This window comes from Saccostrea echinata, unplaced genomic scaffold (genome assembly GCF_033153115.1).
Source record: "Saccostrea echinata isolate AGI-Se365-2 ecotype Australia unplaced genomic scaffold, CSIRO_AGI_Sech_v1 ptg000009l, whole genome shotgun sequence".
NCBI lineage: Eukaryota > Metazoa > Mollusca > Bivalvia > Ostreida > Ostreidae > Saccostrea > Saccostrea echinata.
In genome coordinates, this window is record NW_026889758.1 from 28,239,222 (window position 1) to 28,383,400 (window position 144,179).

At 33.1% G+C, this 144,179-nt stretch overlaps 9 protein-coding genes and 1 long non-coding RNA gene across 12 annotated transcripts in view; 6 read left to right on the forward strand and 4 right to left on the reverse strand.

The window, feature by feature from the left end:
• Positions 1-181: 181 nt before the first annotated feature.
• LOC133182616 (keratin-associated protein 6-2-like) lies at positions 182-1,892 on the forward strand. The gene is made up of 4 exons (XM_061317463.1): positions 182-278; positions 751-844; positions 1,217-1,798; positions 1,888-1,892. Exons 1-4 carry the CDS (start codon positions 222-224, stop codon positions 1,890-1,892), a joined length of 738 nt encoding a protein of 245 aa, XP_061173447.1. The 5' UTR covers positions 182-221.
• Positions 1,893-6,226: 4,334 nt separating this feature from the next.
• LOC133183552 (N-alpha-acetyltransferase 30-like) lies at positions 6,227-12,523 on the reverse strand. Its single transcript, XM_061318494.1, has 4 exons — positions 11,904-12,523; positions 10,649-10,772; positions 9,643-9,698; positions 6,227-6,581 (listed from the first exon to the last, which is right to left on the reverse strand). Exons 1-4 carry the CDS (start codon positions 12,375-12,377, stop codon positions 6,444-6,446), a joined length of 792 nt encoding a protein of 263 aa, XP_061174478.1. The 5' UTR covers positions 12,378-12,523; the 3' UTR covers positions 6,227-6,443.
• A 12,507-nt stretch (positions 12,524-25,030) lies between these two features.
• LOC133183553 (breast cancer metastasis-suppressor 1-like protein) lies at positions 25,031-32,475 on the reverse strand. The gene is made up of 9 exons (XM_061318495.1): positions 32,263-32,475; positions 30,925-31,015; positions 30,180-30,307; positions 29,704-29,783; positions 29,351-29,447; positions 29,036-29,128; positions 28,739-28,803; positions 28,525-28,596; positions 25,031-26,727 (listed from the first exon to the last, which is right to left on the reverse strand). The coding sequence occupies exons 1-8, from the start codon at positions 32,393-32,395 to the stop codon at positions 28,555-28,557; spliced, it is 729 nt and encodes a 242-aa protein (XP_061174479.1). The 5' UTR covers positions 32,396-32,475; the 3' UTR covers positions 25,031-26,727; positions 28,525-28,554.
• A 3,472-nt stretch (positions 32,476-35,947) lies between these two features.
• On the forward strand, positions 35,948-40,948 carry LOC133182618 (uncharacterized). The gene is made up of 4 exons (XM_061317465.1): positions 35,948-35,960; positions 36,435-39,338; positions 39,443-39,631; positions 40,095-40,948. The coding sequence occupies exons 1-4, from the start codon at positions 35,948-35,950 to the stop codon at positions 40,547-40,549; spliced, it is 3,561 nt and encodes a 1,186-aa protein (XP_061173449.1). The 3' UTR covers positions 40,550-40,948.
• A 5,246-nt stretch (positions 40,949-46,194) lies between these two features.
• Positions 46,195-51,718, forward strand: LOC133182155 (uncharacterized). The gene is made up of 3 exons (XM_061316885.1): positions 46,195-46,369; positions 49,764-49,991; positions 51,246-51,718. Exons 1-3 carry the CDS (start codon positions 46,315-46,317, stop codon positions 51,533-51,535), a joined length of 573 nt encoding a protein of 190 aa, XP_061172869.1. The 5' UTR covers positions 46,195-46,314; the 3' UTR covers positions 51,536-51,718.
• A 3,935-nt stretch (positions 51,719-55,653) lies between these two features.
• LOC133182619 (sushi, nidogen and EGF-like domain-containing protein 1) lies at positions 55,654-103,292 on the reverse strand. The gene is made up of 12 exons (XM_061317466.1): positions 103,198-103,292; positions 102,489-102,624; positions 101,631-101,780; positions 97,559-97,701; positions 97,277-97,438; positions 58,109-58,149; positions 57,838-57,957; positions 57,375-57,488; positions 57,096-57,209; positions 56,140-56,329; positions 55,991-56,041; positions 55,654-55,904 (listed from the first exon to the last, which is right to left on the reverse strand). The coding sequence occupies exons 1-12, from the start codon at positions 103,290-103,292 to the stop codon at positions 55,817-55,819; spliced, it is 1,404 nt and encodes a 467-aa protein (XP_061173450.1). The 3' UTR covers positions 55,654-55,816.
• Positions 60,614-95,385, reverse strand: LOC133182156 (uncharacterized). Of its 3 annotated transcripts, XR_009720519.1 has the most exons (4): positions 95,186-95,385; positions 95,009-95,059; positions 61,406-61,470; positions 60,614-60,855 (listed from the first exon to the last, which is right to left on the reverse strand). It is a non-coding gene; the product is annotated as an uncharacterized LOC133182156 (long non-coding RNA). The 3 variants fall into 3 exon arrangements; XR_009720518.1 differs by lacking the exon at positions 61,406-61,470; XR_009720517.1 differs by lacking the exons at positions 60,614-60,855; positions 61,406-61,470 and adding an exon at positions 94,839-94,915.
• A 7,278-nt stretch (positions 103,293-110,570) lies between the features above and the next one.
• Positions 110,571-114,568, forward strand: LOC133182154 (uncharacterized). Its single transcript, XM_061316884.1, has 4 exons — positions 110,571-110,812; positions 111,270-111,464; positions 112,322-112,561; positions 114,011-114,568. Exons 1-4 carry the CDS (start codon positions 110,719-110,721, stop codon positions 114,136-114,138), a joined length of 657 nt encoding a protein of 218 aa, XP_061172868.1. The 5' UTR covers positions 110,571-110,718; the 3' UTR covers positions 114,139-114,568.
• A 4,726-nt stretch (positions 114,569-119,294) lies between these two features.
• LOC133182620 (uncharacterized) lies at positions 119,295-121,070 on the forward strand. The gene is made up of 4 exons (XM_061317467.1): positions 119,295-119,319; positions 119,654-120,150; positions 120,312-120,612; positions 120,808-121,070. The coding sequence occupies exons 1-4, from the start codon at positions 119,295-119,297 to the stop codon at positions 121,014-121,016; spliced, it is 1,032 nt and encodes a 343-aa protein (XP_061173451.1). The 3' UTR covers positions 121,017-121,070.
• A 13,261-nt stretch (positions 121,071-134,331) lies between these two features.
• LOC133182153 (glutathionyl-hydroquinone reductase YqjG-like) overlaps positions 134,332-144,179 on the forward strand; it is a 24,742-nt gene continuing 14,894 nt past the window's right edge. Inside the window, exon 1 of the mRNA XM_061316882.1 lies at positions 134,332-134,478. The gene's annotated coding sequence lies outside the window, so the exon portion shown is untranslated. The remainder of the gene's footprint in view (positions 134,479-144,179) is intronic.

Genomic DNA, 144,179 nt, shown 5'->3' on the forward strand with positions numbered 1-144,179 from the left:
TATTTCCCGGTATACTTACTCACTTCGGGTCACCATTCTAACCAGTACCCTGACCAATACACGTTCTTGACAAAACATCACGTAACATAGTAACAAACCATCGATCAAATCACCGCAATTATACAGAACTTTCTTATCGAACACATTTATTACGACATGGCCAATCAAAATCGTGGGTATCTCCACGTGGTATTACGTGTAGTATAAGAAGCAAATGTTTAATGTCCGCGTGTACAGGAGTTGACTCAATCTTTTTAGGACCACAAGTCTGCACGGGGGTAGGACACTGGCTTAATTAACAATTGTTTCATGATATATATTGTTGCTTAAAATTAAATTCATTTTGGTGTGCATTTCATTATCTTCAATTTGTAATTAATGTCAGATTTAAAATATAAAGTATGTCAATGCAAAGTATTTTTTTTTTCATTAATGAAATGTTTTTCTCGGTCTGTCTCATGATTATCCTTTAGTTTATAGTTAAGATATTAGAGCTCAGAAATGAAAAGTCTTTAACCAGTCGATAATCGATGTACTGAATATGTAAATTGTTATTTTTTTTTTAATATTTTTTTTTATTGATGACACATTTATCTTTCAAAACTTGTTTTATAACTCAAATGATGTTATAAATTTTAATCCGATTCTCGAAAAAAAAAGTTATTAGAAAGAAATCCTTCCGTACGTTTTATAGTATATATAAAAGTTATAGAAACAAAAAGATTACAGTTCCATTTTCTAAACTTTCAGGTGAAAATGAAGTTCCTGTTCGTGCTGTTGGTGTTGGCAATCATAGCTTCTGTGGAGGCTGGTGGATATAAAAGACGCCCTCAACCAAGGCGTAGTAAGTCTCTGATTTAAAAAAATGCATTACTAGACATACGTATGAAAATACAAACAATATCGGGGGAGGGGGGGGGGGGGGCTGGACCTTTGACTAACTTTTCGTTACAATTACTTGTATTTTTTTTTAATGCTGGTATTAACCAGTGTTCGATCGTACAGCAACAAAAAGTGGAAAGGGGGGATGCAGCATCCAAGTGAAAATTTACAAATCAAAACTACAGTCCCCCAACCCCGCCCCGGGTACTTCGGGCCCGTGTTCCGTTATTTTTGTGAAATTTGAGTGGGTAAAATTTTATTATGTAATATTTATTACAATCTAACTTACTTGTAAGAATTGATAATTATCAGCATTTCGGCGACATAATTTCAGTGTTCAAAGGATACGGTAAACGTGGCGGCGGATCCTGGGGCGGAAACTGGTATGGTGGCATGGGCAATATGGGATACGGAGGATGGGGGTATGGGGGCGGCATGGGTGCCATGGGATATGGAGGATTGGGATACGGAGGCGGTCTAGGTGGATATTACGGAGGATATGCAACATCATATCCCAGTATGTCGTATGGAGGATATGCATCGTCCTATCCCAGTATGTCGTATGGAGGATATGCATCGTCCTATCCCAGTATGTCGTATGGAGGATATTACAGTGGATATCCTTCCTACTCTGGAGGATACTACAGCAGCGGATATCCTGCATACAGTGGGGGATATTACTCTGGAGGTTACCCTATGTACAGCGGTAGTTATTATACTGGTGCTAGTTACCCTGCCTACGCTACAAGCGGGTTGTCTACCGGGGGTGTCGTATCGACTGGGGCAGCAGTCCCAGCAGCAAGCAATGTCGCCGCCTTGGGAGGAACCTCTTTAGCTTCTGCCATCGGTTCCATTGGTTCATTCGGAACAGGATCTAACACTGGCTACTATCCTCTGGGAGCTGCAACTTATGCAGGTAAAAGACAATTTTTAAAACAGTCAGTGCAGCAATGATTACAACTGATTTGATGTTCCTTACTTATTGAAATACAATTTCTTTGTCAGGTTGATGAAGCCACCACTCATGCTATTGTTGTTCTGGAAAGAGTTGCTGGTCATTTGTTCTTGTATTTTTACAATAAATTATTTCAATAATTAAAGTTTTATCCCAAATTTTTGTTGAAATAATACAAAACCCTGAAGTCATTGCAGATGGCGATCTTTATGCCCCGCCATGAATATGGCCGGGGCATGTAGTGTTTGTCATGTCCGTCTTCCGTCCTTCTGTCCTTCCGTCACACTTTGCGTTTAGCTCTGTTCAAAGCTCAGTTTCAAAGAAACTATCCAAGATATTTTCATCAAACTTCATATGCTGATAGATATTGATGAGAGCTATGCAACTGCATCAACATTTTTTGACCTTGACCATTCACTTGACCTTGACCTCACTTTTCTTAAATTAGTGTTTAGCTCAGTTTTAAAGATACCATTCAAGATAGTGTAATCAAACTTCATATGCCGATAGATATTGATGAGAGCTATGCAACTGCATCAACATTTTTGACCTTGACCTTTCACTTGACCTTGACCTCACTTTTCTTAAATTAGTGTTTAGCTCAGTTTTAAAGATACCATTCAAGATAGTATAATCAAACTTCACATGTTGATACATACCGGTGTAAGCTATTCCACTGCATCAACATTTTTTGACCTTGACCTTTCTTTTAACCTTGACCTCACTTTTCTTAAATTAGTGTTTAGCTCAGTTTTAATGAAACCATTCAAGATATTTTTAACAAACTTCATATGCTGATACATACTGATGAGAGCTATTCAACTGCATCAATATTTTTTACCTTGACCTTTCCTTTGACCTTGACCTCACTTTTCTTAAATTAATAAGTTTTTAGCTCAGTTTTAAAGATACCATTCAAGATAGTGTTATCAAACTTCATATGCTGATACATACTGATGAGAAGTATTCAACTGCATTAACATTTTTTGACATTGACCTTTCCTTTGACCTTGACCTCACTTTTCTTAAATTAGTGTCAAACTTCATATGCTGATACATACTGATAAGAGCTATTCAACTGCATCAATATTTTTTGACCTTGACCTTTCTTTTGACCTTGACCTCACTTTTCTTAAATTAGTGTTTATCTCAGTTTTAAAGAAACTATTCATAATATTTTTATCAAACTTCATATGCTAATACATACTGATGTAACCTTTTCAACTGCGTCAACAATTTTTTGACCTTGACCTTTTCTTTGACCTTGACCTCACTTTTCTTAAATTAGTGCCAAACTTCATATGCTGATACATACTGATGTAAGCTATTCAACTGAATCAATATTTTTTGACATTGACCTTTCCTTTGACCTTGACCTCACTTTTCTCAATTTGTGTTAAAATGTTGCATTACTAATATACCCTCGGCGGGGCATTCATGGCCTATGGACATATTTCTAGTTACAGAATAAATCGATGACAAAGAAAACTTCCTTTCTAATTCGCACTAATACTAGAACTTCAAGTGATAAAATCCGTCACTGTGCATACTTTTAACGATGTGATGTAAGAAAAAAAAACTATGAATCATTTTAACAATTCTAAAGACATTTATTAATTACTATTACATCTTACAAAAATTTTCATTAACTTCAACGCGTTTGTCTATGTACCTGCATTACACCAGAATATTTTAAAACAATGATATATTATTTAGTATGGAAAACCCTTCAACGTGTGATACCGTTTCAACCAATAGGTGAAAACTGGCTCAATGACCACTTTGTGTGTGTTTTTTAAATCTGGCCCCTGGGGGCAGGGTGGGGCCACAATAGAGATCAAAGTTGTACATTGGAATATCTAGGAATTAAAAAAAAAACTTCTCAAAAACAGAAGGGTTGTGATAAGTGATATCAAAATGCAATCATCCTCTCGTAGTGCAGATTCAAGTTTGTACAAATCATAGCACTGGGGTAGGATTGCAGCATGCTAGGAGATTTAAGTTCTGATGGGGAATATATGGAAAAAAATCGGATTCCATAAAAAGAAAAGAAGAAAGGTTTTATTCATTAGTATAAAGGACATAAGCAACGTAGTTTGAACTTTATTGTCTTTTCCCCTGGAGTTGAAGAGTTCCAATACTTAAAGGAACTGTGTGCTACATTTTAATGTCTATATATGCTGTTGTACACTTCTAAAACAAGTTTGGGTAAACAAAACATCCAGAATATATGTTTAGTAATTATGTATATTTTTCTTTGAATTATACAAGAATTTTCACCTATTGATATCTTTTCAAAACCCCTGGTAATGCATGCTGAGTTTTTGTCTACGAACATCTGTTGGCACTATAATCTTAAATTCAGAATATCTTGAAAAAATATCAGTAAGTAAGGTACGTTGCGTATGTCATTAAACCTAAACCCTTTATTGTTTTACATACCGTAGTCGGACGATTTATTAATCGGATACCATTGACAACGTTCGTTTTGTGCGAATGTCCTTAAAAATTATGGAATTCGGATAGGGCCAGTAGTTCACTATCGCATCATCGCACCATCGAGGTTTGGGTCGATAGTGCAATTACGAATCAATGGTGCGACAGCGCGAAGACGATGATGCAATGGCACAACAATGCGATGACACGATAGCCCGATGACGATGAAGCGATGTTCACTTTCGCTCCATCGTACCAACCTAGCTGCAGAACTGTAGCTCTATGGTTGAAAAAAATCAGACAAACCAGAGAGCTACAGGTCCAGGCATTGTAAACTCCTTCCTTTTACGGCGTTTTTTTTTTGTTGTTGCTCGCTTCAGATACATGTATTAGTTTTTGTATTATATGCGTTCCCCCACTTAAAGCCTGGCGTCTGTTAATTAACCATATATTTTACTCATAATATTGATACTTAATTTACTTTCAACAATACCAACAATACTATAAGGCCTCAGAATGTCAATTTTAAAATTCGCATCCCAACGTCCAAGTCAAAATTGAAATCAACTTTTTAAATTTTTCTCTTTTTTTTGGGGGGGGGGGGGTGTGTGTCAGAAATCATCTATATCTTTAGAAAAGGCATATGTATATAAACAAGAGGCCCATGGGCCACATCGCTCAACTGAGCACATTGGCTAGGAAAATAAGAAAAGATCAGTTCAGTATGAAAGTTTACATGGGGAGGGGGGGGGGGGGGCTTGAATTGTAAGCTACCTGATGACACTTCCATATCAATATAACAAATGGCTTTGCTGTTCTTGATCAGAGGATTTTTTCCCTATATATTCATTTGTAAAAATTGATCCCCCACTGTGGCCCCACCCTACCCCCCAGCCCTCATTTGAACAAATTTGAGTCTACACTTCCTGAGGATGCCTCCATATCAATATGACTAATCATAGCTTTTCTGTTCTTGAGAAAAAGATTTTTTCCTATATATTCCTATGTAAAACTTTGCTCCCCCATCGTGGCCCCACCCTATACACGGGAGTCATGATTTGAACAAATTTGAATCTACACTACCTGAGGATGCTTCCACATAAATATGAACAATCATGGCTTTGCTGTTCTTGAGAAAAGGTTTTTAAAGTTTTTTCCTATATGTTTCTCTTTAAAACTTTGATTCCCCCTTTTGGCCCAACCCTACCCCTGGGGGTTAAGATTTGAACAAACTTGAATCTACAACACCTGAGGATGCTTCCATATAAATAGGATACCATTATTTTTTCACTAATTCCTAATTATCTCCCCTTGAAAGAGGGTGTGGCCCTTCATTTGAACAAACTTGAATCTCATTCACCCAAGGATACTTTGTGGCAAGTTTGATTGAAATTGGCCCAGTGCTTCTTGAGAAGTTGAAAATGTGAAAAGTTTACAGACAGACGGATGCTGGACAAAATGTGATCAGAAAAGCTCACTTGAGCTCACTCAACTCAGGTGAGCTAAAAAGAAATCAGATAAAAACCCGCCCATGATATTTTTACCATAACCCTGACATGGACATTATAATTCCTACAATGCACATTATCTTTTCAGCAGATGACCAAAACATTGTTTTTAAAATCTCTCCAACTTAATAATTTTGTGAGATCATACTTAAATAAAATAATTTCTTATTCACATTAAAGTCACAATTAAATTTATGTAATGAAATATGGAAATAATGAACAGTATTCAAGCTCATAGCCAATTTAAACAATACAAATTGAGAGCAGAGCAAACACAGAAAAAAATAAAATAACTGAAGAAAATTTTTGTCTTATTCAGTGTTCTTTCAAAAAATTTGGTCCAGCAATATACAACAGCCATTGGATATTTTTATCTTTCTTTGTCTTGAATATGAACATCCTGATACTGCATGTAGCAGCATTAAGTCAAATATAATAATAATGATAACCATTCCAAAGTTTATTTTACTTCAAGAAAATCACTGACATTTTATTTCTCACACAGTATCATTAAAATGAGTACACACCTTTGCAACAAAATGGCTCACATAATGCAATCCTTTTATTAAAACAGTCATATAACAGTGAAGTAATACATCATTGTTTTTTGGAGTTTAATTTGATGGTTTTATATTTACATCCCTAACATTTTAAAATCAACTTCACCTTAACCACAGTTTTAACCGTAAAGCATCAACTCCATTGAGATAGTATCTAAACAATCGTTTATCTCTCACAAAGCCCAGGTTTTCGTACAATCTCAACGCTGCCTTGTTTGTAATTTCTGTCTCAAGAACTACCTGAAATAAATGGCAATACCATCTTAATGACTTATGTTTGTTATATTTTTATATTCAAACACACAAGAGGCCCAAGAGCCTAAATGGTCACCTAAGGATAATACAATCTTGTAAAAGATCCATGGAATGTCAATTTAATAATTACATAATAGGGATGGCAATTTGTAACCAATTACTCAATTGGAATGTGGTTATTGGTTAGAAAAAGCTATAATCAGTTAGTTGGAGAAATTTAAAATATGTGTAAATTTGAAAATGTCTTCATTTTTATTTATTTTCACTATCTATTTTAGCTGAATGGGAGATAATTAAGGCTCTCTGCATTGACTTTGAAGTAATTGGTCAGTTTTCAAGATGTTAATTTGTGTTTAAACACCATTTCATTACCTAGTCTATCCAGTGTTTCTTTAATGAATTTTAATTAAATGATTATTGAGTATTGTGAACTGATAATGTGTACCTTACCTATCTTATCCTTTGCAGTTACCAATGAAATTATATTATTAAACATTTGAACAAACTTGAATGTACACTCTGAGATAATTTGACTAATCATTGTTTTACTGTCCTTGAAAGGATTTTAAAATATTTTTTCATCATATATATTCCTATACAAGACTTTGATTCCCTACTGTGTCCCCATCCTACCCTCAGAGGACATGATTTGAAAATAATTTGAACAGTTAACAATCTACACTACCCCAGGAAGCTTTCATACAATATATATTTTCTATATACATGTATTACAATGTTAAACTTTGATTCCCTATTGTGACCACACTCAACCCTGGAGACCATGATAAGAACAATTTACAATCTACATTACCTCAGGAAGCTTTCACATAAGTTTCATCTCTCTGGTCCAGTGACTCTTGAGAAGTTTTTTTTAAAGATCCAACCTTATCTTTTTCCTTGATTATCTCCCCTTAGACGGGGGCTTAGCCTTTATTTTAAACAATTTAAAATCCCCTTTATGCAAGGATGCTTTGTGCAAACTTCAGTTTAATTGGTCCAGTGGTCCTCCAGAAGTTGAAAATGTAAAAAGTTTACACACAGATGGACAACAGGTGATCAGAAAAACTCATTTGAGCTTTCAAAACCACATAATTAGTTTATCTGCTATATACCCAGGAGCACACTGTATAACATACAGTGGATACACATATAGAAAACTGAATGTTTTAAATAATTGCAATGTTCCTTACTGATGCAGCATTAAAAACATATGCGGAGGATAGTGTTAAATCTAAAGCAAACTAGCAGGTAATAATTATAACTCATACAAAAGGAGTTGCTGTGGTGAGAGATCTTCATATTTCTCTCACAATCATGCAATTAATGTACATTGTTACAAGGAATAAAGTCTCAGGCTTTTACTTTGACTTTTCGTGGAAAAGGATAGATCTGTCAAATCTGACCATTTTATCCATCTTGAAGGGACTATCTTTGATCATTATTTTTTTTTGTTTTTTGTTAAGTTGTTGTAAAAAAGGGAATGTTAGTTCATATATTGAAAAGTTACCAACGTTGGCAATTTTTGATTATGAAAATAACAATTGTTTATTCACATTGTTTCATTTATGACAACCGCTAATCAAAAGTCAGCAACAATTGTGACATCACTATCTTTTAGTCACTCTAAACTTCTTATGTTTTTCGTTACAACATTACAAAGCTAGGATTGGGAACTACGGTATTGCTTGGAGGTGCAGGCAGATGGACATGAAAGTTAATTACTATATATACGAGGGGTTATCAAAAAGTTCGTGGACTAGCGCCATAAAATTAAAACCGCTTTAAGTACATCAATGTATTTTAATATATTTAGTAAGCATCATCTTTTCTATCTACAGAATAAACCACAATTCATAAGTTTTATTTTTATAATAAATTAGTAATGTTTTTATAAGCAATGGCATGTCCAGGCGGCGCAACTGCAAACATGATGTTTTTTCAACCTCAGTGTAACCAAGAAAAACTCTTTTAATATGAGCACTTGACATCTAAAAATTTCGTTAATTCAGGCATGTGATAGGACACAATTGTTCCGCAAAATGTGCAATTTTTACCCCATTCTGTATGTTCTATGAAATTTTATCGTATATTTCATAAGGAGTGTCTATACAATTAAGGGCTTGAAAATGACGTCAAAAAGGGGGGGGGGGGTTTCCATAATTCTATAAAGTTTTGCCTCTGAAAAAAACTGGTATAGACTTAGGGAAAGTTTAAACTGGCTACAGAGAAATAAAATGCATCCAGAGTACTTGTTATTAAATGCCAAAAGAGATTCAAAGAGATGAGAGATGAACAGTTAATGTCGATTTGTAGTCAAGGTGTGAAAAGTCAACCTCGTCAAAAAATGATGTTGATTATGTGTTTTATATTGAACTCCAACAAGCAAAATATGCTGGCATAATCAAGCCAGGATCTTTTCCTAAGTAAATATTCATTTACAATTTTATGTGCATTGAAATCAGCTGTTCATGACATTGTTATGTCATATAAACAAGACAGGTTTTAGGTTTTACTAAACTCCAGGGAATCTCATCAAGATAAGTATATTGAGACAGAAGGAGCAAGCATTGAGAAATAATGACGTTGTCGGACGTCATGAAACTAAACATCGACAGCACCAATTGATCATATAATGCCTTTTTTATTTTATAATAATTTGGCCAATTCTCAACGTATCAAGCTAAAATTTTCAACACTTCTTAAACTTTTGTTGTTTAACGTTCCTTAAAAATTTTGTAATTATAAACCACATAGTATTAATTTTATCGCATCAGTCCACGAACTTTTTGATAACCCCTCATATATACATCCAAACATTGTTGGCAAGGGAAGGGATGAGGGATGGATATAAAAGTCTACCAACATGACCAAAGAAGAAAAGATGGATTTACTAAGAATACCAAAGAAAAATCAGAAGGTAAATTTATTACAATTATGATCATATTTTGTCCATTAAAATTGAACTGAATATTGCTAATACAATCTTGTTTCAGAAATTCCAATATCACCAACAGACCTCAAGATAAGACAAGAATTAATAGCATACCTCATCACAGTCATCAGCTATCATTCCTCTAATGGCTTTTAATACCAGACGGGACCCTTCAAAAAAAGAGTAAACATTCATAAGAAAGAAAGGGAACACTTCAATACTGAATAAAATCTTTAATATGTCTTCATATCCATTTGTTTCATGATCATGACAAGTCCAGTACATTATTTTTTTGAAAGCACAAGATCTAAAGCAAGTGAATATAATACATGTACTGTCTAGGAAATAAATTTTTTTTTTCCATGTCAAAGACAGATCCAGGGCCGGCGCGCCGGGCACATCCCCCCCCCCCCCCCCCCCCCCTTTGAATTTTTTGTATGTAGAACTTTTATGTCTATTATCCACAATCAAGGGAAAAAATCTCTTATTTGTAAGAATTTGTCAGCTTCTGGGGGCTTTGCCCCTGGACCCTAGTGATGGGACATCGGTTAGTTTTCATAATCGATCATCGGTTGGAATCGGTTACTGCTTCCGATGCGATTTTATCGATTATAATCGGATGTCATAGTTTTGTATATAAAAAGCAGACTATTTAATTATTTCATATTATTTCTGTAACATGAATATATAAAATATATAATATATTATTTTCTTTGTTGTTTTGCTTCTTTTACACTTTCTATATATGCACCTTTCCTCTCTTAATACCTCTGCTTCGTGCTAGTTGGTTAGTATCAGATGCAGACGCCATTTTCTTTCATTAAGAAGAAATAAATTTTAACCTGAAATGGATAATTCCGGAATGTATTGTATTAGAAGTATGTTTCCGATGATCGATTATGAAAAATTATAATCAATCATCGGAATCGGTAGCATTTTTTTGTTGACAATCGATGTTTTCTGATTATCGGTACAACACTACTGGACCCCCACCTGGGCTTTGCCCTAGACCTACTGGGGGCTTCAATACAGACCCCAGACCTCCCTGCCTTCTACTGTGCCCCCCGTTATGAAATTCCTGGATCCGCCACTGCATGTCTCTGCATACAGTAAACCTCACCTATCTTTTTCCTTCTGTACTCTGCATCAACAGCCAGCATTGCTATATACCCTCTTCGTACCATTTTCTTGTGCATATCTAATTTACAAACTATGGCACCCACACATTTCTCTTTGTCCATAGCCTACAAATATATAAATTTCAGTGAAGTCCTAGTAGATCTAACCACTGATGTCAATACTTAATTATTCAATACAGCCCTGTAGTATCATTCTACTATCATAGTCATTATGTTAATTTTTAAAAGTGAATTTTGTGAATTAAATTTCATGAACAGATGTCACAGGATCATTATTTACTATGTGTTACTATGTATAATAATTTGTGCATGCTCATCTCATTTATTTATTTATTCATTCATTCATGGCTTTTATGTTCATAAATCTTGAAGTATGATGTCACACGGTGAGTATGGGTTATACATGGGTGTGTTTGACTGTTTTTTTTTTTTCAGTTATTGTGCGTGCCTGGCACAAATTTTATTAACTGGTGCATGCAATAATATTATCTCAAATGACTTAATTGATGAAAACCCTCTGAATATGACAGACATTATGAGATATTTTCATGTACCTTATCCTGAATAAATAGGGAGTTTAAACTGTCTACATGGTAAGATGTTTAATGAAACTATTTTATATTTTCTGAATCAGTAAATTCATTATAAATTAAATAGTTAATATAAATTCCATTTAAATATATAATGTGTGAATGGACAGTACATATATTTTTCATATTTATTGTTGATCTCCATGATATGATAGTCCATATACATATATTTGATAGATCATCAAGTTTCATCATGTTCATTTGTTTGAACCATCAGTACCATCATGTCGATGGATCTTTAAATTATATTGAAACATTGTGAAGTTTTCTGATCCAAGGTCTTGTATAAAAAGTTTACACCCTTGACATAGATATGATAAAAACACAAAAAAAGAGCTAAAAAATCTGTAACCCAATCAAAAATTAATACTGAACACAAAAACACTAACACAAAAATTTATAGAACTGTTACAGCCCTATTTATCACATACAAATATTCAATCTAAGTTTGTTTTTTTTGTTTTTTGGTATTTGATTGCATTATTAATCTTTCCCCTCTTTTTTCCATTACCGTTTCAAATAAGAAATATTTCCCTAAAAAAATGGAAAAACAGGCACAAGCAATTATTGTCATAATCAGCTACGAAATAAGCAGAAAAATGTCCATTTAAGTACTTGAATTTTCATTTTGTACTTCACTGCTTACCAAAAAGCACAGCTTTGGCCAGTTGTGGATAAAATATCTGTATGTGTAAATGGAATAGGGTTCAGAAAGATCTTTGGTAATGAGCCTCATAATGTCTGGCATTTGTTTTTCTGATTCATATACAGTGTAACTGATTCCGTCAACTTCCTTAATTTCTCCTTGTAATTGTGGTTCGATGTGGATTCTTCGCACTGATTCACAGAGCATGTGCTCTGAACTTTCATCAACTTCAAGTTCCTTTGAATGATGTACATCACATGTGCACTGAGCTAGTAACTCTCTCTTATAATTGTCTTGATCTCTAGGATGATTATGGACAATGCGGCCATTTTCGTCCTTGGTGTGATTTATTTTGCCATTCGGTATTTTCCCTTCCACTTTTGGTTTGCTTTCCTCAGCAGAGGCAGAGAGTGGGAGGGTTGGATTTTTGTTCACTTCTGAGCTCATTAGTGAAAGCTCTGCTTCAGAAATCATTGTTTTAAAGTGTTAATCAGTAAACTTATTTAAGTCTTAGTCTGATTTTCGAAGAGTAAGTCATCTTTAACATAAAATCAGATATTTGTCCTTGCTACGGAAAAAGTGAAGGATCATGTATCGTCCATGTTGCTGTGGAATAGTCAACTTCCGGTAAACTAAAATTAATGCGTATGATGATATACCATTGTATCTTAAATCTTTGGAAAACATAATGAATATTTTCTTTTTGAAAATCAAATTTAATTTCAATTTTAATTAATTACCTTCATCGTATTGTAATTAAAGAGCAAAAAGTTATGAACTATTTTACTCGTACTTATATCCGTCGCTGTTGCTGGGCACTTCCGCTTGAACGGTGTGTCTTTAGATTGATGCACATGACACTCTTGAAAACAATGAATATATGGAGAGAAGAGTCTTGATAAAGACATATTACATTTTTTCATCAATTGCAGATATTTAGTGCATTCTTCCAGGTTCGTTATAGTGGCATTTTTTAAAAATATCTTGATTATGCAACCACCTGTCATTGCAATGTCAAATTTTAATTTGGAACTGGAACTGAGATGTGTTTAGTTTTGTCGAAAGGGTCATGGCGGACAGGCAGGTTCATTAACTGGTGGCAAGATAGCTTAGAGGGTATGGAACTGTTTAGAGTTTGAGGGCCTGGGTTCGAATCCTTTTATTATTAATTTTTTTTTGCATTACATGTTTTTTAAATCATATTGAACAGGTTGGGAGCAATCTCCAAAATGGGAGAATATCCCAAACAGTTTAATATGTTTTACTATGTGACCGTTGGGGCAAGCGCAGTTGTACCATCAAAAACCTACACACAGCTTACACTTGTAATGTTGATCTGCCTCTTCAAACTGAGTTTGAAGACTGTCTAGACTGTGAGGTCATATGACGTCGGAATTTATGGAGACAGCCGAGTGTCTGGTTGAATGAGAACTACAGGTCATGTGCAATGTTTAATGAAATACGTTGTAAAGTAGATGCAATTATTTTTTTGTTTCTTTCGAGGTCTCTGTAGTCCGAAATATCTGACGTTTTCCTGGCCTTTTTAATGATTTGATATTTTACGTGCCAGGAAAACGTCAGAACCGGCGCCATTACAAATACTGGAAATTTCGCCGTCTCCAGCCAGAGTTGATTTTCGATACTTGCAAACCGAATTATATGCCAAACTCACAATTTATCAATAGCACAATGCTTCTAGTACTCACCGATGTCGTTGAAAAGAAAACATCACTCAACATTTGATACAGGACTTGCAAGATTTTTAAAATGCACGAAATGAAAACAAATCTCGACAGTCCGATAAATTGTTTTCATCGGATTATATATTATATAAACGAACCATAAAACCGATGTTGGTGAGTACTAAAAGTATTGTACTATTGATATGTTGCGAGTTTGTCATTTAATTCAGTTCACAAGTATCGAAAATTAACCCGAGAATGTCGCCTCTGGTTGGAGGCGGCAAATTCTTAGTTTTCGTTATGGCGCTGGTTCTGACGTTTTCCTGGCACGTAAAGTATCAAATTGTTAAAAAAAAGCCAGGAAAACATCAGATATTTCGGACTAAGGTCTCTGCAAAGAAAGAAAAGTAAACGTATCTCTTGGTAAGAATAATTATCCTTGGTCTTTTGCACGTTTTGCAATACTTTTGCATGGAGTCTTGGTAGAGAAGGAATTATGGGAATGTTGCACTAGAAAATTTGCCTGATGAATGTACAGATTTCATTTCGAATTTCCTCTGTTCTTGCACGTTAATCTATTGAGCCTGCTTTGTGAGCAGCGCTTTGCGCTGCAGGCTTCGCTCGCTGTTATGACCCAAATGAACTATAAGTAAATATCCCATATGGGCTATGGGACATGGTATTGACCATGTTTCTTTTTATCTGACAACAGAAAGACTTGTTTCCTTAAGATGTTTATTGCAGTGGTAAAGAAAAATATACCTAAAGCATGTAAAGTGTACTCTAAAAAGCTATACTTGGCATAGTTTTGATAAGGTCAGATATCCAACTGATAATTAAAAAGATCTTTCTATTTGTTTCATTACTCTATAAAAAGATAGGACTTTTCTGTTCGTTACATAATTTGAATCAATAGCGTTTCAAAGATATCAAATTTTAAAACTATTACCAATGTGTTTACAGACTCCACAAAAATAATAGAAATTTGAATAACTCCACTTTGATTTGATTGTGTGAAACTATATTTAGAAATAAACAACAATGGCAAACAATGAGAATGAGGGATAGACCAATAAACACAAGGAGTTTAACATGTTTAACAGATTCAGAGAGAATTTATAAAAGCAAGGAAGAGATGGGCAGATATTGAGAGAAGTAAAGAGAAAATTATTGTGTTTTATTAACTATATATATCATGTACATTTATACCTCTTCCTCCATCATGGATTTAGTGCTTCATTTACCTGCAGTCTTGCACATGGAGGATCTTATTAATATTCAACACATTTATAGCAAAGTTTAAGTCAATTTTACTATAGAAACGTGAGTTTATCTGAGTTCAAAATCGATGAAAATTTTTAATTTGAACATACATAACATATGTATATTTACACTCAATTTCGTATTATTATTTTTTAGCTCAGATATGCCATATATAGCTTTAAAGAAAATTTACACAATTTTTATCCCACTTTACTAAAATTTATAAAAGACAACATATGTGTTGTGCATAATGGCCTATACAGGTTTATATTTTATGAAAAACAGCCTTAGTGTCCATAAATTAAACAGAAGTGGCTGTGATTTTTTTCAAGGAACAACATTGATAGACATCTTGAAACAATGAGCTATCACAATATCAATTATCCAATCAGAAAATGGTTATGATCATTGATGCACTTTAAATTTAGATTGAATGTAAGGAGCATCATTATTCTAGAGCTTACAATGTAAATGATTTAAAGAAGAAAAGAAAATGTACTTTAGTAGAAAATGTATTTTAGTATTTTGCTATAGTAAACTTTCATTCAGATGCTGGTTGCCCCCCCCCCCCCCCCCTTCCCCCCTTTTGTTGCTGTAAGGTTGAAGGACTGACAAAGTCCAGATTTAGAAAAAAAAAAAGGAACCAAAATGTGAGAAAAAGGTCCAAGCCCCCCCCCCCCCCCCCAATATGTGTGATAGACATTTTTATGCCCCCCTGTCGGTTGGTCGGTCTGTTGGTCCATCAACAATTTCCATTCATTTTCTTCGCAGAGGTTGCACATACTGAAATGAAATTTGGTATACAGATTTATCATTAGAATATCTAGGTAAAGTTCTGTTTTGGGTACGATCGAGCAATTTTTGACAGAGTTATGCCCCTTGGACTTGGGAAAATTCCAATTATTTTAAGTTTCCGTACATTTTCTCCGCAGAGGTTGCACATACTGAAATGAAATTTGGTATACAGATTTATCATGAAAATATCTAGATCAAGTTCTGTTTTGGGTACGATTGAGCAATTTTTGACAGAGTAATGCCCCTTTGACTTACATATAAAAAAAATTCCAATTATTTTCAGTTTCCATTTATTTTCTTCGCAGAGGTTGCACATACTGAAATGAAATTTGGTATACAGATTTATCATAAGAATATCTAGTGGAGTTCTGTTTTGGGTGCCATTGAGCAATTTTTGACAAGAGTTATGCCCCTTGGACGTAGAAAAATTCCAATTATTTGGGGGGGGGGGGGGCATAAGTGTTTCACAAACATCTCGTTTCAAACAAAAAAGCACTTTACAAATTTGAATTGTGTATATATGTGCACCATACAATCTAGATTGGAAATCTAACCAATTTCTATAAAACAATACCCCTTTGGATAGAATTTGATCACACAATCATGCAAGCACTTCACTATGGTGGAGCAAGAGAGCAATGAGAACACAGAAGATGTATTTTAAGTTTAGAAAGCATTTAAGGTCTGAAGGATGACACATTCCTCAAATATCTATTTTGTTTCTCTTTGAAATATATCAAAAATTATTCATAATTGTCATTCTCTTGTGATCTCTAATCCGTTTTCATAATGTCTTGAAAAATAAGTACACCAAAAATTGTGTAATTGGCAATACTAGCAATTTCTAATAGGATTATATAGGAAATACCATCCTCTGATTTGCACAAATGCCTGGTAAGGTACCTTTATATTTTGTGAGGAAACTTGTTATTAAAGTAGCAATACTTCAATGACAAAATCTTAGGAAAAATTGTATATTATTAAGGAACATGTCGTCTGACCTTTAACAGAAATTCCAAGGTAAATAAACGAGAAACTCACTGTCCACTACTGTACTCCCACTTCTGCAATATTTTAGGGTGTGACAACATTTTAGGGGGTGTATGTACAGCATACATTTCAATTGACTGTAATTTGGGTCCCAAGATCTCTCCTGTTTTCTGGCAAAGAATTAGTCTAGTTTAGAATTTCTCATTCAAAATATGAATTAATCTAAAATTTACATAGCTTGTTTAGGATATTTTTTATAGCTCATTCAGGTCATAATAACCTGTTTGGGATATTCAATACCATTTGGGAGATGGGTCCAAACCTGTTGAAAGGTAAAGCAACAGTTTAAGTGGATAGCAAATGAAGCTTCTGTAAATCTTACAGGGATCAGCATTAATGGTTGTCTAAATGACTGGGCAAGTAAATTATCAGTTTGGGCATTAGAAACCTTCAGTGTATAGTTGTCAGATCGGCAAGTGAATATTTCTGACAAACGATGCATTTATCGGTACATGCAGTTTGTAAAATAAAAATTGAACACGTGATTTCAGCCAGAACAGGACATTGCTTCCCTTGATTGGTAGCTATTCCAGATGTTAAGTTTTCCATGTCAACATTCATTATCATTCTATATTAAATCTACTAGTTGAAAAATTACATTCTCAGTTTTTTTACATTCTTATATTGAAGTTAGATATTATAATCAAGTTAATTGTTCATTTAATACAGAATAAATAAGACAAGTTATACTTGGCATACACAGTATCTCAATCCTGATAAGCAAACTGTTGTATTTCAGGTGGAAGAAAATCAAAATAAAAGGACCCTACAAAATCTTTTATAAAAATCCATTTAAAAGGAGACAGGGTTAATTGTTCCATGGCAGGCAGAGTTTTATGTTTAACTACTAACAAAGACAGTGGTTTGGTAATATGCATCATGTGCCAGAAATGACGCAACATAGTAACTGACAACTCAACTTACTGAAAAGAAAGTATTTTGGAACATTTCTCTTACATTTTGGAAACATTCATAATAATGAATAAAGTTATTTTCTTCCTTCTAAATTTTGGGCAACCAAGTTTTATTTTCAAACAAGTAAAAGTTTGAGTTCACTTTCCTGAAGGGCAAGTGAATATGAAAGTTAATGTCAATCCCTGTCTTAATTCATGTATTGTCTCTGTACAATACTTCGATCATTGACTCTTTTGATAGAAGTTGCTATAAAAATGTCCAGCTACCAGAAGTCTCTTTGTGTTTCTATTTCTCATTCAGATAAATTGTTAAGTATACATTTTGATGGTAAAAACCACAGAGCTTTATGTACAGGCTGGTGATTTATGTTCTTGGATGCTGAGTGTAATATTTACTTTTTTAGCTTTAACAACAAAAATTTAAGAAGGAATTCATTCAGCATTTATAATTTATCACATATTTTGTTTTGCAGGTGAACCATAATTTTCCAGGACATTGCTGCCATGAGTACAGCACCAAATAAGAAGGCAAGAGAAATCTGTTGGTCATTCCGAGACAAATTATTTGAATGTCTTGACAAACATAATGAGGATTTGTCCAAATGCTCAGAAGAAATTAAAGGAGTAGAAAACAACTGTTCCAAGTTATGGGTTGGTTCCTATATATTGGGTTGTTTTTACTATTTGAGTACCGTATATACTCTCCTATAAGTCGGTTTTTTGGGAGTTAAACTTTGGTCCAAAACTCTTTATCTGACATATACCCGAGATATAAAAAGAATGGTATTTTAATGGGTCAATTCCTCTAATTTAAGCTTAAAAAATACAACCGACTTATAGGTGAGTATGTACGGTATTCAATTGTTTTCACATTTGAGTACCTTTGATTTAAGATCTGAATAATTTAAGACAATGACAGTAATTTTAAAGGCAAAATTTTTTTATCGAAAAAAACCCCCCCACTACAGCAAATATTTAACCTGTAACGCTGTTATCCAGTTTGTATTTATTATGAAATATTTGCATCTTGGACAAATGTTCACAGGTAATATGTAGTCAAAAACTATTATTCAAACTTTCAATTTTCAGTCCAAGTACTTCCTAAAGAGAAGAAATTACCTGCAATTTCGAGAAAAGGTGGAAAAAGAGGGTTTTCAATATGCAGATACAGAGAATGAAGGAAAATAAGTTTTTCAGTTCTTTTGAAGTGACTTTGATGGCAAACTTCAAACAAACTTGTACAACATATTGTTGCAAATATTTTATTTAGTTGTAATAATTTTTGATATATTGAATAAAAACGTACACCTCCACCAATTCTGAATATTTTCTTGGAGAGTTGATGGTGAATATGCAGAAGACTGTCCACTTCAGTAGAAGTATAAATTGTATTATAATAAAACAAACAAACATAAATAAAAGTGATAAATCTCCTTAAGGTCTTATACAAAAAAAAAATGAGGGAATATATAGGAATAGAAATTACAGAAATGAAATCCTGGACAAAAGCATTATAACAGAAACCAGAAGTCTCTGGTGAGACTGTAGCTCTACTGGTGTGTATTTATAATAAAGAAAAATGTATCTAAATATAGTTTTCTTGTGTACAAAGTCTAATGTAAAATCTGACCAAAATTGTTGGATGAGTAATGCTTTGAAAGAATTTCACAGAAATTTCTATTTATTGTAACATGGCAAAATGGATTGTCGAAATAAAATACTGATGTGTAGAAATATTTGTCTTAGTATAGTTTACTTGTGTACAACTCTTATTGGAATCAAATTTAAATTGTAGGAGGAGAAGCATTAGGAAAAAATTACACAGATATTTCTATCTTTAGTAGCCATGGCAATACTTGTTTATGGAAATAAAAAAAAATGATACAGAGATTAATGTATCTTAATATAGTCTACTTGTTTACCAAATCTTTTGAATATGGATCAAAACTGTATGAGGAGTAATGTTTTGAAAGAATTACAAGAAAATTTCTGTTATAGTAACCACCTTTGTCAAAACCAAAAAATGATAAAAGAATTATGTATCTTAGTATGGTCCTCTTGTGTACCAAGTCTTACTGAAATTGGACCAAAACTGTAGGAGGAGTAGTGTTTTGAAAAAAAATGTTAACATTACAGACAGACAGATGGACACATTACTATTGCATAAGCTCTTCTGCTCTCTGACTAGGAGAGCTAAAAACATTACCTAATACATTATACAGTTTGCTTTTAAATACATTAATAAATTACATTAAATGAAATTAGACAGTGTCTAATAAGAGACCAAGGGCCTAGAATAGCTCTTCAATAAATTGAACAACACTTATTGATATTATATTATTAACAATGTTTGGATTCACGAATCAAGGCTAATGTTAACTCAGTTGTGGCATTACAAGCAAATTTTCTTGATTTACTACACAGTGTGAAGTTAGATGTTATTTACCAATTACATAGTACAGTAAAACACACTAATAAAATAACAAAGTGTCAGGGACAGGCAATTTTGCTTCTTTGTAAACATGATTTGTTACATCTGTTTCTTCACCATAAGCATCAATTCAATATAAATATATTCCCTATAAGGATGTTTTACTGTATACCAAGTCAAAATAGAACTGTTCAGAATTTAATGGACCAATGACCCCCAATGGAGTTTTTTTTTTTTTTTTTTTTTTTTTTTTTTAAAAAAGGTACCAAGTCACTAAAATTATTTTATGGATCTAGAGTGTGTTCACAATGTTAAAATTGACAGTCAAAATTCAATTGCTACTTACTGTATTTTTTTATCGAACTCTAGCTCTCACAGCTGAATAAAACACCAAAATACTAATCATTGTTTTTTATTAGATTGTAAAACTTTGCAATCATCTGTCATCTTTGTGAGACATAACACTTTGCAAAATGTTTGTTGAGGTTTAAAAAAATGAAATATCAATATCATACGATATAAAATTATTTTGACAACTTTGTACCAAATTAATTTTGAAAACAAAAGGTTGGCATCAAGAACTACATGTTTGTATTTTAATTTGGTATATGCTATCAACTGCAATTAAGAGACCAGATCTTTTTATAGGGTGAATTAAAAAAAAAATATGACCAAACGCATATTCATCAACCCATACTAAAAATACAGGCAATGAAAATAGATTTCTATGTCTCAGCATATGTCTTTAGATAGTGTCTAAACACCTGCCAAATATCTCATTAATATCTCAATTAACAAAAAAGTTATGCCCAAAAATGATACTAAAAATGTCAGGAGTGCAACACCTTTTTGTGACATTTTGAAATTTCAATATTTTTTGGAGATCTGTGAAATAAATAATAATGTTTTATGTTGAAAATATAGACTTTCCTGATAATATTTAAAGTATTGAGCTTTAAATGTGTACTGTAGTAACTTTTGTTTAATCAAGTTGTGGTCATGGCTGATGTTTAAAAAAATGCTATACCATGTCAGGAGTGCAACAGAAAAAATGTAGTGATGCCAAAAAAAAAAAACAAAAAAAACATCAATAGTAAAATTCTGAAAGAGAATCAAGATAAAAAAGAATTTTTGAAGTGTAAAAAAATAACTGATATACATTTTAAAACTTAAAAATATTATATAAATCACAAGCAGCAATAATAAGAGTCAAGTATATGTGCATACCCAATAATGTCAGGAGTGCAACATTTGATGTTTTGCTCCCAAGCATGAAAAAACTATTATCATTATATGATTTTCTGATTTTTATTTTGGAAAATAAAGACACAAAGAACATTTTTACCAAATAGATTTATCAATTACAGGATCTGTCTGTGCTTCAGATCTATGTTTCTATGGTCAGGAGTGCAACACATTTTTTTTAAAGATAAAATAACGTAAAATAACAATCAAAAAGCCAATTTTTTGTCACATATACAAGAGAAGATACTCTATCTAGGTCTAGATTTAATCATTTATACCACTTTTACCAATTTGAAGCATAAAAAACTACAATTTGTTGTGATTATGTATTTTAGAAAGTCTTTTAAGGTGTAATGATATTTTCTTTTTTCAAAAGAAATTTTACTAATAAAAATTATGAAACTTTTTAATCCAATTGTCTATTCTATTGCCACTTTAGGATTTTAAACTAGAATGCATATGCAATATTATGATATAAGTGAAAAATATGTTATAAGTAGTTGACTTCTTCCAAAAAATTTCAGTTTGGTGGTCATTTTTTTTTAAATTCACCCTTAATTCTTCTGCCCTATTCCCAGGAGATAATTACTGCCATGGAAATGTGGGTTTTCACTATCTGCTGTGTGATGCACTTTTAAGTCTGCATTTTTGTAGTACAATATAATTGCAAATTTATGTCATTATAATTTAAAAAAACAAAGTATGGTTTCAATACAAATCTTGCCTAGTATTTTTCAAAAATATGAAGGTGATGCGAGATTCAGAAATTAAAACTCATGCTTTCCGAGTCGTTGAAATTTTACACAGTAAGAACATACGTATCGTTTTTCTCACATGACTTCCAAAATGCTAACTGTGACATCATGAACTTTTGCATTTTCCTGTATTTTCTTAAAAAGTTGCAGAAGACATCAATTTTCAGTGAAATTTTCTCTCAGATAATATAAAGCACATGCATTGCCCATGAAGATTTTCAGAAATATAATTTTTCAAAGGATTTTACACATATCCAAAAATTGCAGTGGGCGATGACTGTGGACACCCTTTAAGGAAAATAACCACAGAAATGAGTCATTTTGGGGCTTTTTCTGTTAAAAACTTATAAATGTACCAAATCAGTGATGCCATATTTCCTGAATGGTCCTCCTTCATGCTGTATTCTTTCATGATTTATCACATTCATATACTCAACTCATATTTAAGCCAATTCCATAACTTTTGAAACAAAAAAGCCCAAAGTGTACCTTCTTTGTTATAAAGATGTGCATCATGAAAAAAATAAAGATGTATATCACAGACCTGTTTACCCAAGTTGTTGTCTCTCAGTATTTTTTATTAGATTTGTCAGTGAGATTTGGCATTTGCCCGTAAGATTTCACTTTTCATCAACTGTACATATCTTACTAGAAAACAACTACATTTCTGATTAACAAATCATGGTTTAATAACAAAGCAAAACATCATACCCTGCTTTCTTTTGAGTGATTTCTGTCATTTTTTAAACCACCGCGTTTTGGAACTTAAATGTTTGAAATTTTTCTCTTTTTTAGCGATTTAAAAACGTCAAACTGAGACAGATAACGAGAACTTATTGCTAAAATCCATATGAACGGATTTCCGTATTTTCATTATAGCAAAACGTGAGACGTATTTTGGACTGAAAATCCCTACAAAATACAGCGAAATCGTAAGAGTAAACAGGTCTGATATCATGAAAAAAAAAAGTGTATTCCCGTCTTGGTGCATTTTGTAATAAGGTTACTCTTCATTTGTAAGAATTACCTCCCTTAAAACTAAAGGTTTTGTTTTAATCCACTGTCATTTTTAAAAAAGTTTTTATGACCTGTTTTAAGCTGCAATTCACATGTCTTTACAGATGAACCAACTATCAAAGTTTCTTGATTCTAGGTCTCAAACCTACATAAGCCCAAAAAAGGCTTTTGACATATTTGGCAATATCATTTTAATGAGCTATAATTTAAGGTAACAGTGACCTTAAAGTTGGGTGCAACCAAGTTTAAAGATTCTAAGCAACATAATTTTCCAGTTATGTGCTTGACAGGGGTTTGCCAAATTTGGCTATATCATTTTAAAGATTACAGTGACCTAACTTTAATGTGCCACACAACTAACCAAGATGCATCAGCTGACAAAATTTATTGATTCTAGACCTTTCAGTATGTCACTGGTGGTGAAAATTCAAGTCTCAACAGGGACTTGAATCCAAGGATATCCAAGCATACTGTACCAGTGCTCTAACCACTGAGCTATTGAGATTGATATGTTGACTGACTTCACACATCTTTGAACCCTGAGACAGTAAAAATCTAAAACAAATGACTAAGTCCATAAAAAAAAAAACACCTGTAAAATGAAGACAATTGTCCAATCATGATGAAAATACCAGGTGCACATCTTTATATGCTGAATAAGGTGTGTACAAAGAACTATAAACAGTAAAGGCATATCCCTGCCCCCCATAAAAGTGAATTTTGAAAATATCTTGAAATGTGCACAATTGTCAAATGAATATAAATTGTATAAAATAAATCTGAATTAACAAATATTATTGATTGGGGAAAAATATTAGAATTTTTATCACTCTGTCACGAACTATTGAAATTTCAAATGCACAAATTTTATTCAATTTTAACCTAATTTTTTATAGAGCACAAACATGCTCTGGAACCATTTTGACATATTTCTTTGATATTATCATTTTACACATAATTTCAAAGAACAAGTCTGAAAATTTCCAGTATATGAACATAGTGCACTTAAAAAAAAAAAATCCTGTAATCAATATATATGTACTTAATGGAAAGATTAAAATACTACAGTAGCCCAAGTGGATAGTTGTGTGTAATCATTTGTTGATTTGTATATACACATAGTAACAGTGATCTAGAAATTTAAAGGTCAACATTCTTTGTTAATGGGTTCACTCAAAATTTTTCCATTAGTACAAATATTGATTTTGCCATTGGCTGTCTTTGGCATCAATGTTAAACAATGGTACAATTGGTTGCCTTAAAACTATGAACGGAATATTGGTAAACCAAAGACAAAACAGCCAAAGGCTATACCAACGTTGCCTAAGGTGACCAATGGTACCACTTTGTTACCTATGATCACCAATGGTAATCAATGGTTACTGGCGGCAAATGTTTAGTTTTTCACCATTTTTTCAGAAGTAACAAATTCAATAAGAAGTCTGTTTGTTGCACTGCTTAAACAGAGTGAAATTATTCCTATGGACATAACCTTATATGAACATGTCTCCATGAGATATTCTTTTGCCAAAAGAACGTTCATTTGTACCAAATGTGCAACACTATGTAAAGTTAAGAATATTCTCCCTTAAATAGCTGTTAAATTCATCTAAGTGGTATTATTTATGAGGAAACTTCACCTGCACTACCAGGAACGGTCCCGGTAGCCATCTTGTTGGTAACTCTAATAAACGAAAAATTTGCTTGTTGGTAATTCTGCCGTGAATGTGGTTGGCCTGCAGAATTGGTAACCAGTAAAAGTTACTAATGGTAAACATTGGTACCAATGTTTTGCCAATGGTAAATTGCACCACCGATATCAACTAATGGAAGAATTGTGAATGCACCCAATATCTACATGTACTTTTAAAGCATCTTTTCAATAGAGAAATAACTATTCTTTTTTTTTCCCTTACCAACCCCCCCCCCCCCTAAAAAAATTGTTTGTTCTCCAACAAATCAATAATTACATGTAGATGCTTATAAAACTGTTTCTTTATTTACATACTTACAACCTCTCATCTACAATATGTACAAAATGCATGATGCCAATACTATAATGCAGATATAAGTAGACTAATTTTGTTCACTGAATCTGTTCATAAACAATATACAGACAAACAACTGAAGAATATCATCAATGACCTATACATTTATACACCAAAAATAAATAATACATGTGTATGTAACTGTACAGATATAGGTTTCTTGGACAGATATAAACATTTCAATCATTAGAGAAAAAAAACAGCACTACATTTACTCAGGCATAACAACTGAATGCAGCATCATTATTAACTCATTCATAACAACTCTGTTTTTACAGTGCATGTAATTAAGAATTAAATAATGTGGATACATTGAAACATTTTTAGATCAACTATGTAATAAAAATTTCCATAATGCTAAACATTTTCAAATAACATAAGGAATTGCTGTAAAAATATCCAAGATACTATAAACAGGTTGTCATAAACAATGGATAATTACATGTAGCTTGTCAATCTCTATCTTAACATAGATGTACTTCAAAGTGAAAATATATGTATTATGTAACATGGTATTTTTTCCCTTTGAAACTTTTTATGAGAAAAACATATACTGAATATAAACAACTTCTTCTTCTTAAAAAAAAAAATAATAGAGGTACTGTGAGCACTGAACTCACAAAATGATTCACCCCATTCCCACATGAATGTAATGGCAAAGTCAGTGTTTTGCTATAGGAAACCCCAAATAGATGTCCAATGGAAATGAAAAATAAGAGGAGTACAATAGCACTATGTAAAAGAGATTATGTGAAAGTCTCATTCAATTTTATTCAGTGGTTACTGTGGTATAGGAGAAGTTGCAGATAAGAGATGGGTACCCCCCAATGTTATAAAGAGATTGTCAGTGTCCATGTTCTGCTATGGGAAACCTCAGATATCTGTCTGACCCAAAAATAAAATAGGATCTGCACAATGGCACTATTTATTAAAGATTCTGTGAAAGTCTGATTAAATTTTGTTCTGTGGTATTGCAGAAATTGCAGATAAGAGTTGGGTATCCCCAATATTATAGGAAGAGTAGAAGTGTCCATGTTTTGCTATAGGAAACCCCAAATATCTATGAGCAAAAAATAAAATAGGAGCTGCAAAATGGCTCTATGTAATCAAGATTCTGTGAAAGTCTCATTAAATTTTATTCAGTGATATAGCATGAGTTGAGGATAAGAGATTGGTACCTCCAAATGTTACAGACGTACGGACAGACACCCCATCACTATAAACCCCCTCCTGCTTGAAAAGTGGGGGTATTCAAACAGATTATAAAACATTTTATTTTAATGAAAATCTAAACAGAATCTATATTTTTCAAGTGTACAAATTTGTGTTTCCTACTGTATTGCATTAATAGTTTATTTTGGCATGCACAATCTACATTAGTTTAACAGAAAACGGAACCTTTCACATTCATGAAAACAACATAGTGTAGCTTGCCAAAAACATGGATAGAATCCACAAGATTCTTCACCCACACAATAATTGCACAGGTTTTGCATGGCTAGCTGCTTAACAATTGAACTGGCTAGCACAAGTCTTGTGTTGTCTGGGAGATGTCCTTGACACTTGAGCACTGAGGCTATGGATTTGGACAGCTGGCAGTGACTGTCTGCTTTAAAAGCACCACCTGAAATTACCATGCTTTAGTTAGATTTGTACCTATACCTATACATAAGATTTAACAGGGCTCTCATGCTACTTTTTGGGACTGAGGCCAGAGCCATGAAAACTGGGAAAATTAGTGACCTTTTTTGGGAATTTTGTGAAAATGAATCATTACATATTGGGTTTCAGGTGTTTGTTATAAATGTAACTTCTGTTTTGCAATATAGAGGTATATGAATAACAAATTAAGTAAATACATATCTTTCAAATACTCTTTAATTTTCTGGGGGAAATGACTATAATTGGGAAAATTACATGTAACACATTCAATTGTGAAAAAGAGTACCTTTTTTTGAAATGCGAATGAGGCCTTTGAACAGCCCCAACTAGATATCATTGATATGGTGGCCACCTCAAAGGGCCCCGCTTTCAGCAACGAACATGAAAATGTAAGGTAGCCTATTTTTGACCTTGACCCTTGACATAAAAATCAAGGTCACTGCACATCCATTGACCAGTGGCACTCTATGAGTGAAGTATAAGCCACATAGGACCAAGGGCAGAGAAGATATGCTCCGGAGAGAATTTTTCATATAATTCTGCTATGACCTTAACCATAGACCTAGAAACATGGTTCAAGGTCACTGCACATCCTTTACCCAAAGGCACTCTGTGGGTGAAGTATGAGCCAGATTGGGCCAAGGAGATAGAAAATATGCTCCGGACAAGAATTTAAACAGAGAGGCTATTTTTGACCTTGAACCTTGACCTACAAACTTTGTTCAAGGTCACTGCACATCCATTGACCAGTGGCACTCTGTGAGTGAAGTATGAACCACACTGGACCAAGGAGAGAGAAGATATGCTCCAGACAAGGATTTTTCATATACATGTAATTCTGTTATGACCTTAACCTTAGACCTAGAAACATGGTTCAAGGTCACTGCACACCCTTTACCCAAAGACACTCTGTGGGTGAAGTATGAACCAGATTGGGCCAAGGAGAGAGAAGATATGCTCTGGACAAGAGATATCGGATGGACAGATGGACGGATGGACAGACTGATCACTATAGGGTGCCCGCAGAGCAGGGCCCTAATTATAGAGATTTGAGAGCCCTGTTTAATTTTGAGTGTCAGATTATAAATCAGACAAAGGTGTTTAAATCAATAGAACAAATCCATCAATAGTCTTAAGTCTTCCTTGTTGGTGACATGCTGGAGACGTTTTTCTATATGCTGTACTGTGGAATTTTTTTAACGGGGGCTAAATTTGGCTTTATATTTTAGCAATTTGGTAGTAGCCTGCTAAAATTTCAATCACTAAATCTGCACCCTTGCATATGTCCCAAATAAAGGAACAATATAAAACTTTGATCAGTGTGTTATCAAACATTATACATGAATTTTTCTGAACTATTGTGTAAATCAGTATTTAAATGTACAAAGGTAACAGAGACTCATCTGGAAAATATATCCACATAAGATATCTGAAGTACACTTCTATTAAGCAGAACCGAATTGTGTATTTCAGTTTGTAACTTCATAAAACACTGTGACAGTGTCCTCCAAAGAAGTTCTGCTAAAATTATTGGCACACCTTGGAGCAAGCAATATGCCAAATTTTTACACCTGCTTAACACACTACATATATACAGTATTTTATAGACCATGTGATAACAAGGGAAAGTCAAATAATATCTAAAGAATAAGTCAATGCAGGTTTCTTTTACAATAAAAAGCTAAAGCTTGTTTTTCAGTAGCCTTCCAAAATTCAAGCTATCGTGGGAATTGTATTTATCATATATTTTCATACTCACATAAACATTGCACATTTGGAAGTTCCAGCTTCAGCAGAAGTCATACTCAGACTTTCTTTTCTGTTTGAGTGCCTTGTAAGAAAATTAATAAAATGAAAATGAAATATATGTTACCCTTAAAATCTATTTACAGTTTTCTGATTTATACATGAATTTTCTTCACTTAACATATTTTGAAAGAAATGTGTGATATATATGTATCATATTGTCATACCTTTTTAATTGCTGTCCAGTCCTCTATAATTTCTACATCCTTTAACATGTATACTATATATGGTCCTAAATAAAACAAAAAAAAATCATAGGAATATAATCTTCAGACATTATTTAATCTCAACAGTAGTACATTAATGCTCACAAGTACATTGTAAACATAATCTACAATAGATAGAAGACTAGATAAGATTATTAACCAGTAGTGCTAAAATTAAGAATTAAATACTGCTTAGAAAGTCTAACATTGAAATGTTACTTATATAGTATGATTAATATTAGAATCTGTATCTTATACCTGACACAGATACAGGTTTTTTCCTTCGTTCTGAAGATGAACCATCTATTTTCTTTTTACTCTTACTCATTGTCTGTGTTTCATCCCAGAGATCTATGGAATGAAAAAAAGTTATATAAATGTCAAAGCAATTTGAAGCTTATGTACATTGTACTTTGATTTTTGACTATTATAAAGTGGATGAATTTGATGTGTATAATTTTTTTTTATTTTGAAAAATGTTGTTTTTAGTCTTGATCATAACAAATTTGCACTGACCAACAAGGATATAAATACTAAATACCACTCTTTAAAATTTGTCTTATATTCTCATACCAGATGATATATCTATATTATGTCTGTCTTCCTCTAGACGACGAATTCGATCCTCAAGTTCACCTTTGACACTATCATATAAAAGTTCCTTTTCACTCTAAAATGTGAAAGAAACAAAATCTAATACTTTCCGAATTAAATGTTTGATTCAAAGGAAGTACAATGAATGATACAAGCAGATTTACCATATTTTTAAAGTTTAGAATGTATTAAAAAATTATCAATTACTATAAAGTTAATATTAAGTCCATTTTATACAACTAGCTGCATCAAATAATTAATGTCTAACAGTAAGTAAATAATGCAATAAATAAGTTTTGAAAGAGAATATCATTCATTTACAAACCCATTACCTCTAAATTTTGCTGTGCAGCTAAAACTTCACTTTCAAATTTATTCTGAATGCTGTCTATCCTGAATTCTCTTAAGATTCCTGTAAAAAATATATAAAATTCACTTTATTTTACTACCTGAAAAATGAATAGAAAACATACAATAACAAAAATGACAGAAACACACACAAACTTATTTGTATTGTTCTTCGGTCATTCACCATTTTTTTATGTAATGTTTGACAGGAAATACTTCATGAATCATGTGTACTATATATACATGTAAATATTAATGTACCACTAAAATCAGGCTATCTATTTATATTCAGCCACTTGCTAAGTTTCAATGCCTTTGTCTATTTGTCTAAATATTCAGAACACAATGCCTTTGTCTATTTGTCTAAATATTCAGAACACAAACTTCAGAACATGTTGTTTATTATAAGTTATTCTTCATCTAAAATCAGTGCAAAAAAATATTAAATCTGAACTTTCACCTGCTACTTCTGTTCTAATTCTCATGTTTTCCTGTAACTGTGCTAGAGGACTGAGGTATTCCAGAGCCCTGCCTGCTCGGACTTCCTCTAGTTTATGTTCAATCTGACCCATTCTCTCCTTGTATAGCCTGCAATAAGTACATACCTTAAAAAAGCTCAGGCCCAATGAAAAGGGTCATTATTAAAAGATCTCTTGTACATGTCAAGTGACAACTTACCCCTTATCACATTTAAGGAAATGCTCTAAATTTTTCAAACAGCATTTTATATAATTGCATTTGTATTAGAAGAAAAGAGAATATATATTTTTGTCTTTTCATATACCAGATTAAGTCTTCCATGCTTATCTATGATATAGCTGATTTAAGCAATGATTGCTGAATTTGACTGCAGAAAATTAGTTTTATTTCTTATAATCTACATTACTGTGTTTAAACCAGAGATTATGGAAAACTCTTTGACTGAAGAATAAATTTTCTTCAACCTAAAAAAAAAATTGTGCCAAATTGAGAAATCTAAATGAATTACATTTAAAGAAGAATGTAATGTTTACCATCAACTGCATATGGTTCAAAATTGTGCTGAAATTAGTATCTCCAGATTTCAGTCCACAGTTGTGAGAAGTTGCAATCATTACCAATATTTCAGCAATGCTCAACTTATGAAAGACAGTTTGTCACAAAAAAAAAACAAAAAACAAACAAACAAACAAACACAAAAAACTAAGAAAACTAAGAAAACTTACACTTCTTTTAAATCTGAGAACTGTTTTTCTAAATCTGCCATATCATCTAGGCACTCTGTTTTTCTTCTTTCACATTCTTCTTCATCAAGTTCTGTAATATTTATTTATTTATTTTGAAAAATGCAATGAATATATTTAAGTTTATACTGTAGGAATGCTTGTTCACATATTTTTTTTAACAGTAAACAGGTCTAGTACTAGCCAAATAACTTGAATTACCTACCATAGCTTTCTTTAGCTACTTGAAGTAGCTTTACTTAGCTATTTCAATGCAACTTTTCACAATTTTGGTTTTTATTTAAAACAGACAAAAAAAATCGCAAGTATATGACTACTAATATTCATAGTAGGGAGTTTTAAAAAAGGAATCCTAGGCAAATATTGTTTAAACATTGCTAGTTTTGAAAAAAAAAAATCTTTAAAAAAACCTTTGTTTATTCATATCTAAAATAAACGACACTGTCTGTCCTCCACAATTTATATGTCATCATCCCATTCTTTTCTTTTCTCATTGTATGTTTATTGCTATATTTTGTACATATGTATATGCCTCTCATTTATCCTATTGTGCTGAACTATTATAGTCCAATCAATTATCATGTTAACCAGAACTGGTCTTCTTTGATATTTCATTCAACAAGTAACTGTTAGGTCACAAATTAACTGTTGTATATAGCCCCAAATCTTTTTGAACTTTGATTGCAATTGTGCTGAAAGAGACACATCTTCAAGCGGGATTTTTACATGAATTGTTTTCAGATCAGTTCAAAGTTGAAAATTATCACTGCAACAAAGTGTGATTTTTTGCACATCCTGAAAATATTCTTATTTAAGAAATAAGTAGGACGTAGTAGCTAAATAAAGCTACTTCAGGTTGGTAAATAAAGTTATGTACAGTAGGCATTTCAAGCTATGTAGCTAAATCTACTGACTGTACCAGACCTAGAATAAAAGATAAGTATAAATCAAATACATGTTTGTTTGACTAATTCAGCAACATTTAATATTATATTTTTATTGAATGTTACAAAGTAACAAAACCGACATCAAATGAATAGTAACCCTATCAGTACTGATAACATTTCATCAATATTTGTGTTATTGTGATGTGTGTATTGCTGATTGCTGCATAGTGGAATCGGGTTCGACATCACAATTTGCTGAGAAAATTCGAAATAAGAAGCCCTCATTTCTAATAATCGTTATCTCAAATATAAACAAATGCGTGAATTTCTTCACCTGAATGACCAAAATTATATACAGACATGCTATATTAATCTATACAACGATTTATGGAATGTCTAGAAGGGATTCCCCGTCTTCCTCTACAAATTTTACCTGAACCATCTTCCTCCTCTGAACCCATTTCTGAGTCATCATCAGAACTATTATTGCTTCCCGGGGTTTCTTGTTCCATTTCTTCTTCCTCTGTTTCTGTTTTCCCGTTCTCCAAGACAGGCATTTTCATCATATCGTATCAAAATATTCACCTCATTTCCCAAACATTCAAAGTGCGCGTAGCGGAAGTTTGTGTCGGAAAAAATGGCAATGCGCATGTGTATTGGAAAACCACACTGCTTCTATTTTTACAATTATAGACACACCATAGGCGGATCAAAACACTTTGTTATTTTCAAAGAAATAAAATAAAACAAAAAGGTAGATTGATAAACAAACAAACAAACAAGTAAATAAATAAATAAATATAAATAAATAAATAAATAAATAAATAAATAAATAAATAAATAAATAAATAAATAAATAAATAAATAAATAAATAAATAAATAAATAAATAAATAAATATGGCGAATCTGAGCTTAAAAATAAAAATACGATTATTCTGTATGAAACAAAATTAATTTCCTTTCTTTATCTTCAAATGGTAAGGCTGTGTGTAATAAGTAGTTTCAATCCTTTTTAAACGGCAGATAATGGTAAGGCATATATTTAAATTAATTTGTGTGTGTGTAATATGTCAGTGAAAGTTTTCGCCACGCAACTCAATATAGTGTGCCTGGCATCTCTCCTATAAAAATACATTAGCCTTTTGAACAGTTGAAGGAATCCAATGAGATACACCCGTGAGCTACGAAAGGGGGGAAGAGCTCTCTTTCCTCGAGTGTGTAACAGAAAGAAAATGTGACAGACCAGACCAGGACTAGAAGCCGGCAGGATCTTTTGAACTCTAGATACGTGATCTAGTAACTGAGGTTTTCAGTCGTCAGCCATCTGCGTTCGAACCTGCTCGGCCGCTACAAGATTTTTTTTTTTTAACATTTCCGGTCCCGAACACATCAATTACATATTCTAAATTTATATGCCATAGATAAGCCTGTGTAAAAGACCAGAAAAAAGTGAATTGAAAAAAACTCATATGTCATTTAACTGAAGTATGAAAGTGTATTTAAAAATCACAATTTGAATCTCATACTGCATGCTGTGTTTTGTTAATCTCCATCGAAATGAGTGCAGTTAGAAAGCTGAATTTACACTAAGAAATTTATGTGATTGTGATAGACTATAGTTTATTTACCTTATAACATAATTAAGATATTACACATCGAATTCATTTACTATAACAATTAGAAAATAGCATAAACACATTTGTAAAAGGAAAGAAGAATCTATGATTTGACCAATATAATAAAAACAAAAACTTTTTATTTGAAAGAAATTATTTTCCTTTTACTCGAACAAGATTTTCGAATCTGATAATACTCAAAATAAAAACAATATCCCCAAAATGTTTCATTATTTGATTCTATATTCATATTATGGAATTTTATGAATTTTCTTTTCTTTATTATTGTACAAAGGACTACATTGAAAAAAGCTATGATTTAACCAATAGTAAACATTTAATTTATGGAGGCCACTCTTCCCCCTTTCCACCATCTAATTAATCAGTTGCTTTAACTGCTTATGAGAGCTTTATTGAAAAGCTCAACCAAAATCCCAGACCATATCTACTTCGTCAATAATTACAATTACATGACACATTTTTTTGTAAAGCAATGCACATATAAATATTTAATAATAAAATTTAATAATAAAACCCCACAAATTCCTTCTTCTCCGACGAATATTTCTAAGCTGTCTGAATCTTGTCTCTCCATATTTTTGCTTTTGATTGTGTCATTAGATCACTGCCTATAAATGTTAATCATACTCCAATTTAATTGCTGTATTAATAATCCAGGTGCGAGAATTAAGAAAAAAGCTTCTTGTATAGGGGTTGACTTACTTACGTTATCATAATACTAGTGTCTTTTATTAATTTTCAATCTAAAGTTGTAATTATTTTCAACTTTAGATTGAAAATTAATAAAAGACACTAGTACCTCAATTACCAATACATTTAAAATGTACATCATTGTTATTTTACCCATGCATTCTTTCTTTAAAAAAATCGATTTCATTAACAAACACTTAACGGTTCAAATTAAATTGTTAAAATACTTTGCATACAAACGCAAAGTATGGGAATACAAGCATGCATACTTAGAACTCCTAAATAAACCCATCCCATCCTACGTGACTAGGAATCATTAATGATACAGAAAACATAGAAACTACTACCAAAAAAAAAATTCACAGAAAAAAGTTTAATTCTATCATTCACCAATGCATACCAGAAAAAAAAAACTGCAACTATAAAGCCAACTGATAAACAATGGATTCTCTTTTTTAAAAAAAAAAAAAAAAAACTCCATGTATCCGTAAAAGTTAATAAATCAAAGTACTGACAGTACTGAAAAGCGCTAAGCTAACTTAGTTAAAGTATTCTGATGAATACAATCTTGATAAATATGCCCTTTTTCAGAAATTGTCACAAGGGAGGCAAACTATTTTTTCATGAAGAAAATCAGATTTCTGAATATAATTCACACAAGGTTGAGATATGATTGTATTTTAAACTCTGACTTATAAAAGCCAGCCCAAATCGTTCATGTGAACTATAACTTAGATGTTTTTTGTTTGTAAAAAAAAAAAAAATGTGCAACAGCAAGACATTCTCTGATGAACAATTATGATCATTCAATCAGTTGTACATTATGGATGTGCATTTGATGGCAGGATTGTTGATTCATTCTCTGCTCGACAAAATGTAGAACTTTTTAAAGTTATTGAAGCTCTTTTAAGCGAATGTGGTAGATTTTCTTTGAAAATCTTAGTTTTTTAAAGAATGATATTTTGCATATCATGAAATTTCAGTTTTTGACACTACTAATGTATTTTTTAAAGACCATACAATTATATTATTACTTGTATTATTATTATTATTTTAAAATTATGTATGAGAAGACTATCTGCATACATGTAAGTCTTATCTTTTTGACTTTGTCAATAAAAATGTTCAATTCAACCATTTTTAAGTTGATGATACACTAACAGATCAAACAAGCATCAAAATACAAACTTTTAAAAGCAAAGGAAGTTTTTGTTTCATATTTACATTACGAATAATATCGTAAATACACGATTCCTGCTATAAAATGTGATTCTCTTCTAAGACAGTTGTTGAAGTTACGACAAATGAATGTTGTTTTTTAATGATAATAAACAACCATCAATGGCTTATATGACTGGCAGAAAATAAAAATGGTCCCTAAAGCATGTGCATTATTTAAAGCTTACGGAGACTATACTTTGGGAATCAGCTAAAATATTGGAGAATAGGAGAATAACTCCGTGTGCTGACTATCATTTTTGCGCGGGAAAACACCACTGCCAAGCTGTGACACCTTTGATCAATGAATCTTAATACACAGTATAGTAATATTGTGCGTTTGTTTATTGAGTAAGTCGATTTACAAAACCTTTCAAAGGAAACCGGACTGTGTTCGCCACGTCGATGACATGGACACGTTGCAACAATGACGAAGACTAAGATTCTTCGTAGCCTTCTTACTTCATAACAAACTTAGTGGTTCATTATAATTGTTCAAGCAATGTCGACCAGTAGGGGTACTGGGATAATTCTATGTATTCTCACGACCCAGATTATTATCTGCCTAATGCATGGAATTAAAGGGTAAGAATTTAGAGATATCAATCGTATAACTAAGATACATGTATTTTTTATTTGAAGACGTTAATAATCACCTACAAATGGGATATTTTTTATATACGTTTTCACTCACCATTTGGCGAGCAAATTATGACAATTGAAAAAAAAATATATGTGACACTTCTGTATATGGATTTAGTAATAAAGGAATACCTTCCTATGCTTGAAATATGTGAAGAATTATTTAAATCAATATGAAAACAACAAGTATTTCACACTTTTATGTATACTACAGACCATTTAGGATGAAACTCTGCTTTGTTGTATTATGTACACCTATAAAGTCAATCACAAATTTTGAATATTACGAATATCTGTATGTTTTTAAATCACTTAACATTATTTTAAATATATAACACACAATATTTTTTCATTAAATATTGTTCTTGGCGACTTTGATAAATGCACATATAATATTTTATATTATATATTTAGTAGTTTATTCTAATGGGGCGTTCAGAATTTTGACCTACGTATTTCGTGCTATATTTTACAGAAATGTGATAGAAGCAGGAAAGTGTGACATCAGTACATGGTACACCAAGGTGTCTGCAGAAGGTTTGTTTGACAGCTCAATGAATACTCAACAGAAAAAAATACACAGCACAATCCAAAACCTAGTTGTCCACAGTAAAAATAAACTTAATGTAAAACTGATCGACTGTAAAATCTTGGAAATTTACGAAAATGAAATGAAGAAAGGGAAAGTTGTCAAAGCTACTGAGCCAAAACCTACGACAGAAAAATCACAGACAGATGACAATTTAACAACTATTAAAACCACAGAAAATACTTCATCCCAGAAGAATGACTCTAACAAGTTAAAAAATCCACTATATGAGAAGCTTGCTGAACTCAAATCTGACGACGAAGCAACCGAAAAAATGTCTCGGGAAAAAGACAGAGAAAGCGAAATGTTAGCAGACGATAGTGAGATTGATGAAACAGAATTAGATGAAATAAAAGATGAAAGAAGTAGTGATGGAGATCTTGATGACTCAGAAAACCACAAAGATATCCAGTACAAAAAATTCGAGACCAGGTCAGATGACAGGACTCGAAAATCATTGGTGCAGGAAGAAATGCTCAAACAAGAGACAAACACATCTGACTCAGAAAAAATCGAGACAGAATCAAATGGACTCAGTAACACAAACGGATCCTTATACATGAGAAATAATAAAGAGATTACTAAATATATAGCAACGGAAGGGAAGACATGTAAGAGATATACTTGGAAATTACAAAAATACATGGTTTTGAACATATCCCCAAAGGAAGTAGTGGATGAATCAAACAAGAAAAATTTGGGATACGACTGCGGAGAATCATACACCCTCTCACCCTCGTACTGTTCACTGCAGATAAAGGACACAATAATGTATAATATGACAAAACATATAACAGGCAAGTTCGAGAAACGTACAGATTACTTAACAGATAATTCGCATACTCCACTTACTCCAGGTAGTACAAATAGATACACCAAAGAAATCTTGGAAGCAGGAACAGAAAAAGAAAATGCAAACGAGATAAATGAGTTGTCTACAGAGCATGAAGCGATGTTAATAGATCAAACTTTAAATGAAGAAATTGACAATTCTTTCGACGAATTACTGATACCAAACGAGAGCTACTCTGAAAATTCTGAAGATATGATAATGTCACATAACAACGAAGATTTGCCAAATGATACTATACAAAGGTCGTCAAATGAAGAAACCAGCAATGAATATAAATCACAGGAAACATTTGACATAAAGGTTTTGGAAGATATAGTGTCTTTAAAAACGGAAGAATATACGAAGAAAATAACTGTCCTGGAATTGAATATAATAAAGCTTGAAAATCAGATGTTAATGGAAAAATTGAACAAAGAAAATCATTCCAGCACTATAGCAAGACTAGAGAATAGCATTCTCAGATTAGAGAACGAGCTATTAAGAATGAAACAAAGCTTCCATCATATGAAAATTGAGAATGATGAAATGAAGAGAGCACAGCGGAAATACCTAGAACTTGGACATAGTTCTGAAAGCTACTCTTTACAAAAACGTAATCAAGACCAACTTCTGACGGAGCAACAGCAAACGATTATGAAACTGTCAGAGAATTTACAAAACCAATCATACTTGATAGATAAATTGAAGAATCGGTCCGAGGATATAAATGACCAAAATAGAATGTTACATGCAATGGTCATGAACCAAACTGTATTGATGTCACAGATAATGGCAAAAGTACAATCACTTACTGAACGAACCCTACAACAACACGAAGCAACAGAAGAAATGAAGCTGAAGCTAAGAATTGGTCTGGAAGACGTTAAAGTATTAAAAAACAGCCAGACAAACCAACAGCTGGTAGATCCACCAGCCACAAACCCAAAGGAATCATATCTGGAAGATCTCTCAAACCAGCTACTTCAACAACTAGACGATCTAGTGTCAGATAAAAAACTAGAGAGTGGTGAAACAATTGAACATGCGTCTTCTGTTAGACAAATAAAAGACCAAGACGATGAAGTCGATGAACAATTAAAGGAGTATTTACATTACAACTCAATCACCTCGTCTGTCAAACCTCAGGAATGGTGTAACTCTAGCGCACATTGTTACAAGGGCTTTATTATTATATCCGAGTGTGTGCCGTTCTCATCTTTGGTATTTGCTAATTGTGAAACAGAAAGCTTGATGAAATATTCTGAAACTGATAATGAACCAGAAAGTATAGAGAACATTCAAAGAAATGAAAAGAAATCGAATGAAAGGAAAGAATCTGAAACTTCACAAAATGTACAACTACCAGATCCTGACGATAGGACGAGTGTAAAAAAGGAAGAAAATATTAGACTCAGTATGGATCAATACAATGAAACTACAGAAGGGGATGTTCTAAAGTTTATAGAAAAGGCCATAGAAGAAATAGATGTAAAACAGACTTTAACAACGAAAAATGTGCAAAACAAAGAAAAAGATACGGCAACAGAACAAGAAATACAAAAACCTATGAATAATTTGGAATCGGATTTAGGTAAAGAAAATGAAGAGGATATGAATAAAATGAAAACCGAATTACATCGTAATTCTATCGTAAAAAATCCGAGTGCAGATACAGGTCGTAGGAATGAAAGTGACATCAGCGGCTCAGACACGAAAGAAAACAATGAACACAGTACTGGTGATAAAACCAAAGCGCAAGAATTAGAGAACCTGAAGAATAAAGAGATCAGCAATAAAAGTACGAATATAGAAAACAGAAAACATGAAAGCGATATAGCAAGTATTAAAGAGTCTAAGACGCCAGTGAAGTATGTTGCAGATGGACAAAGTGATCCAAAGGGTTTGTATTTTTTAACGATATTCCATCAGATTATGTATATTTCACTGATGCCGACATTACATGTTCAGTAACTTGTAATTACATTTTAAATGCTTCTATTACAGATTGTTACGACTACTATGTCAAAGGAAATTCGAGAAATGGTGTCTATAAGATCCGACCCTACGGTACCAACAGACTGATTCAGGTATATTGCGACATGAAAAAAGGCGGTTGGACGTTGATTCAGAAGCGTCAGGATGGCACCACCAATTTCTATAGAGACTGGGAGGATTACAGAGAGGGATTTGGAGGTACTTCTTTTGTGTATAGTCATCATCGGAAATTTCTTAGTGCAAACATGGATATTCTGGGAGAAAGTTGAATCTCTGAGTTACTTGGCGTCGAGAATTTTAATATACGCTGAAAGAAACTTAGGTCTTCATAGATAAATATTCACAATGCACAATTAAAAATTTCTCAAATCAATGAAAGGTATCAATGTCGTGACTCATTTTTGATTTAAGTCTAGTGTCTATGACCAGAAGTTTCTACCGATGTATGGAAAAACAACTTTACAACTGTGAATACAGCTATAGAAGTTTTTAAAATTTATCTTATAATAAATTTACAAACTGCAAAGGCATTTTGACATCAAATTATTCCTGATTATCAAAATTGTATTTTGTCTGCCATTCCATGACAGAAGACCTTATTCGAACCCTAGAGAAATATAAGTAGTTGTAGTGTTTTAACTCTTTGATTATTATTTTACAGGTGTGTATGGAGAACATTGGCTTGGAAACAACGTCATACACCGACTCACAAACCAGGATCACTACACCCTTAGAATTGAGATGACAGACTGGGATAAAAACAGTAAATTCGCTGAATATAGCACATTTGTTGTGGATGATGAAGATGATGGGTATAAATTACACATTGGAGGTTACGAGGGTGATGCAGGCGATGGAATGATTAAACATAACAATAAAAAGTTCTCAACCCGAGATGTTGACAATGATCAAGTTGTGAAAGAATTTGGTGGAAGTTGCGCAAAGAGATTCCACGCCGCCTGGTGGTTTTACAAGTGTTATCAGAGTAATTTAAATGGAAAATACTATAGAAATGGAAAAATTGACGATAAAAAATATGATGGCGTGACATGGAAACCTTGGAAGGGCACAAACTATTCATTAAAATATGTGGAGATGAAAATAAAGCCAAATTAAGCCAATAAAGTGACATTAATATATTTTTTTTTATCGGATTAAATAAAAAAAGTAACAATTCAAAGACCAAAATACATTTAGTGTGATATCAAGCATCAACGTTTCATGAAAGTTTCAAGTTATTACTAGATATCACTCGAGCCTTGCAGATGAGTTAATTGAACAATGTGCGTTAATTTAGTGGAGCTCATACAAAGAACCATGCATGAAATTTATTACAGTGGTAGCAGAATCCTGTTTTCTTCATCAGTTATCACTTCCAATTCCCTGTGGAGACATATCCATTTTTATAATCTTGTGGTAAAATCGTTAGAAAGTTTTTTTTTACTTTTTGCACCTTTGAAGAGTACTCTTTGTTGCTACTTCCATTTGTCTTAATCATAGAAGATTGATGAAATATCACTAATAGAAAAATAAAACCAGAGCTCCAGATAATTTTTTTTTACCTCAAAGTGTATTTACTCCCTAATTTTCAAATCAATGCAGATTTTGCTTCTTAGCTGAATAATCAAAGAGTATTTTGTTAATCTATTGCTCTTTTGACATCTAATGTGATTTTTATCTTGTTATCAAAATAAGTGTTTTTGAAAGAGGAATGTAAAATACGGAATTTCTGCATAAATCAATTAGGTTAATGAAATTTTAAAAATTTTGTCAGCTTTTAGCTTTAACCGAGAAACATTTTGTTTCTTTCACCAGAAAGACCATACGGTAGGCAAAGTTACCAGGGGAACACAGAACTCCATTTAAGATTAGGCCTATATCGATCGTAGCAAGAGTTTACCGAGAAAAATATCCTTCCTTTGGCCAGATAAAATTAATATTTTGATTCTCATACCAACCTGCCACTCTCAAAATGACCCGCCCGTTGTTGTTTTTTAATCAAAAATATATATTAGGTTTTGCTATATTGCCATCGTCTCCGTTTGCATTAAAAGTCGCGCGGCGCTATTTATAGCACAGGAGCATGTGGAAAGCCAAAAAAATTCCTTTCGATAAAAATTTAAACACTGAGCTGACCTCAATTCACATAATTAATTAAATCGTACTTGCATCATTCAATCCGTCGTACGCAGTACTTTCATAATGTAATGCTTATTTATGATTGCTAATGCGTAATTCTACGCCCTGATTTAATTTCTAATGCGTATTTTGAAAAATTCAATGCATATTTCTGCAAATACGCACCTTCTCTGGAGCTCTGAAAACTTGAATAAAAAATGACAGCTGTTCTATATTTCCTTGAAAATTGAAAAAAAAAATTATCTCTCTCCTGCTTTGAACATTCCAAGGGTTCAAGCATGTACTTAATTATGAGCGTAACACATACAGGTATGTTCTTAAAGAAAAAAATGCTATCATCATGGATGTAGTTTTCTTTGCAAAAATAAAAGATTCCTGTGTTTTTGAACTTAACCCCCCCCCCCCCCCTTGGACTCCCAGTTATCAACTGTGGTATATTCTACACAACGTAAATACGATCGTTTGTTTTCAATATTATTTTTAACAAATTGCAGAGTTTAGTTACAGATTAATTCACTGGCTGTATTTTCTCTTCAGTGGTTGTGCCCTTTGAAAATTTTTCAATGAAATGTTGTTGCCTTTTTAAATAAAATTCTGGGATATCTATGGAAAGAAAAAAAAAATATTTCCCTTGTAATTTTTTAATGGACTATTTGAAGCTAAAGCAATTCCATACTTGGATTCTTCAACTGCAGCTAGTGTTTGTGATTATGTATGTTGCCCAGCACAGGCTCTTTATTCTGCCACATGAAAATGATTCTTAATCATAAATGAGTAAAGACTTGCATTCCGCCATATTTCAAGTGGAAGTCTACAACAGGCACTTCCTACAGATATTCTCAAAATGTTGCTGCCAAACTTTCAATTATAAACAGTCCTTATAGATAGTGCTTAGATATTGAACATGAAACATGGGGACAAAGAACAGCAATCAAGCTCAAAAGTCCTTTTCAAATCGGGGGCAGAGCAAACAGACCTCTAAAAAACCAGAGGTGGGATCAGGTGTCATGGAGGAGTAAGCTGTCGACCAGTCACACCCGTCGTCTTTTCAAATCTGTAGACAAATATTCAGCGTTTAAATAATGGCCTAACAATTTGTAAGATAAACGTCAGTCAACATTTTATTTAATGATAGATTGTATTTGCTGACAAGGTCATTGTATCGACCATAGAATTTGCAAAATGATGACTTTCAATGATACAGTTGATATCATTGTTTCATCAACTTGTTGTTTCAATATCTTGCCTCCTTTTAGATATTGTTCGTAAGTGGAGCATGCTCTTGCGTATCGAATCAACTTGGAGATCCAAACCCCATACGCAGGTGAAAAGGGCGTATTGCTACATAATTAAGGAAAGCTGAAGATAAAAAAATTGAAGTCGTCATTTTTATCATGAAGTATTGCTGTTAGGTTACCATTAACGTCTTTTTTCCAAACTTTTCAAATATAAACAATCTTTATATTGTTGCCTAGATATTGAACATCTAAAACAAAATCCTGAAGTGTTCTTGCTCTTCTTCTTTCACTACACGTCATTACTGTAAATATACCGGGTAGTTCATTACTGTTTCTATTGTTTCTATAGCACTGCTATTGTTTCTATTATGAATTCTCTCGAAGAATATGCCAGGCATTGTGCAAAATATGAAGGGGAAGACTTGAACACTTTCAGAATGGATTAAGTGTTTTAGAAATGTATTAAAGAATCGTCATGTTGGAAAGTTAAATAGCAATATGCGAACCATTCATCCTTCTGTTTTCACTAATCGGAGGTGATAAAAGAAATAGAAACTCTCTGCAATTCTCCCAGTCTCTCCACATGAACAATATATTATGGTTCCAGCAGACAAGGAAGACAATACAGTATTTGTGACAATATCGTCCTTGTTTGTAAGACTCTTTATCATTGCTGTATTTTAGAAGTACTCTTTCTTATCACCAATTATTTATAAAACGATTTAGATTTCAGGTAGAATATTTTAATACAAATTGCTTTAGAGAAACAGTTAAAAGTCTTATTTTTTTTTTATTATAAATAACATGATCCTTTTCTTATATTATATTGCGGGCTATCCTAAATACCCGGGATAACTGGTCATTGTAAACAGGCACTGCTTAGATTTTGAAATAAAGAATTAAAAGCAGAGCCCTTTCAGATGTTCACGATCGGAAAATAAAGAACTTGTACACTCAGTCCATTTTCTAAGGATGAAATTTTTCAAAATCACATTTTAGTCTTTAAATTACTTAACACTGTTGTAGAGAAAAAAAAAACTTCATACGTATTATGCCACAGCTTATTCTAAAAGTGGTTAAATCGAGTATGAATTCTCATAAACTCCAAAGATCTTTTAAAAATTTAAAATCTTTTTTTTTAAGTTAGCAACATCAAAACATATGACTTTCTACACTTCATACAACCATTCCTCACGATAAATCAAAAACATAAGCTTTTTGATATCATACACAACTTCTTTTTCAAAAAATAGTCTCCGAGATTATTCGATACTGTACTCCAAGCATGCTCTGAGTACGATCAAATGTTAAAGCGAGACAGGCTAGATAAGTTGATGTTACAGGGATTTCAACAACTTTGTTTAAAGCTAGCATTTCGTGAATTCTATGGTCGTAATAATGACAATATTAGCAAATATAACCTATCGCTGGGTCGGTATTCGACAGACGTATTCCATTATAATTGTTAGGCCTTCCTGTTGTACCAAATTTGACCACGGAATATTCCGTCTACCTGATAAATAGACAGGGCTCACGGCAGGTGTGACTGGCCGAAAGGGGATATTTACTCTTTCTAGGTACCCGACTCGTGTTTTATTCCCTGTTATCAGATTTGTATTGTTTATAGGTTTTCATTTATTTATTTATTTTTAGATCGATCACTGTTTATAATTCATCTAAGAGTTTAACTATCGAACTTATAAAGAAAAATCTTGACCCAGAAAAATATCTCTTATCTTGCCTCGAAAATGTTCAGCTATGCAGATTTAGTTCTTACAATTTTAAACGTCCTATTGAAACTAGGAGATAGCTATGATGGCATTCCTAGCAAAGGACTTAATGTGATCTTTTTAAGACATGTAACGAATTTCATTATATTTTTGAATTTACATAAAAAGAAATAAAGGTTCATAAACCCTCTGCTCACTCATACAAATCTTATGATTTTCCAAAAGAAATGTATTTTATAAGTAAAATACAAAGAATTACAGCATAGATAGCGGGGCAAAATTGGACAAAAAAGACATTTCATCTAGGCCAATTATAAAGGAATGATTAGATATTTATGTTATTAAGAGTTTCCTCTCTTATCAGAGTATCAATGAGCCTTAAAAAGGCTTGATTAAAATATATCTCACATACGAACACCAATATACAGAAATTTAACAACTCTTTTCATAAAAAAATGTTCAATGTTACAATAAAATTAAAACTGAGGCTAATATATGTTTAAGTAGCCGAATTAAGAGCCCTCTATACACTGCATACTAGAGAGTTCTGATTTTGTGGTATTTTTATACAGATAGTGATCTGCCCTTTGGTCAAGAATAAAATAAATTGAAATGTACAGTTTATTACTTAATTTGTGATCAAATCAAGCATTCATAACACTAGGCCAAGATGAATAGATAGAACACTTCACTTGCAGGTATTTTGCTCATTTAAGTAAACAACAGTGATTTATGTTCATCAGTACTTCATTGTCTTTGAACATTTTTCCTGGGGGTAAATGTAAGGCACCCTATGTTGAAAATGTGATAGATAAGCTCAATACTTACACCTTTACACACTATAATTTTCTCAATGTCCAAAAAAGAGCTTGAGTAATATTCTTCGTTCTATCATCAAATTTTAACAGAGAGAAACACATTTTTAATAGAAATAATTAAAAAATGTATTTTTATACAGGCACGTAGCAACTTTTTTAAAAAGGGGAAGGGACAGCCGGGGAAAAATGACAACTTACAAAATCTTTGACGAGCAACGAGCAAAAAAAAAAAAAAAAAAAAAAAAAAAACTTGCCCAAACTCAAAATTCTATTTCTTTTGGGAGGGGGTGCTACTTTCTAATTTTTTTTTAAACTTACAATCACATCGGAAGATTTGACTATGTTGCAACAGGAAGAGAGGACACCAACCGCTCTTTCAGTGAATATTTTCATACTACATATATATTATTAGTAATAGTAGGGATTGAAAAAAGTGGGGGGGGGGGTCCCCTGTTCTATAGCAACTCATCATTTCTCCATATTTTATAGTATATTTAATGACAATGCCCCTGCGCTCTCCTGCTTGTTTAGGTTTTTATGTTATATTTAATGAATAAATAGTCAGAAAGTTATATAACAGTTTGTCATAGACCGGATATACCCACTGGCGAAGGTTAGTGGATTTATAGCAATATATAAAGCTAAAGAGGTCCTAAGTAAATAAGTAAGGAAGAAGTACTTAACAAAATGTATTCGAAGCATTTTACCCCATACCAGGAAACGTCCTGCATATCATTAGTAAAAAAAGAGCACTGTTCTGCTACACTGAATCCTTTTATTTATAAAGCAGTTTTGACCTCAGTGGATAATCACATCGTATACTGTAGCCCTTATACGGAAAACACTTCTTCATTGTGACAATGAATCATCATAAACATAGAAGTGTACAGAAACAACTTATCTGAGTAACTATGGTGAATGTTTGTTTATTTTAATCCATATTTCCAGGTTTTAAAATGGATTTATTTTCCTTGGCTATTGTACTGTTCACTGCCTTGGACACAGCAATCGGTATGTAAAATGTGTTTCAGACTTTAATTTTCTAAGTAACATTTAGGTAAACAGACGACAGATCAGTGACAAATATCAGTCTCTGTGAATACTTCGTGGTTCAGAAATTTTGCAAAGAAGCAGGTTAGGTGGAAGGGGGGATCTCTTTTTTGCTTACTAGATCAAAGATCCTAGTGAGAGTCATTGATAATTAAGTGGAAAGACTTATTATTAACTCCTGTTGGCTAATTTAACACACACACACACACACACACACACACACAGATTTATAAGCACTAAAAAGCCAATAACATTGTATATCTCCTAATAGATGCAAGGTCATGAATGGAAATTTACACAAACCACTAATAATGGCAACAGTAACGAACAATATTTTTTTGGACGCCCTGTTGCTTTCTCAGGACAAAGAAAAGATTAGAAAGTCGTAAATACATAAAAAATGGAAAACAAAAACCCCTACAACTACATCAACCAGCACTAAACTACTTAATTTTACATGTTTAATTTGAATGCCAAAAGATCAACCAGTTAATATGAAATAGTTCCGGACCCTTATGAAATACATGCAGTCCCTCTGGTGTTCTCAGGTAAATAGTTATTTACATAATTGAACTAGTTCATTATCAGGACAAAGTAGTTAATCATGCAATCAAGCATTTTTTCCACCTACTTCACTTAGCATAACTATAAATGAAGAAATAAAACATTAAAACGATACTAGAAGGAAAATTCAAAACAGAATTAGGAAGAATATCGGATAAAAGAAATAAAAAAGTAATAAAAACAATATTGATTGATTGTTTTAGTCCCAGTCAGCAGTTTTTCAGTCATATTTCGGCGACATGTAAATATAAAAGACTATAAATATAATTAAGGTTATATTTAGAATTGATAATGTGTGTAACTGTCAAGTTAACACTATCTAGAGAAAATAGTCTTCTTTGTCAAAATCAAGAATATTGTCTAGTACAAGTTCATACTGGTGGAGTCATTGGTTAATACCACTGGGGCGGAATGACTTCAGCCTCTTGCATCTGAAACTTTTCTTTGCTTTTTCTCTGGGCATTCGTTTGTTTTCGCTTATGGTCCATAACTCCCAATGCCATGTCCTCCGATTTGGGACCTTTGAGGATGAAATGTCCCCCGACTGGTTCATTGACTGTCTTGGTTTTAATGGTCGAAAAGGAGGTATTGATTCTTCTGCGGAGATCTCCCTTTCCCCCATCATATTGTTTGCAGCCGATGAAATATATACAATTGTCTGTTTGGAATGACAATTCCTTAATATTCAGAGGCTGCGGGTGTAAAAGGATTGTTAAAACTGTGCTTACAGAGAGGACATCTTCTTTCAGAACAAGTTAACAAGACTCTGTTAGGTAATGGGTTGTCTAATCTGGTTCTGGCGCATGTACGCAGCCAAGGACGGTTCCTTAAAGACTTCTGTCATTCGTTTGTGTGAATAAAGAATTGGCAGGTTCTTTTTAAAAATACCGCTTAGGATTTTAAGGACGGAATGATCTGTAGTAACCAGTTGAACCCTGTTGCTATTTTTTTTAAATTTGTAATGTGAAAAATTTTGTCTGTTGTGTCCTGCCATCTCAATAATAGCGGTTTTGCATAAATGGTACTTTACACTAATAGATTGCTCTCTTCTTGGTACAAAGAAGAGATTGAAAACCTTTTCTTACGTATATTGTAAGGCTAAATATATTCTTTACACAGTTCAGGAAACAAAGGCATATATTTATCCTTGTCCCGAAATCTACATTAAGATTCAGTCTTGTATCTCAGTAAGTCCGAAATATAGGAAACTAGGTGATGTAACATATCATTGTGCAGTCAAGAGGTTTGTGACGAGTGGAGAAGAACAGAATCACTTGGTTAGCGAGTTGAAAAATTACAAGATGACATTGGAACATCAACCAAAAAGATCATTCATGCAAGGGAAAAAGGCCGAGAGAGAGAGAGAGAGAGAGAGAGAGAGCTTCTTTGACCATGTTCGACTTCTCATGTCACTTTATAGTCACACATATGTATGATTATTTCAACATCATATATATATATATATATATATATATATATATATATATATATATATATATATATATATATATATATATATATATATATATATATATATATATATATATATATATAGGGATGTCAATTTTACTCGGACATCTTAGTCGAATAGTTGGAGGCTTTAGTCGAACAATAGTCGAGTACTCGTTGGAATTTTAATTTTTTTTGTAAGTTGTCACTCCTTGTCTTTCACAGACTGCATGTACAATATTTACTCTACGCTAATCGCTATCACCATTATACATCGTATTTTTGAATCGTACAGTAAACATTTAAGTAGTAATGACTTAAAATATTATATTTACTGCACATTTTATCTAGATATCTAGATACAGGATATCAAACGGAAGCATTTGTCCTTTCTTTTCGTGACGCTAGTACATGTACCCGATATTAATCTATTACCTGCGACCATTTGAATGGGTCTAATCCAAGCTGAGTCGGTGTACTGGGCCTTAATAAACACTTAAAGTGTACATCTTTTTAAAAACATAGAAAGCTTGTGTTAAAATTTAATTATGAGACTTTGTGATATAAACATAAAAAAGAAAAATCAATACATTACAATGGTTATTATCAATTAATTATGATTAATTATTAGTTGCATTATATATACTCGTAATCTTATGGTATTGCGGATTGGAAGTAGCAACCAAAGTGTTTTACGGACCCGCAACTTTCACTCCAACGTGTCGTACGTATATATATATATATATATATATATATATATATATATATATATATATATATATATATATATATATACCTATACTCGGCATTTAGGGCCATTGAGCAGTGAGGGATCTTTTTCGTGGCAACACCTACTGCGACATGGGACCTCGGTTTATACAGTCTCATCCGAAGGACCGGTCTCCACTTCCCGCAGTGGGATTCAAACCCACGACGTAAGGATCAACTCCTTACTCCGCGACTCTAGAGCAGACGCTCTAACCACTGCGCCACGTGGCCGACTTCCATTACATATAATTAAATTATTAGAATTAAATATTTCAAATTAAACAAATTAAGCTGAATAAATTTAGCTAATCCATACTTGAAATAAAAACTATTTTGGTTCAACTGTTCTCCAAAATAAATTATACATTAGAATCGTACGGTGCATAATTACCTAATTCATTATATAATTTATCTATTAGTTGTAACTTGAAAGAAGTAGCGGTAATCAGAATGATGTGATTTTAAACAGTTTAATTCCAAAGAAAAAAAGATTTAGAGAGAAGGTATCATTGTAATGATTTATAAAGTATTTTAATATGCTTTATTTATAAAATCGTGTTTTTGTTACATTCAGGATTGGAATGCTCTAAATGTACTCATGTGGTCATAAAAGACGTCCCTTCATTTCTCCAAAATATTGTAATACCCAAAAGTCCTCAATGTGCTAGCACCCCTCCAGGACAAACAGCCAATGGTGTCAGTTTGGTGCAGTGTCCGAGTAATCCCACTTCTGGACAAGTATACAAGTGTGGGACGTACACTGGCACCATCATCGCTCAAATTGACTTAACAATCTTCAAAAGTAAGTAATTGTTTTGAGTGCTTCAAAGAAATGTGAATACAATGTAGGGACTATGATTTTCAAATTGTTGTAAGCTATGTTGTAAATTTTCTACATTAAAAATCATAATACAAAGTAAGAGAGGAATTATTCAAATACATGTATGAGTAATCTGACAAATGTACTTTTCAATATAGGTTGATTAGCATTTATTCTCCAACTCAAGTTCTCTAACTTTTTAGTTGTTGATATATGTGAGCTCGTGACTAAATACAATAAAAACGCTGAGGAACTCGAGTTGGTGAAAACGGGTAACTAATGAGCGAGAACACTTAATGGAACCGTTTCCTCCCTTTACTTGAAGATATACACGCTATATAAACGCGATTTTTTATGTGAAACAAAATGATTAAATGATTTGAGAAACATGATGTGTAATAAAAAATAATTACTTTCCACAAAGTTTTACTAAATAAGTCGTTGTAATTACAAAACAATTAAGCAAGATCTGCAATTAAGAATTCAGACTATTCATGAATATTGATGAAGGAAGTGCGTAAACAGTATATAGACACGCATGTCCACGGGAAATCATAGACAACGAGGTACGTTGCATTTTGACTACTATTTTGAATAAAAGTTAATATCTGTCATTACAGAGTAGATGGTTAATAATGGTTGTTTTCAAAGATAAGTATCTTTAAACATAAAACGTATGCCATCCATGTCAAAAGCTATTTCGTATATACCAAACGGCCTACCTCGTTTTCTTGACGCCATTTTTGTTTATCAATCTAAAAGTAGCGACGGTGTCACATGATGCATGAATTTAAATATAGCATTACTTTCCTAGTAGGATAATAAATAATTATAATTTGAGATCTTTACAATGCGTTCATTTCCAATTGTGTAATTTGAAATATTTTCGTAACTTTATTTGGTAAACAAAATAAATAAATATCCAACTTTATTTTAAACTGACGCAAGTTATAGCGTGTATATCTTTAATACTTTGAAACTATATCTGTAAATTATTTCTGCACGAAATATAAACAAAAGTAGCACAACGTGACATCATCAGAAGTGTTATCTACGTGTTAGAGAAACATATAGTGGTTATGGGAGAAAAAAAATAGAACATTATATCTCTTCGTCTTTTTGCTTGTGGGATCTACCCCCAATTAAATAATACAGTTCTCGCAGTATTAACGGTATATGTTTAATCTTATGATTACAACCAGTACTTGTCTGAACTTGCATGTGTTTCCGTTGTAGCCAGTGTGGATGCTGATATAGTGTACCGTGACTGTGTGCTGATGGACCCAGCAGTTCCAACCTCATGTGTCCCACAGAACAACATTCCTGCTGATAACGCAGTATTGAAAACTGTGTTGTCCAGCTTAGCAGATATCAATGCCGTCAACTTCGTCGGTACCAGATGCGTGGTAGACGAGAGATCTATGAGTAGCCTTAGGTCAGCATCAAATGCTAACCATCTGAGTGACGCCAAAATTGTCCTATACACTTTCATTCTTGTAATCTCTAAATATTCATACTATCCATGAGGACTAGAATTTGTCACATGTTACCCCTTTATCCAATGGTAATTCACTTTCATATTTCTCGCTGTGACAAACTATGTTGTTATATAAACCCAAAATACGTGTCTGTATTGTAAAAATGAAAGATCAAAGTCATATTTCAAATAATTAATATACTCGCTGAAATAACAGTTCTTATGTTTAGAAGAGCAATTTTGTTTTTATTTCATAATGCACTATTTTCAGTGGGAAATAACGCCGACATTTTTATGCAGCATAAAACACCCGATGGGAAAGAGAAATTGATTTTAAAAAATCACGACATGTGAGAAAAAGAATCTTCATTGTTTTTGATTGAATTTGAATTTTATCCAAATCGGCGTGTGATTTCTATTCCCTCGCCAAAGGACCATGAATATAAAACACAAAGTTTGGTATGCTGCACAAATTCTTAAAACTTAGTTTGCAATCTCACTTGAAAATACTGTTGTAAGTTATTTTGATAAAATCTATGAATTTAAAAAAAAAAGTTTTAGGATATAAAATATGCAAATATGAAGATGGCGAAACGTAATCAAGCTCAAAAGTCCACTGAAACAATACAAATTGTGAGCAGAGCAAACCTGAACCTCTGGTTTAAACATATTTTATTGCAATTAATACATACAATGATATTCGGCACAAGTTCTAAAAACTTAATTCGCCCTTTCCCTACACGTAATATAACAAAATGAAATAGATGTGTCCAACAATTTGTCCAGAATAAATTAACTCACAACACAGAAATCTATACTGCTATATTCTGGTCTATAGTCAATTCTATATAGAAGAACAATCAATTAAATCTACCAGAATGCTCTGTATAAGAATGTACAATAGAAAAAAGATATTCATTTTTAGCAATACTGATTGAAGTACCTCCCAGAGTAAAGTATGTGTGTTAACAATATGAACTTTATTAAATCTCAAAACTTATCGAAAACTCTTTCCTGACCTCAGAGTAATTAGGACAAGAAAAAACGATGTTTGAACCTCTAAAACATCACAGGCGGGATCAGTAGGATGAAGAAGTAGGCATCTCCTGTCCACCAGACACATGCGCCATGTGCTCCTTGTCATGATCACGTAAACGGAAAAATTCGAAGACAATTCAGTAAAAAAATAATGGCCTAATGGTTTTAATGAAATTCGGCAGTCAATAGATAGATTGTATTTGCTAACAAGGTCATTGTATCGACCATAGAATTTGCGAAATGTTGACTTCAATCGGGACTGCTGATATCCTAGGATCTTCAACTTATTTGCCAATAGCTTTTATCGTTTTAGAAATTGTACGCACGTAGAACATGCTTTCAAATCAACTGAGAGACATTAACTCCATATGCAGGTGATAATGGTATTCTGCAACACAAATAAGGGAAGCTGACGATAGGAAAGTTGGTGATCACATTTATCATAAAGTTTATTTTTGAGTTTGACATCAATGTCTTTCTCTAATAAAATATCAAATTATGAAACAAATATGTCAGACTCTATGATGTCTTTCATTTTGAGTTCAGGGGAATGTATCAAATTAACACAGGAAAAAATTGTTTAATGATAAAACGTCGTCGATAGATCTGAAAGTCGAGCTTAAACAGCAAGATCTTCTTTTCATGTAGAAGGTTTTGAATGAATTCTGCTTCATATGAATACAGAACAGACCTGCTAGTAACAAGCAAAATTAGCAGTCATGGGAATTCCAGCAGATTGTTGGAATACCTGGTCTCCGAAAATTACAAAGATATTGTCATCAGAAACTCGAGCATCTTTTTAATAATAAGTTTGGAAAACTAGCATGTAGAATTAAAATATTTAATAAAACATAAGTTTGCAAATGACCAGTGACAAGGTAAGAAATCTAGAGCTCCATTTTTGTTGAAAAAGCAGTTATGTATGATGTCAAAAAAGTCTGGCATTTAATTTATCGTGGGGAATGGTTGTGTAAAGCGTTGGAAAGTTGTACGTTTTGATGCTGTGGATTTTGTTAAAATTTTGTGATTTCAAATTTTTAATTTTTTTCTTAGTGTCCACATCTAATTAAAACCCATTCTTGAGTATGTTGTTGTACAATGCTCTTGAAGATTCTCCTTCAGTGCTGTAGATAATTTTGCTAGGAGTAAAGAAAGAGGCTTGGTAGAACATTACTAGAACTACATGTATACATCTTTGTTTGTAATGATTTTTATTAATTTAAAAATCAAATATAGGTATGGTAATTCAAATTCAATTTAATTGTTGGGAATATCAAAAATGTTTAAAACTGACATTTGGCTTTCAGGAATTTCCTTCTAAACATTATAATGAAATGTATAGGTTGCAAAACGGAAATGTAAATTCAAATGCAATGTTATCATTTTAAAATTCTTCAATATATCAGTATTACTTCATAGCAAAGGATGCAAAAAGTATTAAATTCAATTAATATCTTTGAAAAACTGCACCAGGACAATCCTAAATATCATTGTACTTTGATTATTTTTATCATCTATTTCCACTCCAATTTTGTCTTAAAAACTGTACATTGAATTGAGGTATATGTATGCATTTTGATATATAAATGAACATTGAATACAATCATAGTCATTAGCATCGTCCATGACATATTAGTGACAATGCTATCGATGTCTCTCCTTCACTGCTGTTAATATTTTAGTGAGGATTAAATATAGGATATTCAATGCTTCGAAGTGCGAAGCACGAGTTAAAATATAAAAAAAAATCTTGTCTTACGAGTGAAATAAATTCCATATCCAACTACAAAACATTGAATTTTCTGTTTATTACATTTTCTTTGATTTCCCTTTCCCTCTGTCTTTTCTTAACACAGTGTCATAGGCTGTGACGTCATAGTTGATCGGTTGAGTCTTCATAGCTTAGCAATTGTGAGATTGGAAACATTGTAATAAGGACTTAAGCAACATATTTGTGAAGAAATTCGCAGTTTTAATCTCTATCAAGATGGTTACTATCTCTATCTTATGACAGGCCAGAACTTATGTTTTACTTACTATGATATCCTTTCACAATGTGACAGAATATCACTTTGGTATCATTTTACACTGTGATAGAATATCCCTTTTATTCAATAAATTTCACTGTTGAAAATGTAATAAAGAAAGAGGCTTGGTAGAACATTTACAGGACCCGCTATGTATATTTGTTTGTAAGGATTTTTATTTAGTTCAGGAATCCAGTATAGGTATTGCAATTAAAGTGCATTTTGATTTTTGAGAATATTGCAAATATTTTAAACTGACATATAGGCTAATTCTGAAGGATTTCTTTCTTAAAGGGAGCTATGAGTATAAGTTGGTTTATCATATAGCGAATTAAATCCAAGTTCCTCTACAATACAATTAAAATAATGAACCTTACAAACAAAGACTATGTTGTTACCCGGTACCAGTGCATATTGATTGTGTAATCTGTTTTTCACTACTGAAGTATTGAAGGTAGAAGAATAGACGGTCTTCAAATTGCCCCTCAGTTGCTTTATGTGAGATTTCAACATCCATCTGATACTTTTAAACCATTCTGACAAAGTGTCAAAGTCTTCTTTTTCATGTTTGGTCCATCGTCTGGCGTAATCTTCCACAAAATTCATAATATTTATGAAATTATGACGCCAGTTGAAATATATATTATTTATGACCGAAATGTTAACATTAGAATTTTTTCAATAATATGAACAGTGTGTATTATAGAAATGCTTTACAATTTATGTAATTTTGTACATGAAATAAGAAATTATATTTATTACCGATTCAGGGAGCGCCTGGCACTCCAGGTGAGGTATGTCCGGAGGGCCTCTGCTGAAGTTTTGTCTCAAAATTGTATTTATTGTAATTATTTATAATAAACAAGTGATAAATATATTTTAAAAAATGCCATTTCGCTACGGAGTTATTTCAGGAAGTATATTTTGCATTTAGTATAATATTTACTCTCTTCCATTTTCCCTTAAATATCGCTCCTAAAAAAGCAACTTAATATTTTGTGAAAGTTTTAAGAATGCTTTATAATTTAATGTGCTAAAATATAAAATCCCCAGATAGACACAGCTGTCATTCTCAACAAGTTCATCCAAAAATTACTATATATTTAATTTTTTTCAAGATTTAATACATTATCAAGCAAAGCATTTATACATATACAAGTAAAAGAAGCAAGAGTATTTTTTTTATGTTACAAACAAAACTATAATAAAAAATTCTCATCTTATGATGTCACAGTTTCTGAAACCCACTTCCATATCCTTATATCTCATTTTAAAAAGTTTTTGGATCCTAAACTAAACAAGGTGCAAATTGTATTAGTTTGGTTCAAATTTTGGACCGACCTGGGCTGGTACCTAGAGAAAAAAAAATTAATTAGATAATGTTAAAAATATGACATTTTTTTTCTAACTCATGAATATTTCAAAAGGTCACTACTTACACAAGTTTTGGTTGAGAGTCAGGTTTCCGAACATCTAAGTAGTTAGATAGCCTAAATTAAAAAAAAAAACTCTCCAAATCTAGAGCACTCAAAAATATATTTTAAGCAATCAAAACTTGTATAAACTAGTTCAAGAGAGAGAGAGTTACCAGGAATGGTCGACTTTCCTGTATTTTTTCTTGTTTTTGCAGATGATGAATATAGTGATTCCAACAGTAAGTGCTAGTGCTGTTACTAATGCAGCCAATTTGAATTCGTTAAGCTTACAAACTCGATCATTTAGCCCATCAAAGCAATCAAAGAGGAAAGTACATGGATTTATTGCACATTCGTCAATGTCTGTAAAAGATCAATAAATAATAAACTTGCCATAGGATTATGCAGAATGGAAAACCGTTTACTACATAGGAACTAAACGTCAGTAAGATGTACTCTGTATTATAAATGAATCTAAAAATGCATTCAAAATGGGAACAAAGGAAGGTTGTATAGTTGACCTTATTTTTAAACCCTTTTCACTTTACGAATCCAACACCAACATGTCTTTTTTTCTTATATATTATCGTTAACTGAATAGAATAAATCTTTTTAACTTTTTTCCAAAGCTAAACTGAGAAAATACAGACTATTACAGATTATATGGTAGCAATAATGTACACTGTAGTCACAAGCAGAGCAAGATGCCTTCATAATGAAGTTGCAAGATGAGTTTTCTATCACCTTCCATAATTTTAGAAAAGAGAGAGTACTAATATTATGAGAAACCAGAATTAAAATGATGTTTGGTTATAAAATGAATGTAATTTATGTAATGTAATTTATCACCGATTGATTAAAGTGTCATATCAATATGATAACTGAGATCTATGTCGGGGTTCCTATAACTGTTCTGCACAGGATTTTCTTTTTCTTTATTAGAACTAAACTTCAGCATATAAAAATATTTGGTAAAAAGTAAATCAGATGTAACCAAGAGGCTTAAATTCTTAAAATGTGAAAAATGTGAAAGGATAACCGGCGACATGCCACTATAGGCAGAAAGGACATAGATTAGGTTTATCGATCACTTCAGATACATGTAAACGAAAAAAGACGTAGTACCTACCAATTTCACAGTTGTAGCCTCCATAGCCAGCAGCACATGCGCATTGGTAGAGGTTTATCTGATCCCGACAAGAACCTCCGTTAAGACATGGAAAACTCGCACATTCATTTATATCTATAAAGTGTGAAAATAACGAACAGTAATCAACAGATAAAATCAAAATAAAAAAAAAAGTAATAATAAATAATAAAATCCAAAACTGAGAAATGTCTCTCCCATCTTTTGATGTTTATATTAAAAAGTTGCTCCATAAAAAAAATATTTCTCAAACATACATACCTGTTTCGCAGTTAGCACCTGTAAATCCAGGATGACAGGTACAGGAAAAAGAATTAAGAAAATCTGTACATGTCCCATTATTCAGACATGGTTGACTGGCACATTCGTCGATTTCTTGAAAAGCAAGATAAATAGAGAGGATATAAAGACTTTAAATAAAAGCCCATGAAAGTATGTATATTCAAGTAAAATTTATTACACAGTGTAAATCTACGTCACAATGTCATCACTATGACACAATCTGTGTGAGCTTAAAAGTATGTGTTTACTTGTGATGTAAATCAATCTCTCATAAAAAAGTATCAACTACCTTCGCACTTGAATCAAGTGTACTTAACAGCCTAAACTATAACATTTAAATGAGACATCAGTTTAAAGTGTGTGAAGATCAAAATATTTATTGTCCAGAGACAAACTTTCATAATGGTCACATTTTGTACTAAGCAGTCTGATATACTAGTACCTGTCTGACATATCCTGTCGGTGTACCCAGGAATACAGCTACACGTGAAGTTTTGAGTCATTCCAAGGCGAATACATGTCCCATTATTCAGACAAGGTTCAGATACACAGGGGCTTATATCTATGTCATATATATATATATATATATATATATATATATATATATATATATATATATATATATATATATATATATATATTCAATAAGTAATAAGGCAAATATATTTTTAATGTTCAAACGGTAATTGTTTTTGTAAAAAAGTTAAACAAACCTGTAACTCTTATTTCAACACACCGAGAGTCACTTGCTTTTCTACAAAAGAAGCACTACTTGGTCATATGACACTACTTTGTTCCATGAAGTTGTTTGTTTGAACTATTTGAATCTAAATATTTGTCAGGTATTGTTACGTATTTTTTTTAATTTTTCAAAATCCTTACACTATCATCATATAATAATATATACATCATACATTGAGTGAATGCATATTGTCAGCTGTTCAGTTAAATTTACCCATTATTATCTTCCGCCAAGACGCAGAGAATATGTGAACCAATCTGTAGTGCTGTTGGTGTCCATGTTGTGTTGATAAAGACAACTCCAGGTCGTCCTGGGTACAGCAAGGGAGAAGTATATGTCATCCAAGCTGGTGACGTAACATCAACTCTTGATATTCTATAGAAATAAATGATAAGAAATGCTATTTTAAGATATGCAGTCACAAATATATATCTAAATGGTGTCATGTAAAATATGTCGATGGTGTCAGGAACATAAAGAAATCGAACAATGTTAAAAAATTTACGTTTGATTGCTAGCGATGTAAAATGAGATATGTAACTGTAATTGATTAAAAAATTTAATTGTATACAATTTGTTTTAACATACATACATACCCAACTCTACATGTATATAAAAAATACCTGGAGATGAACTGATGTCATTGGGTCAGAAGGAGTATATGTCCTCCCACCAATAAGAATATTTGAGCGGGGAAAGTCTTCTACAGTTATAGCTACAGCGTATATTCCATTCACTGTGTGGTTCGATGGAAAGGTTATCGTACATGTTTCCTATGGAAACATTTAATTTTTATTCATAAACATCAAAATCAATTTCAGTATAAAACTATTATTGTTAGACGATGAAATTTAATAGTAAGGTCAGAGAGACGTTCCCCGATTATATATAATTTTTCCGAGGAATTTTTGATTGAAGTATTGCTACTCTAACAAGTTTCCTTCCAAAAAATTGAGGTATCTTACCAGGCATTGTTGCAAGAAACCTAAGGATGACATTTCCTTTATAATCAGCTGTTGAATATCACTTAAATTGCTGATATCACAATTTTTTGTGTTTTTATCTTTTAAGACATTTTAAGACAGTTTAGAAATAACAAGATGATAATAATTATAAATATTTTTGAAATGTTACAATGAGATTCGAAACAGATTTCGAGGAACGTATCGTCAGACCTCAATGATATGGTATACAGCAATATTAATTTACACTATCTAAGCTGGCATATGGAAGAGCTGTACAGACAGAGACACATTCTGAACCCGTGGACCATCGGCATCTTAGAATATCTCCATTAACATCTGCTACTGGAATTTGTAAAGCAAGCCGACACCCATACTGAAATCTGAAGAGATAGATTGAAACCAAATAAACAATATGTACTTGTGCAATATTTATATCGAATCATAAGAAAACTTTAAGATACGTTTTGAAACTTTATTTAATTACATTTACTATTGTAGGTAAATTCTGTAACTTTTAAAAGTAAAGTGTTTGGTATTCTTTGAATTTCATGAGAACTACAACAAATCACATAACGGGAAAATGACACTCTCCTGGTTATTTTGTATATATCTTATATAACTTAGAATGACATCTAACGAACATTCGATATATTACAGTTTATTTAGCTAGTGAAATTGTTGACTGGTCAAAGAGTTTTTAAATGTCCAGTCCGATAACCAGCAAATTTACAGTATTTTCTAAGTATTTATAATTAAATGACACTAAAAAAAGCCCATTGAATACACATTATTTCAAAGATGCATTTTGAATTGAAATTGAAGTGGTTCTGGCGAAGATAATAAATTTTAAAAGTTTACGGTAACGATTTCGACAAACAACGGACTAATTTCGATCAGAAAAAGCTCATTTGAGGCTCAATTCTTATTATTGTTGAAAAATTTTAATACCTGGGGCAAATGTTTGTGGGAAAGCAAAATTGTATTGTTCATTGGGACGTAATTTTGTGGGTAGCTCGTACATAGAGAATATTCAATTATAAATATGTTGACAGAATAATTGTTCACGAGGATGCAAATTCGTAGGTGAGGGTCTCTACGAACAATGATGATTCCACAATACTTTATAAAGTTAAAACAGATCTTAAGTCTTACGTGTACATTGGTTTTCCTGTTGTGACAGGACTACTGTTAGGTTGTTGGATATCGCTCCTGGTGGCCAAATTTACGACTGTCTGAATTGACCAGGATGAAGGAGACCCATAGTTCAAACTTATCCAGCAACAACCTGTAAATCTGTTAAAAGAGACATCGTTTTTCAAAAGAAACAAAATTATTTTTTTCCAGTACAATTCTTCGTCATTTGTTTCAATGGATGTATGAAGAAAAGGGCAAAACAAATCGGCAAGGTTACAAAATAACAATAGATATAATTGTAAAAAAAGATTTACAACTGCTACTTTATATTAAAAAGAGGAATGAATACATATATACTGTAATAATCATACTCAACAACAAATGGACCTTCTCCTGGAAATGTAAATTCAAAATTTCTTTCCCCTTGTTCCCAATTCTCAGCTACACTGGCTCCTGTACAAATGTAGTTCACTGTACTCAAAGGTTGAGAGGTTGAAGTACAACCAGACGTACACCTCCAGAAGGTACTATTCATCCCCGTGACCAGGGAACCTATCAGCGCTGGAGTGCAACCAGGTCCTTGGCCGTATATCCATCCCAACTTAAATGAGAACTGGACCTGCAAAGTTTTTGGGGAAACTTAAATTCACAATATATATATATATATATATATATATATATATATATATATATATATATATATATATATATATATATATATATATATATATATATATATATATATATATATAAAGCACTAAAAATGACCAAATATTTCCTTTGTTTTTATGACTTCTTAACTTTTTTCTTTGTCCCGAGGAAGGGACAGGTTCGTCCCGAAAATTTGACAATTATTATTTTTCGTGTCGTTGGTCATTTTTAGTGCTTTATATAAAATTCCATCCGTGACCTTGTATCTACTTAGTAAATCTCGAGATTTCATTAATAGTTTTGAAGGTTGTGTACCCTTTGATTAAAATATTTCTTATATATTTTAAATCATTTAACATTAAAATTTAAAAGAAAAAATTAAAGAAAATAAAAAAAAAAAACCAATGAAATGTATGAAAAATGTGTAAAAAAGGAAAGATTCTGAAGACAATTTTTTCTGCTATCATGTCTAAATCTTTGAAAATTTCAGAAGAAAAAAGTTTAAACGAAAAAGTTACCCCATAACCGATTCCAGTGGGTTGCCAACTTATTGTACCGCCTCTAAAATGACTAGCTTCAGACACTGTTACAATTACAAAGTACAAGAGAATGTGAATTCCGGTATTCATCTTTATTTTCTTAAATCTCAAGCAGAGAAGATGTTTTTATATAGAGGCCAGTTAGGAAGCAACCAATAAGACAACTGACCACGCAGATGGATCGACTTCCTTATAATGTTTATGATATATAAAAAGCAATGGAAAGTTTCCAAAATACATAGATATATCAAGGAAAACTCATTGAGGTTCAAGGGGTATAAACATATGCCTCCATCTGTCAACTTTTACTGCATTCACAAGGAAGTATTCACATAATTGTTGAAACTTTAATCCAGTCCAAGGATCACCTTAAGATAAGGGAGTCTATTTTGACACTTTCCTTAAAGACCTTGAAATATTGTGTAAGGATGAACAGGTTACGATATTTTAAGACACAGTCAAACTTGTGGCCAAGATTATTCCTTATATTACATTTACGTATCTCTTTTTTACCAATATTTTTTTTTTAAAAATTAGTATGACTGTATCTCTCATGGCTTTATTTTGGCCTTATTTTGGTTGAACGTCATATACACCTAGCAATTACATAAGTAGTGCATAAGGATCGGTAGTTTAGCAAGTGTCGCTAATCATGGGCCAATCCTCAATATAGCATTTAGCGCAAACAGTTTGTAGAAACAAGGAGTCATACTACGGTCCAAAATTAATGTTATAGATACATTTGTTATTGACATACTGTAGGTTGGAAAAGAGACAATTGAAAAATAAAAATAGATCTATGAAAAAGCTGCCGCATTAAGCATTTCCAGCCCATAAACTTGATAAGTCTTTTACTCTTTGACAGATCCTTTTCGAATCTGCAAAAAGGGGGTAGGGGTTGCAGCATGGAAAATTCAAGGTCATGGTGGAAGGATGATCAACTTCTGTCCAAAACTCTTGAATTTATATTTACTTGCACTGATATTGCCATCAGAATTTTGGAACAAGCCATTGCTTCAACTTCTGTTTACCTTTCAGAGTTTTCAGCACAGTATGACTCCTTGTTTCTACGAAATGTATGCGCTAAATGCTATATTGAGGACTGGCCCATGATTGGCTACACTTGCTAAAAAATTGTGCACTGCTAATGTACTTGCTAAGTGTATAAAACGTTAAACCAAAATAAAGCCATGACAGATACAGCCCTACTTTTTTAAAGGATAAATATTGGTTAAAAATACCCTAATGTACTGTAAGGAATAATCTTATTCACAAGTTTCTGACCATAATTTTTATACCGGTATCTTTCAAATTTTCAGAAAGGCGTTGATTTGTGAAAATAAAAAAAATTCGAAAATGAATAAGAAATTGATTAAAATCGGAAATAGATTATAGGACAAAATATTGGTAACGAAATTCATATATTTTTGGCCAGGTTTATTCATGAATTGTACATTCATGTAATCTCGGGGTCGGAGACTTTGTGGAGGAGTATAAAGCTAAGCTCTAAAACTTCGCATTTTCTCAAAATAGCTATCATTTCTACAGAAAAATAGCACATTTTGAGAAATTATCTTAGTTAATATACTCAACTCATTCTTTTTCCACAAACGAAGTAAACTTCCTCTTTTAATCGACGTATTTAATCTGGATTTTTATAGTTTATTATGTAAATATCTTTTTAATGTAGATCCATAATATATCAAAATCAAAAAAGATAATGGAGTTATCGTTTAAAAATACATCCCCCCCCTTTTTTGCTCAACGTCTAAGTTTGTTCTTTTAACCTGTTTTACGTTGGATGAAGAAAATTGATAATACATTTTAAATTCTAGTGTACCTGAATACCTTAAATTTTAGTGTACCTGAATACCTTATTCTATGGTGTTCATTTTTATTATCCTTAACAATTGTGGTACTTTACAAAATAACCATTTGCCTGAGGGTTTAAAAGAATAAATTTTGAGTTGCATTTGATGTCATGATAAGTTGTCATACTTTACATTTTTAAAGACAGTTTTACAGATCAAAACCAATCTTGTGAATCAATGTTTTAAAATGCTTAGCTTCCTGAATGCAATATAGGCGTCCAAAAGCTTCTAAATAATAAATCAAATGTTTATGCATGAAGGAAGTAAACGTCCAGTGACATCATTCAAATAATCTGCTCCATGTTGAGTGCATAAAAAGACACTTTTGAAATCTAATGGACAATATCTACATATTTAGATTAATGGCTACTGAGTAGGTAGTAAAGTTAAGGATATATACATGTAAAATGTAACACTGAAGATAACGAACAGTGACCAATCTCATTAATCTAGTAACAAAACTTATCCTGAACAAGACAAAAACACAGACACCTCGAAACATAACAGGTGGGATAAGGTGCCTTGGAGGAGTAAGCACCTCAAAGCAAACTTGCCGTTTATTTAAATTTCAAAACTTGCCCTATAGCTTTATTCAGTTTTAAAAATACATCCTTATAAACTCTATACATAAAAAAAATAATAATAAAGAAATAAAAAATCAAATATTTGCTAAAATTGTGAAGCCTCAAGGGCAAGTGCAGAATAGAACAAATATCTAATTGGAAGAGCGATAGTTCAGATCGTTATTCTTCTGTTTACAGCCAATCCAGTCCAATCAATTTAGCAAAAATGTAGGCTAAAAGTAAAAATAATTAAAAAAGATATTATTTTGTCGTAAATATTGTACAAAATATGTGAAGTAAAAAATCTAAGAAAATCTAATGAAGACAAAACCTTATTATGGTATGTTTTGACATATAGGAATTACATGGACTATAGAAAAGGGGCATATTTCTATAATAATCCTATGTTTTTAAAAGGATTTTAAAAAGGCCCTTTTTTCATGATAGCATAATCTGATTTACAGATTTTTAACACAGTGTAGTAAATCATTAGTTCACAAAGATAATATTTTGAAAAGGATAATTGAATTTTACTTTTACCCTTTTTTTTTTGAAATGCAAGCATTTTTAAAATAGATATTAGATATAGAATATAGAAAGAGTAAAAATGCATGCATTTCCTTCAAATTATAATTTAGCATGCATGAAATATGTGGAGTACATTACGTTTAAACGCAATAAAAAATATTTCTTTCTCTCAACTGGCCTCAACGGGCCTCCGTAGCTGTGACTTGTTTTTTGAATATATTATCCGTAGGTTTTGAAAATATTCACAAATAATTTTCATAAATAAGTAAAAAAATTAAAATGACTATCTTGCTTTTCTTTACATATTTTATTAGATATTTATATCATGCATTTATTAACAGCAAATTTTTAACTTTTACATTTTCTACGAAAAATTGGTAAAAATTCTTATAAAATAATTAAGAGCTAATACCGGTCTATCAACGCTGAAACCATAACTTAATAGCGAAGTCTTTAAGATCAATGAAATGAAATTTGATGTTGCATTCCCCTTAAGGAAGCTCTAAACACTGCACACTAAAGAGTTCTACTTATAGGGTACTTTTATGCAGTTAGAGTGATCTGCCCTTAGAAGTAAGATAGAAAAAATGGTTATTTACAGTTAATTACACAATTTGTAATAGATTAAAATATTCTTAGCATTATATTAGACCAAGAATAAGTTATTGAATTCACTATTTCCGTTAGTTTTCCCAATGTAGGTAAACAACAGTGATTTCTGCTTACGAAGATCCATTGGCTTTGAACATTTTTCCTGCAGAAAAAAAGGCAGGTATCCTATCTTGAAAATGACTTAAATATTCTCAATATGCACACCTTTATATGATATATTTTTCTCCAAGTCCAAAAAGCACTTTTTGTAGTGTTTAGAGATTCCTTAAATACATGTACATGTGCTGGGCAGATTGGGCGTAGCAGGCACCAGAGAAGGACATGTCATCCTGTGTCAGGATATATTTACTCTTGTCCAGTAATCTTATATGCCAGAAATTCTACTCACCTCTGAGGTAAGCGTATTTCATTTTAGAGTTTATTTTAAATTTACATTTCAATTTAGTTGCAAATTCTGCCAAGTTAGTTCGCTGTATTGTTGACATTTTTCGTAAAGCTGTTTCAAATAAATATATTGTTGAATGATGCGTATAATGTACAGTACTCAACGTATATATTTAAGTAGTAACAACGTGTCGTTAGCATTGTAGTAAGTAAGTGGTAATACAGTACTCGAACTATATTCAAAGTAGTAACAATGTGTCGATAGTATTGTAGGCCTAGTAAGTGTTTGTACAGTAGTAAGTAGAATACTTGTAATGTGTATTCAACGTATAAGTGAATGACCATGTCTAAAGTATGGACAGTAAGTTTGAGTACAAAGTATGAGTAAAGTATGTATAGGAAAATATGCACATTTCGTATTATATATAAAATAGAAAGTTTATGTACATAAGTAACAAACAATTACAATATGTTAATAATAAACATTCCTTAGATCCTAGTTAGAAGTAAGAAGTAAAAGTGCATAATTATATAGTCGGAAGGACCGGGCGAGCCATTCCGACCTACTTGTTATTGTACAATGACCACAAGTGAGTCCAGGACGGAAGTGTCGCCATCACGGACCAAAGTTCTTTCCTTATTTATGACAAACCTGTGACAGCAACATACATTTTGAAATGGGCCTTTACGTCTGCAATATTTTTTTTCGGGATTTTACTGCATCTGTAAGTGTCATTATACGTAATTTAATTCATTTCCTCTTTCTTTAAGGTACAAATGGGAACTGGGATTTAATTCTACAAGTGTCAATCCAATTTATACCCCATAGTTCTTTTCTAAGGAGGAAATTCTTCAAAATGATATGTCGGTTTTAAATATTTGTAATATTCACAACAATCAAAATGAATTTGAATTACCATATCCATATTGATTTCCGAAACTTCATAAAAATCCATATAGACAAAGATACATGGCGGGTTCCAGTAAATGTTCTACCAAGCCTCTTTCTTTACTCCTCACTAAAATATTAACAGGAGTGAAGGAGAAACTTCAGAAGTACTGTGCAACAATTTATTTGAGACGTGTTGTAAATCAGATGTGGATTCTTAAAAATTCCAGGGAACTTACAGAAAATTTGAAATCACAAAGTTTTACAAAAATCAATAACATCAAATCTTACGACTTTTCAAATCTTTATACAACCATTCCCCACGATAAATTAAAGTCCAGGTTTTCATCATTGACAGTTGCTTTTTCAATAAAAATGGAACTCGTGCATTTACTTACCTTGTCATTGGTAATTTGTAAAATTATCTTGTAAATAAACTATCTGAGTGTACACACAAGTAATGTGAAGTTGATATTAAAAAGATAATGAGTTTCTGATTGACAATATCTATGTGGTTTTTGGAGACCAAGTCTTCTAACAATCTGTTGGAATTTCCATGGGTACCAATTGCGCCCCGTTATTAGCAGACCTTTTTTTGTATTCATATGAAGCAGAATTTATTCAAAAACTTCTACACGAGAAGAAGAAAACACTTGCTGTGGCTTTCAACTCGACATTTAGATACATCGACGACGAATTATCAATTAACAATAGTTATTTCCATTCATATGTCGACACGATATATCCGAATGAGCTTGAAATAAAAGATACCACATAGTCTGATACATATGTTTCATATTTGGATATTTTACTAACAAAATGGTAATCTAACAACCAAGCTTTATGACAAACGTGATGACTTTAACTTTTCAATCGTCAACTTCCCTTACTTATGCAGCAATATACCCTTATCTCCGTCGCCCGCGTGGCGCAGTGGTTAGAGCGTTTGCTCTAGAGTCGCCGTGTAAGGAGTTGATCCTTACGTCGCGGGTTAGAATTCACTGTCAGACATTGAGACCGGTCCTTCGGATGAAACCGTATAAACCTAGGTCCTGTGTAGCAGTAGGTACTGACACTGAAAAGACCCCTCACTGCTCAATGGTCCTGAGTACCAAGTATAGGTCAAAATTTGCAGCCCTCCACCGGCAAGTGGTGGCGTCTCCAGATGAGTGAAAAATTCTCGAGAGAGACGTTAAACAACAAACAAACAAAACCCTTATCACCTGCATACGGATTTTTTTATCTCTTAGTTTATTCGATATGCAATAGCATGAACAATATCTAAAATGAGGTAAGTTATTGTAAAACAAGTTGATGAAAGAAGAATATCAACAGTCCCGTTTAATGTCATCATTTCATAAGTCCTATGGTTGATACAATGACCTCGTCTGCAAATACAATCTATCATTGAGTCGAATGCTGACTGACGTTTTTCTTACTACAATTTACTAACTGTTAGGCCATTATTTACTCACTGAATTGTCGACGGATTTTTCCATTATTTCCCGATCATGACAAGGAGCGCACGGCGATTGTGATCGGTCGCAAGGAATACTCACTCCTCCATGGCACCTGATCACACCTCTGATGTTTTAGAGGTTCGTGTTTACTCTGCTCCTGTTTTGTATTGTTTTAATGGACTTTTGAGCTTGAATACTATTCGTTATCTCCAAATATTTCATCCTTTTAAAATTTAAACAACTACAGTAACAAGAGCTATGTCCCTTTTCTTTCGTATTTTTTAAAGGAATATTCATATAACTGAAAAACCTGCTTCCCCCTCATCCGGTTTCGGTAGATTTTTTAACCACATTTATTTTGAAAGACTAGCTTTATGGTCTCCCGCCTGGTGGTCGAGTGGCTCTATATTGACTCTCCCCCTTACCTACAATAATGATGTTTCTCTTCTCTGGTATGAATTTTATTCATATCATTGATGCATGTATGTATCTCTGAACAATGGTATGTACTTAGGATGCTTTCCGCAATGTATGACAGCCGGCGTCAAATCTGCTTACGCGTGTTCTTTCAAAATTATTTGCTTTTGTGATAGAACTTAATGTTAAGATTCTATGATGAAGAAATAAATTGAAGTAATAGAGAAAAATATATATAAAAAATTGTCTGGAAGGCAGGTTTGCTTCATAATGAAATGTAACTAAAATGTATCACATCTGATGTCTTTGAAAAGGGCGAGGGTAAATTTAAGTTGACACAGTTTTTAACAAGTTCTAAATACCTGTATTTACAGACGTTACTGGGCTTCGTTAATTCCAAGCTTTAGAAAATGTCTGAAATTCTGCAAGAAGAATAGCATTATCATATTTGCACCATTGCAAGGGATTTTAAGCATAATAGTATATTGTATGTAAAGCTATAATCAATGCTTTATTGATATTCCCTTCAGAACAAGTTCTAAGGGGGGGGGGGGTCCTGGACGATATCATTTCTTTAAACTGAAAAAAAACTTGAAAATACATGTAAAAGGCTCACACTGTTAAGGAATTTATGCTAGACAAAGGAAATAAATGACAGTGAAATTATACACTGTATTTTAATGAATGTAATAAAAATGCATTAAAATTGGAACTTGCTGTAAAATCATATATCTTCGAGGGGGTCAAATTTTCGTGTTGGTTCTTGGGGATTTGATTTTGTGTTTGAAGAAGTGCTGAGTTGTAATATATTTAAGATATTCAGTTTCAGGAGGGACGTGAATCCGTGGGTCTCTTCTTACCACGAAAACAACGAAAAATAAAACCCCAACGACAATTCGCGATTTCAAAGTGGTTTGTTTATTTAACCTTATATCTATAAGCTTTTCAATTTATGAATCGTAACATCATAATGACTATTTTCGTCACATGTTACTGTCATCTGATCCTATATAAATCTTTGTAACGGTTATCTAATCCTATATAAATCTTTGTAACGGTTATCTAATCCTATATAAATCTTTGTAACGGTAATCTGATCCTATATAAATCTTCGTAACAGTAAATAAATCTGATCCTATACAAATCTTTGTAACAGTAATATAATCCTATATAAATCTTTGTAACAGTAATATAATCCTATATAAATCTTTGTAACAGTAATCTGATCCTATATAAATCTTTGTAACGGTAATCTGACCCCATATAAATCTTTGTAACGGTCATCTGATCCTATATAAATCTTTGTAACGGTAATCTGACCCCATATAAATCTTTGTAACGGTCATCTGATCCTATATAAATCTTTGTAACGGTATCTGATCGTATATAAATCTTTGTAACGGTCATCTGATCCTATATAAATCTTTGTAATAGTAAATAAATCTGATCCTATATAAATCTTTGTAACAGTAATCTGATCCTATATAAATCTTTGTAACGGTAATCTGATCCTATATAAATCTTTGTAACGGTAATCTGATCCTATATAAATCTTTGGAGATCTCTTCTAAAGCTTAACTTAATAGGAATATACAGATTATTATGGCAGCGAAGATATTATTACATAAAATCCATATGCACAAGAATTCTGTATCACAATGTAAACAAAATATAACTTAAATTACAATGCGGCTAAGCTGGTATTTGATGATATGCCTTCTATTACCGATCATTTGTTCTCAGGGTCCGCTAACCTAATAACTGAGATTTTTGTTGAGCACTAAAATATATAAAAATATCATACAACTATAAAGGGTTCCTTCTGGATTGGATAACCAGTGAATAGTGTCAACGGAAATATCTCCCGTAAATAAATCTTTATTCTTTTGCAAGGTACTAGTATCTCCTGACATTTCCCCCAGACAGTGGTATGCTACCTCTCTTAATAACCAAGAACCTGTCGTATTCAGGCCTTACGTCATGGCTAGTTGTATAATCTCAGCTGAGTATCCTCTGCATCTGTTTGTCATATTCAGGTCATATTATAGTGTATGAGGATTTTTTTCCCCACTATAATACAGCGTTTGCTATCAATGTGCATCCCTGGCAGTTCTAACATACATAATTGAGAATAAGATGTTTGAATTTTTGTCAAAACTAAATCCTAAGATCTATTACGTCTCAATTTCATTAAATTGAAAGAAAAGTTTTAAATGTTTGAAATATCCCTTTCAGTAACAGCGATAAAAAAAAGTATCCAGAGAAAAAATCCAAATGATCATATTTCATACGATCGAAGTCGTAGGAAAAAATACTGGGATTTTTTCACTTTTTTGTTACATGTGATATGCTTTGCTCTTGAAAATGAAGTTTCAAATTCTAGCATGCGTTAACATTAAATATTTGTTTTAAAAATTGATATATAAAGACTTTGTAGAGAAAATGCATTGTTTTTTTCATATGAGAAACTTTACTGTAGAGTGAAATATGAAGATAACGAACAGCAATTAAGCTCAAATATCCATTGGAAAAATGCAGATTGGGAGCAGAGCAAACACGGACTTCTGAAAACATCAGAGGTAGGATCAGGTGCCACGGAGGAGTAAAAATCTGCTGTCGACCGGTACCTCCTGACGTGTGCTCCTTGTCATGATCTGGCAAACGGAAAATCCAGTAGACAATTCAGTGTGAAATAATAGCCCAACAATTTGTATGAAAAACGTCAGTCAACATTCGACTCAATGAGAGATTGTACATGTACTTGCTTATAAGGTCATTGTACAGACCATAGAATTGCCAAATGTTGCCTTTAAACGAGACTGTTGATGTCATTGTATCATCTACTTAATTGTCAATAATTTGCCTCGTTTAGAAATTGTTTGTACATAGAACGTGCCCTTGCGTAAAGAATCACCTAATATGTAAGTGATAATGGTATGTACTGCTTCATGAATAAGGGAAGTTGAAAATAAAAAAAGTTGAAGTCAAGCTATGTTTAAAAATTGTTTGCTTGCCCTCTCCCAACTCGGGATTAAAACATTAGGTAGGTAGGTAGGCGGAAGTTTCTTTTATTCAAAAACACTTGCAAATATGAAGATAAAATAGTTATTAATGTGGAAGAAAACTTTGGAACAAATAAAAACAAATGATTGTTTCCTGGAGGTTAAAAGTATTGAATCAGGCCGTTTTTGGTCAGTCGGTCGGGAGAGGACAAACAAACAATTTTCAAAGATAGCCTCATCACGTTTATCATAAAGTTTTGTTGTTAGGTTGCAATTAACGTCTTTTTTGTAGTAAAATAACCAGAAATGAAACATGTATCAGACTGTATGTTGTTTTTTTTATTTCGAGCTTAGAGGTATATATATAATCAACGTAGGTACATGTATAAAAATGGCTATTGTTAATTGATCATACGCTGTCGATATATCTAAATGTCGGATTGAACGCCACAGCAAGAGACTTCTTTTTTTCATGTAGAAGTTTTTTTTTTTTTTTTTATTAATTCTACTTCTTATGGATACAAAAATAGTTCTTCTTTTGAGCTTTTTTGAATTTGAATACTATTCATTATCTCCGCACATTTCAATTCTGCCAATAACGGGCGCAATTAATACCCATGGAAATTCCAACGGATTGTCACATGACTTGATCTCCGAAAACTACATAGATATTCTCAATCAGAAACTCAAGCATCTTTTAGTGTACCCTTACACAGATCACAAATTTATACAAGACAAAAAAGTGTGAAAATCTTTCTAGAAATTTAGATTAGAATTGAAAGAACACGAGCGTTATTTCTTTAACACAATTATTTATAGGCAAATTTTAAAAGGGGCAAAATCGTTTGGAAGTGTGAAGGAGCGAAAAGAAATCGGGACGAAAATAGCACTGTAAACAGTATTGCAAAAAAGGAGAAAAGGTGTAGGCTTTATGTAATTAATGTATGGTACCTTTTTAAAGTGGAAGAGGGCTAAGATGTTAATGTACGTTTTGATATTAAAGTGGGGGAGGTGCATCACCCTTTTCTGTCCGCCAAAGAAATTCTCTCTCTCTTACTCTCTCCTTTAAAGGTGCTTGCAAAAGAATCGGATGCATTTTTAACTTCTGGTAGAAAATGACCCGATCAATTGAAGAGAAAAATTATTTTCTTCACCTCTTTTCATATACTGTAACATTCGTCTTGGTGACAAAGATCTAAATTCATGGGAAAAAAACATTATTAAAAATATTTCTAAATCGCACATTATTTAAGGGGGACTTAAAAAGGAATACTCTCTCCAGAATAGCAATTGACGTACTTGAAAAGGTATGCATTTTTAGTCCCCCTTGAGTGAATTAGTAAACTTAAAGAATAATTATCCTAAAATAATTCTTTAAATAACTTATCTTATATATTAGTATTATGTGCGGCATGGTTACAGTGTAGTGTGTTTGAATAGTTCTTTTGGAAAGTCACGTGATTATAGGATATAAATAGAAAGGTTATGTGGAAGCACGGCACTCTAAGCTCGCCCGCTAGGAATTGAAGAGGTATAGGTATGATGGCTGAAACTGATGCAAAGGAGTGTAATGAATTTGAGCTGAACAGTTGAATTTTATAATTACATATGATATTTCATGTGATATTTTGATTACTAGGTCTTCGTTTACTAGTAATCTTACTGGAGTTGTGCTTCTTTATCAAAATTTGGAAAAAATCTGAATTGCAAATCTTCTAACATTGTCTGCAGAATAGAATGTACCCTTTGTGGGCTTATTTATGTTGGTGAAACCAAGGGTTCACTTAATAAAAGAATATCGGGGCATAGATTTGATATTAACAACGGGCACAAGCAGCTTCTATACAAGCATTTTAATTCACCTGAGCATTCTATTTTGTCAATGAAAGTTAGAATTCTAGAAAAGATTTAACATCATACTAATGGACTTTTGCGAGAAGCTCTGACTTTCATAATCGACGACTTACTTTAACATTGGGACAATATACGGAAGCTCTTTTGCGATATAAATATTTAGCTAAGCAGTTAATTAAATGATAATAATGGGGCATATCAAAGTACATATTACGTTATCTAAGGAGGTAACGACAACTGCCCTATCCTTATTCCACTTTGACCAACTCCTGCCAAGTTTTCCTTCCAGAATGTTTTATCTTTCTTATTTGATTCCTTTAGAAAATGAGATTGAAAGAAAATACTACCCCTCACGAATAACGTATTTTAAGTTATGTTATTCTACCTCCCATTATCTCTTGCGTTATGACATACCGGTAAATCATGTAAGTGCCCCTAACACCATACTTATGAACACTAGTAAGATTTTCTTATCTATTATTTATACCGTACCTCCGAACATAATACATGTTTAAATGTCAAAGTAATTAAGCTGTCGAGTGTAAAAGCCAGTGCTTCTCGCGAAAGTCCAATAGCCCATCACTGAGAGTAAACCTTTCCGTAGACAACAAGAAGAATACTTGATTAGAAAACTAGACACGGCCTTTCCATACCGTGGCAATGTTAATGTCGATAGTGTTGTGAATCTTTCAAGCCCACAGTGTAGCAATTTGAATGTGATTGGATGTTTAACAGTACACAGTGACGTAAGCATAGTCATGGACATCGGTCTTACAATAAACCTATGATGTCTCCTTTGATTTACTACTACCTTGTGTAAATAAACAGTTAGGCCTTCATCACATCTGCACCAAACTTTACCCTGTCCCTTTGAAAGTTTTGAATAATCTATTTGTAAAAGTCAACGAAAGTCCATATTAGAATTCTTCGACACCAGAATACAGGCTTGGATCTGTGATTATGGATATTGCAAATCATACTCTCTTTAAACCGCCACGTTTTGCGGAAGAAAATATCGCTCAAACACGGTTTGTTCCTTAAACTTAATATACCAACAAAGTAGTTGACGCAGTTCATATAAATAGTATTTTTAATCCCATAAAGGTATAGTCTAGTATTCCACCGTATATCTAGTGGAAGTCCACACCTTGTATTTCTTACAAATATACATGGACAATTGCTTCCAAACTTTTTAATTATAAAAAAAAAACTACAAAGCCTAGATATCAAGCATCTGAAACATAATCCTCCAACATGTTCATGTTCTTCTTTTTTCTACAACTATAGTCCTTCTGGACACGTCATTACTGGTGACGTAAATATAGTTAATAATAAGGATCCTAAATCACTTATTATAAGAGGCCAAAATTTATGGAAGCCCGATCTTTCAACTAGAGTCATAATTTTATAAACATTATGATTTCATTAGAAGATTACGTCAGACGATGCGCCAAACATGAAAACGAACTGGTCATTTTGTCAGCATGGATTACGTGTATCAGATGGATGTTGAAATCGCGCATTAGGCGATTGAGGGGGAATATAAAAACCATCTATCCTTCTGTCTTCGACAATGCAGAAGTGAAACAAGAATTAGATAGATTACACGATCAGTATGTACTGCTCCCAGCCGACAAAACAGGTAACAACATTGTCTTTGTTTGTAAGGCTCATTATTTGAATTGTATTTTAGAGGAACTTGGATTTAATTCTGCAAGTGGTAATCCAACTTATACCCATAACTCCCTTTCTAAGGAAAACCAAAACCACATGTCAGTTTTAAATATTTTTAATATTTTCAACTATCAAAATGAATTTGAATCACCATACCTATACTGGATTTCAAAAATCAACTTTAGGCACCGTTTCCATGGTAACTACTCAACATTCATATGATCTAACAATATTTTTTTGGAGTAGTTTATGAGGTGGTAAATTCTAGCCAAATTTGAAAAAAAATCTGTGATTATGTGTGCCACAAAAGTTTAAGTGGTTACAGAGAATGGCTATTAATTCTACAAGTGGCAATCCAACTTATGCCCCATAATTTTCTTTCTAAGTAGGAAATTCTTCAAAATGATACGTCATTTTTAAAAAATATTTGTTATATTCCCAACAACCAAACTGAATTTGAATTACCATATTTACATTGGATTCCGAAACTTCATAAAAATCCTTACAAAGATACATAGCAAGTTCCAGTAAATGTTCTGCCAAGCCTCTTTCTTTACTCCTCGCTAAAATATTTACAGCTATGAGGAAGAAACTTCAGGAGTATTGTACAACTGTATATTCGAGAACTGGCGTAAATCAGGTGTGAATGCTTAAAAACTCCAAGGTACTTTTAGAAAATTTGAAATCATAAAATTTTAACAAAATCAATAACATCAAAACGTACGACTTTTGAACACTTTATACAACCATTTCCCACGATAACTAGTTTTTCAAGCCACCTACTTTATTAGTATTGGTAACTTAATAACAAAGCTTTATGATAAACGTGATGACTTCAATATTTCAATCATCAACTTCCCTTATTTATATAGTACTATACCCTTATCACCTGGTTAATGGGTTTTTGTCTCCCAGTTGATTCGATACGCAAGAACATGCTCCATGTATGAACAATTTCTAAAACGAGCTAAGTTATTGACAAAGAAGTTGATGAAACAAGGATTTCAACAGTCTCGTTTGAAGTCATCATTTGCAAGTTTTATGGTCGATGCAATGACCTTGTCAGAAAATACAACCTATCATTTATTCCGATCATGAGAAGGAGCACACGGCAGGTGTGACCGGTGGGCAGGATGCTCACTCCTCCATGACACTGTCGATTTTGGAGTTTTTACTCTGCTACCGATTTGTATTGTTTAAATAGACTTTGAACTTAGATACTGTTCGTTATCTCCATATTTCATGAATGCTTATGTACATAATTGAATAAAGCACTACTGAGCAGCGTTCCTACATAATATTTTTGTTTGTTTGTATGTTGTTTAACGTCCCTCTCGAGAATTTTTCACTCATGTGGAGACGCCACCACTTGCCGGTGGAGAGCTGCAAATTTTGTCTTTTACTCGCCACTTACGGCCATTGAGCAGTGAGGGATCTTTTTCGTGCCAGCACCTACTGCGACACGGGACCTCGGTTTATACGGTCTCATCCGAAGGACCGGTCTCCACGTCCCAGAGTGGGATTCGAACCCGCGACGTAAGGATAAATTCCTTACTTCGCGACTCTAGAGCGGACGCTCCAACCACTGCGCCACGCGGGCGACTCCTACATAATATAATTTATTTATTGTTTTATATTCGGACCAACGAAGTGAGAGGGATATTAAAAGGAATATAGATGCTAAATAATAATATTTACACACCGGCACTTGCAACCGTGATGCATATAAACAACTTATTGTTATGTTCTAAATTTAGCCTCCCGGTAAATTCAAAATTCAAAACACGAGACTGTCTTGAATTAAGGAGGCTGGGGGGGGGGGGGTTGGGTCAACAAATTAACCACAAATTAACCACCAGGTTTAACTTAATTTTTTAGATATGATACATGTATCTTAAGCTGTCAACTATCATTTGGCAAAGAAAAATTTCAAAAATTTTAGTTTTAAAATTTGATCATTTTCTATATCTTCATATAGAGCTCTTCTTCTAAAGGAGATCAATATAGTCTAAAAATGGCCACAACCCCCCGGCCTCTTTAATCACTATTTGCGTTTTAAATTACTAATTTTTATATTTCAAATATATGTACTTTTCATAAAGTTTCTAACCGCTCCTTTGTACAAAAAACATGTTTTTCCAAGGGGTTCTTCCCTATTAAAATATTTGTTGCAGATTTAGACTGAAATGGCAAGTTGAGTGTTGTTCAGAATATTATAAAATGCTTTTCCGGAGGAAATATTTTCTCGATAAAACCGAAGAGCTAGCCAGGTTGTAATATAGAAGTGAAAATCGCGATCAGATATATTGGTACAATCGATTATATTTGGTGTTTTCCTGTGTTGTACAAGAGTAAGTTTTTATCGTAACTTTTATCACTTTTTTACCAGCAGGTAGAGATCTCGTAAGATATCTTCAGATTAAATTTCAGTATTTTTGGAAATGTTAATTTTGCCATGTAAAATAGCAGGATCAATAAGTTTTTAAGCAGATTTTGTTAATTGTTATATTCTTTTTTTATCAATAAAAGTAACATTGATCTTTTTTATGATCTGGGGCATACAATAGTATACGCATTAATTAAGAAAACCTTCGTGTCTTGTGATGTCTGTTACCGAAGAATTTATTGGTGTTAAACCATGTTATTTGTTTTCTTTTTCAAACTTAAAAATCAATGAAAAAAAATTAGAGGGGTTAATGTTTAAGAAATAAACAACAATGTTAAAAACTTCTCTGGGAAATGAACTTGGTTGGTCACCTGATCAAATCCTGTGAAGCCCGAAGGGCTTCTCAGAAGATTTGATCACGTACCAACCAAGTTCATTTCCCAGTGAACTTTTTAACATTGTTGTTTATTACTTTTATTTACATTTGAGACGAATATTCTGAAAAGAACTGCATTTATTACACGAACGGCCCGCCGTACTGCTATGTTGTGACGCGCAATGACCTAGAAGCTGTTTGGTCTTGAGAGTTCGCCTCGCTCCAACATTTGAATACTTACATTGATGTTCAACAGTCCAGTTCAGGAATTATCTGTTCATAATGAAAAAAACCATGACCGCTACTGAGAATAATCTTCTATTGTTGTATGAGTTCTTAATATATGAAGTCAAAAGCGGTGGTATCGTCTTCGGTTTACATACCTTCAAAGGAATTTCGGGTTAAAAAGGTAAGTGATTTTAGGCTTTCACGCTGAAGAAAGAACTAATGATCATTTGTTGAACGAAAAAAACATATATGTTTCAATAATTTTATCTTTTTCATCGCTTTAACGGCTTAGAAGTTCCGAAACCAGTGTCACCGTGACAGAAATATGTAGACAAGATATCATCTCGCTGTGTGATTCGGTCACGCCATGACCTCTGACCCCTAATAAGTTCATACAGAAATTGAACATATTTTCGCTTCAGTAGGTTCATCTAAGAAAAATATTTGCAAATGTAAATAATATACAATGCAAGTGTTCTGCTCTCAAAACTCTAACTCATGACTGAGCTTGATTAAATAATAAAATGCTTTCTTCGTTTGTTAGTTTGTTAGTTTGAGGAATACCATTGCAGATATTGCGGGAAAATATATATTTTTCCTGCAACAGCTGCAACTGTTAATTACTGTACTATAAAAAGAATTTTTTATTGTTTTATTTATATCTGGTTCGATTCAGTATCTATATAAAGTAGGTTTAAGCACGTTAAGGGACATAAGGACCTTTAGCTGAAAATGTCCTTCATTTTTTTCATATTTTGTATATTTTAATTAGTATGTTCCACATATCTTTCATCAGGTTTATTACACAATTTGCGGCTTCACCCCGCCCAGAACGGATTTCCATTTCACACCCATTTCCATTTCATACAGATGACTCCGTATTAGGTCACTAACTTACTGTGTAACTAATAAAGTAGGTGGCTTGAAAAACTAGTTCTAGCTAGTTTACGGCGTTTACTGGTTGATGAAAAAATTGGTTTTCATAAGAAATAAAGGAGAGAATCTACAGTGGATGTGAATATTAAACGTTTAAGTTATTGATTAAGAAAAAAGATATCTTTCTTCTAAATAGCTAGTCTTAGGGCCGATACACACCGTTAGGCTTGCCTTATAAGTCTAAAACCTTACGTTTTTGCAGGCTGTACAACTCTCATGTCCACACGCTGAGGCGACTTACATGTACAAGATTATAAGCATCATTTTATAAATTCCACTGTTTTTCAGCCATAAACAGTACATTCAGTCATTAAAATAGAAGATTAGAATACTAGGGCTTTTTAATAATATTATACCAAACAGTGCATACACACACTTCTTAAAAAGAGGAAGAGGTTGAACAGAAGCATTTGTGGAAACGTTCATTATCTCATTCGAAAATACTTTGTGTTCACTTCGATCTACCCACGTGTATGGTTTGATAAAATATAGATTGACATTTGGGCGAATGGTTTTCATTGGTTGAGAAGATGAATTGTATTAAGAAATTAGAGCAGTGCTCTATTCATAAGTCAAACTTGTAAGGCTCAAAAAATGTGTATAAAGGGTACATACACGGTAAGACTAGAGCTTAAGTTTCATGACTTATAAGGCAAGCCTAACGTGTGTACCAGCCCTAAAGTATATTTCTCTGTTCTATATCAAAGATTACTAGAGGGGCACGCGATCTTCTTAGGAACCATATATAAGCCTATTTTTTCTATAAAACTCTACAAATTGTTTACAATATGCATATGCAATCAGAATCCCCCTGTCTTCTCCTGTCTAGGTTATTAAATTAATAGTGGGTAAGTTAGTTAACAGTCTATCATAGATTAGTCATACGCACTGGCGAGGGTTAGTCAAGCAAATGGTAATCAAGTGAAAAAAAAATTGCTTGACAAAATTGTACACGAGACATTTTCAATACCATACCGGGTAACGACCTAAATATCATTAGAACAAGAAACAACCGTTCTGCTTCACTGCATGCATTTATTTTTAGTTAAAAAACTTCAATGACGTCACCCATTGTTATTTTCTCCGTATCTTTTACCGATTCAACCATCACTTGTTGAATATTTAAAGATCCAACTGAGCATACAAACATAGTTAATTAAGCTATGAACAAAGGAGATGAAAGAGTTTAAGATGTATTTTCAATGCACATAAAAAATAATTACTCCAAATTTGTCACACTATTAGAATTTATGTCCAATACACACGGAATTTCAATCATTTTGCATTTTTCACACCATTAGAATCGTGTTAAAAATGTACTTCCAATGCTCACAAAAATTACAATTCTTCCGAATTTTGCACACTATTAGACTCTTGTCGTCAATAAAATATCCAATACTTATCCGATGGTATTTTAACAGAATGTTTCCGGTCTTAAATTTTGAAAGCATCACTTTTTGACACGCTTATAAATACATTTTCACCTTGAACCTTAAACCACATCACTTCCTGGTGCTAAATATTATTTCAGGGGTCCGTTATCAGCAAATTCTCTCAGATTTTTCGAGATTCATATCTGTTCTAATACTTTTCCAGCATATTTCCCAAAATAATTTAATAAATTTATATAATCTATTTATTTTTTGTCACTTTTTTATTGCAGATCTTGATATGCAATATTTTTAAAGCAGGTTCCGCATAACATGACAATCTTTTCATCTGTTTTAGCACTACTAGAAGTATTGTCCGAATGGAACTCCCTAAGATTCCAACACTTTTCCTTAACAAAACATCATCTTATATGTCATGATAGATTTCCAACCTTTTATCAAAATTCTGTAGTTTTCTTCTGCTTTCAGGTCAAAAGTATTCAAAACACTATCTGAACCTCTCTAAATATACTTTGAATTTAAAGCTATTCTTCGTCTGATTTCAAGACTGTTCGGAACAATGGAAAGGTTTGAAATGACATAAGCACCATGCAGTTTCATGCTCACCAGTCCATGAATAAAAGGGGGTGTTCGATTAGGCTATTGTATTGTGTCACTGTTGGATATCTAAATGGGCTAGATCTCATTGTATTACAGCGAAGTTGGATATATGAATGGTTAAATGTTTCTTTGGGGTCCAAAGTGGGGAAGTTTTTTAAGTAAGATAAATAACTCGATAGTATTGAATAGTTTAGAGAAAACATCCCCTCCTCGGGCCTTCGGCCCTCGGAGGAATATTTTCTCTGAACTATTCAACACCATCTCGTTATTTATCCATTACATAGTGGATATTCACATTGTTTATGATACTGAATCCTTTATAAGAAAAACATTACTTCATTGTGAAAATAAATCATAAACATCTAGAACTGGACAATAACAACTTATACTTAAGATACTATGGTAAATATATGTTTATTTTAATAATCAATTCCAGGTTTAAAATGGGTATATTTTCCTTGGTAATTGTTCTGTTCACCGCCATGGACAAAACTATTGGTGAGTAAAATCTGTTTTAAACTTCAATTTTCTACGTAACATGACCTGGTTTAATACTGAATGCAGATCAGTGTAAAAAAAAACAGTCTCTGCAATATTCTCAAAGGACAGAATCAATACATTCAGAATTCGTGCTGTCTTGTATACGCCGCGACAAGTAGCAATCTTCAGAGTTTTCCTGATTTGGAGTAAGTTCTCTACCAAAAGTATTAAACTCTAATCATGGGCTAAGTTTTAAAAAAGTTTCACGTTTGAAAAACTTTTTGCCCCTGAACATAAAAAAATTGTTTTGGTTCACTATTATTAGATTTATTTAAATATGAAATCCTGGCCCTAGGTTCAAGCCATAGGTCCGGAAGTTAGTAATGTATTATACATGTAAATTTAAATTGTATTATGTTTTCAAAAATATACTTTTCTTCTGAGCACCCTAGGAATCATGATCATGAACAGGTGAGTCCAAAGTTCCAGTTCCGTGTGGGCAGAGTCAGTCATACCCTGTGAAAACTCGTGAGACTAATCGGCTCCTAATCTTTAAAGGGTTTTAAACACGTCTCAAAATTTTTTGATATGACAAATTTTACATGTTAAATAAATCATATGTTTAAACCTCTTTGCTAGAAAATTAATATTTTTGATGTTTCAGCGATTCAAAGTTTGAATTTCTCAATATGCATATTTTGATCGCTGATGTTACGCGCCATTGCTCTGTCGTCATAGGTGTCAATCCTGGTCAAGCGAAGTACATTTTGTGTATACAAAAGGGCTCATTTGTTACGTCTATTAAACCTGTTAGAAAATAATTAAGTGATAATTGGATAATTGACAGCTATTAAGATATAATTTGTGGCTTTAGGATGCACAAATGCGCACAAAAAAGGTTTCAGGAAGAATTTTTTTCCACAATTTTCTGATTGACCATTGACACCTATGACGTTTCAGTACCACGTGACCCCTATCTAATTAGTGGAGATTTTTACTTCGAGGACCTTATATTACGGGCGCTTTATAGTCTAAGTACGACCCTTATCAAAATTATTTCATAATTAAACGATAATTATGTGTTTCAAGAATATAATAGTGTTTCATTTTAAAGAAATTTAGATACGTGATAAAAACCCTTTTAATTTGAACCTATGACCTTAGAATTTTACTGATAGATTCTACGAGTAGACAACTTTGCATCCCCTTTCGATCCCTACAGTTTTAAATGTAGACCTTGCAATAATTGTCTTACAACTCTACCTTGACAGACAAAGTAAACAGTTTTTGCACAGCATGCATTTTTTAGTGGCAGCTATATAAAGAGATATATGTTTTAATCCTCTCTCGCTTTAAATATCAATTGTTGATTGAACATTTAAGAATGCTTTTCCTATCAACTGCTCAGAGCTCATACAATGTAAGGGGAAATGTTACTAAGGTTATGGGTTTTTGCTGTTTGAGGGCAGGGATTCTCTAAGCTTTATTTTGTCAAGTAAACTTAAAAAAAAAACCCAAATCTTTCCTTAAAATGCAGGACTGTGGTGAAGATATAAATCGAGAGAAAGTAAGTGACGTATGATTTAGTCCCAAGAACTGCAGGGACTTCTGAGAAGTTCATCAACAATATGAAATGTTTGAAATACGCACAAACCGTGAATTCGTTTTCCTTATGGACCATCGCATCGGTTCATAAATCTCTTTAAAGTTTCAAATATACTAATGAAACGTTCCGTGTTTAATAATGACTTATGTCTATTGATTGGTTTCCTTATTTGTACTGTTGCTTTTTTAGCGGAATGTAGCGAGAACTTAAACAAATTCACTCTTTAAAGGCAGTTTTAGGCATACAAGAATTTTATGTAAATCAAGTTCAGTGTTTTCTGTGCTTACCCAACATAGTTAATTCATTTTATGGTTGAACACCACGTATTAATGGCATTGAATACTCAAAAAATATGTTATTGAAATCTGTAAAACAGTTGGTGCAGGCTTAATGGTTGCCAAATCACATACTTATCAAGAAATTTCCATATAAAACCCATCCTATTTTTTCGTCCTCTCAAAATATTTTCTTTTATATCTATGTTAAAATTCAATGCAAAACATATAAAAACATATAGATTTACTCTTATTTTACCATGTTCCAAACTAATTTGAACCTAAAAACGCAGAAAAGAAGAAAGTATTATTAAATCCCCACTTTCTCCGGATTTTGGGTATACTGTGACCTTAAGTTTAACTCATCAAAACGAACAATTTGTAAACGTGCTTTTCGTCTTGATATGCAGTTATATGTACGACCTTAAATACAAATATAAGTACCAAGCATCGTTGTATGCCCACTTGTACGTTTTCTTCTATGCATATGAATATCAAACACTGCATTGCAATCATGACTTCATTTACTGGTGCAGTTCTTGAAAGGTATACAATTATCACGTTGGTGGGGATGTAACAGGATTTTTTAAAATACTGAATTAAGTTTCAAATATGAGGAATGACAGAATTTCGGTATTAAACTAAAAGATATATGTGTGATATTTAGAAAAGGGAAACATTTTCGAACGAAAAAAACAACAACATAAAGTGCATAAATAGTTTTAAAAAAAAATATCCCCAATGTCTGTGGCGTCCGAAAACCGTGATAAAGGAAGAATGATACAAGAAAATATTACGATGAAGTTTAAAACGAAAAAAATATATTAAAAAATAGAAATATTGCATGATATCTTTTTTTTTTCTTTCTTCCGTTCGATTGTGGAAGAAAACCAAGAGAGAGGAAAGATGGCGGAAGGAAAAGGGTTCAAACTAAATTAAAGATGAAAATATTAATAATAATTAGAATATTAATTTACTTCTATCCATGAAAAACATTAAATAAGAATTCTTATATATAAATAATTTTATTTCATAAAATAGGCACTTATTCATCCTTCAAAGATAGAAATGTTTGAAGATTGTTCCTACAATAATCTGTCCAGATTTTATACATGAAACTTCAAACCATTGCACATATATTTATTTTGAATGTTTGTTTTCTGGTAATTTTCTACCGATTAAAGAGCTCATTTCAATCCATGATTTGGACTTTTCAAGTAAAATATATTTTTTAAAAAGCACTTTAGACGGTAATTTGAACATTGACACAAAGGATTAAAGGATTTGTATTTATTTCACACACCCCCATCTTAAAGGACAAGGTATTTTAACGGCCGAATCTGGCCCCTTATTTGATGTAAAGATCGGAACACAGTTAAAACTGTGATAGTTTGTTGTTAAGAGCTTAAAATGATGCTTGTTTTAAAACCAGTACTAATTTTGATTCAAAGCTTACACGGAGGCCACAAGAGGGTACAGAAGTAAGACATTTTCCCGAATTTTCTCAATTCTGGTGGAATTTCGTCAAATTTAAGATACTTTTCACTTCGGGAAACATAGAGCACAATCTTGCCTATCTGAGATTTTTATACACAAGATGCATCTGATACTAGTGTATGAAATATATAAATTTGGTAGATAGGCAAGCTTGTGCTCTATGTTTTCTTAAACAAAATGTGCCGTAAAATCGATGAAAATTTGCATAAAAATGAGAAAATTCGGAAATTGACATATTTTCTGACCTTCTTGTGACCTCTGTGTATCCCATAGCTTAATTAGAACCAATACTCATTTTGTGGTAGGGGTGACAACAATTTTTCATTGCTAAACTGTTGAATCATTCTAAAAGACAACCCAAACCAGGGGCCAAAAAGAGGTCCTAGCCTATCATGTCCTTTACTTACTTCCAAAAGGCCTTTGCAGTTTAGTCTGTCAAAGTCATATTTTTGCGAACAAATGGAAAAGGTTTGCCTACTTAGCTTTGTTGCGTTTCAGAGGGAAAAGCGTTTCACGGATTAATTCATACGTTTATAAGTCAAATTAAAGAAATTAAGCTGAATAATGATAATATTTAGCTAATATCATACTAGAAATTAAAACAGCTATAATTCAACTGTTCTCCAAAATTTATTACCTGTTAAGATCTATATGGCTCACAAGTACCTATTTCATTAGAAATAAATAATTTACTGGTACATTTGTATATATGAATTGTGTTTAGGCAATGAATGGAAAGAAGTAATGGTTATGATGCTGTCATTTACTGTTTAATTATACGGAAATGAGATTTAGACGAAGAATCGTTGTAATAGATTATAAAGTATATGTTTGATTTGAAAATCTTTCTGTTTTTTATTACAATCAGGACTGGAATGCTCTAAATGTATTCATGTGGTCATCAAAGACGTCCCTTCATTTCTCCAAAATATTGTAATACCCAAAAGTCCTCAATGTGCTAGCACCCCTCCAGGACAAACAGCCAATGGCGTCAGTTTGGTAAAGTGTCCCAGTAATCCTACATCTGGACAAGTGTACAAGTGTGGGACCTACACTGGCACCGTCACCGTTCAACTTGGCCTAACAATCTTCAAACGTAAGTGATTGTTTGAGTGCTTCTAAGATATGTGAATACAATGAAGGAACTATGATTTTCAAATTGTTGTAATCTATGTCGTAAATTTTCTACATTAAAAATCATAATACAAAGTAAGAGAGAAATTATTTAAATACATATATGAGTAATCTGACAAATGTATTTTTCAATATAGGTTGATTAGCATTTATTCTCCAACTCAAGTTCCTTAACTTTTTAATTGTTTATATATATATATATATATATATATATATATATATATATATATATATATATATATATATATATATATATATATATATATATATATATATATATATATATATATATATCACCGTTAAAATTATTCAATTTCTAATCTACAAGCGTAAGACAGAGTTTCCATTTATTGTACATTACTCTGTACCAAATATGACTTTGAAAATTTGGAAAGCCTTATTTTAAAAAAACCAAAAGATTTTTGAAAATATGAAGATTTTGAAAAATTCACATTGAAATAAAATTTAGCATTATCTCCTCCAACATCATTTTGGCCAGTTGAATTTAGAATTGCTTTCACATTATTGCTTTGAAACAGTAAATGTTAAAGCTCATAAGCTGAATAGTTTAATATGACCTGTATATGTTTCTGTTACAGTAAGTGTGGATGCTGATATAGTGTACCGTGACTGTGTGCTGATGGACCCAAGAGTTCCCGACTCATGTGTCCCACATAACAACATTCCTGCTGATAACGCAGTATTGAAAACTGTGTTGTCCACCTTAGCAGATATCAATGCTGTCAACTTCGTCGGTACCAGATGCCTCAGTTCAGGACCCAGTGCCACACATATGAGTCACGCCAAAACCGTCATGTTCACTTTCATGCTTTTAATCACTAAATATTTATAGGATCCACGAAAACGAGAATTTATTTATGTTACCTCTTTATCCAAGTGATATCACAGATTTTTCCCCATATTTCAAGCTAAATTTATATTTTAACAGCTGGTGTTATTATATTGTTAAAATGGAAGATCAAAATTGAAAATTCAAAATTTTGAATTCCAAAATATATTACTTAACAAAAACACTGAAATAATAGTTCTTATGTTTACGTTATTGACACTGTAACGCAATGTAAGACAGTCGACGGGAAAGGGAAAATGGATAAAAAAAACCCCATGACAATCTGGTAGAAAGTGTGAACCTCTCACTTCTTTTTAATGCGTACTGTAAGATTTCAGAATAATTAAATTAAACAAAAGTTTGCAACGGCATGACCGAATTATAATTTATGTATTTAGGGGCATAAATAATATTATTTGTGTATCTAACAGTCATGTCTGAATTCAATTTTTTTCTGGAATAAATGTTCTCAATTTCTTATTCTTCAAGCCCTAGCGGGGGAGGGGGGGGGGGGGCTTGAGTTATCTAAAACGATACTAGCTAGGTCATCAATTTATTCAGTCTGAAAAAAAAAAACACGAAAATATATTATTTGTGTAAATAAAAGCATTTCTAGAAACATAAATAAAGTTTATCTTGAAAATTTATGCATATTCAAAGATATTAAGTCTTGAATATCAAATTATATTTTATGACGAAGGAAAGGAATAACGAGTGATGTTCCGCAGCCGCCATAGATTCTACACATAGATTTCGCGCTTTTTTGCGTATATATCTCAGGTAAAAGAACGTCAATGCATGGACGAGTTCATTCGTTACTCTGAAAGGTGACTCGGGTTAACTCATCGTTAACATCTGACTGCTATAAGTGATCGTACTTTAATAGGCACAAGTTTTGTTAATTTAAAAACATTCGAGCTAATCTTGATAAATAGTACGGACTGGGGCTTGACATATCTGATAATCTGTTTTTGGATTTGTACGGAACACTCTATCATTGATAGATGGTACACATGTAGCACAGCCCACTGAATTTTTGGAGGTTCCCTCTACCACTTTGAAAAAAAAAACGGGCCTGTAAAAGCTATTAGGATTGCTGTATATCAATTTTTGCGATGTCGTTTGGGAAAAAGTAATAAAAATGAATCCATTTAGTATTAAATACATGTACGTTGATATGGACAAATAGTTCAATCAAATAGGAAGTACCGACACTATGCTTGATAAAATATACCTGAAAATGGGTGACATATTGAATACAATTCACCTTTCAAAGTTGTACGATTAATTATATTTTTTCTAAGTTCTATATGAATTATAGGTAAAATAATAAAAATTGTTTGTTATTTTCTCGCGCAAGCGCAACTTCGTGATAAAACCACTATACATGTATATGCATAATTACATTTTTTATTTGTTTTGTAGTATATGTATTTTATTCAACAGAAGTTGTTGAATCTCAATAGCCTACATCTTTCAGTGTGTTTTTTTAAGAGATCGATGACATTTCTTGGTTGAATTTCTACAGCTTGGGTTTTTCTGACGTTTTGTCAGTGTATACTTGTTTTTACAAATGTCGTAGCAATGTTTCTCTGCACTTGATCAAAGCGCTGCCTCTAGGAATAATAAATTGTCACTGAGGCACCTAGTTTGTTAATTTTTCGGGGCAAATAAAGTTATAGTTGTCCGTCGCGTAATGTGAGCGGAAACAGCTATATTTGCAGGATACCTCAAATGGAATCAACTTTAATCTTCCGAAGCCGATCACAATTCATTCTTGACGTTTAAAGCTTTCTGTAAGAAGAAACAAAGTTATAGATTAACCATCTTTGAAGTAAACAATACCATCATAAATTTATATCTTCGACTGATCATATATATATATATATATATATATATATATATATATATATATATATATATATAGAAAGCACAAAGAAATTCACTTTTTTTATTAGGATACCCACTTCCGCCCCAAACCGGGGTTGAACTCTCGACCTACGGTATCTGTCTCCTAGCAGTACAGGAACAGCGCGCTAGACAGCTCGGCCATCTAGGGAAGTCAAAAAACTTGCTTTCGATGCCGGTGGAATTTACAATAAAATCATGATATTATAAAGTTTAACTTTTTTTAATTAAGCGAAAGTTCTATCTCGTATTTTACACAATAATAATAAATCATAGACTATCCTTTTTAGAGTATAAGTGCTATTTTGACCGTTCATTCATATTTATTTCATGTATCTTTCTTTGTATTGTCCTATATGTAAATACATGATATATGTGTTGTTTACAAGTTGTTTTGTATTTGTGTGTGTTATTGTGTGTGTAATTATGTCTGTTGTGCTGCATGCCATTGAAATCTTAACTATGGATATAAATGTGTATACTGTCATTTATGTATTTTATGTATATGTCTTACTAATCTTGTCGGTCAAAAGCTCTACAGAGCTTATGTTATTTTTGTTGTTGTTGAAAATCCGACTTTGAATAAAATTTTCTGATTCTGATGCACCCATTGATAAAGCGTTTTACTACAAGAAACTTATTTGCAATTAAAATAAGATGCTGTCATAGGGTAGCTGCAATAATGTAGCCCTCTCCGATTTTTTTTAATCTGATATTTTCAGGAGAGGGCTACAATTCCACTGCATCTCCGTAATGGTGCAAATTTATTTTTTTGATACGGGCGACTGCATGCAAAATCAATTGTTTTTGCATTCAACTTACTTCCAATAAGACGGAATTTTTATTCACTATCAACATCATAGCCCTTCACACGCGAATATCAAGTAAAATGAATCTGCGTCTTTACCAGTCGTTTTCTTCAGCAGCCATGACAGTTCTCGCGTGATGTACTTAGACTTACGCTTGAAATTTGGAATCACTTGAGAAAGTAAATGCTGGTGTTGATAAATGTTTGTGTTGTGTAATATCACTAAACATCGATAAATAAAAGCATTCCATGGGATATTTTTTCATAAACAGTGATACTTGTGCTTAAAATAAGGGAAATCCTAAACGATCCGCTCCCCTAGATGCCGAATTCTCATTGGTTGTCCCAAAATAAAATCGATCAAGGTCAGTAAACATGGCGGATAAATTTAAGTTGGAATGTTGACATACACGAAAAATAACCGATATACGGATTGTTCTGTATATTTTTGGATCTATTCATGTCTTGCATAACTACATGTTATGAGTTCAGGTAAGATATGTCAATAAAATACCCACTTACTGATAATTTGAGCCGAAATCTGTGCGGTAGTGAATCACTCCCGCACTTGCACCATTACGGAGATCCTAAGGAGTTGTAGCCCTCTCCCCAAAAAAAAAAAAAAATCGGAGAGGGCTACATTATTGCAGCTAGTCATAAGGCAGTGATACCATATATATATATATTATATATATAAGTACCTCTAAATGTATCCTTTATATCTGAGTAAGTAGTGAAGGAGCATATTCAATAATTTACATAAATATACATGTATCAAATGGAGCAAAGGTAAAGATTTAAAATTATAGTTTTGTAATAAATACATAAAATAGTTAGGATCGGGTACAAAGTCTTAAATCTTAATTTGCAGTTAATATTGAAGAAGAACTTTTAAATGAGTTTGCCGACACGGCATATTTTTTTGTTATGTCATTTTATTTGTAGGATTCATTGTGGTTATTTTTTTTTTTCATTTTTCATGCGATTTTTGTCATAAAAACTGTATAGTGTATGTTTTTTGATACATAAATGTATACATATTGTATATTATTTTGATAATTTATAGAAACTTGTAAATTAAAAAAAGAAAATGAAATAATGTACCGATTCTGAAAGCTCCTGGCACCCCAGGTGAAGCATATGCCGAGCTACTGCAGAAGTTTTTCCGCAGATATTGTATGTTAATGAGCTACACGTAAAGTTTTGACTCATTCCTAGGCGAATGCATGTACAATTATTCACACAAGGTTCTTATACACAGGGGCTTATATCTGTCATACAAATTTATGAATGAATTTGTGATAAGACATATTTATTTTTAATTTCAAAACAGCTATTTTTTAAAAGGTTAAACATACCAGTGACTCTTGTTTCAACTCGTCGAAAATGACTTGCTTTTCCAGAAAATAAACGACACTTGAATATTTCAAAATTTGGATATCTGTAAATCATTATCATTATGATCCAATGATACCTAAACCAAAACAGGGACTGCATTTCGTTGTCATATGACTCTGCTCCCCAGAGGACTGCAATTGACCAGCACGGTTCATTGGACCACCCACGTGGTTGTACATGATTGCTGGCGATGTAAAATGATGTATATCCTCTGGAGGAGTGATATTGACAAAAATGGGTCGTTAATCACAAACACCTGACAAGCTAGCAGTCCTGATAGGTAAAATACACGTCAAATTCAAGAAGAATCCTATAAGTTTGATTTAAAAACAAATAAATTGTATTCAATTTGATTTTGCATACATACATATCCCACTCTATATTAAATAAAATTACCTGGAGATGAACTGATGTCATTGGGTCAGAAGGAGTATATGTCGTCCTACCAATAAGAATATTTGAGCGAGGGAAGTCTTCTACGGTTACAGCTACAGCGTAAATGCCATTTACTGTGTGGTTCGATGAAAAGGTTATCCTACATGTTTTCAGACTTTAGAGCCACAATAGAGTGGGTTAATAATGCTAAATCAATTTAATGTAAATTTTATTTATATAAATTCAGTTATGAAATATTTCTTTGTATAAATTTAACTTTAAACTTGCAAATTTCAGTGTCAATGTCAGTGATGTTTATTCAGTCTTGTTTTTGTTCTTGTTTTGTAGCCTTTTATCGTTATATCATCTTAAGGACATACGCAACGTAGTTTGAACTTTATTGTCTTTTTCCCTTGAGTTAAAGAGTTCCAATACTTAAAGGAATTGTGTGCTACATTTGTATGTCTATATATGCCGTTGTACACTTCTTCTAAAACAAGTTTGGATAAACAAAACATCTAGAATATGTGCTTAGTAATTTTTGTGTATTTTTATACAAGAATTTTCATCAATTGATATCTTTCCAAAACCTCTGGTAATGCATGCTGATTTTTTGTTGACGAATATCTGATGGCTCTATAATCTTAAATTAAGAATATTTTGAAAAATTATCAGTAGGTAAGGTACGTTGCATATGTCCTTAATGTCATCTGAAATAAAATTTTGAAATGATGATTTCAGAATTTAAGTAGCATACTCAACTCAGTATCTATTCCTCATACAAAGTAAACTTCTTTTAGTCTATGTACTCAGTCTTTATTATTATATTTCATTATGTAATACATGTACCTTTATACTCAAATTGTCGTGTAAAGATACAGATATTTTTTTCTACTTGCTCAAATTCTTAATTTGTTTTACCTGTTTAACGTTGGATGAGGAAAATAAACTATGCATTTTAAATTCTAGTATATCTAAAGACCTTACTTAATGGAGTTCCTTTTTATTATCCTCGACAACTGTGGTACTTCACAAAAATAATCATTTGCTTGAGTGTTTAATAAAATAAATTTTAAGATTGCACTTGATGTCACGATAAGTTGTCATACTTTTGATTTTATAAGGCAGTTTTTTACAGATCAACACCTTTTTGTATTTCAACGTGTTAAAAAATTCTTTGCTTCCTGAATGCATTAAAGTCGTGAGTAAGTTTCTAAATAAGTCATCGAATGAAATAAACGTTCTGTAACCTGATTGAAACTATCTGCCTCATTTTCAGTCATCACTATCCACAGATTTAGATTAATGACTTCTGAAAAGGTAATTGTAGTTAAAGAAATATAAAAAATGAAAACAAGCAATATTTTTTATTATAGTCCTATATCCAGTTCACAAAAATACATCCTTATAAACTCTTTGAGTAGATGATGCACAGCATTTATACATATTGAAAAAATGATAAAGAAAAAATTCAATTTTTTGTTAAAATTGTGGAGCCTCAAGCGCGAGTGTGAAATAGATTTAAAAATAAATTGAATCGCCATTGTTCAAATTATATTACTTCTGTTTACACTTTATAGTATCAAACAAGTCAAGTCAATTTGGCAAATATCATTAGCAATTTAAAAACATGGACCATTTTTAGTGGTGTTACACACAATTATTTTATGTTTTGCTGTAGTTTTAATATGAAAATTTTCATTTAGATGCTGGTAGGCCTCCGCACATTTTGTTGCTGTAAGGTTAAACACTGCAAATTACAGCATTTGAAAAAATGTACCGAAAGGTTAGAGAAAGGTCTAACCCCCCCCCCCTCCCCCCCGAAATAGGATTTTCAAGTTTGAGACGTTCTTTTATGCTTGTTAAATTTTTTTTGAGCCCCCTCCTTTGAAATCGTTACTACGGGCCTGGCTTTTTCATGAAGTTGCACTTGTGTGAAAAAAATAACAAATAGTTTAATCTCCTTTGATCTAATTTTTTTTTATACCTCCTTTCCGAGATTTTTAAACGGTCACAGTAAGCAATATTAACATCAAGCGGTTGCTACTGGTCACGGAAGCCTAGTGGTAGGGCGCTCGATCCGTGATCGGGAGGCCCGCATAAGATTCTCGTTCGCCGCGTCGCGTCAAACCTAAGACGTAAACATGTGACTGTTCCTTCGCCAAGCGACTGACACTAGAAGAGAAAGTCACGGCTTTCGTATAAGGTCTCGTGTCGATGAAGAACCCTCACTGCTAAATAACCGTAAGTGCCGTGTGTAGATCTTTTATAGCTCTTTACCAGCATACGGTAAAAATGTTGATGTACATTCTTAACGTACCTTGAAATTTTTTTCAAAGTGCTTTGATTTTGTCCCAAATTTAACGCACTTTGATTTTTTTTCAAAGTGCGTTGATTTTGTTGATTTTGTTCCAGTTTGAAAGCACTTTGAATTTTTTTTTCTTTTAAAAATATTTTTCTTTGAGATTGATTGTTTCATTGATTGTATTTTGTTTTAAGTCCCGTTCGAGAATTTTTCACTCATATAGAGACGTCACCATATACCGGTGAAGGGCTTCAAATTTAGACCTTTACTCGGCACTCAGGGTCATTGAGCAGTGAGGGTTCTTTATCGTGCCAACCTACCGTGACCTAGGTGTTTAAGATCTCATCAGAAAGACCCGCAACTTTCACTTCAAAGTGCCGAGCAGGTTGCTACCTATTTTTTTTTTATCGACTTAGGTCAGTCGCCGCCGTGATTCGCGCTACCGACTGAGCTACCGTGACGGTGCATTCGTTGGAAAACTTACCTGAGGTTCCTACGCAAACGAAAGCTCGAAATCTCTGTATAGGAACTGTTGCGACTGCCGAGAATTTCTTATTATTCCTTAGTCATAGAAATTACAATATAATCCGGCAATTATAAACTTAATATCCTTGAATATACAGACATTTTCAAGATAAACTTCATTTTTGTTTCTAAAAATGTTTTTATTTACACAAATAAAATAAGTATTTTCGTGTTTTTAAACTGAGTAAATTGATGGCATAGCATTGTCATAGGTAACTCGAGCCCCTCTAAGGGTTGTTTAATAAACCCGGTAATGTATTATGCATGTACATGAAAAAAAAACACCTCTTTTTCAATTTATTAATTAACGACAAAGCGTCCATTTTTCTTTTGTATTTTTATCTTTAGCAAAAATTCTATAGTTTTCAAAGTTATTATGATTTCCTGCAAGATACAATGTTCACATAATATGTAACATTTTGTATACGAAGTGGCCTATTATTAGTAGTATCCACTTTGCATGACAGATAAATTAAAAAGTCGTTCTAATTAGCATAGTGAAATGATGTTCCATACTATTCTTTTAATAATTTAGAATTCAAAATCTTTATTTAGGATTTTTAAAATTCCATAAATTACAGTAGTACGTGTATTAAAGCATTCATAATCTTTATATGTTTTAAAAATTATTGGTGTTGTAAAGTTATTATTTTTTTCGCCATCGAGTTGTTTTAGAATATACGTTTAATAATTAGGATTTTTGCGGTCTTCTCCATTTTTCCTTAAATACCCCCCCCCCCCCGGGGAAAAAAATATAACTTCATTTTTCATTAAAAGTTAAAAAAATTAAATTCATGCGCATCAATATTAACTCATCAGAAAGATGCAACAAAGATTAATCTTCGTAATTAACAAGTTTATCCCCCCCCCCCCAAAAAAAAGAAAAAAAGAACAAACAAAAATCAAGTTTTATTTTCAATATCTGATACATTTATGCCCATTTACTAGTATCAATGATAGTAATGAGCATTTCTACAAATAAAAGTACTCAGAGTTTTTTAATGCAACAACAAAACAATAACAAAACAATCTTATCCTATGATGTCAAATACTGCCGTTCTATTCTTACGTCTCATTTAGAGTTTTTCGATCTAAAACTAAACAGGTTCCAAACTGGATTAGGTTGTTTCAAATTTTGGAATGACTGTGGCTGGTACCTGCAGGAAACGACATAATAAATAAAACTTTTAAAATGTCAAAAACTTTGAAGAATGTTCCTAACTCTTGAATATTTGAAAAGAAATACTTACACAAGTTTTGGGTGAGAGTCAGGTTTTCGAACATCTAAGTAGTTGGATAGCCTGAAATAAAAACAAATAAACTAATCTTAACCTACAGCACTCAAAGTGCACTTTTGGTAAGCAAAAGGGCAAATATAGTACTAGAGAGAGAGAGAGAGAGAGAGAGAGAGAGAGAGAGAGATTTACCAGGAATGGTCTACTTCCTTGTATTTCTTCTTGTTTTTGTAGATAATGAATGCAGTGATTCCGATAGTAAGTGCTAGTGCTGTTACTATTGCGGCCAATTTGAATTCGTTGAGTTTACAAACCCGATTATTTAGCCCATCAAAGCAATCAAAGAGGAATGTACATGGATCTATTTCACACTCGTCAATATCTGTAAAAGTAAATGTTAATATATTTTTGCACTTCAGTATACATGAAAAAGAATTAGCTGATTGGGAAATAATGTTGGACATAGGAAACAAATGTCAGAGAAATTGTACACTGCAGTAAATACAATTAACTCAAGTTTTTGTTGACCACTCAAATATATACAAATATAATACTGTGGTCAACAGTTATCTCATGTAAACATTTCTATGGTCCTGTCACTCTAACATGTACTATTATTATACCTCTACTGATTTTTCACTAAATAAGGATACTGCAATATATTTTGCTGATTCGCTGAAAATTGCTGTAAAAAGATCGATTCCCTGCAAAAAGGTGCGTCATGTTTGATAAAATGATACAACCCTATTCAAAACATCTTGCTTTTATTATAAGAGAAGCTACGATATGTTCGAAATAAAATCTTCAATATTCATAACGCTGCTCACATATAAGGAGGCGGGGCTTATGAACAGAATATTCATTTATTCTAAAGACCATTAATTAAAATATATTTACATTTTCAAATATTTTTCCTTAAGATTCTTTGCAAATTAGAAAAAGATTCATGTTCTCATGAACTACCGTGGGATGAGTAAGAATATTTCCTTTGTGATGTGACTGAAGTCAAAAAATAGTGCAAACTTTTTTTTTCGAAATTGATCGTTGAATGACAAAAATATGTGGCAAGCCATCATAAAAATACATGTACTGTAAATATAAATTATGAATTTAATTTTTGAGAACTCATGAGATACATAAACTACAACGCTTTACGCCTGCATATTTGCTTGCGTGAAGCGTCGTATAGTTCATGTCCTCAAGAATTCTCAAATTTTTTTTTACCGTAAATCAATCTCTTAAGCAGTGCCTTTCCACTGAATTTATTCATTTATTATCTCCCGGTATTTCCCGACTAAGTGGAAAACCACCTCTCTCAAAAATCAATAAGCTGTCTTATTCGTACGTTTAAGCCTGTAGTATAATCTAAACCGAGTATCCTCCGCATCCATTTGTATTATTCAGGTCTTTTCAGAGTGTATAGAGGATAAATAGCCAAGGATTATCAACTCCTTGACCAGAGAGGTTTCCTCAGTACTATAATACATCAGTTGCTACACACATTAATAAAATTAAATGAATAATTTGTAGTGTTTAACAAATTTGAAAGGAACGCATGTCGAAACTGAATCGTAACACCTCTTTCGATTCAATGAAAATGTGTTCACCTATTTCGATTCAGTAAATATGTGTTTACTCACGATATACATTTTCTTATACGAAATGCATAAATAATTTGTCATAGATATTTAATACCTTGTTAAAGTTTTCTTAACAGCATGTAACATCACATTAAAATGAAAGAATTTCCGTGTTTGAATATCTCTTTCAGTAAAAGCAGTCCAAATTAAAAAAAATAATATTGTCCGGAGATAAACATTCCAAAAACTAAACAGTTGTAGCCGATCTATGATACCTGTCTGACATATCCTGTCGGTGTACCCAGGAATACAGCTACACGTGATGTTTTGAGTCACTCCTTGTCGGATACACGTCCCATTATTCAGGCAGGGTTCATATACACAGGGGCTTATATCTGTATCATATAGACATAACATATGGATGAGTTTAAGGTAAGGCATACTTATTTCTATACTCAAACAATCATTTTCCCAAAAGGTAACACTTACCACCGTAAACTCTTATTTCAACACACCGAGAATCGCTCGCTTTTCTATATACAAAAAAAAATAATAAAAATAAAAATAAAAATTATATATAAAAAAAGATTTTAAAAACTTGGATATTTTTAAAATGAAGACCTGTGAATTATAATGCAATAAACCAATGGGGAAACAGTTACGAAAGAGACTGTCTTTTTTATCAGCTGTTTCGTAAATTTACCCATTATTATCTTCTGCCAGGGCACATAGAATATGTGAACCGATCTGTAGTGTTGTTGGTGTCCATGTTGTGTTGATAAAGACAACTCCAGGTCGTCCTGGGTATGGCAAGGGAGAAGTATACGTCATACCAGCTGGTGACGTAACATCAACTCTTGTTATTCTATAGAAACATAAAAATGATTCTAAAAAATACTCTTAATGATGTTCAGTTCAAAATATTAATGTAAAATCGAAGTTATATTGAACATAAAAGAATCGAACGATGTTAAAAAGAATGTACGTTTGATTGCTAGCGACGTAAAAGGAGATGTGTAATGTTTGATCCGCCATAATGCTGAAAATGGCGCCCTCTGGGGGAGTGTTATTGACGAAAATGGGTCTTTCATCGCAACCACCAGACAGACTGGGAGTCCTGACAAGAAACTGAAAAATACACATTAAGTAGCCACTGCTTTGCCTTTTTCTTTGAAAAAAAAAGAACATCATTCGATTTAACGGGCTAGTACTTATCCTACATGTATTTATACTGAAAAGAAAGAGAAAGTCATACATAAATATACAATGTTAGCATTTTCTATTATTAAACTTTCATTAAACTATAATAACCCGTCTGGGATATAATGTCCCAAATGGGATATAAATTTACGGTGCTAAAAATTGAAAAAAACTTATTTTGGCTATACCCCTAAATATCATAAATCCGCATCAAAATACTTTCAGAGGAATAACTTTTGGCAAGCAAGTTTTTCTGCAACCCTACGGGTTGTTAGATTGATTGATTGATTGTATGTTGTTTAACGTCCCTCTCGAGAATTTTCCACTCATATGGAGACGCCACCACTTGCCGGTGGAGAACTGCAAATTTTGACATATACCCAGCACTTAGGGTCATTGAGCAGTGAGGGATCCTTTTTGTGCCAGCATCTACTGCGACACGGGACCTTGGCTAATACGGTCTCATCCGAAGGACCGGTCTCCACGTCCCACAATGGGATTTGAACCGGCTCCTTAACTCCTTACTCCGTGACTCTAGAGCAGACGCTCCACAACTGCGCCACGCGGGCTTGGTTGTAAACAACAAACGACAGGCGAAAAATGCTTCGCATGCGCGGATCTGGGGGGGGAGGGTCGGAGAATACGGACCCCCCTGGAATTGCAGAGTTATTAAAAGTATATACTGAAGCAAATAAAAAATGACTTTGAACCCCCCCCCCCCCCCCGAAAACGTGGACCCCACCATCGCCACCACAAAATAGGTGCTTTTCACGTTTGGGAAATGGAATTTCTTTCTTTTTTCCTTTTTTTTTGTTGCTTGTCAACAAATTTTGTGGGTTTAATACGTTAGGGAATGGAATTTAGGGTTTTTTTTGCTTGTCAAAAAATTTTGGGTTTGAAATTCTTTTTTACTGAGTTGGACCCCCCTACTCCGTGAAAAAAATCCTGGATCCGTGCCTGTTCCGAGTGCAGAGATAGCGAAACTTAAGATGATAATGGACTCTCTGAGTATCATATACAAAGAGGTCGGTAAATCTTTTTAAATGATAAAGACTCTCTGAGTATCATATACAAAGAGGTCGGTAAATCTTTTTCGAAGCTTTCTTATTTAGAAAAAAAAGAAGTGGGGAGTTTGAAAGTTTTTTAAAACGTGAATTAAACGACGATCTCCGAATTTTTTGTTGAAATCTTAAATCAAAAAGACATTCAGTATAATGAAATAAATAGTGCTTGTTTTTTAGGGTAATTGTTGAAATTGACAATCCTCGGAAAACCGTCGGTTGACAATGGCTTTCCTTGGGGTGTCAATTTCAACTGTTACCCTAAAAAACAAGCACTATTTATTTATCCTATTTATCTATCCTAAAAGTATGCACTATTTATATACTATACGACACAATGATAGCCAAATACAATTTTACGTAATATTTCTTTCATAATTGTCATTAATCAAGGCATACTATTAAATCAAACGATATCTAAGCACCGCAACTATTGACTTTAGGGAGTAGGGGTCAGAATTTTAAAATTCAAAATTTCAAAATCAGTATCACATGTGTCCTCATCCTGCATTCACAGCAACTGGTATCATTTTGAGCATAAAATTAATCCGATGGTTGATTCTTCGAATAGGAATGAGATTTCACTCCTCCAGAGGAACTTGACTCATCTCATTGGTGGCATTGAAAGATATGGAAGTCAAATTCATCGATCCATTACGTCTAACCGTCACGGTAGCTCAGTCGGTAAGGCGCTCGCTCCCTGATTGGAAGGTCGTGTGTTCGAAACACTGACCTAAGTCGATAAAAAAAATAGGTAGCAACTGTTCCTTCGCCAAGCGCTCGGCACTTTGAAGTGAAAGTTGCGGGTCCTTCGGATGAGACCTTAAAATCCGAGACCCCATGTCACGGTAGGCGTTGGCAAGATAAAGAACCCTCATTGCTCAACCCTGAGTGCCGAGTAAAGGTCTAAATTTGAAGCCCTTCATCGGTATATGGTGACGTCTCTATATGAGTGAAAAATTCTAAAACGGGACGTAAAACATACAAACAATCAATCCATTTCGTCTAATAATTGCCCAACTAAAGACAATGCAGTCATACCTGAACGAAGAACAAATTCGATGTCGATATCGACAAGATTATGTCGATATCGTATCGATCCTGATCAGTACTATATTAATTGGAAATACTTGATACTATATATGAGACTTGATGCTACGTCGATGTCGTCAATATCGACAATACCTTGACGATATCGTATCGATCCTATTTGTACAATTCATTTTCAAAATGAGGTATAACATAATTTTACTAGGCCACAAGCAATGTCGATATTGATTCATTATTGGCATGAATATGGAAATAAATAGGATGACAAACAAAGGGTAAGGGGTTGGGCAATCTTTAAAAATTGTTTGGTTGCCCTCTCCCGACCGACTGGCTAAAAGTGGCCCGACTCAAAACCTTTTCTAACCTCCAGGAAACAATTAAATTTTTTAATGCATTCCGGAAAATAGATTTTGAAAATTCAGCATTGATTTTGAAATTGTCTTTGAAAAAAAAACTCACCTACCTACCGACTCAATTTTCTCATCTTGAGTCGGGAGAGGGCAAGCAAACAATATTAAAAGTCGGCCTTGTTATCGTCTTGGGTTAGGTTAAGAGTAAGGCGCAGGGTTAGGGTGAAAGTTGGTAAATATGTTTTTTAACAATCATGATTCGATATTGATACGATATCGTTGATATCTGCGATAGGTAGTATCAATTTATTAATCAGAAAGTACATATGCAGAAGTATTGCATTAAGAAATACAGAAGATATTGTCGGGATAGTTAAAAGTAATGTTTTGTGTTAGAGTGAAAGTTGGTAAAGCATTATGTTTTTAACAAACATGACTCGATATCGATACGATATCGTCGATATCGATGGTAAGCACAATCTTCGTAATGGTAAAGTATTTAAACATAGACGCACATACACAGTAACAGGGACGGTACTTACCAAGGGTTGAGCAAACATGATTCGATATCTAAGCGATATCACCCATATCGACGATATCGACACTACAGGGGAACCTTTATAAATGATAGTTTTCAAGTAACTCACATGTTAAAAAACACAATATGAAGGGTGGAAACCATTATCATTTGAACAATCATTCGATATCGGTATAACCTAGCAATATGCGTTCTTTTCATGTGGAACGTGGTTGTGAAAGAATGGCCTCCGTGCTTTGAGGCTCGTATCTTCAAGACTATTGTTTACTATTTTCTCTATTATTCTGTCACGTGGCGTCCAGGAATGTTACTGGCCGTTTTATTTGCATATTGAAACCTGTTCTGTCTGATTAAACGGATTTCTTTGACCGGAAGTCCCTTTGCCTCCCGAAGACGCCCGCTCCTTGGAGGTCTTTAACGCTTCCTGCTTACATGAATCTTTGTTCTAGACGCGATATAATGTTACAATTTCATTCTGATGGCATCCTTGCATTAGTTAGTCAATAACCAGATCTGTTAGAATTTCAGAAAAGCGTAAGATCTTGTAGGGTCAAAATAAATTTGGTCAAATTCTTACCGGACAATTTCAAAATAATCACTGGAGACTGCAAAAAAAAGAAAAAAAAATAGTACAACTTACTACATAGTTTCCAACCCCAAGCTCGTTGGTAAATTACTTGTGCTCACATCGAGCACGCCAGTGTCATGGTTGAGAGGTTTTCTATCGCATATCCATTCTACACATTATTTAAAGCCCAAATAAATTCAAAAGTTTTTTAACTATATTACACATAAACAGACGCAATTGTACTAGATAAATAAAAAATATGCGCTAGTTTATCGTTTGAGTATATTTACCTGGAGATGAACTGATGTCATTGGGTCAGAAGGAGTATATGTCGTTCCACCAATAAGAATATTTGAGCGGGGAAAGTCTTCTACAGTTACAGCTACAGCGTATATGCCATTCATGGTGTGATTTGATGGAAAGGTTATCGTACATGTCTCCTATGCAAAAGTTATATTCATAATCATCAAAGTCAAGTAACTTTTTAGGGGGGTTATTTTTGGAATGACTCTAATTCTTGGCCAAATTATTCGAGTATAACCTGGTTTGGGTCAGTTTACGCTTTATAATCCGCGAAGCGGATTATAAAACAGCGTAAACTGACCCAAACCAGGTTATACTCGAATAATTTGGCCAAGAATTAGAGTCATTCCTTATAATTTAATTTTAAAATCATTAAATAACTATGGGTGTAAAATTTCGTTACTTTTTATTAGTTCAAATTTGCCGCTCAATAATACAACCATAGTAACGGAAGTAACGGAAGTGATGGGAATCGAGGGGAGGTAAAAACTGATACATAGGCATAGCAGCCATGTTGTTTGGTTACATGTGGTAAGATCGAATTATTGTTTGAAATTAAAGGTACATTTATTAAATCTGGAATTTTCCATGAATCCCGAGGACTGGAAATGAGAGGATTGTATGGATACAGATGATTCAGCTGGTTGTTAGGGGGGTGTGTCCCCATACCAAACCAGGTTATACAGAAATAATTTGTGTTCCTTTTTGGATATTAACCAATCAGAGGCTAGTATACAAACAAAATTAAATTATTTCCTTATAAAAGTTTTAACATACGATGACAAAATGTTATGATCTAAGGTCAATTTTAAATGATTTTGTTTCTAAAAAAAATATTGATTTACACTATCTAGGCTGGCATATGGGAGAGCAGAACAGACAGAGACACACTCTGACCCCGTGGACCAACGGCATCTTAATATATCACCATCAACATCTGCGACAGGAATTTGTAAAGCTAGTCGACAACCATACTGTACTCTGAAAAGAAAGATCGACAACCAGTTAAACTAGATATACTTGTATAATACAGCTCTGAACATTTTAGTGTATTGACGGTCTTTGTGGGAAAAAAAAATGAACGTTGTAGAAGAAATTTTGTAGACATTATTGCGAAAGATTTTTAGGATATTTTAGCGGAATTCCAAGTAGGTCATGGACATTTTAGTGGAAAAGTTAAGTCAAATAATACATAAACCCTATTAGGTCTGGAGAAGAATATAAAATTTTTATAGAATTTTTTGTCATTTATCAGAACGATAGCTTAAAAGAACAAATAATAGGCATCAATCAAGCTAACAAAATCGAAATAGATATTAACATTATGATAGGAAAATTACAACCTTGACATATAAATTGTAACTTAAAAAATATTTTGAGTTTTTTAATTAATGATATGTGCATGTAGTTTGCAATTATCTTACTCAACGACGAAGGGGCCTTCTCCTGGAAATGTATATTCAAAACTTCTCTCCCCTTGTTCCCAGTCCTCAGCTACACTGGCTCCTGTACATATGTAATTCACTGAACTCAGAGGTTCCGAGGTCGAATTACAACCAGACGTGCATCTCCAGTAGATACCAGTCATCCCCGTAACCAGGGAACCTATCAGCGCTGGAGTGCAACCAGGTCCTTGGCCGTATCGCCATCCCAGCTTAAATGAGAACTGGACCTGCAAAGTTTTCGGGGAAATCTTTAATTCACAAGAATGAAGTGTCTTCTTAACTATTATGATCTTTAAATAGTACTCAAATGCATGTTATAAATTACGCTTCAGTCAACATTTTTATATAAGGCATGCACTCTGTAGCTATTCATTACAACGTCATGTTCTTCTCAAGCGTATTTTGTGATGGAAATATAAATGCCATAAATTTAAAATTACTCAAAATTGAAAATAAGACAGCAAATTTAGTTTTATTTTAAAGACAAATATAATAAGACCATTAAAATGAGAATGGCTCTTAGATCCTTCACCGCTAGTCACGGGTTTTTTTTGTGTACATCCCAGAAGTGACACGAAAACCCGTGGCTTGTGACGATGTCTGAGAGCATTTATGAAGATTTCAGGGCAAAAAAAAAAAATCATTGAAACAAAAAAGTTACCCCATAACCGATTCCAGTGGGTTGCCAACTTATTGTTCCTCCCCTAAAATGACTTGCTTCTGAGACTAATACAATTACAAAGTACAAGAGAATTTGGATTCCAATTTTCATCTTCATTTTCATTCTTTTCAAACAGAAAGCATGTTTTATATAGAGATGCCATTTAGAAGGGAACCAATAAGATAATTGTTTGCAAATCTACTTCCTTATGATGTATGTAATATATGCAAAATGGAAAATCTCCAAAATATATAAAAATGTCATCAAAAACTTCAACGAGGTCAAAAAGGTTATAAACTTAATTCTCCTTTGGTCAAATTAGGTACAGTGTTCAATTTATGAGTACCACAGTCATGTAACTTTTACTGCATTCTCAGGGAAGTTCTCATTAAATTGTTTAAACTTTAATCCAGGTAAAGGGCCATCTTAAGATTAGAAAGTCCAATAATAGACTTTTGTTACATATAATAAATTAAAATGTGTATAATTTGTCCATTACATTCATCTTTGTTAAACACGATTATATCGTAATAAGACTTCAAAAAAATAGGGGAAACAGATGTCTGTCCATCCAATTTGACCTGTAAAATCTAATTCTCTTTCATATTTGTCATTCAGATATTTACTCGTACGCGTGTTAAAAATCGTTTTTGAAAGTGGGCAGCTAGAAAAAAAAAATTACAACTTACCTGAAAAATTTGACCAAAAAAGTAAATTGTCCAAAATCCAAAATCCTATTTCGTGTGTGTGCATGCGTGTGTTGAGGGAGAGCTTTTTAAGGAACATTTTCAACAGTAAAAAGTTATGTTTTGAAAAAAGTTGGGGCAACAAACACAACCCAGCAGGGTACCCACCCTCCCCCTTGCAATTTTTGGCTTCTTACTGATCACATATGAGTCTATTTGTTCAATATTTTCAAAACATAACAGCATTATGTTTTAAGATAAATGATGCAGAGTATTAATGAATACGTGATTTTTTTTTGTAAAAACGATCTTCGTATATTTTCTTTTTCACTATCAATTGATTGGGTGAACAACTTTATTATGTATTATTTTTATCATTAATTAAAATTAAAAATTAATTTAAAAAAAAATAATGGTCTAACAATTTGTATAAAAAAACTTAAGTCAGTATTCGACTTGATGATAGATTGTGTTTGTTGACAATGTCATTGTATCAACCATAGAATTTGCGAAATGTTGACTTTTAAGGAGACTGTTGGTATTTATAAATAATTTAATTTTGTTTGTATTCTAGCCTCTGATTGGTATATATCCAAAAAGGAACACAAATTATTTCTGTATAACCTGGTTTGGTATGGGGACAACCCCCCCCCCCCCCCCCGGCAACCAGCTGAATCATCTGTATGCATACAATCCTCTCAATTCCAGTCCTTGGGATTCATGGAAAATTCCAGATTTAATAAATGTACCTTTAACTTCAAACAATAATTCGATCTTACCACATGTGAACAAGCTGCTAGGCCTATGTATAAGTTTTTACCTCCCCTCGCTTCCAAAAACTTCCGTTACTTCCGTTACTAAGATTGTATTATTGAGCGGCAAATTTGAACTAATAAAAAGTAACGAAATTTTACACCCATATTTATTTAATGATTTTAAAATTAAATTATAAGGAATGACTCTAATTCTTGGCCAAATTATTCGAGTATAACCTGGTTTGGGTCAGTTTACGCTTCGCGGATTATAAAGTATAAAGTATAAACTGACCCAAACCAGGTTATACTCTAATAATTTGGCCAAGAATTAGAGTCATTCCTAAATTATAATTATTTATAATTGTTTATCAACCATTTTTGGATGGTTTAAAGGAATGATTTACTTACAATAGACTTGTCAGTGGAGTCTGCACTTGATTGATGTCACCCTTTTTATATGTTAACGTTTAAAAATAAATTTCTGGTTATTTATAGGCGTTTATAAGATTCAAGATAAGACATCAAATATTTGCTTCCTACAATATAATATTCTTAATTATTTCCCTTTACCTTCAACGAGATGAAATCCCGCGCGCGCAAGCGCGGGGAATTGAATTTTTACCGCCACTGGCGATGGAGCAATTCCAATAATATACATATATCTAAAAATTTCTCTAAACAGATTAATTAGTCTTATATAACAGGAAGATATACTTGTTCAGAATTCTCAGCTACTGTAGATGCAGGGGTAGAAATGCGTCATTTCCCATCCACCAACCTCCTTTTTTGTTTTTGTATTTTTTTTTTGGAAAGAATTTGAAAAATACCAGTTTCATTAATTAAAATTTTCTTTTTATATTTTAGGCCAGCATTTTTTTTATCTTTTGGTTTAAGAACCCGCCGCTGGAGTTTTTTAATTTTCAGAAAAAAAAAAAAAAAAAATTGAGAAAAAAAGGATTTTTTTTCTTTCCCGATGTCGAATTTGAGTCGGGATCGAGATTTCAAATTTACGAACTCGTATTTCCGGTTTAAGATAACATGGCGGGTAAACAAAGCTAGACATGCATAGTCCATAGCAGCACTTGGTTTAGTGTAAAATTTATCGATATGAGTGCCATTCAAAACGTTTTACCCGTTCAGAGGACAAATAAAATGCTGACGACTTTGTTGCACAATGACATGTTGGTGAGATAATTAATTTATTATGTATCCGTATTCAAAAGTAACAGCGTGTAAATTAATTTCCTCCGACAGGTTAAAAAATGCCCACGGTAGGTATAGCCAGAAACATTGTTTAGGTCTCTGTTATAGCCTATAATCTAAGCAACATTCTTTAGAAAAGGATCGCTTATGCGTCAAATGTATTGAATAAAACTATGGGTGAAGTGAAGTCCATTTGAACAGGTTGGGAACAATCGCCCAAATGAGATATAATAACCCGTCTGGGATATAATGTCCCAAATGGGATATAAATTTACAGTGCTAAAAATTGAAAAAACTTATTTTGGCTGTACCTCTAAATATCATAAATCCGCATCAAAATACTTTCAGAGGAATAACTTTTGGCAAGCAAGTTTTTCTGCAACCCTACGGGTTGTTAGATTGATTGATTGATTGTATGTTGTTTAACGTCCCTCTCGAGAATTTTTCACTCATATGGAGACGCCACCACTTGTCGGTGGAGAGCTGCAAATTTTGTCCTGTACTCGGCACTTACGGCCATTGAGCAGTGAGGGGTCTTTTTCGTGCCAGCACCTACTGCGACACGCGGCCTCGGTTTATACGGTCTCATCCGAAGGATCGGTCTCCACGTCCCACAGTGGGATTCGAACCCGCGACGTAAGGATCAACTCCTTACTTCGCGACTCTAGAGCAGACGCTCTAACCACTGCGCCACGCGGGCGACTGTAAGATTGATCTCCAAGAAGTTTACGAACTTCCGAGGGATCAATCTCTTAAACAGCGGTCATACAGAAGAACTTGTTAACCAAAAGTTATTCCTTTATAAGTATCTTGATGCGGATTTATGATATTTATAGCCAAGATAAAAATTTTCATTTTTTTGCATTGTAAATTTATATCCCATTTGGGATATTATATCCCAAACGGGCTATTATATCCCATTTGGGCTATTGGTCCCAACCTGTTGAAGGTGAAATAAACAATAGCCTAAAGAAACGAAACATTTCAATTATTAAAGAAAACAAGTGTATACCAAACAAGTATATACCAATATATACAGGCATATAGTATCGATTTTGAATGTGGCAGCCAGAAAAAATTATTTTACACTTAATTGAAGAAAATTTGACCCCCCTCCCCAATACTCCCTGTCTGTAATATGATAGGAATATATATTTACTAATTATATATATTTACAGAGGCGTAGTCACAAGCTTAAAAGTGGGGGGGGGGGGGGGGCTCAAATCCAAGAATGTACAAAAGTCGATAATTTATGAAAAAAAAAAAAAATTATTTCCTCCTCTTACGGGACTTTTTCATTCTGGTGTTCGTAAACCTAAAATAAAAAAAAAAATGCTGGCCTTGGGAACTTTATTTCTGATACCTGTTGTATACACACAAAAAGGGAATATGCTCATTTTCTGATCGATTTATAAGCATTTTTATGTATAAAAATTTGCTTTTCACTCCTTATGCATAGACCTAATATTAAATACAAACGGTAAATATTGTTTAAAAAAATCAGCAAACAAACAAAACATAAAACACAAAACAAACAAACAAAAAATAATCAAAACACAGACACAGAAAGTATTGATTAAAATACAAATTTTTAAAAGCTATAGTCAAATGTGAAACTTTAAAATGTACCACTTTTTTCATATATTAGTGATTCAATCCCTGTCTTTTTCTTTTTAACATCGTTCGATGACATATGACGTTCAACAATTTTTTTTTTCAAGACTAAAATCGGGGACTGACAAGAACAATTTGCACATTTTGTTTTTTAATTAATCAGTTATCTCAACTTATTTTTTTCTACATCGATTGAATACTTCACTAATAATTAATCGATTGTTTGTTGTCAATTTCATTAATCAAAGTACTCAGAAGTACAAAAACACAGGGTTCATTTACAGAATATTGAAAAAAGACCGTTTTGCATGAAAATACATTGTAAAAACGTTAACAGATAAATAGCAAGAAGTTTAGAAACTTGAAGAATATGAAGCAAAAAAAAAAAAAAAAGGATATCTTCTATGGCATATAGCACAAAATGTTAAAAAAATAAATAAAACATAATTAGAATTTAACAGAGTAAACAATTTATCATATGCATCGTTCTGGAGTCTTCTACCACTTACAAATTAAAATAAACATTGATACAACAAGCTAAAACGTTTGTCCACTGATAAATCCTCAGCTGTGAGCACAACCTCGATTTACAGAATGTAAGGCAGACAGGGGACCTGATGAAAACCTATATCGCATAATTTAAACAAATAGTTAATCAAAGAACATGGAAGAAATTACATTACCATTAATTTATTTGTTTAGAAAATTCCACAGTTTTGTTTAATATAGTGTTTGTATTGTCTCAAAAGCATCTGAGCATACATACTATATTTTTACTCGTAAATTTGATCTGGCGGCGAGGGAGTGCATATCCGTGACAAACGGCTAATTTCTCTATATTTAAGCCCGGTCGGCTTAAAATTGCAAGTAACTTGGATCCGCCAACCGTAACATACTCTTTTTGCTATTTCACGACTGTTTATCGAAAACGAAAGTAGACTTAACTAAAATTTACGATAATTACTATTCGAGTGAAATCTTAATATAGTTTTCGGACATCATCTTATACTTAATGTAACATTAGAGGAGTAAGTATGAATTCTGGTGTAGGGGTTTCGGATTTTTATTTGCAAAAATTATTAATATATAAGTATAGACGCTTAAAAAACCCTTTTGAAATTGAATACTCATCATCTATATATTAAGAGTAATCAATTTAGAGAAAGTAATATGATATACATGTAGTAAGACAAATATAAACTAGAGGTTCTGTGAGCACTGAACTCGCATAAAGATACTCCCTGCTCCCATACGAGTCCATTTTTTGATATATGAGAAAGCCCAAATATATGTGCGATCAAAACATAAAATAGGAGGTGCACAATGGCTCTATGTAATAAAGATTCTGTGAAATTATCATTAAATTTAATTCAGTGGTATAGGGGGAGTTAAGGATAAGAGGTGGATACCCCCAATATAATAGAAAGAATAGCAGTGTCTATGTTTTGCTATGTGAAACCTAAAATATATGTCAAATCAAAAAAGTAAAGAAGGAAGTACACGATGGCACTGTGTAATTAAGATTCTGTGAAAGTATCATTAAAGACCTAAATTCACGAAGGGGCTCAATCGGCCCATTTTTTTTTCAGGAACATTTAACTGAGGGGAAGAAGAAAATTAACAATAGAAATATTATCCTTAAATAGTTTATGCCAATTTTTCTATTTGATGACGTCATATTTGTACAGAAAACGTCTAAACACGTGCATTTCCCTACTTTTTATCAAAAAAAACAACAACATTTTTTCGTCTTTGGTTCAAAATTTTGCTGTGGCCACACCCTTCGAACAAAATAAAATTTATACCATTGAAAAAAGAATTAAAACAGAGATAAATAAAGCATATTTTTATTTTGTTCGAGGAGTGTGGCCACATCGAAATTGATACTTTTCGTCAAATCTCTTAGCACCAACTAACACAGTGGAAATAACGTTGATAACGGTAGACAGTAACAAAAAATCTAGTAAGTAAGTGATATCATTTATACGCATTGGAGATATTACCAACTCAGCTTTGGAATTAGTGATATAGCGTATATGATTACGTCTTAACACCTACTAATTTTGAATAGATATCACCAAATGGGAATGGTGAATGCAAAATTGAATTCGAAAAAAGGATGTCATCGCTCTGAATAAATTGTAACCTGCACCAAAAAACGCACTAAAAATAAATTATTAATTGCTATTATTTATTCCCATTAGTTACATCAATTCTCGTGGTAGAATCACCTGTTCAAAATCAATTATTTACACCACTAAGATGATATCACCAATTCGGATATGTGGTATAAACAAATGACAACGATAGAAGGCGCCTCGAATAATTATTTTTATTGAACGATTTATTCAGTATAATGAGAGAGGCTGGTATGAAGGGAAATCACAATAAGGAAAAAAAAATCAGCATTGCAGACACATTTAACAAGTACACTAAAATATATTAATGATTAGGTCAGTTGTGTTTTTAGATATCGTTGAAGCACATTTGTTAAGTGGAAAACATCATATATCAGTGTTCACTTTTCCATTAATTTTTATTTCATTCTGGATTATTGATTATGAAATTTGAAGATTCCCTTTCCGTTTGTAACATCTCTCTCGAGACTGCTTAACACAAGTTCATGAGGTTTGGTTGAATTTTTATTGGTGTGTCGTACGATGGGAAACAGAGTGAAACAAAATCGATCATAAACCATACAGTTCTAAATTATGAAGACGAAGCATCTAAGTTCTCCACTGACCCTGCAGTGGACTATCTACTTGTCTATACTTTGGATAATGATGAGAGTGCCGAGCTGTGTGGGTAAGTGTTTGTGATAGATAATGACTTGAAAAATTAATTTCAAACATGAAAAAAAAAAAACACGAGGAAATTCATTCAGTTACTTCAGCCCAATTTCATTGATTAATTAGAGTTTGAGTAAGTCAAAGCATCACGCTGGAATAGGAATGTAGAACAGTAATATCTAAATGAATATGAGGGTATAGGCGTCTGTTGCAAAGCGAAAAAGCTGCTCTTGATCTACCCTCTAACTAAAGAAACAATATAAACACACTAAAAAATGAAATGTACAAAGCAGCTTGCAAAGGTCAGCTGCTATTCAGAGATATTCGTATTTAAAGTAAAACTATGCTAAAGAACTCGAACCCACTTAAAAATCACGTGCATTTCATACTGAAAAATATAATTATACATTACACAAATGGATTACAATTTACACAGCGTGATTAATTGTATTTTAACATAAATTTCATTACAGCTTCCCTTTGTCCTAAATGTCTTCATATGGAGTCAAACAGCTTTTATGCTTCAATCGTAAAGCTGCCCTCTAATCCAAAATGTGAAACAGAACAATGGGCAGAGTTAAATATGTCTTGTCCTAACGAGTCTGCGGAAGACAAAATACACATGTGTGGATTTATGAGGGGGAATTTGACAGTCAAAATAAATTTTAGTACGTATAAAATATATAGAGGATATTCAATGTTTTGTTGTTGAATATAGAATTTAGTTCACGAGTGGGACAGGATTTTTTATTTTCACGAGTGCGAAGCCCGAGTGAAAATATCAAAAAATGCGGTCTCACGAGTAAAATGAATTTCATATCCTACTACAAAATATTGAATTTTCTGTTTATTACATTTTTTTTGATTTATCCTTTGCCTCTGTCTTTTCGTAGCACAGTGTGATAGGCTGCGACGTCATAGTTGAGCAGATAAGACGTCATCTAGCCTAGCGATTATGAGATTGAAAACTTTGTAAACATGGTAAAAATGGATTTAAACAATATATTGGAAAAACTTTGGCAGTTTTAGTTTCTGTCAGGATGATTTATTTACTATCTCTATCTTATTACAGACCAAGGAGTATTTTTTATAACATTCTTCGTGAAGGGAAGGAAAATCGCGAGTTTTGCCGCACTTCTGATATTCTGTCACAATGTGACAGAATATCACTTTGATATTCTTTCATACTGAATATCACTCTTATTCAGTAAATCAATTATAGTATTTCACTTAATAATGATGTATCTTTTGTCTGTTCTTTGTTGTCAGTTTTATTTTGGGGGTGGGGTTGATTTTTATTTAGTGATTCAATACAAAGCCGGGAATTAAAATGCAAAATTTTACTGTTAATCGACCTTGTTAAATATTTGAGAGGTCAGAAATATAAAAAATGTGTATTTCTCTATACCCAATGATATCACTTAAATTTCACAAACTTCTTTGTATTATTCCAATGTTTACAAAAAATTGCTTTCAGAAAAAAAGAATATCCAACTGATATTGATAAGATATTACATACTTATAGATTTATTGTCTCCGGAAGTGAAGGGATCAGTTACCTACTATGACTGTGTACTTGTGAGCAAAGACATCACTACAGGATGCCAGGCAAATGTCACTGGCCCAATGGAAAAAGCCCTGCTACAGAAGTTGGGTCCAAGTATCCCGGATGTTACCGTGTCGGCATTCCATGGCAATTCTTGTCTTTCTTACCCTGTCACTAACATCCGGGTATCGCCAACAGATGGGAGTGTGGAAGCAACGGGTATTATTACCGGATATCTACAATGAAATTTCTCACCGACTTTTCCCCAAATTGTCCAAAATTTTGTCAAATGTTTTCAATCTATCTGTAATTCTTTTATTGGGGTGGGTAGGGGGTTCTACCAAGAATGGAATCCTCATTGTTAAATTTGGGCCCACATACATACATGTATCCAAAAACTTATTAATTAGAGTTGTTATCTTATTAATTAGAGTTGTTATCTATAAGATACATGTACATTGTTTGCGGACCATGACGAATGTAATGAACCCTTACTTTTGGGTAACAATCAAAATTAAATATTATTTAGGAACTCTTTCATTTCAATATATATATATATATATATATATATATATATATATATATATATATATATATATATATATATATATATATATATATACAAAGCACTAAAAATGACCAACGACACGAACAATAATAATTGTCAAATTTTCGGGACGACCTGCCCCTTCCTCAGGACAAAGAAAAAGTTAAGAAGTCATAAAAACAAAGGAAATAGAGAAACAAAAACAACTAGCACTACTACTAAACTACCAAACACTAAATATTTACAGTGTTACATGTTAAATTTCAAGTTAATAAACAGTCGTGAACAAAGAAATCCGGAGCGCTATGAATTGCGTCTAGTCTATCGGGTGAACTCTGATGAAGTGCGATTTACATAATTGAACGAATTAATTATCGCTAATTAATTACGACAAGCAGTAAATCGTACATTGTCTTATTCTCTCAAAATAGCGTAACTATACATGATAAAAAGAAATTAAAGAAAGATAATATGGAAGGGCAATTTTAAAAATATGAATTTGGATATATTATAAATTAGGAAATCGGATAAAAGAAATACACAAAAATGTAAGCTGTAAATATCTGGGTAGGTTGTTCCAGAATTGCTAATGCGAATTAACGGTAAAGTTTACACTATATAGAGAGAATGAACTTGTTTGTTACAATCCGGGATTGGGTCTAGTTCACGTTCATCCTGGTGAAGTCATTAAATTTGTTAATACCACCAGGGCGGAATGACTTCAGCCTGTGCATCCAGAACTTTTCCTTGCCTTTTCTCTGAGCGTCTGTCCATCTTGGATTATGGTCAATAACCACTACTGTCATGTCCTCCCATTTGTGACCTTCAAGGTTGAAATGTTATCCAACGGGTTCATTGAGTTTTTTGGTCCTAATGGTAGAACGGTGATTATTGACTCTCCTGCGGAGATCTCCTGTTTCGCCAACATACTGTTTGGAGTAAACTTTGCAACTGATGAGATAAATGCAGTTGTCTGTTTGACATACTTTTCATACCTATAAGCAAATTAATCAGTTAAAGAACTTATATGAAACATAATCAAACCCTTCAGTCGCAATCAATTTAATATTTTATACATTGTATGATAAGAAGTCTGTTGATTTACCTGTTATTATTTTCAGAACCTGATAGAGGGCAAAATCCTGCGAGTAAGGACTTATCATCAGCATCGAGTAAACTTTGTTCAACATTCAAAATATTTCCATATTTTATTCCTGTAATTTATATACATAAGTTGCTTATTTTTTAAAAAGAGGAAGAAAAGAAAAAGTAAGACCAAATAAGGTGTAGAAAATCAATAGTGTATGTACAAAATTATGCATAATGTATTTAATAAAATGTTATATTAAGTTAAATTATCCTTAGACAAAGCTGCTTTTTGTGTAAAAATAAATATGAATTGCCTGTCAATTACATGTAATACACGAAGTCGTTATTTGTCGCCTTTAGGTTATCTTAAATATGATTGATAATATACATGTAGTATAAACGTTTTAATCACACTCTAACTTTCTTGACTTTGTACCGATATTGATATTTGTTTCTTTCCATTGATATTATTTTCAACTTTGAAGATTGCAACAAAAGGAAATCTATAGCACTTGTATGGATAATACGCAAACCATGTTTTCTGTTCAGTGCTTCATGGACAAGGAAAATAAATCTATCATGAAACCATGTGTTTTAGTATGTTTTGAAGTGCCTCATCATGTGATGGAAAATATTATATTTAAAATAAAATCATATACAAACAAATGCTGACAGCTAATGATAAAGCATATGACAAAGATACAGAAAAACCTTATATGAACAATGAAATCAGACTCTGCTTGTTATTAACACGTGAAAGCAACATTTTCTTCTGTATGCACAGGGGTTTGCGTCTGATTAAGCGGGGTTTTTTTTGTTTTTGTTTTTTTTTTTAAATTATTATTATTTTGAATTCACAGTAAGTAATATACATATTTTTTTGCGTTTTAGATATTAAACATATGTCATATGTACAGTCTTCAGATTCCCAGTTTTGGTATAAAACCAATAGTTCATACAAACAATTGAAAGAATGTAAAGTTTCTATTAAAGATATATTCGAAGACTCCTTTTCCGATCCCATGTCTTCTATTTCAAAATGTTCTGCGAAAAACTGTAAAATCTGTGACATTTTGATAACTAACACTTCTTTCACCAGTAATCTTACTGGACAGAGCTTCTGTACCAAAACTTGGGAAAATCTGAACTGCAAATCTTCTAATGTTGTCTACGGAATAGAATGTAATCTTTGTGGACTTGTTTATGTTGGTGAAACCAAGGGATCACTCAATAAAAGAACATCAGGTCATAGATTTCAGATAAATAATGGGGGTCAGCAACTTTTATACAAACATTTTAATTTACCTGATCATTCAATTTTGTCAATGAAAGTTAGAATTCTGGAAAAGTTTTACCACCACACAAACAGTCCATCACTGAGTACACCTTTCCGTAGACAACGAGAAGAATTTTGGATAAGAAAGCTAGGGACAGCCTTTCCCTATGGATGTAATGACAATGTCTATAGTGTTGGAAATCTTTCCAGTCCACAGTGTAACAATGTAAATGTGATGGGACTTTTTAACCATACACAGAAACGTAAGCGTAGTCATGGGCATCGGTCTTACAATAAACCTTTAATACACGATGTCTCTTTTGATTCATTACTACCTTACGTAAATCAACAGTTAGGGTTACATCATATTCGCACCAAACTTTACTCTGTCCCTTTGAAACTTTTAAATAGTCTTCTTAAAAAGGTCAAGGAAAGTCCATTTTTTGATTCCTCGACACCAGAATATAGGCTCGGATCTGTAGTTATGGATATTGCCAATCATAGGCTTTTTAAACCCCCGCGTTTTACTGAAGAAAATGCAGCTAAAACAATCCGTTTTTTCCTTAAACTTCAATATGCCAACAAAGGAATTGACGCGGTTAATATAAGTAATATCCTTAATCACAAAAGGGTCCAGTCTTGTATTCCACCATACTTCAAGTTAAAGACTACACCTTGTATTTCCTACAAATATACATCGACTATTGCTTCCAAAATTTTTAATTACAAGAAAACTTTACAGGGCCTGGATATCGAATATCTGAAACATAATCCTCCATCGTGTTCATGTTCTTCTTCGCCCTATAACTATTGTCCTGCTGGACACGTTATTACTGGTGACGTAAATATAGTTAATAATGAGGATCTTAGATCACTAATTTTAAAAGGTCCTAAATTTAGGGAACCCAGATCCTTCAACTGGCGTAAGAATTTCATAAATATTATGGATTCTGTAGAGGACTACGCCAGGCGATGGGCCAGACATGAAAAAGAAGACCTTGACACTTTGTCAGAATGGATTAAATGTATCAGATGTATGTTAAAATCGCGCATTAAAAGATTGAGAGGCAATATGAAAACCATCTATCCTTCTGTTTTCAATAATCCAGAAGTGAAAAAAGAATTAGATAGATTACATGATCAGTACGTACTGGTCCCTGCTGACAAAGCAGGTAACAACATTGTCTTTGTTTGTAAGGCTCATTATATTAAATGTATTTTAGAGGAACTTGGATTTAATTCTACAAGTGGTAATCCAACTTATACTCATAGTTCCCTTTCTAAGGAAGAAATTCATCAAAATCATATGTCAGTTTTGAATATTTTTAATATTCCAAACAACCAAAATGAATTCGAATTACCATATTTATATTGGATTCCGAAACTTCATAAAAATCCTTACAAACAAAGATACATAGCGGGTTCCAGTAAATGTTCAACCAAGCCTCTATCTTAACTCCTCACAAAGATATTAACAGTGGTGAAGGAGAAACTTCAAGAGTACTGTGCAACAATATATTCGAGAAGTGGTGTAAATCAGATGTGGATACTTAAAAATTCCAAGGAACTTTTGGAAAATTTGAAATCACAAGATTTTACCAAAATCAACAGCTTAAAAACTTATGACTTTTCAACTTTATACACAACCATTCCCCACGATAAATTAAAGTCAAGGCTTTTTGATATCATTGACAGCTGCTTTTTCAATAAAAATGGAACTCGTAAATATACTTACCTTGTCATTGGTCATTTGCAAAATTATTTTGTTAAAAAACATTGTGATTGTACACAGAAGTACTCTGAAGTTGACATTAAAAAGATGCTTGAGTTTCTGATTGACAATATCTATGTGGTTTTGGAGACCAGGTCTTCCAACAATCTATTGGAATTTCTATGGGTACCAATTACGCCCCGTTATTAGCAGACCTTTTTTTTGTATTCATATGAAGCAGAATTTGTCCAAAATCTTGTACGTGAAAAGAAGAAAACACTTGCTGTGGCCTTCAACTCCACATTTAGATATATCGACGACGTATTGTCAATTAACAATGGCTATTTTCATTCTTATGTCGATACGATATATCCTGGTGAACATGAGATAAAAAATACCACAGAGTCTGACACATCTGTTTCATATTTGGATATTTTACTTGAAAAAGACGTTAATGGTAATCTAACAACCAAGCTTTATGATAAACGTGATGACTTTAACTTTTCAATCGTCAACTTCCCTTACTTATGCAGCATTATACCTTCATCACCTGCATAGGGGGTATATATCTCTCAGTTGATTCGATACGCAAGAGCATGCTCTACGTATGTACAATTTCTAAAACGAGGTAAATTATTGACAAATAAGTTGATGAAACAAGAATATCAGCTGTCTCGTTTAAAGTCATCATTTCGTAAGTTCTATGGTCGATACAATGACCTTGTCAGCAAATACAATTTATCATTGAGTCAAATGCTGACTGACGTTTTTCATACTAATTGTTAGACCATTATTTACACACTGAATTGTCGACGGATTTTTCCGTTATTTCCCGATGATGACAAGGAGCACACGGCGGGTGTGACCGGTCGGCAGGGGATGCTCACTCCTCCATGGCACCTGATCCCACCTCTGATGTTTGGAGGTCCGTGTTTGCTCTGCTCCTATTTTGTATTGTATAATGGACTTTTGAGCTTGAATACTGTTCGTTATCTCCATATATTTCATAATAAGGACAAAATATAAAATCAATCGTTATAAATTAATCTAAAAAAGGGTGGTATATTCTTAGCACGTTGACTAAAATAATACTTCCTGATCAAAATTTATCCGTAGTCTTTCTTCCTGTTTACTCTCCAAATTGTTGACGTCTTTACCAGAATGAATTAATCATTTTAAACTTATCATGACAAAAAAAAGTATCCATGGCTAAAGAGAATTTCAATTCAAAGGAAGGTCTATGCCACCTTCAAGGGGAGATAGTACAAAAAGTCATGCCATGTAAATAGTATTGAAAATAACTTTTTATTTGAGAGATGATCTGCTCGCGAAAATATAATTCTCGCATATGTATATGTTTATAGATTAGATTATAAACAACAAATACATGAGTTTGTAAAAATTTTGTCTTGCTTATAAATTCCAATTACCTATCTCGCTAAAATATTTGGTGATCTACAATATACACATGTAAATAGTACATATAGGGTGTAGTCATTGAAAAATCTTGGAAAGTAATCTTCTAATGTCTCAGCGGAAACACATTTTGAAATGTTTTTCTTATTCACTCTTTCGTAAAAGCTAGTAGTCCCTAAATACATAACTTTGTCCAAAGACAGGATATGACGACAATATTAATATAGACTGCATAATCACTTTTTAAATTGTATTTGACAATTTTTAGCCATGTTTTTTTTTTATACTGGTAACCTCCGTGTATATTGTAACATGAACTGTAAGCAAAGCATCGATTCTGACTAACTGACCATGAATAGAAGAAACTTCGTGATAACTTTACGTACTTATACATGTACATGAGTCATGTCATAAATATCCTTTGTGTTTAAACCAAGAAAGTAAATCAATTAAAAAGATACTATAATGAAGCCAAGCTAGGGGTTGAGTGAAAAATTCAACTGAAATAATTGTATCATAGAAGCAAAACCTGTAAGCTTACACGAAAATCTCCTTCTAAACTTTTCAGTATCCTGTTACTTACACAAGAAACTGACACAAAGGTTTACATCAATGAGAACTGCTTGTGCTGTTAAAGTATTTGGTTATTACAACTGCTAGATAGATAAAAAATCATTTTTTTTTCTTCATTTTTAGATGTTGCACTCGATGATCTTCAAAAACTTCGTCCACTATCATGATTATCAATCAATAATTTAATTTTGTTTGTATTCTTGCATCTGATTGGTTAATATCCAAAAAGGAACACAAATTATTTCTGTATAACCTGGTTTGGTATGGGGACACATCCCCCTGACAACCAGCTGGATTATCTGTATCCATACAATCCTCTCATTTCCAGTCCTCGAGATTCATGGAAAATTCCAGATGTAATAAACGTACCTTTAACTTCAAACGATAATTCGCTGTTACCACATGTAAAAAAGCTGCTAGGCCTATGTATCAGTTTTTACCTCCCCTTGCTTCCCATCACTTCCGTAACGGTTACTAAGGTTGTATTATTGAGCGGCAAATTTGAACTAATAAAAAGCAACGAAATTTTACACCCATAGTTATTTCATGATTTTAAAATTAAATTATAAGGAATGACTCTAATTCTTGGCCAAATTATTCGAGTATAACCTGGTTTGGGTCAGTTTACGCTGTTTTATAATCCGCTTCGCGGTTATACTCGAATAATTTGGCCAAGAATTAGAGTCATTCCTAAATTAGAATTCAATACAGGGTTTAATCTTATCATAGGAAGCAATGGTAGTGGGAAGTCTGTGATCTTTGAAATCATAAGACGTTGTTTGTCCACTAAATTGAGTGCAACCATAACCTCTACCTATGGCGAAAGTAAAGTGTCATTCGCTGTATGTAGATATGTCAATGTGTCTGCAGATCTAAATACCATGCTATCTGGAATATACAAGCAACTGGGAGACGAACCGAAGCAAACTACATATGTTAAATTTGTCATATTCCAATCCAGTGAAAAGCAGTATACTTGTTGTGCCAATAAGTATGCTTGCAAAGAAAGGAATATTTTATCGGAAGATACGATCATGTCATCAGAAAATATATACGTCACTGAAAAGAAAACACCAAATATTTATATTTTTTTGAAACTCGGAGTAGTTCCAAAACGTAAAGATGAAGATGCCGTTGAAAAAGAGATTATCAATTTATTCAATGAATGTGACTTTCAACAAAAATGGGACAAAAATGTAGACTAGCAATGTTGGACGATAATTTTGTGGCAACCTTTCCTATGCGATCCATCGGTCCATCACAATGGACTGAAAATGATAGAGTAAATGCAATCTTACATATGGAAAATGAAATGATAACCAATGAAAGAGCAGAGATTTTTCATTTTCTATTTGAGAAAGGCATGAAAGGTTTTAATAAACAATTATTTGAGGAAACACTGTGGAAACTCACTAATCCAAAAAAAAAATACACGCTTAGTCTAGAGGAAATTAATGAAAGTAATGTGTTAAGAAAGTTGGTAAATATTAACGGCAAAGGTTTAATAAGGGCCCCAGAAGGTGTAATAGAGGCAGTGCAATTCGCTCTGATATACTTTTGTAGAGATTACTACACGATATGTTTAGAGGTACCAGATAGAGGCATGCACTCGCACATGGTAGAACGCTTAAGGGATGTCATTTACAGATCAAAAAAAAGTTTTTGTTTTAATTTCCCATAATATTTCTTTTGTGAGTCGTGGAACATTGCAACATAGCCACATCTGCGTTCCAGAGAGATTAACTGCAAACAAATCATTGCATCGTGGGATTTTGTTCACTGACTTGGACGCCTCTCCAGTTACTAATATCCAGAAACGTGATGGCACTGATGATTTGAAAAAAAATTTCTTTTTTCTTCTAAAAGTCTATGCGTTGAAGGAAAAGAAGACAAAATTCTGATAAATGCAATTTTTGACTACCTGGTAGAGCACATAAAAGAAGATGAAAATTATTTTATTTTTGGCGATTTACAAATTAGTCGTGAGGAAATTCAGTATTTTTCAAGCCATCAAAAGGTTGCATTCGGTTCATACACGATGGAAGGAACGGTTCGACGATGACGTAATAAAATTAAATTGAACTGCACAAGTCTGTTAGATTTAGATGCATTTGTCAGAATTTCGAACAGAGAGAGAAAGGAAATAAAAATAATTCTTGAAGACGACGAATCCACATATTATAAGGAAGCATCGTCTTTCAAAGATCTTGTCACCTTCGACAAAGATAAAAATGGATTCGAAAAACTGGCTGAGGTAAAGGAAGGAAAGGGAATATTCTTCTGGAGGGTAGGGCGTCTGGAGAAAGTTATACTGCAGTCTTTGACAAAAACCCAAGTTGATAAACATTTCAATGAAAACCAAGATTTGAGTGTGCGTCATCTTTCAGAATATGAATTTGCTAATAAGAATGATAAAAAAACAGGTGAAACTTCACCTTCTTGGATTCAAAAGAAGTGAATTCAGTGATCTGGTGAAAGATTTAATAGAAACATCAGAAATAATAAGATTCTTTCAATTCATGAAGCGAAGATTCAACAAAGAAGCTCTGCAGGAAAGTGAAAACATTTCTTGAACTGAATTTCTTGTGATAAAATGTGTTGTTTTTTTTCAAAACGTACATGTAATATAACATAATTGAATCAAACTTATGCTAATTATGAGCTCTCAGGTCCAGTCTTTGTCATACACAAAGAATCTGAAACAATACGACCAAGAGCTTCATGGTATTTCTGAAAAGGACAATGATTATGGCAAATGGTTGCTGTGTACTGATCTTATGTCACAAGAGCACTATAGTGGATTAGAAGGACGCCTGAAATCGTGTCTTCGGTTGTTTTATCTTACATAAAACGGCACAATAGATAATGTGTCATAAATATTTAGTCAACCATTAATACAACTACTTGTAGAATATATTGAATAAAATAAACGTAATTCAAAATCATCAGAAAGGTTAGAGAAAATTGCATGGTACAGTTTTTTTTTTTTTTATGTTTTGTGAATACCAGGGATGCCAAAGAATAATAGACTATTCGACTATCAATCGAATGGAACGACGGTCGAATAATGAAACGACATTCGAACATTGTTTTTAAATAAATGCAATAAAAGAGTGATAAGGAGATGGAATTCTCATCTCAAAATTGAGAGTCGCCCGCGCGTGGCCCAGTGTTTAGAGCGTTTGCTCTAGAGTCGCGGAGTAAGGAGTTAATCCTTACGTCGCTGGTTCGAATCCCACAGTGGGACAGTGGTCCTTCGCATAAGACCGTATCAACCGAGGTCCCGTGTCGCAGTAAGTCGCATGAAAAAGATCCCTCACTGCTCAATGGCCCTAAGTGCCGAGTAAAGGTCAAAATTTAAACCTCTCCACCGGCAGGTGGTGGCGTCTCCATATGAGTGAAAAATTCTCGAGAGGAGGTTAAACAACAATAAACAAACAAACGAACAAAATTGAGAAACCGTTTTTCCTCTGAGACAGTCGATAAGACAATTTTTCTCAACAAAAACGGTTGACTTTCCATGTACATCTAGAAGGTACAGTAATTATAAGTGCCTCGCTACAGCGATAATTATTTGTCATTTACTATCTGTGTTGTTTTTGTAATAAATTATCCATCAATATACTGGTCTTTGTAAAATTATTATTTGGACTTGACCTTATACCACGTACCAATTATATTTTGTTATTTTAAGATTGTTCTAACCATAGCCGTGACATGTGTTGACACTTAGATAATTATATTTACATTTCCAAACATTTTTCCTTAAGATTTTTTGCAAATTAGAAAAAGTTCATGTTATCATGAACTACCATGGGATTCATGATTATATCATTTCCAAACATGGGATGAGAAAGAATATTTCCATTGTGATTTGACTGACGTCAAAAAAGTGCAACCTTTTTTTTTTAATGATCGTTGAATGACAAAATTATGTGGCGAGTCATCAGAAAAATAATGTAAATATAATATATGAAATTAATTTTTGAGAATTCATGAGGTAAATGAACGACAACGCGCTTCATGAAATATGCCGGTGTAAAGACGAATAATGACCCCCATAGAATAATGACCGGGGGTCATTTCTCGCCATCGAATAATGACTCCTAGTCATTATTCAACGGCGAAAAATGACCCCGGTCATTATTCTACGTCGAAAAATGACCCTTCTGCCCGTAGAAAAAGTGTCATCACCCTAAAAATCTGCATACACCCGTGAAGAAAAATGACTCCCATAGAATAATGACCCCTTGTGGATTAAAGCGGATTAAAGTTGAACTTTTTAGGGGGCAAAATAAAAATAATAAATCAAGAGACTTGTTGGCCAAAATGCTCACTTGAGCTAAATTTGGAATAAATTGATGATATGTTGATCTCATTACATAATACAGTTATTGCTGTTTTTAAGATCAATGCGATGATTCAGAATCTAGAGGAGTTAAAGATTTATCGAGCTCAAAGGGCGAGGAGAGCATTGTTTTTCGATGGTGGAAAGTTACTGATCGTCCTGACAGAAAAAACAGCAATAATTGTTTTATTATATGATTCAACAATTAAATTGATACAAAGTGAATAAGCAGACATATCAAGTTTCTTGTTTACATTTGCTCAAGTCCTAGCCAAACACAGTGAGAGAATCGTAGTTAACATAAGCATAACCAGTATTAATTTTGCATTTGAAATCTAGTTTTGGTGCAATGTAGAAAAAATTAATGTCAGGCATAGCATCGAAAGGAGAAATGGTGCATTATAAGAGGCAAAATGACAAATTACCGTAGAAATATATTTGATGAACCCCTCAAAAAGTTTATCAATGTAAAAGAGATTTCCTTTTACTGTGTCAAAAAGTTGGGGGTAGGACAACCAGACTTGCAATGACCATTTTCAAGCGACAAAAAAAATAAATAAATACGTTCATTGAAATGGAAGGGGGAGGACATCCCACCCTTGATTCTATGTGCCTGAATTTTATGTTCATTTTGTCCACTCAAGTAGGAGAGATTTTTTAAATTAAACTGTATAAGAAAGAGGGGTTTGGTTACGAGACTTTCATTGAACGTTTTCAAGCTAGAAATTGCTACAATTTACATTCAGAAAATGGGGGAACAATCCCTAACTCTTCTCCGATTCTTAGTGCCTGAATATTATGTTCACTTGAGTGGAATTCAGATGCAGGTGACTAGCACCATAAAGTTAAAACCGCTTTAGGTACATCAATGAATTTTTAAATATTTAGTTAGCATCATCTTTTCTATCTATAGACTAAACCACAAATCATAAATTTATTTTTTGATAAATTAGTAATGTTTTTGTAAGCAATGGTATGTCCAGGCGGCGCATCCTCGAACATGACGTTTTTTTCGACCTAAGTGATACTGAGAAAAACTCTTTTGTCTTGAACACTTGACATTCAAAAATCCCGTTAATTCAGGTATGTGATGGGACACTATTGTTCCCTATAATATGCAATTTTTACCTTATTCTGTAAGTTCTATGAAATTTTATCGTAAATTTTGTATGGAGTGCCAAACAATTAAGGGCTTGAAAATGACGTCATAAAGGGGGAGGGGTTTCTTTTTCCAACATTCTATAAAGTTTTGCCCCTGAAAAAAACAGGTATAGACCTAGGAAATGTTTAAACTGGCTACAGAGAAATAAAATGCATCCAGAGTATTTATTTTTTAATGTCAAAATAAATTCAAAGAGAAAAGGGATTAACAGTTAATGTCGATTTGTAGTCAAGGTGTGAAAAGTCAATCACGTCAAAAAACGACGTTGATCATGTGAGGTAGATATTGAACTCCAAAAATCAAAATATGCTTGCATAATCAAGCGAGGATCTCTCCCAATGTATAAATCCATTTACAATATTATATGCATTGAAAGCAGCTGTTCATGGCATTGTAAAGTCATATAAACAAGACGTGTTTAAGTCCTTACTCAGCTCCAGTGAATCTCATCAAGATAAGTGTATGAGGTAGAAGAATCAGACATTGAAAAACAATGACGTTGTCGGACTTCATGAAACTAAACGGCGACAGCGCCGGGTGATCATATATATTATCATGTATTCTTTTAAGTAAGCATGCATGATCGCCAATTTCTCTGAATTTTCTTCTGGCACCCCCCCCCCTTCTTGAAATACGAGACCGTGAAAGGTTCATGCATGTTCAATGAACAAGTGCACGTCAGCGTGTGCATATAGGGCCTAGAAAGTTAATTAGTCCCCACTTTTATGAGTGTCCGACTCAATATCAAATGTGTCCGACTTACGAACGAATTTCGATGTTGGTGGTTCATCACATCTGAATGCTGTATAAGGTAAAATACCGAGGTAATCCAAGCAAAGAATAGTAGATCTTTGCGAGTTCTTTCGGACAAGACCAAATAACACAGGGTATACAGACGAATGTGGTCTGCATGCGTAAAGGAAAACGAGAGGTGTCCGACTCACGATCACTTTACCCTAATTCGGCAAGTAATGAACGTATCAAGCTAAATTTTTCAACACTTCTTGTTTTATGTTCCTTATAAATTTTGAAAGCACAGACTACATAGTACTAATTTTATCGCCTCATTCCACGAACTTTTTGATAACCCCTCGTACTTTTATATGTTTGAAAAGACCACTGTTTATAAATAGAATTGAATGGACATTATAGATTGTATATATTTCAGAAATGCAGAAAGTTCTTATGTTTGCCACGTCTGCTTCATATTTGGACGTTCTACTGACTATAGACGATAAAGACCAACTAACAACTAAATTGTCTGACAAACGGGATGACTTCAGCTTTTTCTATCGTCAGCTTTCCTTATTTATGAAGTAATATTCCGCTATCATTTGCATATAATGTTTACGTCTATGAACTTATTCGATACACTAGAGCACGATTAATTTTTTAAATCGAAGCAGGCTACTGACTGATACATGTAAGTTGATGTTACAGGGGTTTCAACAACCTCGTTTAAAATCAGCATATCGTAAACTCAATGGTCGTATCAATGACCCTGTCAACAAATTTAACCTATAATTGGGTCAAATGTTTGGTCCTTGTTTTTATATCAAATTCGACAACGGAATGTCCCGTTTACCTGATTTATTCAGGTGGGCGTGACGGGTTAACAGGGGATGCTTATCCTTTTTAGACACCTGATCCAACCTCTGCAATTTTCGGGGGTCCTTTTTTATGCCCTGTTTACAGAATTGTATTGTTTGTGGATAGTTTAAAATCATCACTGTTCGTAACTTTACCTATTTATTTCCGAAAACTTATCTCATTCCTTTTTCTTTCTTCATTTTTTCAAAAAAAGTTAATCCTACTCAAAGCCTGCTGATTACTTTGGGAGACATGTTTACCAATGAAAAGCCAGAACATCCCGCTTGTCTGTTGTTTAGCTATGAATGTCTATAATCAGTCAAATATCCAAATATGAAACAAATTGAAGACAGTCAAAAAGGGAAATTACGTTAAGAGTTATAACCAATAGTGGCGATTTTGCGATTTTCAGTTTGTGCTGAGAACACAATAAGCTTAAAAGATAGAAATATGCATGTAAATGTAATGCTGTTTCATTGCATTTTAATTGCGCTTTCGTCCAGTGTTGGTCAAAGAGGGGATAAAGAAGAATATTAAACACTGAGGTTCAAACTTGGCATCAATCACCTGTTACAAATTTTGAATCATGTACTCTGTTGGAAAAGGGGTCATTTTTCAACGGGGGTCAATTTTTTATAAGACGCACACATAAAAAATGACCCCTAGGGCTCTTTTTCTACAAAAAATTAAATTTTTGGAGGGTCATTTTTTGTCGTTGAAAAATGACCCCCGGTCATTATTCTATGGGGGTCATTATTCGCCTTTTCAGGCGTGAAGCGTCGTTAGTTCATGTCCCCATGAATTCTAAAAAATTAAATTCATCTCTTAGATTAAAACAATTCGCTTTCATTTTAAAGACATTTCCGTAGCCGGATCACCCAATAAGCAATATCTAACTGTTTAACAATATCACAGGTACCTGGAGTGTGGATAGTGTGAGATTACCCCCCCCCCCCCCCTACACACACACACACACAGACACACACCTACCCGATTTATTTTATAATAAGCTTTAATGCTTACTAAAATAAAACTGACTACACAGACCGATTTGCGATTTTGATTGACAGGGAAATCATACATTTTAGAGAATTGGCTGTCTAAATTTATTTCATATAATCATGCTGTCCACTTGTTGCATTAATTTTGATGTTACTTTTTAAATGCATGTCTACGAGATTTAAGTGAGAGAGTTTCTGAGTTATAAATACGTCATGTACCGGTGAAGTTTGAAATAAAATTTGATTTTCAGAAATTGTTCCGAATTATCGACTATCGTTCGAATAATGCAATCGAATAATCGAGTAAGGAAAATAAATATTTTGACATCCTTAGTAAATGCATGTGCACGCGTGTGAACATAAATTATTTTACTTAAAAGTTATTGTTTATCACATACTAGGTCTGGGTATTTAAAAAAAAATGACCAGACACAAAATTATCAGCTTGAACTAAAAATTCAGGCTATGTGAATAAATTTCTATAGCTCAGCATGTGTCTTTTGATACTAGCTAAATGCCTGCCAATTATCTCATTTATATCTTAAGGTGTAATATCCCTCTGATAAGAGAGGTAACGTCCCAAGGAAATTATTCCAAGAAATCCAATGAATTGTCTTAGTAATTTTAGTAATGAGGACCATTCTATAGTCAACTCATTCAAACCCGAATTAAGTTCTATTTTCTATTGCTTATATTTTTATTAATTACTTATAATAATTTACCTAAAACATTTATATTCAGTTCATTTAAACTGTTAAAATTGAGATATTTCTATCTCTTAACATATAATTCTTTTAATTGTCACAGAAATTTCAGACTAAACAGACTTTTTTTTACAATCAATTAATTAATATATTTTTTCACTAAAAATATTTTGAAGAACGATAACTCATGTAGATGGAAAGATAACTCTTGTAGATGGATGAATTTTTATTTTATAAGCACAGAAAACAATGTGATATTCTGATTTAAAAAGCAACGCTTCGTTGTGTTTTCTAATGTGAATTAATGATTGATTGTATGTTGTTTTATGGTCTCATTCGAGAATTTTTCAATCATATAGAGATGTCACCATACACGATAAAGGGCTTCAAATTTTGACCTTTATTCGGCACTCAGGGCCATTGAGCGTGATGGATTTTTATCGTTCCAACGCCTGCCGTGACATGGGGCCTCGGTTTTTAAGGTCCCATCCGAAGGACCCGCAACTTTCACTTCGAAGTGCCGAGCGCATGGCGGAGGACGTGTTACTACCCATTTTTTATCGACTTAGATCAGTCGCGGCCGAGATTCGAACTCACGACCTCCCGATCACGAGGCGAGCGCTCTACCGACTAAACTACCGTGAACGGTCTAATGTGAATCAGATAATTAACAATTAGTATGAAAAACGTCAGTCAGCATTTGACTGAATGATAGATTGTATTTGCTGACAAGGTCAGTGTATCGACCATAGAACTTAGGAAATGATTATTTTAAATGAGACTGTTAATATTCTTCTTTCATCAACTTGTTTGTCAATAACTTACCTCGTTTTAGAAATTGTTCATACGTAGAGCATGCTCTTCATACCGAATCAACTGAGAGATATGTACCCCGTATGCAGGTGATAAGGGTATATTGCTGCAAAAGTAAGGGAAGTTGACGATTGAAAAGTAAAAGTCAGCACGTTTATCATAAAGCTTGGTTGTTAGGTTACCATTGAAGTCTTTTTCTAGTAAAATATCCAAATATGAAACAGATGTGTCAGACTCTGTGATAGCTTTTATTTCAGGTTCATTTGGATATATCGTGTCGATGTATGAATGGAAATAACTATTGTTAATTGATAATAAGTCGTCCATATATCTAAATCTCGAGTTGAATTCCACAGCAAGTGTTTTCTTCTTTTCATGTATAAGACTTCGAATACTTTCTGCTTCATATGAATACAAAAATAGGTCTGCTTATAACGGGGCGCAATTGGTACCCATGGAAATTCTAACAGGTTGTTGGAAGACCTGGTCTCCAAAAACAACATAGATATTGTCAGTCAGAAAAACTCAAGCATCTTTTGACCAGTGACAAGGTACGTAAATTTACGACTTCCATTTTTATTGAAAATGTAGCTGTCAATGATGTCAAAAAACCTGGACTTGAGTTGTTGTATATAGAGTTGAAAAGTCGTTTTGATGTTATTGATTTTGGTAAAATTCTGTGATTTCAAATTTTCCAAACGTTCCTTGGAATTTGTAAGTATCCACATCTGATTTACACCACTGCTCGATATATTGTTGCACAGTACTCCTGAAGGATCTGTCTTTGTTTCAGATCCATATTTCCAGAGCCAGGAGTGCAATACATTTTCATAGAGATTTGTCAATACTATTAAGTATTATTTTATCAATAATCAGTTTTATTATTGAAATATGTCCCTTTTTCAATTTCATCAATGCAGATGTGTTCTATGTTTTCTTTTAATTTTTTAAGAAATTTTAAAAACAAACTGAAAAAAATTGTAATAAAATTCAGATAATTACACCAAAGATTAACTGAAACAATGGAACCATGCTCTGATGTAATCTATGCTTTACAATTCTACTTTTAAGTCTCACGGAGTGCAACAAAAATGTTAGAAATATCAGTGATAACATTTGAATAAATGTAGACAAAAATTGATAAGTAGAATGTTTCTGGTTGACCTCAATTGCTAACTGTGTTTGCATGTACCATGAAGTATAATGTCCCATAAAATATACCTTTATCTTCCTAATATGTTTAAAGCTAGTTTTACGACATTATTAAGGAATAATTCGTGATATAAATCCAAGTTTAAACAATTTTATGCTTTTTAACCATGAAGTAACATATATCCGATTTTTTTCGCGTGTTTGAAATTTTGCAAAAAAAAAAGGCTAGATTTGTACAGTTTTTATTTTGCGTAAGTTCTTTTTTACGATTAAATTTTATTCATTTATTATTTTTTTTTAATAAAACAGTTTTTATTTTGCGTAAGTTCTTTTTTACGATTAAATAAAAAAAAAAATGGTTATGTTTTTATGGCACACAATAACCGACATAATTTCTGCGTGTTTTATATTTGGCGAGTTAAAAATGGTCGCAAAAGATGCGAAAAATAGATCATCGCGACCCCCCCCCCCCCACACACACAGACACACGGATTGTATCTAATATGGTATTAGAATATAGATATTGCGCAGTTTCTTCACAACTTAATGTTGCCAAAAGTTAATTTGTGAATTCTTTGTGTTTTGTGGCTTTAATTTTAAATATTGCTGCAGTCAGGAGTGCAACAAAACTGTTTTAAAATTATCAATGAACTTCATCTTTCTTTACTACAAAATAAATTATAGAAAATTCTTGATACCATTTGTAGTTGAAATTATTAAATCACAGACATATTTGGACATTTAAGTCAATTCACAGAATAGTTTTCATCATCAAACATATATTTAAAAAAAACAAACAAACAAACAAACATGTATTACGTAAGCAAATAAGGATATTTTGAAGTCAAGAAAATATAAAAACTTTCCGTAAATGATATAAAATTTTAACAACGAACTGCCTTACAAAACTAGAATGAGATATTGTGAGTATTTTTTTTAAAACAATGTTTGATTAAAAAAACATACCAGATGTCAGGAGTGAAAAAAAAAAAAAAAAAAAAAAAAACAAGGTAAAAAAGGATCACTTTAAAATCTAGTATTTTTTAAGTAAGTAAGAAAACGTACTATATATACTGAAAGGAAAAGGAAACGCAGGGTAAACTTTTGAAGAGATTTAATGTTATTTTTTTTTCAGAAGTATTTTTCAGTATTTAAATCTTACATTTAAACTCATCTTTAGTCAACAAGGAACAAAAATCTCATTTGATTTTGACTGGTAGTTCACGAGTTATTGAATCTCTTATGACGGTGCCCCCCAATAAGTGCAAATCAAAATCTCAAAATCTATGCATCCCTTGCGCATCTGTCACAGCTTTGATTCTCAGCATGGAGTTCATCAGTGCATTAGTCTTTCTGAAAAAATATTATTCAACCACCTCTCCCCCCCCCCCCTCCGACAAGGCAGCCTTTAGCTGGTGGAGAGTCGCTTGGGCTTTCTGACGCCTCAAGCCCTACAGTTTAGTTAATCCCTCAGATGTTCGATTGAAGAAAAAAAAGGACTTTACGGAGACCAGTCGAATGGGTTCAATGTGAATGTTGGCGAAAAAGTCTTGACAAATCTGGCTACATTGGGCAGGGGGTAAACATGCTGAAAAATCAGACATACGACGCACGTGTACGCGAGTCAGAGGTACACGGACGTAAAGTCGACGAGCTCACAAACCAAAATTGCGCAATCGGTTTCTTTTAGTTTATGGGTGAATGTAATGATTATGATTGCCTACTATATTAATAGCGGTTTCAGTGGTAGTGAGGTAACGATTACACAGGATGAATAGCCCAATCCTGGCGTAGCGTTGTTACGCGCCAACCTCATCGTCACGATTGGTTGGAAAGTCTTCCAGTTCCTCTCTAACGACTGATAAGAGGTTCTATGGTGGAAAATTCCCCCACAGCAACCTGTTGTGACCTTTTATTGCTTAGGCAATGTAGTAGTCAGACACCATGGAACTTCCATCAGCCGTACCATGATTGCAAGATATTCAAATTGTCTGTAACTATCGAAAAACGATGTGTATACCTCCGGTGCATCAAGTGGTATTACAAGAGATGTTGACAAACGTGTCATCATCAATATGCACGTGTTTTTGTTTTTTGTTTGTTTGTTTGTTTGTTTTTTTTTTGTTTTTTTTTTTGTTTTAGCTTTTTAAGACTTTCCCTACATGACGTCATACATTTCATGGTTGAGTGATTCTTAACACCATTTTAGTGCACAGAAACCAAGATAAGCCTCTGACCAGTTTTCATAAATTTTGGTCAGAGAGTCAAACAATCCCTGCATGCTATGTTACCCTGCGTTTCATTTTCCTTTAAGTATATATCAAACTTCTGTTTTAGCTTAGATTTGAAGAATTGACTAAATTGACAAAGAAGTAATCTTTGGAAAATTTATTACATTTTTGAAAGTGATATACTTTGATTTATTCATTGAATAAAAGTGATATTCTCTCACAGTGTGAAAGTATAGCAAAGTGATATTCTGTCACAGTGTGAAAAGATATGAAAGTAAGTACATGTAGCATATAATTTCTGCCTGTAAAAAGATTGAGGTAATAACTAAACCATCTTGATAGAGACTAAAACTGCCAATTTCTTTCCAAACATGACGCTAAAATCCATGTTACAAAGTTTTCAATCTCACAACTGCTAAGCTATGACATCTCAACTGTTCAACTTTGACGTCACAGCCTATTAGACTGTGTTAAAAAAGGACAGAGGCAAAGGGAAAATCAAAGAAAATGTAATAAACAGAAAATTCAATGTTTTTTTAGTTTATTTCACTCGTGAGACAGGATTTTTTGATATTTTTCTAGTGCTTCGCACTCGTAAAAATATAAAAAAAAAATCATGTCCCACTCGTGAATTAAATTATGAGGCGCCGTTTTGGTATTTACTGCCAAAAAGTGATATCACCTATTCAAATAGGTGATATCACCTATTCAATTGGTGATATCACCTATTCGAATAAGTGATATCACCTATTCAGCTTCTGAATAAGTGATATAACCTATTCGAATAGGTGATATCATCTATTCAATTAGTGATATCACCTATTCGAATAAGTGATATCACCTATTTGATTTGAATATGTGATTTCAACTATTCGAATAGGTGATATCACTTATTCGAATAGGTGATATCACCCATTCAAAAAGGTGATATCACTTATTCCTTTTGAAAAGGTGATATCACTTATTTGAAAAGGTGAGATCACCTATTCAAATTAAATAGGTGATATCACCAATTCAAAACGGTGACATCACCTATTCGAATAGGTGATATCACTTTATCATTTTGAATAGGTGATATCACTTATTCAAATTATTTATGAAATAACTGCTCCCAAGACTATTGCCTTTAATTCTCATTTACTTTCACTTTCGTTTTTTAACTTACCGTTCTTGGAGACAATGGATTACAGCTTCGCATTTAGTTTTAAGCACCCCAGTAGAATTTGTAGTTTGTTTTGCTCACAAATTATATTTATTACACTTATCTATAATGTATACTATAGGAAAAATCGTGAAAAACGCATAATAATTGTTCCATACGGAAAATGCCCCACATTACATAATAAAGAGAGAAAGGTATGCCACTCTGCTGTACCTCAGCTCGGTATAATTTATGAAATTTATATAACTTTACAGGGGTCGATAACATAATGTATTTGAAATGTCTCGGATTCGATTACAGGGAAAAACGGGGCAGCCCGAATTTGCTAGGTTCCAATGGAAATCTAGATAGTCTTGAGGAAGGGAGCATTCATTATGTATTGATGTAAGAAATGCAAATAGGTGATATCACCTATTCGAATAGGTGATATCACTAAATGGCAATAAACACAAAACGGCGCCTCACATTAAATTCCATATCCGACTACAAAATATTGAATATCCTCTATATATCCCTATTATGTATTTTAGAAAGTATTCATGTTATCTTTTTTCAAATGAAGTTTCACAATAAAATTTCTGAAACTTTTTATGCATTTGTCAATTTTATTAAATTAATAAATTTTATCAATATTATTTTATATTTTTATTTTAAGCATTTAATACCTTCATTTTGCTAAAGAATAGATCTTTTTACGAGAAAAATAGATAAATGAAATCAAATCCTTTGAATGACGTTAAATGATATTACATGCATGTGTGTTATATATTTTTTAGCTTGTGTGTTTTTTGCAAATAGGTAGGTAGGTTTCTGAAAGATGGGTGGACGCTAAACAGAGAAAAAAAAACTTGGAATGGCCTTTCCCTAAAAAACATTTTTTTATTTTTCTTTTGGTTATACAGAATATATTTAGAATGCATTTCTATTCTATGTGTACACATTCTTAAACACACTATTTCTTGTGCTTAACACTGTGATATATGCGAGCCAACGAATGAGCCGATGGTAGAGAGTGACTGTTCACACAGAAGTAAACCCGGTTTGCTATCACATTGACAGTTTTGTCCTTGTTATATGTTAATGTTTGAGTCTAAATCTAGTCTCGTGATCATTTAACGTTTTCGGAATTTTATGAATCTGTCGGGATCGGTTTGCCATCGGGTTCGTGCTTCAATAAAAGTTGGATAGGGAAACTGGAATTCTTATTTTACTTTCACTTTGGGAAACTTGGTGAACCAATATTAATGACTGTATATATTGTTGTATAATCACTTTCCATACATGAATACATGACTCAGATTTACAGTTCATAGGATACTTGTGACTGCCACCGACAGATCAACTAATTGACTGTCAGATTGGTACGTAATCAGTTGTATATGAAAACTAAGTGCTGCCTGGTGATTTTTTTTTTCTTTACCTTATATTTACATTTTTAAATTCTGTCATGTAAGTTTTGTTTAATATATCCATACTTCATTTTATTATCCTCGAAAACTTAAGGGACGACGTTTGATTCGGGGCCGGGGTTGGCAGATTTCGGAAATAAATATTAAATCTCCTCGAAAAAGTTGAAAATAAATAATCTGCCTCGACCGGCAGGAAAATAAATAATCTGTCCTTGACTAGTGCTACTTAATTGAATGTTGAATAATTTGCATTGTTTAATTTAAATATGTTATAAAAATTGAATTGTAATAAATAATTTTGAAGTAAAAGGTTCTGACTGAACTTTTCTAAAAAGCTGACAAGTGACATACCTTAACTTCCCTCCCCCCACGCACACACACAAATAGAGTTTTGCAGTTCGGGCGTTTTCCTTTTCTTTTTTTTTTTATTTTTAGCTTGTCAAACCTTTTTCAGTGAAGAAGAAATTTAAAATAAATAATCTGTCCTTGATCATCTTGAAAAAAAATAATTTGTCCTTGACTGGCATCACGGGCACTGGAAGTTAATGTAATTATTGAGTATGTGCATGTATATAAAAAAAAAAAAAAGAAGGGTAGGACACTCTTTTGAGGAAAATTCGGGGTATTGTGGGTGTTTTTTAAACGGCCTGACGCGATAAATCCTCTGTATGTACTTTACTTACAATATTTATCTTGCTTCGTTCCGGTCCAATTGCATTTTACTCGAAGAAATAGACGTTTTTCACCTCCAAGTGCCTAAGAATTTTGCTAGACTACTCTACTTCCGGTTACAATCACAAGTGAATTACCCCAAACCTGAATTTTCCTCAAAAAGAGTGTCCTACCCTTCCTTTTTTATACATGCACATACTCAATATTTACATTAACTTCCAGTGCCCGTGACTGGCATGAAAATTAATAATCTGACTCAAAAAATTTTGCCAGCCCCCCCCCCCCTCAAATGGTCGTCCCCTTAAAAACAGTTACGTTACAATTATTGAAAAATTATTTTGGGATATCGCAAGATATTCTGATGGGTAGTGACGAGTTCGCGCTAGAACTTGAAATTTATGTTTTCTGGTGGTAAATCCATATTAATGAGAAACTTCATTTTTTTCACAGCGACTGTAAAATGTCGAATAGGTCAAGCAATGCGCACTCGCTAGCGGTATCAAGATTTACGGCACAGAAAACTTCAAAGAAAAAACACCCCATCCATGATACAAAACTGATGTCATTGTGCTATCGTCCACAACGTAAAAACAATTAGGACTTATTGTACCATGGATGCGGTTGGCAGAAAAAATGAGAATTCAGCAAAAAAGTATCTTACGACTATGAAAGACATGCAAAAAAGAGGAAAAAACAAATACTACCAAATCTTAAAAAAAAAAAACAAGAAAAAAACAAACAAACAAACAAACTTATCTAGTGTGTGTGTTGGTGGGTGGGTGTGTTAATGTTAATTTCCATACCAAATTAAATCAACAGTGAAATATTGATGTCGGACAAAAGTAAAGGAAGACCCCCCCCCCCCCCTTACTACGAATCTGGTTAAATTGATCAAAATTTTCTCTTTAATGTTAAGTAAGCTTCACAGAGAACGCCGTGGCCGTATTAAACATCAACTTGGTTTTCTCGCATTCCTCTATAGCAATTCTATCGAATCATTTACTCCAGTTTCTGATATAGTACTATAACAAATTGGTTACTCGCCTCAGATTCGTAGTCTGACGGTTTCCAATCCCAGGGATTTATTAGTACCTTCTCAGGGGCCGAAATTCGGCCCCATTCCCAATGGAAAATGAGTTCAATTTTCCCCAATTTGGCAGTATTTTTCCCAATTGGTGAACAATGCTTTTATATTTAATTATCTTGGGAAAAAACTCAGTAAAATTGTCAGATTGTCTGTAATTTTCCTCTATTTATCTCATTTAGCAAAGCTACAGTCATAACACATTGAAAAACATCGTCGACTTTTATTCCGAATTTCCTCAGTTTTTCTGAAAATGATGATATTGTGTAATAATATAGATTTATTAAATTATTTTCACCTACTGAATTGATCTACGAGTGAATGGTAGGAACTGTAGGCATATATTTCTGATGGAAAAATATATTTTCAATGCATTTTTACGTATTAAAAGGTGACTTTGAGAAAACTTAGTGTAATTTTTTGTAGGAGGTTTATAATCTCCAGAAACAGATTCTAATCACCAAAATTGGTATCTCATACACACATGTACTACCCTAAGTTGTATAAATACTTTATACCCATTGGAATCGAATTTAGTTGTATTAGTCTATTATTCATTATCATAATTGATCTTGTATGATCAGAGACATAATACATGTATATGTCTCTTGTATGATGAAGTTGGATTATGTTTAATTGTCTGTTTGGTTGCCCAAATTAGAGTTCATGCTAAAATGTTAAATGAATTACACCTGAATACATGATGTTAGCAAGATTTTAATTTTTCCCAATTTCATCAAATAGCCGATAATTTTTTCCCAATTCCCTAAAAATGGCGTTTCCCAAAATAGGCTGATAAATCCCTGAATCCAGAAAATTCAAATTAAAAATACTAATGTGTACGTGTTCCTGCAAACCGAAATCTGTTTTCAGGCGGTAAATCCGTATAAATGAGAAACTTAAAAAAAAAATCCACTGCGTCTGTATAATGTCGAATAGGTCCAGCGGACTCTTGCTAATTACGTCCATCTTGTAACTCTGCATTGCGAGTAAAATGATAAAAAAGCTTGCCAATCTGGGTGGAATTAAATCAAAAACTTAAGTCATTTGACCGAATGATTGACATTTAAAAAATATGAAAAATACATGATACAAGTTCCTTATCATGCTTATTGAACAATTATTTTGGGTATCATGTGACATTCTGATGTGTGAACTCGTTCACTAGCGCGAACTTGTCACCACCCATCAGGATATCTCGTGATACCCAAAATAATTGTTCAATAACTATAACATAAAGATCTTCCTGTATTTCAAATGCATTTTATTACTATATATATATTTACATGTATATCGAGTCAATGTACCATAGGCCGCCATGTTTTCTATTGTTTTAACTATGGGTTATCTACACCATAACCCATGGGCGGAGCCTTCATAACCTATAGGCGGTGCATGTCTTACATACAAAATCAATTAAATTTTATTCAAAATCTTTAATTTATTCTCGGTAGACTTTAGAAGGTTTTTCCATATTGTCGTCATCGTTAAACTTTCCAAATCGATCGTCAGAATGGTCCAACTGCTGTATAACATTTCCAGGTGTAACCGGCTCCTGGGTCAAATTAAAATCCGTTTGAGTAAGAGATAAATCCCCAATACCATCAAACACGTTTACTTCGTCCTCTATCAACTGGCCTAACTGTGAGAGAGATTGATCATCGATAGAATTGTCCCATTCAAAATTTTGCGGAAGTTCAAGAAAATCCAGATTCATGCTCATTGCGCTGTGTTTGTCTATTTTCGCTTTTTGATTGCAAGTGCACAAAATGTGCAATAAAATGTAATATATATGCACAGTGTATAGCGCGTGAAATTATAATTATGTCAGGTGACAAACCATATTAGGAAATTTATTTGCAACTTATACATCATCTCTCTGCCATATTAGGAAATCTGAAAGTGCTATGGTACATGTGACTTACCGTATAAGTTTTTTTATTGGTTTTCTCTAGATAGCCTATAGAGAGGTTAAAAGGTCACTCGAAGGCTGCGCCTTCTCGTGACCTTTTAACCTCTCTATAGGGTATCTAAAGAAAACCAATAAAAACTTATACGGTAACTACTACATGTACCATAGGCCGCCATGTTTTCTATTGTTTTAACTATGGGTTATCTACACCATAACCCATGGGCGGAACCTTCATAACCTATAGGCGGTGCATGTCTTACATACAAAATCAATTAAATTTTATTCAAAATCTTTAATTTATTCTCGGTAGACTTTAGAAGGTTTTTCCATATTGTCGTCATCGTTAAACTTTCCAAATCGATCGTCAGAATGGTCCAACTGCTGTATAACATTTTCAGGTGTAACCGGCTCCTGGGTCAAATTAAAATCCGTTTGAGTAAGAGATAAATCCCCAATACCATCAAACACGTTTACTTCGTCCTCTATCAACTGGCCTAACGGTGAGAGAGATTGATCATCGATAGAATTGTCCCATTCAAAATTTTGCGGAAGTTCAAGAAAATCCAGATCCATGCTCATTGCGCTGTTTGTCTATTTTCGCTTTTTGATTGCAAGTGCACAAAATGTGCAATAAAATGTAATATATATGCACAGAGTATAGCGCGTGAAATTATAATTATGTCAGGTGACAAACCATATTAGGAAATTTATTTGCAACTTATACATCATCTCTCTGCCATATTAGGAAATCTGAAAGTGCTATGGTACATGTGACTTACCGTATAAGTTTTTTATTGGTTTTCTCTAGATAGCCTATAGAGAGGTTAAAAGGTCACTCGAAGGCTGCGCCTTCTCGTGACCTTTTAACCTCTCTATAGGGTATCTAAAGAAAACCAATAAAAACTTATACGGTAACTACTATATAACTGATAATTTTGCAATTTCTTAAAAAATCTCCAGTTAGCACGCTCATAATAACTTTACTCAACACACTTAAACAGTATTATAATGCATTCTTTGTTAATGCGGGTAAAACGGTACACCGCAGGAAGAATACATAACCTGCAACCGTCAATCCCCGCATATATATTGATTTCCTCCATCAATCTTCTGCCTATTTAGTCTACAGCCGTCTCTCCAGTCTATTGTACCCTTACTGATTTCTAACTAGCAGTCAAAGATCTATATCCGTATCCAACATTAACATCGCTTCCAGGAGTTTGGGATCGTGTTACATTTCTGTTTTCCTCATTTCAAGTAATTCACAATTTTGGGAGTTGGTTTTATCAAATGCAGTCAGTCGGAGCAATTTTTGTCTCGATCTTAATGCGAATCATCAGTAAAAACTAGAGTGTTCCAAGGAACACATGTATCCCCTGCTTTATAGCATCATCAAAGATAACAATGAATGGAAGGGTGGCCAGTTATTTATTTGCTACTAGCATTATCATGATTTATAATAACAAAGAAAAAAATCCACAAATATTAAGTCCGATAGAATATCATTTATCATATAAAATCTGACATTCAAATTGAAATATGATTACCCAACCTTCAAAGCTAGAGTGAATAATGAAATTGAAATTACATGTTAGAAATATTTTATTTTTCATTTTAGAACATGATAAATACGTGTTTAATCCAATTATTCTCAAAAATAGATTTCCGTCTTTCTTTACTGCAATGTAATAATATATCATCAGTCTAGAACGATCCTTTTGGTACACATGTACCTGTCCTGATGTATTTTGATAGTATCTAAATTTTAGTTTGTAGGGTTTCTGTACTGTATAGCATACAGTTTCAAAGTACAGTGTGATGAGCGCATAAACATGAAATATAAATGCTAATATTAAAAAAATTACAAAATTAAAAGAGTCACAAGTTTTAAATCTATTGTCCGGAGTATATTTTTAAAGTAGGTGATAGGTCAAGGCCAAGTGGATTGTAACGCTGGTATTTTTCATTATGTTTTATGTAAATCAGTGCACATGCTAAATAGCTTGAATTTAACTCGTAAATGTCAAAAATATGCTGTCTATTGGCACAATGAACTATTTTGAAAAGTAGGTCAAACGTCAAGTTCAAAAGTTACAAGGTCGGTAATAATGATATTACAAAAGCCAAAGTGCCAAGCAATATATGTGCAAAATATAAAATGCATATCGTTTACAGTTCTCAAGATATAGGGTGTGACAAATGGACGGTTAGACGGGCAGACAGAAGCCGGGTAAAGTGATCTCTGCTGGCGACACAAAAATTCACTTTGACAAGAAATTATAGTCCTAGGAGTGACTCAATCAAATTAATATACAATACTGCTCTGGACTTAAATAAAATTGTATTTTCATAAAAATATTGCTTTTCTGTTACTAAAAAAATTGACTATAATGCAGCCTCAAGTTAGAATATACAGAATTTATTAAAGCAGTTGTGAAGCACTTGCATGCTTGCTTATCAATTTAATGTTTGTCGTTGACCATGCTGTGTTCCCCAAATTTGTCTTTATATACATGTACCTCAATGTAACGTTGGGAACAAACAGCCCCGACTTGGTGAAAGTGAATGAATGCAGAGGACTTAAATTATTCAATTAATATAATCATATGTAGATATTGGATATCGCATTTGAAAATTTAAAGCGGTTGAAAAATTTGGATTATACATGTACTTATAAATTTTATGGCATTTTGAAACATTGCAAGATCATGTTTTAGATTCAATATGTATGCTCAATCATTGTCAAGTCCATCAAAAGAACGGAGGTGGTAAAATGGTTATCATGTAACCCTGGTTTTCTTTATGAACAATATTCCTGGAAGCAATTTCAGTCGGGGGGGGGGGGGGAGGAGGCACAGCCATTCATTTTCAGTTGGGGGGCACTATCAACCACCTAAAATTCCTTGATAAGCAAAAAAAAAAAAATGTTTTTATTGAGGGGGCACAAGCATATAGTAGCTATGTTTTCTTTATAGTATTCTATATATCGGCAAAATAACGGGGTGGGTAGGGGTGGCAAGCACTCTCCCCTTAAACGAAAGAGATCATCGATAAAGTATGACCGGTACCAGAGAGAGAGAGAGAGAACAGAAAAATCCCTATACAAGGATACTCACTTCTTCCTTGATCCGGGATTGAACTCTTAACCTGTGGAACCTGTCTTCTAGCATCTAAGCAAGTTAAAAAAAAAACTAGCTTTCAGTAGCGATGATGTCTTACGCTACAGGGTCAATGATTTTTTTGTTTGCTTGTTTAACGTCCCTTGGAGAATTTTTTCACTCATATTGAGAACCCACCACTTTCCGGTGGATGGCTGCAAATTTAGAGCTGTAATCGGCACTTACGAACTTTGAGCAGTCAGGGATTTTTTTTCATGCCAGCACCAAATGCAACATGGACCGACCGGTCTCCACGTCACACTGTGGATTCGAATCCGCGAAGTAAGGATCAACCCCTTACTCCGCAACTCTAGCCAATGCGCCACGCTGGCTACTGACGGTCATTGAGAATTGAAGTGAAATTTATAAGTAGATCGTTACTGACAACACATTTTACTGTAATTTAAAGCATATGCATATGATATATATACATGTATATATATTACATTATAATTGTACACATTACATCACCTTGTACTACATTATAATGAATTTTTATGCCCCTGGATCGAAAGATCCCGGGGGTATATTGTTTTTGTCCTGTCTGTCTGTTTGTCTGTTTGTCTGTCTGTTGTCAACTTTAACCTTGCCCATAACTTTTGATTGGTTGGAACTATGACTTTCATATTTCACATGTGTATTCCTTGTGACAAGACCTTCCTTTGGGTACCATCAAATTTGACCTTTTGACCTTGACCTTGGAGTTTGACCCACTTTTGCAAAATTTTATGAGACTTTAACCTTGGCCATAACTTCTGAACAGTTGGTGCTTGGGGTTTCGAACTTCACATGTGTATTCTTTGTGACAAGGACTTCCTTTGGATACCAACAACTTTGACCTTTTGACCTTGACCTTGGAGTTTGACCTACTTTTGAAAAACTTCAACCTTGGCCATAACTTTTGAACAGTTGGTGCTTGGGGTTTCAATCTTCACATGTGTATTCCTTGTGACAAGACCTTCCTCAGAATATCAACCTCTTTGACCCTTTGACCTTGACCTAGGAGTTTGACCTACTTTTGAAATACTTTAACCTTGGCCATAACTTTTGAATGTTTGAAGCTAGGGCTTTCATACTTCACAAATATAAGCCTTGTGACAAGACCTTTTTTGGATACCAACCACTTTGACCTTTTGACCTTGACCTAGAAGTTTGACTTACTTTTGAAAAACTTTAACCTTGGCCATAACTTTTGAATGGTTGATGCTAGGCTTTCATACTTCACATATGTAATCCTTTTGACATCACCTTCCTTTGGATACCAACCACTTTGACCCTTTGACCTTGACATAGGAGTTTGACCTACTTTTGAAAAAAAACTTTAACCTTGGCCATAACTTTTGAATGGTTGGTGCTAGGGCTTTCATACTTCACATATGTAATCCTTGTGACAAGACCTTCCTCTGGATACCAACCACTTTGACCTTTTGACCTTGACCTAGGAGTTTGACCTACTTTTGAAAAACTTTAACCTTGGCCATAACTTTTGAATGGTTGGTGCTAGGGCTTTCATATTTCACATATGTAATCCTTGTGACAAGACCTTCCTTTGGATACCAACCACTTTGACCTTTTTACCTTGACCTAGGAGTTTGAACTACTTTTGAAAAACTTTAACCTTGGCCATAACTTTTGAATGGTTGATGCTAGGGCTTTCATACTTCACATATGTAATCCTTGTGACAAGACCTTCCTTTGGATACCAACAACTTTGACCTTGACTTTTTACTTTTTTTTAAGAACTTTAACCTTGGCCATAACTTTTGAACAGTTGCAGCTAGGGCTTTCAAATTTCACAGGTATATTCCTCGAGACAAGACCTTTCTTTGGGTACCAATATTTTTATCTTTTGGCCTGGATTTTGACTTGCATTTGAGAAACTTTAACCTTCGCCATAAGCTGCCATACGGGGGCATCAGTGTTTCATAAACACATCTTGTTTTGATATATTTCAGATGTAGCCTTATCATTCGGTCAATCTACACATAAGCTATATCATCTTCGCAGAAAAGCATATCAACCTTGCACTTATATAACAGATATATACATGCCTTTTACAAGTACAGATAACAATATACATTTATTGACTGGGCAGGCAACATGTGTTTTGTCGGATCCAAGAACCAATTTGTTTGCCTGAGGCCGTTAGGATAAGGCAAACAGTTGGTTCGAGGGGTCGTCAAAATGCATTTTGTCCGTGAGAACACAGTAAATGTTTCGTTGTACCTTTTATTTTTTATTTTGATCTTTTGATCTTATTTTTTATTTTGACATATCTTGCGCTGGCTTCCTTATTTGCGATAATTGATAAGCTGCAGCTGGTTCCACCTACAGTGTGACGTAAAAACGTCATAGCGGTGTAATATCTCATCGACAGGTCCAATATTTCAGTCAGCGATCCAACATTGATTTTTTGGACCGTTCAATAAAACACTGGAAATGTTACACTATTTTGTATATATTAATATAGGAAAGAATTTTTAGAGATATAAAAATCTTTTTATTTTATTTAGTACTAATAAATTAATAAATTTAGTCTTTTTTGCATATCCTTATGTCACAATAGCCGTATAACTGTCAGGGCTTATACGGATCCTGTAGGGTTGATGTGGATCTGCAGGGATGATATGGATATGTATTATTCTGTATATAGTAATTTAAAAAAATTGTTTTAACAAAAAACAAATTGACCATGCCCAAGCGTTTAACACACCAGAATCTGAGATTTACCATCAGGTTGGCATTTAAGGTAGTATGGGATACCTCTACGTTATGACGTATTTCCGTTTGAAGTATTGTTTTGATTTGCATGAGTGCTTATTATCGG

Coding starts and splice junctions, on each gene's coding strand:
- LOC133182618 (XM_061317465.1), top strand. Junction 39,339..39,442: donor TGGACAAAGTGATCCAAAGG/GTTTGTATTTTT, acceptor CTTCTATTACAG/ATTGTTACGACTACTATGTC. Junction 39,632..40,094: donor TTACAGAGAGGGATTTGGAG/GTACTTCTTTTG, acceptor ATTATTTTACAG/GTGTGTATGGAGAACATTGG.
- LOC133182619 (XM_061317466.1), bottom strand. CDS start 103,292: ATGGCGATACGGCCAAGGACCTGGTTGCACTCCAGCGCTGATAGGTTC. Junction 57,958..58,108: donor TGTTGAAATAAGAGTTACAG/GTTTGTTTAACT, acceptor TATATGACATAG/ATATAAGCCCCTGTGTATCT. Junction 57,210..57,374: donor AGGTGCTAACTGCGAAACAG/GTATGTATGTTT, acceptor CACACTTTATAG/ATATAAATGAATGTGCGAGT.
- LOC133182620 (XM_061317467.1), top strand. CDS start 119,295: ATGGAAAATTCCAGATGTAATAAAC. Junction 119,320..119,653: donor AAATTCCAGATGTAATAAAC/GTACCTTTAACT, acceptor TTCCTAAATTAG/AATTCAATACAGGGTTTAAT. Junction 120,151..120,311: donor AACAAAAATGGGACAAAAAT/GTAGACTAGCAA, acceptor TTTCTATTTGAG/AAAGGCATGAAAGGTTTTAA.
- LOC133182155 (XM_061316885.1), top strand. CDS start 46,315: ATGGATTTATTTTCCTTGGCTATTGTACTGTTCACTGCCTTGGACACA. Junction 46,370..49,763: donor TGCCTTGGACACAGCAATCG/GTATGTAAAATG, acceptor TGTTACATTCAG/GATTGGAATGCTCTAAATGT. Junction 49,992..51,245: donor TGACTTAACAATCTTCAAAA/GTAAGTAATTGT, acceptor TTTCCGTTGTAG/CCAGTGTGGATGCTGATATA.
- LOC133182616 (XM_061317463.1), top strand. CDS start 222: ATGTCCGCGTGTACAGGAGTTGACTCAATCTTTTTAGGACCACAAGTC. Junction 279..750: donor GACCACAAGTCTGCACGGGG/GTAGGACACTGG, acceptor CTAAACTTTCAG/GTGAAAATGAAGTTCCTGTT. Junction 845..1,216: donor ACGCCCTCAACCAAGGCGTA/GTAAGTCTCTGA, acceptor ACATAATTTCAG/TGTTCAAAGGATACGGTAAA.
- LOC133183552 (XM_061318494.1), bottom strand. CDS start 12,377: ATGATTTCTGAAGCAGAGCTTTCACTAATGAGCTCAGAAGTGAACAAA. Junction 9,699..10,648: donor GTACAGAAGGAAAAAGATAG/GTGAGGTTTACT, acceptor CTTTTTTTGAAG/GGTCCCGTCTGGTATTAAAA. Junction 6,582..9,642: donor TAGCTGATGACTGTGATGAG/GTATGCTATTAA, acceptor CATTTATTTCAG/GTAGTTCTTGAGACAGAAAT.
- LOC133183553 (XM_061318495.1), bottom strand. CDS start 32,395: ATGATGAAAATGCCTGTCTTGGAGAACGGGAAAACAGAAACAGAGGAA. Junction 29,448..29,703: donor CTGCACAGCAAAATTTAGAG/GTAATGGGTTTG, acceptor TTCACATTTTAG/AGTGAAAAGGAACTTTTATA. Junction 28,597..28,738: donor ACTGGACAGCAATTAAAAAG/GTATGACAATAT, acceptor TTTTCTTACAAG/GCACTCAAACAGAAAAGAAA.
- LOC133182154 (XM_061316884.1), top strand. CDS start 110,719: ATGAAGACGAAGCATCTAAGTTCTCCACTGACCCTGCAGTGGACTATC. Junction 110,813..111,269: donor GAGAGTGCCGAGCTGTGTGG/GTAAGTGTTTGT, acceptor ATTTCATTACAG/CTTCCCTTTGTCCTAAATGT. Junction 112,562..114,010: donor TGGGAGTGTGGAAGCAACGG/GTATTATTACCG, acceptor TATTATTTTCAG/AACCTGATAGAGGGCAAAAT.